Source organism: Poecilia mexicana, unplaced genomic scaffold (assembly GCF_051168715.1).
Source record: "Poecilia mexicana isolate PSO_F unplaced genomic scaffold, ASM5116871v1 scaffold_16, whole genome shotgun sequence".
NCBI classification, from domain to species: Eukaryota; Metazoa; Chordata; class Actinopteri; order Cyprinodontiformes; family Poeciliidae; genus Poecilia; species Poecilia mexicana.
Window position 1 is genome coordinate 29,101,672 of NW_028263385.1, and position 144,179 is coordinate 29,245,850.

Below are 144,179 nucleotides of genomic sequence, written 5' to 3' on the forward strand. Positions count from 1 at the left end.
CGAGACCGAGTCAAGACCAAGACCAGCGGCCCGCGCTACATAACACAATAAAATGTAAAATATGATCGAAATTGCTTCTCAGAATAATCTGAAAGATCCATATTCCCATAAAAACACCTAGATATTAAATACTTAATACATTTTACCAATATTAAATATTCCATTTCTGTGTTACAATGTGTGATGGTCTCGTGCCATCCCTAAAAACATAACACCCTGGGAATTTGCCCATATTGCTCATATAAGAATCCACCACTGTTGCACCATTAAACATAGCAATTGAGGCAATGCCCTGATGGTAAATAACACTCAACTATGAACACTGACCAAGGAGCAACAAGCAAGAAGTAACCAAACAGAAGGCACTCATCGTGACTGTTTTCACTCTCTATCCCAGTACATGAAGCCAGGTAGTCTGACACCATGGCAGACATTACAGCTGCCACTTTGAACAAAAACAAAGAGCAATGTGCATGCTCTGCGTGCTCTTTCGTTCTTGTGTTTTAGTTATTTGTTAATTTAAATATCAACGTACATAATTAAATGTATGTACATGGCATGGTACACAATGATGCAGTGTACACAGAGCATTACTAGAACAAAGAACGGGTGTTCTGTCAGATCAGCATACGTTGTCAGATAGTCGTACGCTTAGCTCAGACATGCATACGCTGTCATTACCATATGATTTTATTTAATCAGCAACATAGAATGATGACGTAGATCATCATACACTTGGTTATTAACAGTTGTATGGCATCCAGCTGCAGCCAGACCTACTTTAAATACACTTTGAAACCACGACAAGGCATGTATATCTATCTAGTTATCATATTATGTCATATTATAAACAATTTAATGACTTATTTTCGTCATAACTTGTTGCATATGCTGAACTGACAACTCCACTGACGGTCGGACTTCTTAAGGCGCATGCGCTGGCATGGTACTCACTGCATGTATGCTAGGAACATAGAATCATGACGTAGATCTGTTATTAACAGTTGTATGGCATCCTGACTTAGCGGTTAAGTGAGTTTTACACGGGCGTGTGTTGTAGCTGACTCCAGCTGCAGCCAGACCTGCTTTAAATACACTTTGCAACCATGACAACACATGTATATCTATATAGTTATAATTGAAAACAATTTAATGACTTATTTTCGTCATAACTTGCTGCATATGGTGAACTGACAACTCCTCTGACGGTCGGACTTCTTAATGCGCATGCATGGTACTCACTGCACGTATGCTATTCTGACAGTGTATGGTAATCTGATAGAACAACGGCTCTCAGTGAGTGACACTCCAGTCCTATCTAATAAGTAAAGAGCCGTGGAGAAGAATCGACTGTTTCTGAATGTCACATCACTATATTGCAGACTTTTGGACATAGCGTTGTCCAACGCGACAAGTCAGTCAACATCTCCGCACAATAATTCAGGCAGAGTGACTTTTTTTCATCACAAATTCTTATGTGTCTCTGTACAGCTAGCTTTGCTAACATCACGTTAACGGAGCTTACCTTCTTTGAGCTACTTTTCTAAGTGACGAAAATAGTTAGACGTTGTCCCCATCGTCTCTGAAAACGAAGCGCTGCTGAGTTAGCTCTGGCCATCGGATTTCTTACTATTTATGCAGCGCTATTATATTACTGACGATTAGACAAACATTTTCTGCCGCTGAGACAAAACCACTGCGCATGTCCTGGAGCGCCGCGTGCGAGTGAAAGGTGGGGAAGGGAGGGGGAGGAGGGAGGAGGGAGCTGCGCCGTGCGCGAGTGAAAGGTGGGGAGGGGAGCGGGAGGGGGAGAAACGCGTAGTTGCTTGGATTTTAATCGGTGAGTTTTGCATCCACTGAAAACAAAGATGTTAACAAATAAACTGGACAGTATGCTGCACGTTTAGTGATATTTTCACAGTTGCGGTCTCGACTGGTCTTGAAATAAAATGCCGAGTCCTCAGAGCCCGAGACCGAGACAAGACCGAGACCAAATGCGGTCGAGTCCGAGACGAGACCGAGACCATCAGAAAACGGTCTTAAGACCGGACTCGAGACCAAGACCGATCTCGAGTACCACAACACTGACATGTGGTAAAATTAAATGTATGAAGGATGAATGAAATTACATAACAGGTAAAATTGTAAACACAATAAAGTGACATCTAATGGGTTGAAGCTCTAGAAATTTTTGCTTAGCTGTTGATGGGTTAAAATTTAAACTTAATGAAACTTTAAAACTGAGGTTTATAGCAGAGTTGAACTTTATCATGGACTCATCAATATTTGTCTCCCTCATTATCTTATCAAAACAGGATTTCTTTTCATTTGAAACTTGGTCACCTTAAAATGTCTAAAGAGGGAACAGGATTGGTAAATAAATATGAGTAGGTGTTTGATTAAAAGGGTGATTATGAAACAGCTCCAGATTCAATTAAGGTTCATTACAAAATATTCTTGTCTCAAAGAAAATTTATGATTCTAAATCTAGATAATTCGGTTACCTTACTTCAAAATGGGAAATAATGTGTTAGAAGAGAAATAATCACATTTTAACCTTGGTTTAAAACCAGATATCATTTATTACGAGACTGTTTCATTTGGTTTGACATGTTTTCTTTTCTTTTCATTTGTATTGACATTATTGTTGTTTTTATTTTTCTAATAACAAACCAACTAACCAACTAATTTACTAACTGAACTAACTGCTAATTTCGAAACACATGCGTGTCTTGGTAGAAAGGCACAAATTGGACATGAAACTTTTAAAGTGGATATGATAATAATTGATTATGTAAAAACAAACTGATTGGACAAAAACTGGCTCACAACATCTGTGTGCCTTAAATTTTGGTTGAATTAATACATGAATCCAAGTCCAACAAAACATTTGATTTGAAACGCAAAGACATCTTACAGTACTGCATAATTTTTGTCTACATCTTTTGCTCCTCTGCCTAAATTGATGAATTTTTCTTTTGTCGGTTCACACAGAACATTGACACTGCTTTTTAGGAAAGCAATCCAAATTTTGATCTGAACTCTTTAAAATAATGAAACTTTTGGCCTTTGCAGTACAGTTTCAGTTGGACATTTTAGACATATGTAAAAAAAAAAAAAAGAGTATCTGAACAATATTTTGTTTGTTTTCTATTTACATAAGAAAACAAAAGGGGGAAATGATAAATTATAAACATAAAACATTTCTGATAAATCTTTATATTTAGAACATCTCATAGTCTACTTTCAATTCTAGACAGAAGATTTGGAAAACTTGTGACACCCCGGAATATTTTAGTTTTGGAGAATAGTAACATGCAAAATTGCTTTCAAATTTTTAATTTATATCAACAGGGGGTGGAGAAGAAATAGACTCTAATTCCTAATCGATTTAAAGATGTGGTTAATTATGAATTTATTCATTTGACATTGGTATATTGTGAGATTATTTAATGAGATTACAGTGCCTTTCTGCATGACTGAAATACAGAGTCATATAGAAGATCTTACTACATTAAAATTGGTCATTTAAAATTGAATAGCTTCAATCAGTATCTATGCCATGTTTATTTAAATATTCATGAATTTCCTGCATCACCTCTAATTTTAATTGTATAAAGTTACAGTTGGATGTAATTGTTATCATTGAGAAAACTTTGGTTAAAAGTACTATAAACTTCTACGGAGCCCCTTAAGGGGACATGGGAAAAATTCAGATAAAATGTGAACAACTTTTTAAATTCTAAAGAGAAAACTATACATAAATACAACACTCAGCTGTTTTGAAAAATATCAGGATAATCGTAATATTTCTATTAATGGTATAAAGAATATTTGATTAGTTTTCTTTTTGACCTAATTTATTAAGGAAATTTTACTGGTTGTCTTAAAGCGTGGCATTATCACAAAGATGCTTTTGTGTAAAATTGGACACTATTGAATTAATTATTTTACATATGCATTTGAATAACCAATTAATGAAAAGTGTATGTAGCTGAAATACTAAATTTTGTTTACATTTAATAATTTCTTAGAGTTTGATTTTTGAGAGGAGTTGATTCCATAATCGGTTAATTCTGAATCATCTTAACGCATTTCTATTTCTCTTTGGAGCTCAGGGACTGAGGCAGTGGCCCTTATCTGAGCAGCTCCAGTGACCCTGAGCCTGGCTGAAACAAAAAAAAAAGGAAACAAAGAGCCAACTCTTCATCTACGTCACAAGCTAAAGAAAAGACATTTAATTTATAATTATGTGAGCAAAAGGTGGCATACACTTTTATTTTCTTAATTTACTTTGTGTTTTACTCTAGCAGTTCTGCTTCCTGTGGTCTGACGGACTGTAGGGACCGGGTTTTTGTAGGGACCTCCGCTGTTCTTAGCCACTCTGACTTGGACATTTGCACTTTCTACACATGAATTATGCCATCTTCTGCTGGACTGCTGTCTGAGAGCAAAGACCTGTTGGACGATTCTTACACCTTCTACAGAGGTCAGTGAGGTTGGATTGATTTTTCCTGTTGTCACCTGAAGGCGGATTGCAGCTTGCAGGATCTCGCATTGGATGTCTGACTGTGATCTCTGAGGGAACACCTGGCTAAAGGACGAGACCCAGGCGTCATTTCTGAGGGTCTCCTATGGCAGAAAAGACCAACGGCTTCTGCCCGACTTGAGACGGAGGTTTGAAAACAATGATTCATCTGCTGTATCTCTCCCTCTCCCACACAAGGGGGGCCACATACTTTGTCCAGATTGTTCTGCACAGCGGGACTGAATGCTGCCCTGGACAGATTCTGATGGGGCAAATGGAACATCACATGTAAAGTCGGACTGAGACTCGGAGGCGGTCCTGTTTGTTGCTATGGTTGGTCCTGGGATTTCCCTCAGTCTACAGGTTGGAGACAAAATGGCTGCCAACGAAACTTTGTAGCTCTTAATGATTTTTCTAGAATTTTTGAATTGTGTGATGCCACTTTTTCTCACCTTAAGTTTATTTACAGCAAATTCATTATCTACTGCCTTTGCACTCTGACCTCTGCCATTTGATCCCCAGGATAAGTTTAACGGTGCAGCAGGGTGTTAGAACTCTCTGCAGTTTACAGAAATATTATTTCCCTGAATGATTATAACTCTGATTGTCCAACATCTGGCTAATATGTTTCTCTCCTTCAGCATGACAACGATTGAAACAGGATAAAAGTACGGTAAAATTGTTAATTTCCTGATTTACAAAAGCACATCCGACCACACTTCAAATACAAAAAAGGATAGTCTAAGTTCTAGTTGGTTCAAATTACAGTGGCTACAAATATAAAGACTATTATTTCAAGTTATGACTTAAATTTATTTGGAATCCATTTCAAATCTTAGGAAAATCTACTCTTTGGAAAATTACTCAACCAAATTATGGGTTTACTGCACATATTTTCAATCAACTGTTAAATTCTTTTACTGAGGTGTAAACACCCTGGTTAAATTACATCCAACTGTTACAGTTAGCAATGAAAGCAAATTTGGGCTAAATGATTTTCGTGGGTTTCTTAGGAGTTTCTGTACCGAAACACTAAACAGTGTTTCAATACAGAAACAGGGGGAGATGCATGGAATTACTCTACTCTATTCAAGCAAATTCTGAGTTAATCTAAGAAATTGAGAAATTTTTCAGTTTTGGGCCTCAGCAAAATATAAAAGAGGTTAAATCAAAATTCACAAATGTTTTAATTAATCAAATGAGTTTCTAAAGTAATACTGAATATTCTGAATTGAATACATTCAAATTAACAATGTCATGTGTCAAATAGATTTCTACAAAATAGAGTTTAAATTGTTTGCTGCTTCTCTCTTGCTATAATTCAAAATAATTTGTTCAACCAAGTCATGCAGAAAGGTCTAACCTGAACATTATATCATTTAATAAATCTAGTTGTATCAAACTTCTCCCCAAAACTGCCAAAAACATTGATAAATATAATCAACACTACAAAAGAGGGTAATTCAGTTAAGTAAACATTCTATAGAAGGGTTTCAAGAGAACAAATTATTCAAAGGTTAAAATTGTTGAACTTATGGGATTTAAAACCATGATCAGAATAAAATAAGTCAATTAAATATGAGTGACAGGGTTAACTTTATTCTTGTAAAAAACAACAACAGGCTAATCATTCTTTGAGGGTTTAAAATGGGAAGAAAATATGAGGATTCACATAAAAATTGGTCTAAATTGGGATTTACAAATTAGCAATTATGGAACCGCTTAAAGCGGGTCCAACAGATTGACAGAATAAAAAAGAATCTAGTTCTATGTGTAATTGTTGATCCAAGGTAATAATGCCTAAACATTTATCATAATCATAATTTACAGTTTTTGGTCTGAGACAAAATAAGGTTGTCTTTTATTACATGAATGGAAAATATTAGAAGGGATCTTGATTTGGCACGTATCATTAACTTTTCACACTATCGATGATATTTTACAAGCCTTTAGTGTAGCGGGTTACTCCTTATTAAATGAGGACTATTTGATTGAATCTCGTTAATATAACAAAAGCAAAACATTTATGTATGGTTTAGGATTTCTGGTAAAGTTTCTATTAGGGATAAATATTATATACATTTCAAATGATATTTCTTTGATAAAACATGACTGTGGGCAGTTTTGCACATTCATTTCATAATCTGATCTTTTACATGATTTTTTGTTTGGTTTCTGATTTTGTCTGATCCTCTAAATATACCAACACTTAAAACAAACAATGTTATTCTTGAAGGATGAAATGTGCTACTTAATTTAAGCATTTCTTTTGCTATTATTGAGAGGAGAACTGAAATAACAGATGTTACTGATATATTGATGCTCTATTGGCTTAGTATAAAAAAATAAAAAATAAAAAAACTTGATCTTCAGCTTCAAGGAGAAGCCTTAAAAAAAAAAGAACATTATATTTACTAATTGGATGATGCAGAATCTTAAAGAATCTTCCTTGCTCTCCTCATCACCTGTGGATGCTGCTGTTCCCTGCCTGAGGTCCTCGGCTGTTCAGTGCATCACTTCCAACATAGAGAAGGGCAGCGGTACCAATAGAACCCCACCTGCCTATCAGATGGTTTCCCAGAACCTAAAGACGACCGTGAACTCCAGCTTTCTATAGTATAAGGGCAGTACTAGTACCTAGTGACAAAACATTTTTTCATTCACTTTAATGTTCTTTATATAATCCATTGATTTCGCTTTTTGTTGTGTTTTTTCTGTTGCAGAATGAAGTCCAATCCTTTCTGGGTGTGCCGGGGTGAGAGACTGTGGGCGCCTTCCACGATTGGTGGACCGAGTTAAAGCTGAAACGCCACACTGAAGCCTCCTGGGCACTGTCGGGGTTTCCTATCGAGCTGCGCCGGCTCAACATCTGGACACACGCAGAAACTGATTTGACGTAGATAGGGCCTGCTATAGAGAGACTGATATGATTAGATTTTATTACTATCATTGCATTTTACTTAGAGAGCATTTTTACTTGTTTTCTCATCACTGTTCATTCATATCAGTATATTTTGACTGTGCTGCCCTTGATCCTGATTTATTGCATTGGTTTGCTGCTTTATGAATGTGTTCATTGTTCTGTGCCTTTCAATACTCAGACTTCTAAGCTTTTCTTACCATTTCATTTCGTTTAACATTACATCCTTTCTGTAGTTCATTAACTTTTAATTATTACATTGAAATTTCAATAAGTTGGGTTTATAAAAACTAACACATTGTTTTACGCATTACTCATTATTGCTTCATTGACTTTAAAGGATAGTACCTTAACATTTCTATTTTTACTTTAAGTTTTAAGTAAAATCTACCTTTTAGTCATTTTACAATATTAACCTAACACTTTATTCATTTTTGCATTTTATTAAGTTTGAAATATCATCCTAACATTCTATTCAATTTACATTTTGGTTAACTAACAACTTAGTGAATATAATTTTAATACTCTTTTACTTTAAAGATGACAATTAGATCCTCCTAATACTTCACCCATTTTATATTTTCATAAAATTTCACATTTATTCTTTTTTTAAAAAAATTTCAGACTTTGTTCTTTAATAGTTCATTACCCTTCTATGGCATGACGTTGACCTGAGGTAACAAAAAGAAATAATAAATAAATAACAAGCAATATAAAGGTAATAATAATATTTGGTTCCAGAAAATGTAATGGTCCGACTTTATGATTGATGTGTAATTACAGATGATGAAGCTCTCACAAGTCTGCAGGAAAATATTTTCTCCAAAAAAAAAATAAACAAAACAGTCATGCCATGGTGGGTTGGCTTATGTTCCTCCAAATTTAACACTCTAACATCCTTTAACAATTTTATTTCTTTACATGTTCTTTATTAGACTGTAAGAGGGACATTGTGGTTTCGATCCACCGCCTAAGAGGCAAAGGGGTGCCCTGTCCGTTTTTACCCCCAAAATTGAAATGAAATGAAATGACATGAATGAAAGACAACATCAATGACTGAAATGATGAAATGTATGTCAACATTTGTAAAAGCCTCGGGGGATGTTTTCCGGAAGGGACAGTGTCTACTCTAGGGTTTGTTTTCTCCTTTTTGGGCTCTTTTAGAGCCCAACAGGGGGTGTTGAGATTAGTAAATTAGTTAAATCATTATGATTACTATTATGTGTTGAGATGCTTTACCAAGGCCGAGAAAGAGTCACACGCTGTTAGACAAAGGGCCCATAGTAAAGAGTTACATTTTTGATTCTGTTAGACACCAAGGTCAATTTCTCACAGGAAACAGAAACTTATCAGACCACAGAGTCATGGTGTGATTTCAGGGAGTGTCTTCAGTTCATATAATCAGCTGCCCTCCTCTTTCTCCTCAGACGCTGCACAGACTTTTTTTAGAAACTCTTCTCGGATGTAATGGTAAAGCGTCTCCTTTCAGCGCTGAAAGTTAATAAAATAAGTAACGTCTGAATGCTTTTCTTGGCTGATTTTATGCTCCGTGTGTCAATACAAATTATGATTTGTGTGTGTGTGTGTGCATGCATAATCATGCATAGCCTAATGTATATTATTCAGTATTAATGATTATTTATTTATGTTTGTATACTTATATAAGTATGTATTGATAAGACGAGAGCAGTCCATTAGGCGTCTGTCCTTTTATTATGTCTATGTGAGAAACGGCCCGATCTACAGAAGACGGGTCCTTCGAAGGCCACGAATATGGACGACCAGAAGAGAGAAGCTGTAGCCTCCGGCTAGCTGCCTAGCCTCCATCTCGGCGTTATGTTGCTTAGCAACCGTGACAACGTGAAGCACAGAGCAGCGAAGGAAAAAAAACGGACTCAGTTGTTTTTTACTCTTTATTTCTGTATTATTCTTCACCTTTTGTAATAAAGGTTTTTCCATAGTAAAAAGAAAATCTGTCTGATTCTAAAATGTTTAATGTATACAATGGATATTATTCATTTTCAAATACTCTCCAGATCTCAGGTAGTAAGACATTACAGTTAAATAAACTATGTTTGAAGGCTTAACTTTAATCAGTCAAACCCATTTGCTCAGGAATAAATTAAATACTTTACTTAACCAAAAGATTTTACTACTACCTAACTTAATATCTACATGGAGCGCCCGGCCAGCTGACAGCTTGCGAGTGAAGCTGGCTGTTAATGCAGCGGGAGAAGACATCTCCGAAAACGTCGGAGCAATATTGGAAATAGGTGATTTATTAATGAACCGAGCAGATATTTCAGATCTATACATCTACATTCTCGCCTAAAAACATTGTAAAAAATAATTTTGTGTAATTTTAAGTGTAATACAGCAAAAATTATTTTGTCGCAAAGGATGCAGAGCCTGAATTCGGACACAGCTGTTTTTTGTTAGACTCCCCCTAGTGGTGTGGAGCACTTCCGTTTTCAACACTTTTTGTTTGCTGCATTTCATTCGGGGGTGTCTTCTTTTTTGTTTGCTGCATTTCATTCGGGGGTGTTTTCTTTTTTGTTTGCGTCTCTCTTTTTGTTTGCTGCATTTCATTCGGGGGTGTCTTCTTTTTTGTTTGCGTCTCTCTTTTTGTTTGCTGCATTTAATTCGGGGGTGTTTTCTTTTTTGTTTGCTGCATTTGATTCGGGGGTGTTTTCTTTTTTGTTTGCTGCATTTAATTCGGGGGTGTTTTCTTTTTTGTTTGCTGCATTTGATTCGGGGGTGTCTTCTTTTTTGTTTGCTGCATTTAATTCGGGGGTGTGTCTTTTCTTTTGTTTGCATGTTTTCTCTTTTGCTGCGCATTTGCACCTGTCGGCCACCGTACTGCATCCTTCGAAGGACTGAGAGGGTCTTCGCTGCAGCCTGCGGAAAGGGGCGGTGACGGACCACTGTCAGTCTCATACCTTATATGGAAATTGGACTATTACATTCCGGAAATGAAGGGGGCGCTATTTTCACAGTCACTAGTATAAATACCTTAAAGAAGCGGGGTAAGAAGTTTGAGAGGTTTCACCACTGACATTTGCCACGCGATCCACAATGCAAAAACCAGTGTTCTGTTTTGAAGTTATAAATGTTGTTTTTTATACAAGAAAAAAGGGAGAAAGCCTGCCCTCTCATGTTATTTTAAGGTACTACAACATAGTAAGTTTTGTCATTCAAAACAAAACTTATTAAACGGTAGAAATAGACGCCGTTGGTGTTCGTTGGTGTAAATTACTGTTCAAATCTTTCGTGTATGGTTGCATTGCCGGTATGTATTAAGTTTGTAACTTTGCAACATTGTTTCGGTCTAAGCGATAGCGCTCTAATGTGTTGTTTTAAGGTGGAGTATGTTTATGTTAATTAGATGTGAGGATATCGCGAGGTTATCGGGTGCGCAGTTGGTAGCTTAGATGTATGTGGATGTGATGTTCGGTGGAAATTGAGTGTATTGTATTTTATGCTGCATATGATCACATATTTATTGTATTTTTTGTCTTCATTTCAGTTTTACCCTTTTAATTGTCATTAAACCTGTTGACAACGTCCTTCGGTCTTCAGAGTCGTGACACGAGAAAGGTGTTAGAAAGCCCGTGCATCAGACATGCACCAGTAACGGCACAGTAAAACGGCAGCGTCCTAACCGAAGAAGATAAGGCAGTTGTTGAAGCTAGAGTGAAGCAGACCGCTACTACGCCTTACCGCAACACGGCATACAGTGATCCTGCAAACGTCACCTAATCAACGTCGCCATGTCTAACAAGACGTCATCCCTTAAGACCCGGTCCGAGGCTTCCAGTGTCTCCTCTACAAGCTCTGCAGCAGCCAAGGCAAGAGCAAAAGCTGAGGCAGCCAAAGCCCGTCTCAGTTTTGCAGCAAAAGAAGTTAACTTAAAAGTAGAAAAAGCCAAAATTGAGGCATCTATTGAATTTCTACAACAAGAAAAGGATGTAGCTTCAGCTATTGCAGAAGCAGAGGCATTAGAAGCAGCTGTTGCCACACAGATAGAAGCATGCAGCAACCCATGTTCTTCATTAACAGATGACCGTACTGAACAATATGTCATCAGCCAAGCTAAATTTGTAAAAGAAGAAAATACTGATTTTCAGCAAGCAGAAGAGGAAAATGCACTTCAAAATAAACCAGAGTTCACTAGCAAAAAGTTATTACACTCTGAAAAAGATGATCCACGGCAAGTTCCAGTCTGTCCTTCCAGTTATCTCAACAACTCCCAAAACCCCCCAGTCATTACCACGTCTCCACATACTAATAAAGATTTCAGACCCAACTGGTCACATCACATAGAAGCATCTAACTTCTACAATGCTAGACCCCCACGCCAAGAGTCTCAAGACTCTAATGTAAGTGATTTTATTAGATATTTTGCTCGTCGTGAATTGGTAACAACAGGGCTTCTCCACTTCAATGACAAGCCTCAAAACTTCAGAGCTTGGAAACGCTCCTTTGAAAATGCCATAAGGGGTTTGGATCTAACAGCAAGTGAAGAGATGGACTTGATGTTAAAGTGGCTCGGCAAAGAATCTGCTGAGCAGGTGGAGCAAATTAGGGCTATACACATCAATAACCCAGTCAATGGCCTCAACATGATCTGGAGCAGACTTGAACAATGTTATGGTTCGGCAGAAGTGATTGAAGATGCACTTTTTAAAAGAATTGATACATTTCCAAAAATCACGCCCAAAGATTACACAAAACTGAGGAAGTTTAGTGACCTGCTCATGGAAATGCAGTGTGCTAAAGAAGAAGGAGACCTCCCTGGTTTGGCCTTTCTGGATACAGCAAGAGGAGTAAATCCTATTGTCCAAAAACTTCCTTTCTACTTGCAGGAAAAATGGATTACAGTAGGAACTAACTACAAACGCATGAGAGGTGTGCCCTTTCCACCATTTAATGTGTTCGTAGACTTTGTCACACAAGAAGCGGATGCTAAAAATGATCCCAGCTTTAACTTCGTGTCATTGCTTGATGTTTCCAAACCAGACAAGCCACCTTGGAGAACAAACAGACAAAAAGAGATTTCAGTGCACAAAACTGATGTCGTCTCTCACTCAAGTACAGATATGCATAGATTTCTGAACAAAGCTGTGGATAGTGACAAGATTTGCCCCATTCACAAAAAAACTCACTCTCTCTCAAAATGCAGGACATTTCGTATGAAAACAATAGACGATAGGAAAACGTTCTTAAAGGAGAACAATTTTTGCTTCAGATGCTGTGCCTCATCTTCACACATTGCAAAGGACTGTAAAGTCAAGGTTCAGTGTTCTGAGTGCAACAATGAGAAACACTGTACTGCTCTCCACCCAGGACCAGCTCCCTGGCTAAGAGAAACCGAACCTGCAGTAGAGCATGGCGGGGAGCCCGACTCCACAGCACCAGAAGAGATAAGTTCCAACTGCACACAGGTTTGTGGCATGAATAAAGCAAGAAGATCATGCTCTAAAATCTGTCTTGTTAAAGTGTATCCAGCAGGCAACCCACAACAAGCAGTGAGGCTCTATGCTATCCATGATGAACAAAGCAACAGATCATTAGTACGTCCTGAATTCTTTGAAGTATTTAATGACTGTGGACCCAGTTCCCCTTACTCACTTAAGACATGTGCTGGAACTAAAAGTACAATGGGAAGGAGAGCTACAGGTTATGTAGTGGAAGCCTTGGATGGCTCAGTCCACATTCCACTGCCTACTCTTATTGAATGCAAAGGTATCCCAAATGACAGAGAGGAGATACCCACACCCAGTGCAGCTATGCATCACAGACATCTGAAGTCAGTAGCTCACCTCATCCCTGAACTGGACTCTAAAGCCCCCATCTTAATTCTCCTTGGACGGGACATTATTAGAGTTCACAAAGTCCGTAAACAGATAAGTGGACCTAACAATGCACCCTATGCACAAAAATTGGACCTCGGATGGGTCGTAGTAGGGAATGTGTGTGTAGGTGATATCCACAAAACCCTTGCAGTAAAGACTCTGTTCACAAATGCCACTGAGAAGGGTCGTCCCACAATGTTTGAGCCGTGCCCCAATGTTTTCAATATAAAAGAGAGACATTGTGAGATTCAAGTCCCATTCAGCACCCAGTTTGTGGACAGCGCTTGTGAACCAGACCACTTAGGATGTAATGTGTTCAAACAAACCAGGCATGACAATTACATCTCGCCTTCCATTCAGGACAAAGTCTTCTTAAAGATAATGAAAGAAGGACTAACAAAAGACAATGACAACAGTTGGACAGCACCTTTACCATTCAAACTGCCACGCCAAAAGCTCCCTAACAACAGACCGCAGGCCCTGAAGCGACTGATATCACTTGTTCGTAACTTTGAAAAAAAAGAGGAAATGAAGGAACACTTTGTGACTTTCATGGACAAAGTATTCAAAAATAAACATGCAGAAATTGCCCCTCCACTAAAAGATGGAGAAGAATGTTGGTATCTGCCACTATTCGGTGTTTACCATCCCCGTAAACCCAAACAGATCAGGGTCGTCTTTGACAGCAGCACCAAATACGAGGGTGTATCACTGAATGATGTGTTGTTAACAGGACCTGATCTTAACAACTCACTGCTAGGTGTTTTAATGCGCTTCAGAAAAGAAGCTGTAGCCTTTACAGCAGACATTGAACAGATGTTTTACTGTTTCAACGTTCATGAGCAAGACAGGAACTACTTGCGCTTTCTGTGGTTCCGCAACAATGACATTTCGAAAGATATTGTGGAGTATAGGATGAGAGTCCATGTCTTTGGAAATAGCCCATCACCAGCAGTGGCAATATATGGCTTGCATCAGTCCGTTCTACGCAGCGATTCGGACAGTGATCCAGAGGTGATACAGTTTGTCACACGAGACTTCTACGTCGATGACGGACTCAAATCTCTTCCCACCATTGAAATGGCTGTGTCCCTACTTCAAAGGACCCGTGACACACTTGCAAAGTCAAATCTCAGACTGCATAAAATAGCAGCCAACAGAAAGGAAGTGTTAGAGGCATTCCCTACACAAGATCATGCTAAAGATCTAAAAAACATGGATTTTGAAGCCGATTCAGTCCCCATGCAACGCAGCCTGGGCCTCCTTTGGGACTTAGGTAGAGACTGCTTCACCTTTCAAATACCAGATGAGAAAAAGCCCTTCACAAGAAGAGGTGTGTTATCAACAATTAACACCCTTTATGATCCATTAGGTTTTGTAGCGCCAATCACTATAGAAGGAAAGTCTATTCTACGTGAACTCACAGTTGAAAATGGAGACTGGGATGCTCCATTACCTCCAGAAAAGGAAGAGTCCTGGTCTCTCTGGAAGGACTCACTTAAAGAACTATCTAACCTGATTATTCCTAGAACATATACAAACATTTCTCCCTCAATAGCCACAAAAAAAGAGTTATGTGTTTTTTCGGACGCCTCTACTAAAGCAATTGCAGCAGTGGCTTATCTAAGAGTGACAGATGCAGAGAAAAATTGTGAAGTAGGGTTTATTATGGGCAAAGCGAAGCTTGCACCACGCCCAGATCACACCATACCAAGACTAGAGCTTAGCGCTGCAGTACTGGCAGTACAGCTTGCAGATTTAATCACAGATGAACTTGACCTTGAACTAGACTGCACTACATTCTACACAGACAGTAAAGTAGTCTTAGGTTATATCTACAATGAAACTAGGAGATTTTATGTCTATGTCAGTAACCGTATAACTAGGATCCGCAAATCTTCTCAACCAAGCCAGTGGCATTATGTAGCTAGTAGTCAAAACCCAGCGGATCACGCCACTCGTTCTGTTCCTACATATCAGTTGCCCTTTTGTAACTGGTTCACTGGCCCCAGCTTCTTACTCCAACTCCAAGAGTTCCCAAATGACTCCTATGATCTTGTGGACCCTAACATGGACTCAGATGTTAGACCTCATGTAACTACTCTCCAAACTACAACTTCAACCAGGCAACTTGGTTCTGAAAGATTCAGTAAGTTTTCTACCTGGAGATCACTTACCCGTGCTCTTTCAAGACTACTACATGTCATCCACAACTTCAAATCATCACCAAACACAAACAGTCACTGCTGTGGTTGGCATTACTGTGAGATAGGACTCACTGTGGACGAGTTTAAACAAGCTCAGAATGTTGTGATTCGAGCAGTACAACAGGATGTGTACTCTGAAGAGATCAAGTGTGTACAAAATCATGAGAACTTACCTAAAACCAGTTCTCTTAAGAACTTAGACCCTTACCTGGATGAAAATGGACTCCTCAGAGTAGGTGGTCGTATCACTGACTCAAACTTGACTCACGGTGAAAAGAACCCACTTCTAGTTCCAGGCCACCACCATGTTGCAGTTCTTCTCATAAAGCACTATCACAGTCAAGTTCATCATCAAGGTCGCTTGTTTACAGAAGGAGCTATACGCTCTGCAGGATGGTGGATAGTGGGTGGCAAAAGAAAGGTGAGCACAATCATTTACAATTGTGTAACCTGCAAAAGACTTCGGGCTCCCCTGAGCACGCAAAAAATGTCAAACCTCCCTCCAGACCGTCTTGCAACAGACCCTCCATTTACCAATGTTGGCTTAGATGTGTTCGGCCCATGATTTGTGTCTTACCGACGTACCAGAGGAAGTGTGAACCAAAACAAAAGGTGGGCTGTCATTTTTACATGCCTGAGCATTAGGGCAGTTCACATCGAGGTGATAAACTCACTCGACACATCTAGCTTTATTAATGCATTTAGACGGTTTCTGGCTATAAGAGGACCTGTAAAAACAATTCGTTCTGATCGGGGTACCAATTTTGTCAGTGCATGTAAGGAACTGAAAATACCCTCAAACTTGGATAATCTAGCTTTACAGTCCTACTTAAAGGAAAATGGATGTACTTGGACTTTCAATCCTCCGCATGCTTCTCATTTTGGCGGGTCATGGGAAAGAATGATAGGCCTGGCCCGGAGAATTTTGGACTCTATGTTTTTCAAACTCAAGACCACAAAACTCACTGATGACGTTCTCATCACCTTCATGGCAGAGGTGGCAGCTATTATAAATGCAAGACCTCTTGTCCCAGTCTCTTCAGACTCAAGTGACCCTTTCATCTTGACTCCGGCTACTCTTCTTACCCAGAAAGTTATCCCTCTTCAGGCTCCAGCTGGCCACTTCACAGCTTCGGACATTTACAGACACCAGTGGCGTCAGGTGCAGCATCTGTCAAATGTCTTCTGGGACAAGTGGAAGAAAGAATTTCTTCCTACTCTACAGCCACGTCGCAAGTGGCAATCCAACCAACTTAATGTGAGCTTAGGAAGTGTCGTCGTACTCAAAGACAGTCAAGTACCAAGAAATGAATGGCCTCTTGGACTCATAACTCAGGTGTTTCCAAGTAAAGATGATAGAGTACGTAAAGTAGAAGTTAAGGTAGCTAAAGCAGATGGTTCAAAAATGCTTGTAAGACCTATCTCAGAAATTGTAGTTTTGGTTCCTTCATAAGATATTTGTTTGTTTGTTTGTTTTTGCAACAAAAAAAAAAAAAAAAAAATTGTGGCGTTTATTCACGCCAGACGGGGAGTGTTCTGTTTTGAAGTTATAAATGTTGTTTTTTATACAAGAAAAAAGGGAGAAAGCCTGCCCTCTCATGTTATTTTAAGGTACTACAACATAGTAAGTTTTGTCATTCAAAACAAAACTTATTAAACGGTAGAAATAGACGCCGTTGGTGTTCGTTGGTGTAAATTACTGTTCAAATCTTTCGTGTATGGTTGCATTGCCGGTATGTATTAAGTTTGTAACTTTGCAACATTGTTTCGGTCTAAGCGATAGCGCTCTAATGTGTTGTTTTAAGGTGGAGTATGTTTATGTTAATTAGATGTGAGGATATCGCGAGGTTATCGGGTGCGCAGTTGGTAGCTTAGATGTATGTGGATGTGATGTTCGGTGGAAATTGAGTGTATTGTATTTTATGCTGCATATGATCACATATTTATTGTATTTTTTGTCTTCATTTCAGTTTTACCCTTTTAATTGTCATTAAACCTGTTGACAACGTCCTTCGGTCTTCAGAGTCGTGACACGAGAAAGGTGTTAGAAAGCCCGTGCATCAGACATGCACCAGTAACGGCACAACCAGGAAGTCAGCAAAAGGTACTTTCTACCGTATTAAATCTTTTTTTACAGAGTAAATCAATACGCTTTTCTAGATTAGTTAGAAAATATAATTGACAGCTGTAAACGAGTGAAATTCGTAGTTCGGGAAGGCTAATTTTAGCATGTAGCATAGCTAATTATTTCGTGCAGGCCACCGTTAGATAAAAATCTAAAAGTAGAAAATGTATAATTGAAAAATGTATTTTATGCTCAAAATTTGTTTTTTTATTTAAATTTCACAGATGCACGTATCAATTTGTAACACTGGGATCGGAGCTAAAATTGTTCCGTACTGCATGAACAACAAGTACTACTGTCCCCTTTGCTCATACAGTGCGGATGAGTCTTACAAGGTTAAGAACCACATTGCAAGAACTGCTGTGGTTCAACATAACGGTATGGAAAAATACACTAATGAATGTTTTTTTTTACACACTTATCAGTTCTCTCGTGTTTTTATTTTATTTTATTTTTTAAGGTTAATATTTTTTAAAATATGTTTTTGTACACCAATGTTCAATTTCTGGAAAGTCTAATATTTTTTATAAACTAACAGCTTTCTTTATAAGCTATCAGCTGCCATCATAGTACCCAGAGATGAGTACATCTCTGGGTATTTTCAATGTATTTTTAGTAACTGTGCAGCAAACTACACATTTAAAAGTAACAAAGTATTTTGTGAAATGGCTATTATTAAGTACTGTTTTACTGATTATAACGTGCAATGTAATATTACCCATTTATTTAAGCAGACATTAATAAAAATGAAGTTATGTGCACTGTTAGGTATTTTAAAACCAAAAAGGAAACATTTTAATACAAGACAACAAATTAAGGTTAGAGGAAACCTAACATAAACAACTTTTATCTGTGTATCGTGTTTAAATTTTTTGTGTATTAAAATGTGTTCTTCATTCAGTGAAGTTACTCACATTATGTTGCATGTAAGAGTATAACATTTTGAAAAATGGTCCTAATTATTTATTTTTTTGTCAAAATTACAGAGTAATTGAGTTAATCTGATTAGTTAATCTCTGCCCATGGCTGTTTGAGCAATATCACTTCTAAAATTTAAATTCATTTTTTGCAGAATATATATTTGTTATCTGGAAGCCATTAATTGTTAAATCCTACAAAACAGTAACAATGTTAAGGAATGTACAGTGATTAATTCAAACATGGCTTTTTTTCTACCAATCAATTGTGTATTTAATAGCTACTACTTTTATTGTAGTAGCTATGAGGCTACTAAGAAAAACAGGGATTCATTCTCCCTGTTCTGAGGGATAATGAATCACATCTTGTTTAAACATATCTGCAATGTATATAAATGCTTTTTTAAAATTTTACTCATTTCTTTTTGTTACTGCAGAATTCCATATCTTCAGATGTGGCCTACCATGTAGAGACACCACTCACTTCCATTGTCCTTACTGTTTTTCCACCATTGACAGAAGGGACAGGTTTGTTAATCATTTGGTTAATCACAGAATGACTTTTCACATGGTGTCCAGCTGTGCAGCAGCCCAGCCACCTGTCCACCTACCAGCTACAGACATCCAGGCTACACAGGCGATTCCTTTTGATTCCTTTTGCGGTTATCCAATGTTCTTCCTGTAACCGGCAGTATAAAGACTCTGTGGGCTTCACCGGGCATGGAAGACGAGGAGAGTTCCCTCGTTACTATTGTGATGGCATACCTGGACACTGCCCTGAATGCCAGTACTAAATGCAAGGAAGATATTAGTTTTTTTTTCGTTTTTTTTTATGATGAAGCACATTTGCCTTTTTTCTTGTTCAGTCATTTGTTTTTGAAATATGTTAATAAAATATTATGTACATTTTTGAATGTTACTTTTGTTGTAACTCATTTGATTGAAATTATTTAGTTTTTATAGAAATGGTGTCATTTCCACACAGTTACATTGTGGCTGTATTTTGTTGTAGAGTAGAGCCAATAAAATGGTTGTAAATATATTGTAACAGTGTTGTTTAGTATTTGGATAACCTTGATTTAACAATTTAAAATACATGCTAAGTTCATAATTTTCAATATTTTATATGTGTAAATACAATGTTTCCTATACTTTTTCAACAATGACTGGAATCAATACAAATTTCATTTACAAACCTGACATACGGCACAAACAGAAACACAAATGTTTCTGCTTGTTTTAACAGTCAGAATGAACTGTTTTATAATAAAGCAAGCACATACAGATACATTGTTTAGTTACAAAGTTATAATCCAAACATAAGATTAAAGGTAAGCTGAGCAAAAGTAGAGATCAGGTGGAAGTGATGGAAGCTCAGGTGAGGAGCAGTTGCACATCAAGCCGGAGTTTCTGAAGGGTGGAGGAGATAAGACCGGCGCCGTGATCAGGTGAGATGAAGACAGTTATAGTTACAATTTACACAGGTTTAATTTATGTATCCAGTGAATTTATTAAAAAAAGGTTTTCATATAGAAAAAAATAACTCCTGAACAGCAGATCATTCTCTCTGGCGGTGACCAGCGCAGCCTCTACGGCCGGGTCCGAAGATTATTTCTTATCAAATAAAATTTCTAAAACCTACTTTCTGTGTGAGTCTTTCCAGGTTGAAGCTGAATTTAAAGTTTTAAATGAATCACTGGGTTCTGCAACAATTGCATATTTAAGGTCTTTGGAGCGCAGTTTATAAATTGATTGCAATTAGAATAGATTTGTAATTTCTAAATGGAATAGTGGGACACCAACCAGTTTACTGGTTAAGACATTATGGTAAACAATAACAGTTGAGCTTGTTAGAAGTTCAAAAGTCATTTAATTTGTTAGTGAATTATATTCAAGATATGAATAATAAGAAAAATATTTGGCAAATAAACAGAATTGTGAATGAACGGACCAGGTTGGCCAAAATTGTTGACCAAACCTCTTTTCCATCTAGTCCTTATGAAATAATGAAAAGGACATTGTATATTAGATTTTAACTTATTTATTTTAAGAATACCATTCACAACATCTAAAACTATTATTTGAATTTCAACACCAGCAAGTATTTGTTTATGGATGGACTGGCGATGTGTCCAGGGTCCATCAGCAGCTCTCACCACCCCGCTATATGTGTATAATAATTAATGGAATGGATAGATGTGTTCTTAATGTAATGTACATTTGTCTCTAAAATATTAATTTAATTTGTTTTATGACTTTTGTTTGGGATAGTTAGGGTGTAAAGATAGATAAATACATCTCCATGATTCCTTCTTTTAGATTGTTTGTTAATATAATTTTAACATCCGAAAAGAAAGATTTAATAAACGTAATATATAACGTATCTCATTTCCTTAACGTTTAATTTGTAATTAATTTTAAATGTTAAAAGTGTTATTGGGTGTTTTGAAAAGTTTTGAAAGTGTAAGTTTTGAAAGGGGTAGTCAAATAAAATGCGTTATTATTATAATTATGAAAACACGGCGCACCCTTCATTTCCTTATTATTGTTTATTGTAGATTGTTTGTTACTAATGTAATTTTAACATCCGAAAAAAAGATTTAATAAAGATAAAAAAGCGGACATACCACGTGACTGACATACCACGTGACTGACATACCACGTGACTGACATACCACGTGACTGACATAACACGTGACTGACATACCACGTGACTGACATACCACGTCACTAACATAACGTAACACGTGGTATGTCATTTCCTAATTAGTAATTAATTTTAAATGTTAAAAGTGTTTTTGGGTGTTTTGAAAGGCGTTGTGAAATAAAATGCGTTATTATTATTATAATTATTAAAACACGGCTGGTACAGGAAATGGTGTCACTGGCGCCCCCTTCATTTCCGGAATGTAATAGTCCAATTTCCATATAAGGTATGAGACTGACAGTGGTCCGTCACCGCCCCTTTCCGCAGGCTGCAGCGAAGTGTACTTGGAAGGACTTGTCTATGGCTGCAGCGAGGTCCTTCTCGTATTTATTGACGTTTTTTCCCTAGCCAATCAGAGAGGCTTCGTCAGACGGCTAGTATCGCGGGAAGTTACACTCAAAACAACTAAGTGAAGAGCACCTTAGATTGTCTGCCAACCGCCATAAACAGAATGGGAAGACTCAATGAACATGTTTCAGAAGTTATTGCGCTGAGCAGCTGTCATCAAGGACCTCAGTTCTGAGTGAGTAGTTCTGACCCAGCAGTGAGACATTGTCGCTAACTGAAGTGGGCTTCCTGAAGCAACAGTCATGCTGGAAGCTTTGATTTACTTCTCTGGCTAAGTATTAGCTCCTTAGATGAACCGAACTGCTGCTGGTGAGCTTGTGTTAGCTGGAATTATCTGAATACAGCGGAAAACCGTTCGGTCTTTTCATTCATTTTCATTCATGATGCTAGTAGCCTAGCATCATGACCTGTTTGTTCTGAAGATCCTGCAGCTTCCACTTCATCTTCCTAACATGGCGCCTCCTCACCCTGACTCTCGTATTGATAGGAGGAACCACAGAGCTCTGTTAAGTTAAAAGCACATCTTCTGAAGTTGGGACATTTTTCCTCCAACAGGTTCCAGAGGAATCACCTCAAACCAGATGTTGGACTGGATTTCATTTCACTGTTATTTGTGAATGTTAGAGCCTCATTTTCAACAGTGGAGCAATAAAGATTGAAAAAGGTTATCATTTTGGAGAAAGTCTCATCAACATCAATATTTCCACTAAGAGGCAAAAAAAAAAATTTGTTTGATAAAGGGAAAGCCTCTCAGACTCTGAGCCTGACAGCACCAAACTATTTGTTTATATTAGACAATTAATTTAATTTCACATAATTATCGTGGTAGAATTCATTGGTCTGTTTTAATGAAACATATTTACCGTGTTTGATGTTTGTTGTAAATGACGTGTAGTCACAAAGAACAAGGTAATTAGTCCAAGTTAGTCATTTATTGAACGTTCAGAAACTACAGCAGCTGTAAAGCGCTGCAGCAAAGGTAAACAAAGGTAAAATCCTAACAGTTGAACAACTCTAAATCATTCACACATTTTTACTCTCTGTCTCTGTCGTTTAAGCACACCAGTTGCCATGGCAACCTCCTGCGCTCCCCAAGCCGACCAGAGATTACGTTAAAAACATTCAGTCCGTTACGATATTAGGTTTGCAGGCTTGATATTTATTTTGCTATTATTAATAAGCGCTCCCTGAACACAGCGGTGGTTGATAAGTTAATTTTAAACTCCTGCTCTGCTAGTTATTTTGGAAATGGAACCAAAACGCACAGAATTGCGCAACACCTTGTTGAAAGAATAATTGGGGCATGCCATTAGCATTACATAGGGAAGAGCAGTGACAGTCACTGCCCTCCATGTAATGCATGGCAGGCACCTATTGTTCTACATCTCTTTATTGGGGCCTGCCATTAGCCATTTGCGCTGCCAACATTTGGCAGCGCAAATGTTGGCAATTGTGCGCTGCCAAAGCTGTAGTTCTATCTATGGCCAAGACTCTGTTAAAACAGAGGCCTGAGCAGCATGTCAGAACTACAACATGGTAGAACTGTCAGTTACTATAGTGGATGACTTAGCTGGTATTCTGAACTACTTGTGCTATGAGCATTATATAACTGATTTAACCCAATCACATTTACACATGGAATTAGTGTGGCCATTTCAAATGAAGTTTACTGAACGTTTCAAAATAAAAGCGTGCATATTGGTTTCACGTCAGTGCACCGCCATAGGCGGTGCAATGATATTAAGCTTTTTTTAATGTTTTTTTTTAACATTAACATTAGCACAAAAATTAGCATTTCATGGGTGTCTCATAAAGATAGAAATCCTTCTCCACCTTTCTGTCTCACACATAATTAATCGCTATAGCAACAGAATACAGAGAAAGGCAGAGCTGCTGGTTTGGACTACAAAGACTGTAGTTCTAAACATGGCGGAACACTTTAGTACAGAGGGCAGAGCAGAAGGTCAGAACTACAACATGGCGGAACACTCAATTATTACAGAGGAGGGCTGAGCTGGCATTTAGAACTACTTGCTGTTTTAGGCAATATATGGTTGGATTAACCAAACCACTGTTACACATTGAATTATTGTGGTTATTAATGTGAAGCTTACTGAAAGTTTCAAAATAAAAGGCTGCATATCCCTCTCACTTTAGTGCACCGCCATAGGCGGTGCAGTAATAATAATCTTTTTTTATGGTTTTTTTTTTGTCAGGATAGTGAGAAAAAAAACTAATGTTTGTGCTAATTAACATTAGCAGAAACATTAACATTTCCTGGGTATTTCCTCATAAAGATAGAAATCCTTCTCCACCTTTCTGTCTCATGCACACAGGGCAGTTGGCTGAGGATTCATCGCTATAGCAACAGAACACAGAGAAAGGCAGAGCTGTTGGTTTGGACTACAAACCACCAGCCATAACTGCCATAGCTGTAGTTCTATCTATGGCCAAGACTCAGTTAAATGAGAGGCTTGAGCAGCATGTCAGAACGACAACATGGCGGAACTGTCTGTTACTATAGAGGAGGACTTAGGTGGTATTATAAACTACTTGTGCTTTGAGCATTATATAACTGATTTAACCTAATCATTATTACACATGAAATTAGTGTGGCCATTTCAAATGAAGCTTTTGAAAAATTTCAAAATAAAAGCCTTGACAATTTTTATATCATGTAATTGCTCTTTTTTGCATTAGATAACTTTTTAAGAAATGCACTGTAACACATGAGATTAGTGTTGCCATGTCAAATGAAGCTTACTGAACGTTTCAAAATAGAAGCCTCATTAATACCCTCCGGTAGGTGCACTGCCACAGGTGGTGCAATTACATTAGCTTTAATAATCTTTTTCCCTTGAGTTAGTGCACCACCGTAGGCGGTGCAATAATATGAGCCTTTATTAGCATTTTCTCACAAGTTATGGCACTGGCTTGCGCAAGCCAGTGAAATGCTAATGCAGAATGTCAGAACATGGTGGAACACTCATTACAGAGGAGGGCTGAGCTGGCATTTAGAACTACTTGCTGTTTTGGGCATTTTATAGCTGGATTATCCAAACCACTGTTAGAGATTGGAGTAATGTGGAAAATTTAAAATGAAGCTTACTAAAAATTTCAAAATAAAAGCCTTGACATTTTTCACATCAGGTAATTGCTCTTTTGGGCTTTTTTGTGACTGGTTTAAACAAACTACTGTTACACATTGAATTGGTGTGGTAATTAAAATGAAGCTTACTGACAGTTTCAAAATAAAAGCCTGCATATTCCTCTCATGTTAGTGAGAGGAATGTGCAGGCTTTTATTAATAAACACATTATATAAAAGCCTGCACATTCCTCTCATGTTAGTGAGAGGAATGTGCAGGCTTTTATTAATAAACACATTTTTAATAAACACATTTTACTATTATAAAACACGGCAAACTAATGGTGGTAGAGGGCCGCACTGGGTTAACTCGGGAAATTTCATCTGTCCATATATCAATCAACTCCAAACCTCTTCTTTGTTCTGTCACAATTATTGATTTATTTAATTTTGATTATCATACTCGAAACTTTGCGAGGACTGACCACCCTCTCATTCGCTTCCTCATACACACAAAGTTTGTGTATGATTCCCATTCATACTCATTACAGTCACGCCCACATCGACACACCCACAACCCCGGTGTCAAAGCCGCATGCTTCTGCGGCTTTGACACCTGGTTCATATCAATAATAACTTATTTCATTCATATGGTGAAAACGTTTTTATTATTATTAACTTGTTGGTGCAAAAACCTGATTGAAAATTGATTTATTTACTGCATGTTTATGTCTTAAGGTTGAGATGGAACTGCACAGCCCTTTAAACCATTCAGACTATGAACACAACAGAGACACAATCAAAACTGTCAGATGACTGATTACTCCGCAATAATAACTCAGAAATAGTCCAAATAGTTTGGATGTATTTTTACTTTTTTCCTCTTTCTGTTTATAATATAGGTTTGTTGTGCCTTTCTATACTAAAGAAAAAGATATAAAACATCAGATATTTCACAAGGAGATATTAACATTCATGGAAAAACTTTGCATAACCTTATGTTAAAGCAGAAAGTACGGCCACCATAAAAAAGTTTAAGTATTCAATTATGCCACATGAACGGATCAGTAGATCTTAGGTGAGCACCAGCTTGCTCACTTAAGATAACATTTGAGTTTTACCTGCAAAGTACCCACTAGAGCCAGCTATGTTTTTGGCCGTACTACACTGGAATATTTTTTAATGTTATAACTTTAAGGATATATGTTTAAGATTGTATTTGAACAATATTGCAACCAGACAGAATATTTATTTCAAAGCAGAATATGCTCTCTCTATTTTTAAGCAGAAAAATATATTCTAAAACTTTTTGGCTGAGTAAAATGAACTATTACAAGAAATGTCTTGACTTTTATGCAAGGATTAGTATTTAGGTAAGGATAACAATTTAGCTAAATAAATGTGTTTAGCTAAATTGTGCAAGAGGTGACCTGCTGTGAATAGAAACCTCAACTGCTAAAGGAAAATTCAGCCCATAGCATATGAAGCTACAAAATATCATATAAACATTAGCGGAAATAAGCAACAATTCAAAAGGACAACTGAAAAATCTGCAATCAGTAAACAATATTTAACAGTGAGGTTCTCAGTACCCTAAATTATACATTTAATTAGTCTCACAACACTGCCTACATCAAATAATGTCAAGTAAAAAAGGAAACATTCATACAAAGTCAAATGCAGGTTGCATCACAATAAACAATCTTGAGTTACTAAATGAAACTTTCTGAGAGCTGGATCTGATTGGTTGTTTCTGACCGAGCTGAGTAATTCTGCAGAATGCCAGGAGGCAGGGGAGCTTGATTGTTTTTTTTGTTTTTTTCAGAGATTATCTGTCTTATTTTAGGACATAGTGAAAGTTTTAATACATATGTAAAACCTTTTTTTTCTTTTTGTTTAAGTTGCATGCTGCAGCTTTAAGCAAACGTTCGGTGTAAGAGAAGAGACTCGGGTGGAGCAGAAACGGCATTACATCTGTGAAATATTACCAGTAGCGAGCAGCGGCGGTCCAATGTCACTGCTTCCACTGCTAGCCCAAAGTCTTAAATTATATTTCGGGTTATTTGCTTAGCTTTCTGATCGTCGTGCTAATCCGGGTGAATGTTGGCAATTGTGCGCTGTTTTACCTGCTGTCTGATCACTCTGGATTTTTTTTTTTTCTGTAGTGTAAGCCTCGTTATACACAAACTCTGTCCGTCAAATGCTTATTTCTTAAATGCCATATTAAATTCTTTGTCTTGATGCATTTTGACATTCACCCCGAGGTATTTCTCCGTCGCAACATGCAAACTTTCCCATTCATTCTGAGTGTTGAAGTTCCACATGACATTGCTTAGGATTTATTGCCACGCGCTTGCACAGTGTGAAGGAAAGAGGAGATAAGCTCAGATGGTGAAGTGAGATACAGGTGATCGGTTTTGGTGATCGGCAACAAGAGACGGTGATCGGTGAGAATCGATCATTCACTTTTTCACAGAAATCGGTCAATTATGATTGGTGGCCAATCAATCGGCATACCTCTATTCATAACACACTTCATAACCAGCGTTCTTCTCGTCTATGGTCTGTTTAAAAACTACAATATCAGCAGCAGAAACAGCAACATTATACCTTTTGGAGAAAACAGATTAAATTAGCTTTGTATTGCATGATGACAATGATGCAGTATGATCTGATTAAATATTAGATTCTTGATTGTTCCTATGTTGCTATGTTGTTGTACAGTTGTTGTACGGTGTTTTAAGATCTTGTTCAATGTGTTCAAAGGTCTCTGTGCATTACGGAGCCCTCCAGGGGACATGGGATTTTTTTTTTTCTTTTGCGTTCCCTCGCAAAACCTTTGCATCCCCTCGCAAAATGTTTTGCGTTCTCTCTCGGTTATGTAAAGTCAGTGATATAACCCCTTTGTCAAATGTGACACACTAAAATTAGAGTCTCAGTATGCTGCTTATTGTAAGTGTAGCACTTCAGTTATTTGTCATTGTTATTGTTTTTCATTATTTCTTTTCTATTGATAATGCCTTGAAAATAATATACTTGTAAATATGTTATAACATAGGAAGTACACATATTATATAAACATATATCACATACTTGTAATAACACAGGAAATTCAAATAGAAATGTATTGCATTTAAATATTTTTTTAATATTATGTAAGTAATATTGGCATTAAACCGGAGCATTTTACAAGAAATCACTTTGTTTATTAATTTATACTTCATGGGATTCTTTTTCAGGTTCAGTCCACAACTGAGGAGCATTATTACAATGTCTTACAGACAGACTAAGGAAGAGCTGGATGCTGAGTTTGAGAAGTTCCTGAAAGAGGTAATGCACTTAAAAAATGGCAGCTGGTAAGCTCCTCAGAAATTAACATTAAAGGGTTTAACACTAGTCTCACATAAATCCACAGTTTGAAATTTGACTTTGGCGTTAAGCATCATGAACACACCTCAAATGGGGGAAAAAACCCCACCAACCATTGTTGAAATTATTTTGCCACATTTTGCTTTCCCTGTGTCAACCACCATACAGAAGACACAGATGGAGGAATCCACTATGTTTATACTGAAAGACCATTGATTCAGACTGGATTGGTTGGTGCAGCCTCCTTTGTCTGTCTTTCCATTGAAATCTAGTGACGTTTTTCAATATGAAATATCTTTGTATTGAGTTGTTGAAGTTAGGAATATCAACCATTTGATATCATCAGGTTGAAAAATGGGTACGTGTCAATTAGGTCTGTCGCTGTGGAGGTTCCTCTACCTTTTCCTCAGTGTTAGTATTTATTTAAATGTTTTCATATAATATATTTAGATTTTCACTTTTTCTTTGGTGGGTTTTCTTTGGTGGTGGTTATTGCATTAGGTTGTTTACTAATTTGGGTGCACACATTTAGTAAACGCCTTATGTTTTTTTAAGATCATTAACTATTTTGTTTGCTGAGTTTAAGAACTGGCTGACAGAAGGGGGTTGGCTGAAAGGAAAACCAGGAAGTAGAACAGTCCATCAGGCTGCTGGAAGCAGGGGACTTGATGTGACAAAATCTGCCTCTCTCCACTAATGGCATAATTGCTAAAACCTTTTTGGTATTAGGTTATTTTGGTTTTTATAGTGGTGTTTAAGTCAAAATGTTTTAGTTTAAATTAATCATTTATGTTTATACATTATTTGTCTTTGTCTCCTTCCCTTCCCCTCCTCGTTTGTGTAGGCTAGCCTGTTTGTATAAATCTTCCTGTGTGTTCATTGTGTGAGGTCAGTTTTTGGTTTGTTATCTTGAGTTATGTTTGCCTTAGTTGATTTCTTTTGGGCCCATTTTGTTATATTTTTTAGATTTGTTGTTGAAACCTTTTGTTAAGATGTTTTTTGGAAAAAATAAATAGAACATATTTTTTTTATATATGCCTTTGTCCTTGTCCTTGACTGGTCGGATCATCACAGTCGTGATAAACAATAAATCAATGAATTGCACAATAAATTAAAATGAGTTCGATAACAAAATGAGGGCGATAATATTGCTTGTTTGTTTTCATTGCATCTCTCTCTCTTTCTACCAAAGAGACTGCATGACAAAAAGCTTCACTGTGGCACTTAGTTACTCCCTCCTATCTTATTTCCTTGGTAACTGCAAAACACACAGGGAGCTAAAACTCAGTTTTCCTCCACTTTGGCTGAACCCAATACATGGGACATGATGGCGAGAACAGCGACAAAAGTTTATTGACCCCTGAGAGGGTGTATTTGCATCGTTAGATAATTATTTTGCTATTAGTTAACAATAGTCTCAAAATGACAATATTCTTGATTATCACAATAATTTCTGGGACAATTAATCGCCAGCAAAATTTTATGTGACAGGCCTAATTTCAATACTGTGAAAAATATGTTAAGAAAAATATTTTCCTTTTTAAATGCAAAAATTTGATTCATTTAGAAAATAGCCTAGTAGGTTTTCTACTTCTGAGTTTTTGCATTTTGTTTTTCTTGGTGCTGGGCAGTCATTGTTTCGGCATTTTGTTTGATCCAATGTCTAAAAGTCTGTTTCAGATGACTCAGTGGATTTAAGCAGCCCTGACAAGCAGCCTAAAACTAGAAGCAGCCAGAAATCCAGTCAGAAACCAATAGTTTCATGGTGGCAAGATGATGAAAACAGCAGTGGAGGTAAGTCTGTTTAAAGGACTCTTTGTGTGTGACTATGACCTAAGAAAAGACACCACAAACATTTTCTTTTTTACAATAATATAATTATATTGATTTCATTCTCATTTTTCACACTTTTTCTCAAGAAAAAACAAACAAACAAAAAAAAACCCGAAACAAAACAAAAACAAACCAGAACTTAAATGGGGTTGGCAGGGTAGCTGGAAAACAATCCAATCATTGACATCACATTTCAAATCAAAGCATCTATTTGAACGATAGGAAGGTTTACAAAAAAATCCGCCATAACAGGCTTGACATATTCTGTCCACTTTGACCATATCTTGTAGAAAGTGTCCCTCTGCACATTGACAGAAAAAGACAGTCTCTGCAATACATAAATCTCTTTCAGTACATTAACCCGGTCTTCAGTTGTTAGAGGTTCTTGTTTGAGTCATTTTCTTGTGAGGGCCTTTTTGCTCCCAACCAGTAAAGTGTACAGACGTTTTTGATCATTATAGTTCAGATTGTCCAGCGGTATGTTCCATAAAAGTATGCATTCAAAGTTTAAAGGAAAATCAAATGTGAAAATGTTCTGTAAATGTTCATTGATGTGAGACAAATATTACCGAACGGCTTGACAGTCCCAGAAAATATGTAAACGTTTGGCACTGCCCCCGCCACATCACAGATATTCCCCCTTCCCTGATATCTTTTTTGCTCTGGGTTTATAAAAAATATTACAATGCTTTTCCAGCAAAATTCACGCCAAATCTTCGATCTTGTTATCTTATAGATGTGGTCCCAGTTTTCCTCTGGAATCGTCAGATTGCCTTCTTTTTCCCACTTCACTTTAACATACACAGTGCTGTCCTTCTTACACCGCAGGATGACATTGTACAACCTGGATATTATTCTATTGCCTGCTTTTGATTTAGTTAATAATATAAATGTTTCCACAAATCTAAGATTATGTAAATGTACATAAACACACAGGGAGATCCTGATTAAAATCATTTCTTGATCTGTTGATATTTGGAAAAAGTCGTCTTTATATTTATATTTTCGTTTCAAGGTCTCAAAACATTGGAAAGCCCCCTTGTGGAGAAAAGAATAGTAACTAGTTAGGCCTTTCGAAACCCACTTCTTGAATCTATCATCGTGTTAATTTGGGGTGAATTCTGAATTATAAGCACATCATCTTAAAACTTTTGAGGCATTTCCAAACCACAGATTCTAATTGCTTCGTTCCGGGCATTTATCATAATTTGTAATATTGGTACGTCTGCCAAATTAATTTTGCTCTGCAGTTTTATGTCAGCTGTTATGGCTTTAACTGTTGCCCCTTCCACACCTCTCTATCCCACTATGTCTGGTGTAATCCAGACAGCATAAACATATCAAACTAACCTACACAATAATATTCTTGTAAACAAGGAAGCCCGCAACGCACCCCCGGTGGAAGATTGCGGTTCCTTCCCACTTTGATCTTCCACCCTGGACACCCACGGGTTGACTCCTGGTCTTCAGCTGTGTACTGTCACCTTGGTCATGTGGTTCTGGTATCTCTGGATCTTCTCCCAATGGTTTTGATGAGGAGAGATCCCGGACGAGCCCCCACAGTTTGTTACACGTCTCAGCTCATAGTGGACAGTTGTAACAAATTATGTTTTGTTTTGTTTTTTTGTTTTTTTCTTCTTCTGATGTGTCTCTGTTTCTCCTTTGATCTTGGTGGAGAGCCTGTAACGATGAAGTGTCAGTGAAAGAAAAAAAGGACAACCGCCGTCTTCTTCCCCAAACTCTGTCTCTTTATTACAAATTCTTGAAATTATGAAATCATTAACATTTCTTAGTACGTTCAAATTCTTGTGTCCTTCTGTTGTTATCAAACAACTACATAGCATTCACTTCAGTAAATAGTATCAACTCCCACCAACTGTGACAGTATCAAATTGCCAAATTAAACAATTCACCAATTAATTTAGAGCTCACAGATGTACATTAAAAAAAACATTTCTCAAATGAGAGGATTAATTAGGGTAAATAATTTAATATGGACATGTTATAATGAACAAATATATTTTAAGCTCTAATGGGCTTTGAATAACTATAACTGTCTGTACAGTTTAATTGATTACACAGTAGGGGAGACATAGTGATGTCTATAATAATAATAATGATAATAATATTAATAATAATAATTCCCTTTGAACAGATAACACAAAACAACGCATGTTAGGGTGCTGTTCTGTCAGATCAGCATACATTGTCAGATAGTCATACGCTTAGCTCAGACATGTATACGTTGTCATTACCATATGATTTTATTTAATCTGCAACATAGGATCATGATGTAGATCATCATACACTTTGTTATTCACAGTTATATGGCATCCTGACTTAGCGGTTAAGTAGGTTAATGAGTTTTACACGGGCGTGTGTTGTAGTTGACTGCAGCTGCAGCCAGACCTGCTTTAAATACACTTTGAAACCACGACAACACATGTATATCTATCTAGTTATCATATTATGTCATATTATAAACAATTTAATGACTTATTTTCGTCATAACTTGTTGCGTATGCTGAACTGACAACTCCACTGACAGTCGGACTTCTTAATGCGCATGCGCAGGCATGCGTACTGACTGCATGTATGCTATCCTGACAGCGTATGGCTATCTGATAGAACAGTGCCATTGTTTGATCGGGGAGTGGAACGGAGCTAAAAGATAAATGTAGCGATCTTCAAAAGGGCCGTCATGTGACCATTGTAGCCACAATGTAGCTAACTGCGATCGTAACAAATCACTTTTTTTTTATTTTTTATTTTTTTTAATGTTTGAGCACGTCTATGTATGAAATTACGAAATCAGATCCAAATTAACTTGTTACTCCACATTTCTAGAGGGGGACAGCTCTCACCAGCTTCACATTACTAACCTGTAACGATGAACAGCGTCAGTGAAAGAAAAAAAGGACGACCGCCGTCTTCTTCCCCAAACTCTGTCTGAAGAGCAAGGGGCGGGGCTCCTCACTTCCGGTCTCCTGGTGAGACGTTGGCCGAACCTTGGTTACTTTTTTTTGTTTTCTTTTTTTTTTTATTTAACAGGGTATTTTGGTCAATTTAAGTGTAAAAAAACCCCCCAAAAAAACCCACATACATAATAAATTGAAGTACTATTAATTTATGTGGTGGCTTATATTCTTAAACAGATTTTCTGGACTATCAACAAGTCATGATTAAATTCTCCCACTTTATGGTGCATCACACCTCTGCTACCCACAATGCACTGCTATCTCAAAATTCTCCTTCAAAATAAAATACCGATAAATGAATTCTCTTCCATTTCGTGTCTGTTGAGTTTTTAATGAGAGTCACAGAAAATGTTTTGGTTGCTGGAGTTTATGGGACGAGATTTTCAGATCTGACTAAGTGGACAAAGCATTTGATATGGTTTGATGCTTCGTGTAACCGGAAAAATAATACTACTAATAATAATAAAATGATATAAAACCAGCGTGATGCGAGGCGAGTGTGAAACTCCTCATTGGGCTGAACCTGCATTAGCGCTGGTTCGTTAACCACTAACGCACCGGCCAACTGGGATCATATGCATAAACTTTACAGCGTAAACAGACAAGAGCCACACACTGGGTAGCGTGTTGAGCTGTAAATGCCGCACATAATTGTTCATTCACAAAGATAAATCATTCTCACTACTCCCTCAACACGCATCTCTGAAAGCGCCACTAAAAGTTATTTCTGCGGTTAACATTGAGCTGTGCAACCAGAGCTAACGCAGTGGGCTTTAAACTCCTGCCTTGATTTCTCCAAAGAAACATAATTCCTCAGAGGAAGTTGATGTAAATATCCATACAGGTCAGCCTGTGTCCAGTTTGAGTGCAATGAGGCATGTGCTGTCCATTCTGAGGTAAAGTGAGGTAAAGCAACGGCAGCTCGTGAGGCAAACGCGCAGAGGCACCAGCTGTGTTCATGCTGGTGCCTCCGCTGCTGGCTTGAAATGCCTAAACTACAAACCTATCTATTATAAACTTATCCTTTAGGAACAAATCTACTCTCTAGTGAAATGTTCAGAGCAACAGAGACACTTGTAATCCGACTTTAAAAAAAAAGGAAAAAAATTAAGCTTTTTTAAAAAAATTATTATACTCCCAAAAGACATAAACAAGCAACGCCTAGCCTGGTGGGGTACTAGTAAAGCAGGCTTATAATACACTGGGGAAAACCCTGCTATGTTCAGCTCGCATTGGGACAGCGCCGAGTCCTCATGGAAAAACATGAGTGACTACAAAGTCACTCATTGAGAGTCCCGTTCTGCTGCCTCAGGCACGCCATAAATGCTTATGTTATCTCTTCCTGTAAGGCTCTCTAGGTCCATCAATAGATAGGTGAATCCTTAGGATATTCTTGAATGTTAATTTCTCCAAAGCCTCTTGCAACCAGTCTAACTTTGGGTACTATGTCCACTTGTGTTTTCTTGAGTGTGCACACCCACCTCGTTGATATGCATTTATGACCATTTTTTTCTTCCTCTAGTTCTTCCTCCTTTTCCAGTTGTCAAGTTCAGTTTGTTTAGCTTGTGAAAAAATATCCTCATTCACCACTAATATTTAATCTTTGGCGTCAGTGTTTGTCTTGACATTTTCAACCTCTTCAAAGTTGCTTACTTCTTCCATATAAAGTGACCCTGTGGATCCAGCAATTTCCTCTGGCTAAGTTTTCCTCTGATTGTTTCTGTGTTTCCCTCTGGCCTTTCCTGCCTGGCTGGTTATTTTTCCAGAATATTTTTGACCTGTTTCTTTGTGTATTTGACTCCTTGTCTAGCTTTCGCATCTGGTCCTTTACTTACAGTTGTGTGTGTCAGTGGGAGACCACCCTCTTCAGGCTGTACTGCATCATAGGAGGATTCGCTGTTTTCTACAGCACTAAGTGGTTCCATCACTTGTTGGCCATCAGGTGATGAACCACTTGCCATCTCCTCATGTTCGCTTTCAAAATCATGTTCATCAACTTTTATGCTCCTGGTGTCTTTAAAAAAAATTACATCCATTTTAATAGAATTGTCTTATTCAGTTTCTAATAGTTTCTCCTGTGTTTCATCCACTTTTCCCAGCTTAGACTGGTGTACTCTGACATATGTTCCACCATGCCTGACAAATATTACTACACCATCTTGGCCAATAACCACACCTGGACCTTTCCATTCCTGACAGTCTGTATGTTTATAACAGACTGTCTCTTGTTTCATATTTTTCATCTCTGGAATGAAAAAGATGAAAAGGGCTCTTTAGATCCTCTCAGAACATTCAGCCTGGGCAAAGGCTTTGCTCATGCCATGCAGTGTGATGACCCATCATTGACATCAGTTTCCAATGGTGGAGATTTTTCAGTTAGAACTGAAGGCAGGTTTGGGTTTTGTCCAAAAACAAGTTGATAGTGTCATAATGTGAGGTACCAGGACTCTAAGGCAAGCAACAACTACGGACACCAAACACAGTTTAACAGATTTATTAAACAATAAGGTGTAAATGGAGGGAGGATGGAGAGGTGTAGATCAGCGGCAGCAGGGAGGAACCGGGCCAGAGGAGGAACTGAGAAATGGGTGAGCGGTTAGACAGAGGAGTAATGACGGGAATGATGGTGTAACCTGGTGATGGCTTACGGTTTGAGGGTTCAGATGAGCAGAGGAGGGTACAGCAGTTGGGGCAGTGAGGGGTTTCCAGGTGGAGGAGTTCCAGCAGGCAACTGAGGGTGGACAGGCAGCAGCAGGGTGGTGGTTGTGGAGGAATCCTGGGGCTAGGTCTAGCAAAACAGCGAAGGTAAGGTAGTCCAGGTGGATCCTAATCTCAGAGAGCGGTAAGAGCTGGTTCTAGGAGAGCTGGTTCTAGGAGGAAGGAAGAGATGGGAGAGACGTCAGGAACTAGTTAAACACTTTAGACACAGCACAGAGCTAGAGTGTACCACTGTGGAAGCAGAACCATCTGGCATCTTCTTCCGGGAAGCCGCTCCTATTTAAGGCCCTTGCTGATTGGAGATGATGAGCACCAGCTGGATCCCATCAGCCTGCCACCCTGAAAATGTACAGAAAACACTCCCCTGCAGAACCCAACAGATAGGGACTGTAGCCGTGTACATTGTGCATCCTGTTTTTTGGGGTTTTTTTTTTTACATTTTCCAGTCACATTTGTTGTCTTTCTTTAGATTAAGTAGAATTGTGATTGTGTCTTGCCAGTAGGCCATTGCTCCATTGGCTGTATCCTGCAGTGGTTTTAATGTCAATGTTAATATCTTCAGCCATGTCTCTTATTTCTTCATTGTTAATTTCACCTCCATTGTCACTGTATAATGGCGTGATGGGCCATGAATGCAGTGAGAAATCCAGCAGTGAGAAAGTGCTTCACTATCTCTTTGGATCTTTTTGTGGTGGTAATGCTCCCTGCACTGAATTTTTTTAAATGGTTGATGGCATGTAGATACCACAGTCCTGGCTCAAGCTCATGTAGGTCCACAGCTACAATTTCATTATATTTTGAGGCCATGGATAAACCCACTGCAGCTTTATGTTTCGCTTTACTGCATTGGATGCATATTTCAGTTTTTTACAATTTCCTTCAGGATTGTAATGCTTCATCATCAAAAGCAAGACAAGAGTTTTTGTAGTCTGTCAGCTGAGGCATGTCCAAATTACCTATGTAGCTTTAGCAGTACTGCTTTTTTCTCTGTTATGTTTTATGCCACAATGAGAATTTCATCTTCATCATTTGGTGTCTCACGTTTTTCAAAGTGGCTTTTATTATTGTTCCTTTTCTTTCTTAAGTTCACACAATAATGTCTAGAAGATGTCAGTTTGAGTTTGATAGGTTGGTCAAACATCATTGCTTTGTCTTGAGCAATCTCCAAAACAGCATTCGCTCTTTTCAATGATGTTTTACTTAAAAGCATTGGAAGCAACGGAAGTGGTTCCAGCAGCTATGCTGGAACCACTTCCAGCATAGTGGAAGTGGTTCCACTTCCGTGGAAGTGGTTCCAGCAGCTTTGCTGGAACCACTTCCGTCACTATTTTGCATCTAGTTTCTCCTATTGTTGCATGAATAACCACTTTTCTTGTGGATTGCACATGTTTTTCATCCCCAAACTGGAAAGGTCTTGCACTTTTTTCATCTTTAATCTTTATTAATTCTCTTTGAGGTAGCCCATCTGGAAGCCATTTTTCAACACAGACACAGTTCTTGTACAGGCAGTTCAATCACAGCAGATCCCAAAGCTTTTCACCAGGAAGATCTGTGTGTCAGAGGGGGAAAACAGAGTAATATTACATTAGTCAACATCCTCTTTTGATCTCTCAATATTTGCTAGCTTCACATGTTCTCTTTTATAAGGGCAGTCCTTTGCCCAGTGATAAATGCTTTAACATATTGCACATTTAGTTCTTCTCCAACTTCTTCTCAAGTGGGTTAGACCCTGCAGCTGTTCTTGGGCTTTGCTCTGAGTTTGATCTCCGTTCATGCTTTCCTGTGTATTTGGTGAACGAAGTGGAGTTGCCCTCTTGTGGTGAATAGACGTTATTGCCGAAGATTCTTTTCAAGGCCCATTTCATGTTAGAGAAGCTAAGAGCACCCTTTTATCAATCAAATTTGACAGGTGGGCGGGACTTCCTGTTTTTGAGGCGGGACTTCTGTTTTTTGAGGCGGGACTGCTGGTTTGGGGATGGGACAACATTGACTCTTTGATGGGTCCGGAAGTTCGAGGTGGGGGTGAGTGAGGGAGGGGGGCTCAGTGGGGCGTCCAGAAGTGCGAGGAGGGGTGAAGGGGGTGAGGGGGGTTAAATGTTAGTGAATTTAACACCTCTGACCGCAGAGGGTAGTCAGCCGGCAATATAGCTGTATTCTGTTCCTTTTGTCAAATAAAACGTTTTAATCGTTAGAATCGTCACCTTAGCTTTGTCCGTTTTGGTAGTGGTGTGGTTTGGGGTTTTACTGCTCAGATTTAATGTTTTGACACTTCAGACTAGATCGATGCTTATAATCAAGCTGCTGTCTGCAGCAGATTTTTACGATTAAATTTTTTAAATTAAACCAAGATGTTGTTTTACAATATCAAATAAGACAGGAAGCTCTTAGTAAATAGGGTATCACTGGCTTAATAAATAGCCGGCGTTTAGGATGTGTGGCACTTAAACGTACTGCTTTGTGTGGAAAAATGAACAGGTTGAGATTTGGTTTTAGCTATTGCTCAACATATTTTTGTTCTACTCTAAGAATACTGCTTCTTGGTATTTGTTGCCTGTAAAGTTTACAAGTAAGCATATAAAAAATTTAAAACTGAAAATAAGTATTCTTTGGGGGAGGGGTGAAGCCTGTGGAACCAACATATACATTTGGTACCTTCCTTTTTTTTGTTTGTTTCTTTCTGAGACTAGGCCTGCCATAAAATTAATAACCTCACTGACTGAATTATAAAATGAAAAAAAAGTAATTCAGTTAATGATTCAGTTACTTAGAATCAGCACAACATTGACTCTTTGATGACTAGAACAGATTCATCACTGCTGAATTCGTGGTGTTAGCATCACTTTATTACAAATGACAATAAATATATTGACATGTAGAAATATAATTTGTACAATATAAATAAAATAAAGCTTGATCCACTATCACTGGACACAACTGAAGCTCCATAAAATCTCATGGTAAAAGTCACATTAAGACACAATCATCGCGCATCATGCCAAACCGATCCTCCACACAAAATCATTCTCCAGCTTTTTATTATGTTAAAGTTTTAAGAAGAAAGAATAACAGGGACCGCGACTGGTGAAATTGTTGCTTTATAAGTCACAACAGTTGGAGGTGTACATTTTATCTTTAGGGTTTTATGTAACACCATGCTAATAAGCTACATTATTGTTGGAGAATAATATCACTGTGAAAACAAATCCTAATCAACAATTACTACTGGATCTGCTTCTGTCTTCTTCTTCTGCTGCTGCCCCTGAATAAACAGGAACAACTGATGTTTGTTCGTTCTGTAGGACACAATTTCCCGCTAAGAAAAAAAAAAAAAGTTTTGTTTCTTTTACATTGTTGTTTTTTATGAAAATGATAGTGTAGTTAATAAATTAAAATAAAAGTTATTCATTTATAATATATTTGTTTAGACCCAAACGGGAAGTTATTAGTAATACTACACAATTCAGAAGGGAAAAAGTCATTTTAATGAGATCCAAAATTTTTTAAGTTTTGGCCAACCTTAAAGGCTCTTCAGCTCGTGAAGTCGTTTCTGTGAAGTTAGCGTTCTTGAAGGGAAACTTGCTCTTGTTCTGCTAAGTCAGAATGTTTATACCAACAAACATGTTTGCAACAAAAAAAAAGTTTCATGTTTTTTCATAATTTTGGTTATACTTGTAGAGGTAACACTGAACAATAAATCGTTGGGTAAATAGTTTGAAAAAGAAGAGATATTAAAAACATGCTACCCTAAATGGGTACAAATGCAACTATTGCTGAAAATGAATCAAGCTCATGTAACACAGTACAATATTTCACCTCTCTGCAACACTTTGTCATCAAGTTTATCCTTTTTAAAACCCTTGCTATTTGATCAGTTTGATTTCAGAAGCAGACAATGACATTTTTTACAACAGAAACATAAAATGTACTCATTTTACATCTTTAAGATGACTATAACAAGACTGAGGGCGATGAGGCAGGATTCCCAAAGCCACACCGAGGCGGAGGCTCTCTTTGGAACTGCTCGAACCTTAACAAAAACCTGAACCTTAGCAAAATGTAATTAAATACATGCTAGATTTATCTGTAATTTTATTCTTACCTGTGTGATTAGATGCAGTTTGTCCAACAGGTTCCATGTTGACGTAAATTTCCTCCATCGCTTCAGACTCTGTGCTGCTTTTAACATTGACTATAAAATCCATTGCAGTAGTGGAACTAGGTGAAAAACTGTGGGGAAGAGGTGAGATCTCTGGTGTTCAAAATAAAAAGTAAACGTATTTTAGAGATGACAACCAAATAAAGAAATTCATGAGTGCGAATTGAGTATTATTTTCTTAAATATCTTCCACAACGCTAGATTCTTGAAGGTTTCATAAATTCGTATTTGCTGGTTTGGTTCTGTATCGATGAATATTTTTCTCTTTCTTTGTTTTCCCTCAGCTCGGTTAATCCTAGTCATAAACACTTCAAACATTTCTGTTAATGAAGAAAATAATTGACTTTTACATTCAAGCACAGCTTTGTGGTCTACTGCATGGTATCAAACATTTAAAATAGTTTCAAGGATGAAAAATACATCTGATGTTGTGATACCCCTGCTCCTCTGCTACAGAGTGATAAATTGTTGGAGCAGATGACCGGTTCTCTCCTTGGGTCATATGGACCCATTAGTTTTACAGGTCTCATTCTGTCCTGATAACTAGTCATAGCCTTTCTCTCAGTAAATACAACTATCAACTATTTTCCTTCTAAATCCTTTTTAACTCTATTTCTTGCCCAGTAGCGTAAACACTGAAATTAAGAAACCACAATCACTGAATTAGGAGGGAATGTGGGGCAAATGTGATGAAAGATTTACATTATTACCAAACTTGCATGTATTTATTCATATTTTCAAGGTATGGAGTTTTAGGACAGTCATCTAGTAGAAGCTGCATGAGCTGGCTACTGGTGTCTAAAACTCAGTCACCATGTCTTCTCATTTTCTGAAACAACCATGAGGGAGATTGTGAGCACCGCCTCACAGGGGCGGGCATTAAAAAGCTAACATACCAATCAGGTGCAAGTCGGGCAGATTAAAGTAAGGGAAACCAGATACTGCATTCAAAGCTTTGATGAAGACCAGCAAGCAAAGCATTCACAGAGTGAATGTAGCAAAATATTGGAGTACAGGAGATACAGAATGAAAGATTGGACTGAATCAAGACATTGTCCACAAGTTCAGTCTGGTGAACTAACTGGCAAATTAGTTAGCTACGCAGAAAAATAGATTGTTTACTTAAATTTGTGCAGCATATAAAAGACAGTGAAGTTACATTGTGTGATTGCAATCCTAAAATAACTTGATCAATTTAGTTTTTAAATGCGTTTTTTAATGCATTTAGTTGTACATAAACTATAAAGAAAAGATATCTTGACATTAAAAGTTATATGTGAATAATGTATTTGGTCAAGACTTTTCCACGGTAAACAATATTCCTAAACTCATCCAAAATATTGTCAGCAAAATTTCTTTATTTTTTTCTGCATACAACAGCAGCGGTATACTAACTATACACACGACTGTCATTACTTGACATAGTTGTTTTGTTCAAAACTTTTTGGTTTGCTTCAGTAGAAATGGTGTAGTATCTGAGCATGTTAAAATGTTAAACTTTTTACCAGCCGAAATCCTCACCACTTTCAAATAGTTCCCTTTTTTATTTTATTTTAGTTGTTGCATGGACTCAATTTAAATAGATTAACTTATATAGTATTACTATTTTTTACCCAAAAGTTTCTACCACTTGTTTAAGATGAGTACAAACAACAAGTTGATGAGAATTAAGTGAGGTCCACTTGAATTCTTTTATTAAGCAAAATTCTTTGTTTTGCAGTGAGGAAGGCCAGCTTAAACAGATAGCTGAAGGCATCTGATCCACGCTTCAAACTCAGTACCTGTTTGCTCTAAGGCAAAACTTTGGTGAGGTTAAATTTAGTCGGCCAAAGAAAGTCAGACGGTTCATTCTCCACTGTGAGAAATCCCTTGAGGTAGTCAAGTTTCTTGTTAGTCATCTCCTTAGTATGATTATTAATTAACTATCAATTCTTTTGTATCTAGAGGCAATCTAATCATTCAGTTTACAACTGAAGTTTATTATCAGGATTCTGAAAATTAAATATTTTCATAGAATATTTCAATCATTCCGTTCATACAGTTTAGGCTCCCTGAAAAGAAGACATTACCTGTTAGAGAAAATATAAATATTTCTGATTGCTTTGAGTTGAATGATATTTTACTTAGTCTGACTACATGATCTTTTTCAACGCATACAGAAGATTCGCATTGATCATTTATAAGCTTTAATAATGGAGTGCTTATCAGCAACTAGAAGGTTCTGGAAGACTTGAAAGGCATTTTTCTCCCATAGGAGTAGTTTTAATACTGGAATGATAGCTATGATTGCAACTTCTCACCAAGTCTTGCAGGACATCGATGTAACAGTGGGTGTTATTAGCAATAAAATTTAATCCTTGAGTTTATCAAATTTGTATTTTATAATTACAGAAGCTGTTTTTATACCTAAAATGAAGATTTATTTACTGTCTTTCAAATTTCTATATATTTTATCTGCTTATTTATTTACCAGCTTATTTAATTCATACCTAACTTAATTAAATATATTTACATTTATTTAACATCTACTTATCCTCTTAACTTACTGATGCACATATATAGTTGCTCAGTTACATAATTACTTTAGTAACTTTTTGGTTGTTTGATATTTATGAACTTATTTGTACTTATGTATTTATTTCATTACATAATTACCTGTTTACTTGTCTATTTATCTGTAGTAATGCCCAAAATTATTCATACTCCTGGTAGATTTTGTATATAGTGGCATTTTAAATTAAACAAAATATTAAGACTAGAAGTAATATTAATTTTATAAGAAATGGAATAAGAAAATAAGAAATAGAATAATAAGAAATGTTGGATACAATAAAAAACAGACTGACTACTATATATTCCATTGAGGGACAGTAACTTTAACATTACATACACCTTTCTGAACGGTCGAGGGCGCACTTTCGCCGTCTATAATCAGACATTAAAGCGACTTGAAACCATTCCTCCCTCCCTGGCACTTCCAGACCCCCCCGCCCCCACACACATCCCCCCATAGCTCCGCGCCTGTGACAGACCACACATTAGTCGACAGAAATCCTAGGTATAACGGTTCGATCGGGTTTGTCGTACCGTGTGGTGTCCAGTCACATAGGCACAAAATAATGGCTACAAGCAGGCACGTGCAGAGGGGGGAGCTGGGGGTGCTTGAGCACCTGCCCTTTTTGCTCCTTGCTCCCAAGTGCCCTTTTGGTCAAATTTTTTTTTTTTTTTTTTTTTTTTTGGTATTATTATTTCCTAAGCCCTCTTCTGACACATAAAAGGATGTACTAAAATTATTTGCTTTTTAGTTTCTTTTTTGTACAACATAATAAGCCGGTCACCTTGTTACCTTTGAACTTTTGCCCGTGACGCATGACGCAGTTGCCTCTCGCGCAGTGAGATAAGGCGGCTAACTGGAGCTCAATGTAGCGAACGTTCCAGATTACAGATCAGTTTTTGGTGAATTAAAAAAAATGTTTTTGGTGAATAAAGTGGAGTAGACTTGCTACTTCTCAGATGACGGAAAATGTTGTAGTATCGTTTCTGCTTCAGCACGGAGTAGCGGTGTAAGCAGAGAGGTAATGAAATACAACAGACACTGACAGGCCTCTGCAGTTAAATTTTTTTCCCCAATTATGCAATGAAAAGAAAAAAAAAAAAAAAAACGAACCTCAGTTAAGTAAAATAAAATTGTAATCAAAACTTTTGGAATTGTAATGATTTCTTTTTTTAAAAAAAGTTGTTTAAAAGACTTTTTTTAAAATAACTAATTTTTACCAAGCATAAACATTTATTTGCACACATCAGGAATCTTTTGTTGTGATTTTAAGCCCTGCCCACGATGTCGTGAGAATCACAAGCAAAACTTTGAGTCACAAACAAAAACTTAGAATAGCAAAAGAAGATTAATGACAAGCGCAAATAAGTTTGTTTTGTAAAAAAGAAAGTTTACTTCATGAGACAAAAATGTGTGATTTAAATTTTTTTTTTTTATTTTTAAGCAAAACTCAGTAGGCTTTTCTCATGGTGACATGCATTAACAATTCAATTTTTGCTTTTGTTTTTTTCCTTCTTTCTGCAGTTCCACGTTAAAGTTTGATGCAGCTCTGCTTTCCTGAATGGACCATCTTCATCTCCACTGCAAGTGTAGCAAACAGGCAGCTCTTTTTTATAGATTACAGTACACTAAAAGATTGCATTGTGCCCTTGTTTATATTTTTAATAGTGTAATTCTGTAAAGACAAAATATGTCTGGTCCAGCTCTGATTTACAGATCTTGCTAAATTGTGGGTTTGAATATTGCAATACTTTCCTATAACAAAATAGACCCGCAGAAAGAAATTACTAATAAAATATCTTACATATGCATAGTTGTATGCTCTATATAGAGATGTTCGTTAGCTTTGATTGTATATCTCACAATTTTGTAATTTATCATTGTTTATTAAACTCTGAAAGCTGAGAGGCTTTGTTAATATTCTGTTCTAGAATGCAGTTAGATGTGCCCTTTTTTTGTTGTTGAGCACCTGCCCCTTTAGTGGTCTCTGCACGGCCCTGGCTACAAGTCCAGTTAACTAATTTTAAAATCAGGCATGAATCACTACTGATCAATTACTAGAATCTACCTGTGATGCATGTGGCTAGAGTCAGCGTAAAGTCCTGACTGAATGAAAATCATTATAACCTATTTATGTCACGTTAACGAAGAACGACTGAAAAGTTACCGGGTTCATCAACTGCGGTAGCAATTTGGCTGCAACTCCTCCCCTTGTCATTTCTATATTCTTTGTTTCCACATATCATCTCCAATGTCCGCTGGACTTTGGGTTGTGCGGTGTCAGCTGTTTGAGATTTCCCTCCGTAATTTCCCCTTAGAAAGCACGGAGGAGAATCCGCGCTTTCTGATTGGCTACTGTTGAGAAAATAAATTTAAAATAAGCTAGTTTTAAAACTTAACATGTCTTGATTCAAATGGCCTAATTGTGGTTTTGAAATTAGTAATGTATTCTGGCTCTTTGACCTTTATTTTACCTGTAGTTACAGCAGATGGTTTGCTAGGATCGTTTGAACTGCCTTTTGTCTGTGTGGGAAAACAATACAGGAGAAGTTGTAGCTTTTCACACTCATCTGTGAAAGGCCGTAAACACAGCAGGGGTTTTAGGCTTCAGATAGAGGGTCAGAGATAGCTCCTGGTTGGATGAGCAAAGATACGCCTTATTTGAATAAATTAAAGATAAGAATACGCCTTTTACTATAAAACTTTCTACACAGAAGTAACAAATCAGATTTTGCTCTTGCAACTTCTCCAAAGATGTCTTTGCTTTGTGTTTGTCGTTTCCATCTTTTGTCTTTTTCTCTCTCAGGTAAATTCATGTGTTGTTTGTGCTCTGAGTTTTCTGATGTTACGTTGTTCGAATTTAATAATGCAATCCATCCTGTTGCCCTGGCTGTTGATCCGATCAAACTCTGTGCAAGCTTTGTAATGTTGATCCTTTTCTTCTTTTAAAAACACTAAATCCAGCTTGTTCAGAAGAACGGTCATTCCTGTATCGTCAAGATGTTCCGCAGCGATTTCTAATGCGCTTTCTCTTGCTCTTTCTGATAGCAACAGGCCTGCTTCTTTTTGTTTAGCCGGTAACGAGTCTCCAGATTTCAATCTTGTTTGTCCAACTTTCGTAGGTTGTCTTCTCATCGAATAGTGGAGGAACTTTGTAGTTTCCAGCAGCTCCCACCGTCTGCTCAATAATCATACTGCTGATGTTGGCATCCAGCCTTTAATGTCCACATGCGCTCCAGCCCTCCTCTAAGAACACAGTGAAACTATGGTTCTCTCCCATTACCTCACATCCGACACATGCACCATATGCTACTTACAACTTAACAGAAACCAGCCAGCATTTGACTTCTTTTTACATTTCTGAGTGAAAATGAAGAGTTTTGATTTAATTGAGGAGCAAAACACAATCTCAGTCTGAAATAATTGAGATTGGTTTAATGGGCAAACCCATTAGAAGCATGTGTTTTCTTTTGACATTGATAGAAAATAAATTTACTCTTTTCTTTTTGGAATACTTTTCTTTCTTTTTTCATTTTTTTCCCACTTTTCACAGCAGAATCATCCAAACGAAGGTTTATTAAAATCCAAAAGCCCCTTACTGAGAACAGCAAGGGTAAGATCAACTTCACTAGACTGACATATTTCACAAAATGCAGAAAAGTTAATAACATATGAATATGTTTGCAAGACCCTGTACATTCAGCTTTACTGACCAATGACCAGAAAACAAAGCTCTGTGCTGCTTAAATGACACATTCAGGCAGCACAAACATTTTCTACCCTTTCTTTCTTCATACTGTGCATAGCAGTCAGGAGTGATTCCCATAATAAGCCTCCCAGCAAGGCTCTGGATTCACACATCAAATTTGACAAGATTCCTACAACAAAGACTTTGGATGTTTCCCAAAGCCTGGAAAGAGCCAGAGCTTCATCAGAAAGTCAAGGCAGTCCCACTCAGTAAATGTTTCCGTATCTAGGACATCACACTAGGTGTCAGTGTGGGTTATTGCAGGGCCGTGCAGAGACCACTAAAGGGACAGGTGCTCAAAAAAAAAAAAAAAAAAAAAAAAAAAGGGCACATCTTACCACATTTTAGGACAGAATATTAACAAAGCCACGCAGCTTTCAGAGTTTAATAAACAATGATAAATTACAAAATTGTGAAATATACAATCAAAGCTAGGGTAAATCTCTATACAGAGCATACAACTATGCATATGTAAGATATTTTATTAGTAATTTCTTTCTGCAGGTCTATTTTGGTATAGGAAAGTATTGCAATATTCAAACCCGCAATTTAGCAAGATTTTGTCATTACAGAATTACACTATTAAAAATATAAACAAGGGCACAATGCAACCATTTATTGGACTGTAATCTATAAAACAGAGCTGCCTGTTTGCTGTAGTGGAGATGAAGATGGTCCATTCAGGAAAGCAGAGCTGCATCAAACTTTAAGGTGGAAGTGCAGAAAAAAAAGAAAAAAACAAAAGCAAAAATTGAATTGTTAATGCATGTCACTATGTCACTATGCCTATTGAGTTTTGCTTAAAACTTTTTTAAACATTTAAATCACACATTTGTCTCATGAAGTGAATTTGTTTTGCAGAACAAACTTATTTGTGCATGTCAGAAATCTTTTCTTGATATTCTAAGTTTTTGTTTGACTCAAAGTTTTGCTTGTGATTCTCACATGACGTCGTGGGCAGGGCCCAAAATCGCAACAAAAGATTTCTGATGTGTGCAAATAAAAGTTTGTTTGGCAAATAACTTTTTAAGTTCACAAGACAAAAATTAGTTATTTAATTAAAAAAAAGTTTTTTAAACAAAACAATTTGTTTTTAAAAAAGAAATCATTACAATTCCAAAAGTTTTGATTACAATTTTATTTTACTTAATTGAGGTTAGTTTATTTTTTCCCATTGAATAATTGGGGAAAAATTTAACTACATACTCTGCGAACCAGACCCTAAACTGAAAGTCTGGGTTGAGTTTTTTTCCTCTTCATTAATGACCCACATTATATCTATCATGGTAATTAAGGGTGAGTTATTTTTAATTCTAAATGAATATCGTTGTTGGACTTTTATTTAAGTGCTATTCTCCTTCAAGGTACATTTACCTAACACTAGAATAAATGCAATGTAAATTATGCAGCAAAGGAAATTAGAAGATCGGACATATATTCATTATGGAGATGATCGGTTTTGGACGGGCAATGTGCCTTGTACACAGGGAAGAAGCTTTTTAGTTATCTAGCTTTGCTAGCAAAGTCGTTAGCAAAACAACAAATGGCAAAACAACAAAAGCCTAATGTCAGTATGATAAAAATACTGAATCGATAGATAAGAACAGTTTTTCCTCACCTGGCTGTCTCCTCCCATTCAGTAGTTCTTCAGAGAAAAGCAGATGCAGAGGCCTGTCAGTGTCTGTTGTATTTCATTATCTCTGCTTAAACCGCTACTCCGTGCTGAAGCAGAAACGATACAACGTTTTCCGTCATCTGACAAGTAGCAAGTCTACTCCACTTTATTCACCAAAAACGTTTTTTATATATATATATAATTCACCAAAAACTGATCTGTAATCTGGAACGTTCGCTATGCTGAGCTCTAGTTAGCCGCCTTATCTCACTGCACGAGACGCAACTGCGTCATGTGTCATGGGCGAAAGGTCAAAGGTAACAAGGTGACCGGAAGGCTTATTATATTGTACAAAAAAACAAAACAAAAAAATATTTTAGTAATATTTTAGTAATATTCTTATATGTCAGAAGAGGGCTTTGAAAATAATAATACCAACAAAAAAAAAAAAAGAAATTGACCAAAAGGACACTTTAGGGCAAGGAGCAAAAAGGGCAGGTGCTCAAGCACCCTTATTACCCCCCTCTGCACGTGCCTGGGTTATTGTAAACAATTACCTCCTAAATTAGAGCCCTGAATTCAATCAGAGATGTATTGAATTAATTAATGTTGGAGTTAGATGAACATTGTTTATGAGAAGGGGCGTTATAAAGTTTGTAAAATGTTCCCTGCATGGCAGGTAGTAACTACTGAAAGCTTAATGCTGATGTTTTCTTAATTTACAGCTCTTCCAAGATCTGGAAAGTCTTTTAGAAAGTCTTTGAGGGGCTTCGAGCCTATGCAAGACGCAGATGACACAGGATGTTCTGGAATGGGCAACACCACAGGCAAGACTGCACACAGTGGGGAGGTCAACAGTGTTGCTGTCTTTTTTAAACAGGTCTCTACAGGAAGTCTTTCCTTCACACATTCATCACCATCTATACAAAGTCATCTACATGGTATGCAAGAACTCCTGTCACCTTACAGAAATCTTCTTGCCAGTAGAAGACAGCTGGATCAACTTTTGACACAGTTCCTCCCAGCTTCTGCATGGTTTCTTTCACCTTGTTGTACCAGAACAAGGAAGCATCTGCCAAGCCATAGACACATTTATTTAACTTCCATACGATTCCTTCGCTCTCTCCCTCTTGAGGTGGACGAAGATACACATCCCGTGTTAAATCTTTACCTTGCAAAAAAACTGCTTTGATGTCCATAGAGTTCAGGTTCCATTTATTTTGGCATATAACAGCTATGACCATCTTTAGAGATTCAGAGGAACAAGTGGGTGAATCCTTAGGAAGTTCTTGAATGTTAATTTCTTCAAAGCCTCTTGCAACCAGTCTGGCTTTGGGTACTATGTCTACTTGTGTTTTCTTGAGTGTGCACACCCACCTCGTTGATATGCATTTCTGACCTTCATCTTTTTCCTCCACAAATACATTGTTTCTTTTCAAGTTCTCAAGTTCAGTTTGTTAGCGTGTGAAAAAAATATCCTCGTTCACTACTAATATTTCATCTCTGTTGTCAGTATTAGTCTTGACATTTTCAACCACTTCGAGGTTGCTTACTTGTCCCATATCAATGGACCCTGTGGATCCAGCAATTTCCTCTGGCTTAGTACATTCTAAGTTGTACCAGTTTTTGTGTTTCCCACTGGCTTTTCCTGCACGGCTTGTTATTTTTCAAGCATATTTTTGACCTGTTTCTTTGTCTTTGTCCAGCTTTTAGTTTTATTCCTTCACTTACAGTTGTGTGTGTCAGTGGGAGACCATCCTCTTCAGGTTGTACTGGATCACAGGAGGATTCACTGTTTTCTGCAACACCAAGTGATTCATTGTTTGTTGGTGCCATCTCCTCCTCATGTTCACTTTCAAAGTCATGTTCTTCATCAAGTACCGCCGCTGGTGTCTTTGAAAGGTGGTCATCCGTTTTAAATGGATTTTCGCTTTCGCTTTCTTCTAGTTTCTCTTGTGTCTCTTCATTTTTCTCAGCTTAGACTGGTGTACTGTGACATACGTTCCACCATGCCTGACGAATATTACTACACCATCTTGGCCAATAACCACACCTGGCCCTTTCCACTCCTGACAGTCTGTACGTTTATAATAGACTTTGTCTCCTGTTTCATATTTGTCATCTGTGGGTCGCAGCTGTTTTCGGAGGGCTCTTCGGATCCTCTCAGAACATTCAGCCTCGGCAAAGGCTTTTCTCATGCCACGCAGTGTTGCAGTGTGATCACCTATCCATGTGTTGACATCAGTTTACAAAGCTGGAGGTCTATGAATTAGAAATGAAGGCAGGTTTGGGTTTTGACCAAAAACAAGTTGATAGGGACAGTAGGCATGTACATTGTGCATGCTGTTTTTCACCATCAAACAGTTTGTTTAAACTGGCTTTCATTATTGATCCTTTCCTTTCTTAAGTTTACACAATAATGTCCAGAAGATGTCAGTTCAAGTTTTACAGATTGGTCAAACATCATTGCTTTGTCTTGAGCAATGTCTAAAACAGCACTCGCTCTCTTCAGTGATGTTTTGCTCAAAAGCATCGGTATATCTGCTGGAACTACTTCTGTCTCAATTTTGTATTTAGTTTCTCCTATTGTTGCAGGAATAGTCACCTTTCTTGTGGATTGCACCAGTTTTCCGTCTCCAAACCGGAAAGGTCTTGGACTCTTTTCATCTTTAATCTTTATTAATTCTCTTTGAGGCAGCCCACTTACATAATCTGCAAGCCATTTTTCACCACACACAGTTCTTGTACAGGCAGTGTCAATCACAGCAGATCCTAAAGCTTCTACCATGAAGATCTGTGTGTCAGATGGGGATTCGTCTGAAAACAGAGTAATATTACATTCTTCAACATCGTCTTTTGATCCCTCAACATTTGTTAGCTTCACATGTTCTCTTTTATTGGGGCAGTCTTTTGCCCCAATATGCTCTGACATATTGCACATTTAGTTCTTCTCCCGTATTTGTCGAGTGGATTAGTCCCTGCAGCTGTTCTTGGGCTTTGCTCTGAGTTTGAACTCTGTTCACGCTTGCCTGTGTATTTGGTGAAAAAGGCTGAGTCGCCCTCTTGTGGACGATAGACATTATCGCCTGAAGATTATTTTCAAAGCCGATTTCATGTTGTCAAAAGATACGGTGGAACAGGCGGTAAGAGCTAGCTGTTTGTCTTTAACGTTTAGCACCGCGGTGTCTAATAGCTTGAATGCTAACACTGCATCCGGTAGTTCCATTTTGAACTCATAGACATAATATAAGGATAGACGCCTCATGGACCGCTCTCGCCTATTGTCGCTGACGAGATTTAGGGCGGCCATCTTGGAGCGGTATTCCACTCCACTCAGCGTTATGTGTTTAGCAGGCACAATGACGTATCAGCGGATTTAATCGATCATAACACACTTTTTTGTTACTGTAAACCATATTCAAACATCTATCAAAGCAACATTTATAAACAATTGTACTTTTTAAGTATGTTTTTAATACATAGTTCATCATATTTAAATATGCTTAGTGCATAGGCGGAGCTAGAGGGGGGCCGGGGGGGCCAGTGCCCCCCCAGCCATCTGATTGGCCCCACCAGAGGCCCCCTCCAAATGATCGACATGTCACGACACCCAGTCATTCCTTCACAGTAGGTAGCACTATGTACCACAATGGGTTGTGACACTTGTGACTGTTGTGACTGCTCAAAAGCAGCAGGGGGCGATATGCACCATTTACGTTTATTGTGATACACCATTTGGACACAACAGAGTTGACCCAACAGAAGAAGAGAAGGAGAACCGCGAAGAGACGATAGAGAAATATTGTACAGCTAAGAGGAATACAGTCGATTTGACTCCAAGACGGATAATCTGACTTCAAAGGTAAGTTTTACAATGGTTTACTACTACCAATAAAAAACCCCCGTTAAAAACATTTTGTGCTCAGCCAGGAAACAGTTTCTGGTAGTTGAGTTACTACTATAAGTTGCGAGCATCAAGCTAACAATGCTACAGCTATAGACATACGTAGACGCCGACTTAGTGAGCGAGTCGGCCAGTTGCTATGATACGTCACGTCTGCCAGTCAGACTCGTAATGCACGCAGAAGCAAAAAGTGTTTCAGTGTGTTTACCACTCACGTCTGCCTGAACAATGTCGGTGAGGATAAATATGGGAAGTAAAAGAAAAGTATCCAACGTGGTGCACGTGTTATCAGACAGAATGGATCACGACATTCCTGATTATATGACCTGCCAAAATCCTCTGGTCTGTAATGCTCTTCCTTTCTAACAGCGATTTCTTATTAGCTCTCGCATTAAATAAAACTATACAGAATGAAAAATGTTAGCTATACTAAGAAAATAACAATCAGAGTAGTTACTTTTGGCCAATATAATTACATGGGAAATATTTATTGGCTCAGAAGCTGTCGTTTGGCCACAAAGTCAAGAAATTCTGTTCATAAAATTGTGTTCTTTCTTTCTTACCTGTGAAAGGTAATGCTAATGGAGCCAGCTTGTACTATAAAATGAGTGAAAAAACTCCTCACAAGTTCCCCACTGACATTTGCTATTTTTACTGATTCTTTTCTAAAAAATTTCTATGAAACGGCAACACTTTGTCAGAGGTTCCGTTTCCCCTAGGAAAGGGCATGAACTTGGGACAATTTAATCTGTTACTCTTTTTGCTTTATTATGTTTTCCATGAAATGTTTAATTTATTTCAATTCATATGTGTTTAGCTTTGTCATTTTCTTTTATGTTTTCTTTTATCTTATCGCTGATGTTTAGCACTTTATTTCAGCTCTGGCTGCTGTTAAAGCACTTTATAAATAAAGTCGATAATGATCATGAACAAAAACAGGTTAGTCGGTCCAGTAGCTGAGAAGTTTGAATGCTCAACATACAGCCACAGTCTGTTTCCCCTGACCTACACACTGGAAGTGGGGATCTATTAACACTAAGTAATAGGAAGTGATACTTGGCATAACATGACTGGCTTGTTTTTTTTCCTAGGGTCAGTTGAGAATGAAAGGCAGGGAGGCAGGATAGACAGCTTCTTTATAAAAAGAAGCAAAACAGGGTTCAGCTCTGACATCAGCAGTCCTGGTAGCTCATGTCCTGAGAACAGTCACGAGAAAGAAAGTCTGGCAAACACCAATCCACCATCACCAGGTCAGAGTATCTACAGAAACAGTCAAATTCCTGCCCCGTTTTAGGTTATTTTTACTTGCTGGCTTCTGCTAATGTGTTTCTTTAATTGTTGGTTCAATTATGTTAATGTACTGTTTTTACAACGTAGTTCCATCAAAGGAGGAGTCTGAAAACACAGAAAGCTCTGCGCCTGACCAGGATGATGATGAGCCAGAAGGGGCAATTGCAGGAGATACCACTGATCTCTTCTCAGCAGTGTCCAGCACTCCTTTTGCTTTTCCAAAAGGACCCAGTGGTAATTTTACTTACACTAAGACCTGCTTAGTAGCTGCACAATTTACATGACATAATGATCATGTAAATTATGTGTACATGACCATTGTGTTTGTATTCCAGATATTTCAAAGTCAAAAGAACAGGGCCCTGTTCAGCCAAGTTTGACAAACTTCCCCAGAACTCAGCATGGAACAAGAAAGAGAACTTTTCACAGCTCCTGGTACAAAGACTATTCTTGGTTAGAATATTCTGTTATTAAAGACTCCTCCTACTGCTTTGCCTGTAGGCATTTTTCTTTGCCTAATGCACCAGATAGTGTCTTTGCTTCGCATTCCGGCTTCAGTAATTGGAAAAAGGCATTGGTCCAAGGAGTCTGGATTTAAGCTTCACTCAAAGTTAGAGCACCATGTAAATGCAATGTCTGCATGGAGTCAATATAAAAGGGCTACATGCATACAATACAACCATGCTAAATTCTATAAACACAAACCGGAAAAAAGTGGTGGAAGAAAACCGTTATTATATTAAAACAATAGCCGATGTTCTTCTTTTGACTGCAACACAAAATATTGCTCAAAGGGGTCATCGAGAGTCTGGGGACTCTAGAAATAAGGGAAACATTTTGGCTATATTGGATGAAATAGCAAAGCATGATCAGTTAATTGAAAAAGAGCTTAGAGGATGTGCCAGTGCAAAATACACAAGTCATCAAATCCAAAATGAAATTCTTCAGGGCTTAGCAGAGATGGTACAGATTGAAATCATAAAAGAAGTGAAGGAATGTGAAGTGTTCAGTGTTATTGCAGATGAAACAAAAGACTTGCAAAAAAAGGAACAAATGTCTTTGGTTGTACGATATTATTACAATGGTGTCATCCACGAAAGCTTCCTATGTTTCCAGGCAGCTGAAAGCCTTAATGCAGCAGGTCTTAGTGCAATGATCATTAGCTGTCTTGAGAAACATGGTCTGGACTACAGAAATAACCTAGTGGGACAGGGTTATGACGGTGCATCCGTCATGAGTGGGAAGCATTCTGGTGTATCTGCCAGAATTCAGAGCAATGCCAGATTTGCATTTTATGTTCATTGTAACGCACATTGCTTGAATTTAGTCCTTGTTGATGCTACCAAAGCAGTCCCTGAGGTCGTTGACTTTTTTGCACTTCTATAGCAGCTTCATAACTTTGTGTCTGGCTCTTATGTTCATCTGAGGTGGCTTGACGTACAGAAAGAGTTGTATCCAGCAGAACAACCCAGGGAGCTCCAGGCACTTTCAGATACGAGGTGGGCCTGCAGGTATACGGCATGCCGTACCATGAGAGACAGACTTCCAGCAGTTCTGAGATTGTTGCAGGATATTGCACTTGAAAGAAACGGCGAAAGAACAGTGGAGGCAAGGGGTCTGCTTCTTCAAATAGATATCCAATTTTTAGGTCTTTTGGTTACCTTTTGTAAAGTGCTTGGTGATGCCAAATGTCTTTCCGACATGCTTCAGTCCAGCACTCTTGACCTAGCAAGAGCTGTAGATCTAGTAGGTGCTCTTATAGACACTTTCCAGGACTACAGAAATGAAAAGTACTTTGATGAACTATGGAAAGAGGTTGAGGAACTTGCTGAGAAGAGCAAAATCAGTGTAAAAATTGACAGAAGAAATCCAAGATTAAGTTCAAAATTTCTTGACTCACTTGTAATGAGCACTATAGGACAGAGAAAATGTGATGACGAGGGCTTCCCCAGACCACTCTTTAATCAGGTGCTTGACTGTCTCATAGTGGAGTTAAAGAGGCGTTTTTCAAAGAAAAATTGTGAGATCATGCAAGGAGTGCAGTCCCTAAACCCCAAAAGTGCAACTTTCTTGAATGAGGAGCCTCTGATTGCTTTTGGACATATCTTTGAGTCAGATTTAGATGACCTGAAACATGAAGTGCACCAAATAAAGCGTTTGCTTGATCAGAGAATAAAGAGTGATTTAGGCACACCTTCTACTTTGCTTGATTTTATTCTGTTTCTTGAACCTTATAAAGAGGTTTTACATGAATTATTCAGACTTTGCAAGATTGCAGTAGTTAGTCCAGTTAGTACTGCTTCTTGTGAGAGAAGCTTTTCTGCTTTAAAATTAATTAAAAGTTACCTAAGGACAACAATGGCTGATGCCAGGCTAAGTCACATTGGAACACTTAGCATAGAGTCAAGGAGGGCACGGGGCCTCAACATGGATGACTTTGTAACATATTTTGCTTCATCTCACAACAACCGAAGGATTTTACTTTTATGAGTGCATGAAGTAGTCTTGTGTTTCTCTTCATGATTTAGGTCTTCACCGACTGGTACTTGTACCAATGATAGTTTAGGAGTCAGTACATTTGGTCATAGCTGCATTAAGTTCGAAAATAAAATGCACATGTAGCATCTATTAAATAACAGTTTCCATAACATACAACCTTCTTTTTTGAGATATTGTAATTGTGAACTGTGTGACACTGCATTCTCATTGTAAGTCTTGTCTTGTTACAATGGTGTCATTTAGAGGTTAATGTCCACTTATGCTTTGTGTGGCATGCATTGATAATAAACTGCAAATTACATGAGCAAATCTCATTTTATGAGTCTTTATTTATATATAGTATGTGAATGAAAGTACTCTTACTGTATTGTCATTGTCGTAGTCAGTGGACCCCTTACAGATAGCCCTGGCCCCCCCTTTGCCCCCCCAGAAATAAAAGTCTAGCTCCGCCACTGGCTTAGTGGCTATAACAATAGAATAGGAATGGAATATTCTGATATCGATGTATGAAGAGCATATTACAAAGCACACACCCGTTCATAATTTATTTAATAAATTGTTTAGTAATATCAATACATATTTTATATAACTATACAAACACTAATAAATAAAGATTAATAATGGCACAAATAAATAATGATTAATACTGAATTATATATATATATAAAAATATATCCGGCGCCGTATTTCCTGCGCCGGAGCGGTCCAGCGATTTCCAGCGCGCTTTCTCTCGCTCTTCCTGATAGAGACAGGGCAATGGCGCAACTGCATATTATTCAGGTGGATGCGAAAACATAAATCCCCCCCGAGGGAAGGAACTTCAGGGTGAAGGAGCGCCCCCCCCCCCCCAGGCGACGCTACGTGAAGTGTAAAATTCGCTACATGTACCTTGTTATGTGCGAGAGGTGAAGGAGCGTGAGGCGCGCTGAAGTGTATGGGAAAACATAATCGGTGCGTCGCCCCCTCCAGACGGGGTTTTGGCGCCCCCTCTGGTGCTGCGCCCCTATGCGTTGCATACGCTGCATACCCACTTTTTGCGCCTCTGAGACAGGGTAACCGCTAGGGCCTGCTTTTTTTTGTCCAAGTCGGTAACAAAAGAAGCCTCCAGCAGAATCCGGCTCGCGGTCAGTCAGGAAGGATCTATAAGGCAAGTTAAAGTTGAGCATTCTACAGTGACAAACATTACTCACAAATGGAAAGCAACTCCCCTTTAACTCCAGTCCTCCCATCCCAGCCAGTTCCCCTTAAGGCACATATGTCAGAGTCAAGGCCCGCGGGCCACATCCGGCCCGCGAGAAGGTTTTTTACGGCCCCTGGGATGATCTTGATTTATTATTAGAACCGGCCCGCAGACCGCAGCAAGCCGGCACCCCGTCTGAAAAAAAATATCTTCCTTATTTGAACTGTAAGTAGTTCTTTAAATGTTCTGTGAGATTATGTACTTACCCATGTATCCATAACAACCGGAACTTTCAATATCCACCAAGTTATTGCCGAAATATACCGTCTATTAAACGAGTGCAGCTGCAGCTGCGAAGTTACCGTATTAACCCGATACTTGCTGGAAAGTGCAACGTCTCCCCTTTCAGAAACCGTTGGAATTTTTCCACTTAGCGCTACGTGTGGCGGAATTACGGTACTGCAAATTTAGATGTGTCGCCGGCGACACATCTAAATGCCTTGACTCTGACATATGTGGATTAATAGATTTTTGCACTTTATTTTATTGTATTTCAATCCAATTATATTTTAAAAATATTTCAGTTGTGTCTGTTGAAAATTAAAGATTACTGACAGAGCCATAAGAAAATATTGCTTTATCTATCTGATCATATTGGAATATATTTGTTAGGTTTTCAGTAGGTTCAATTAGGTTCACTAGACTATATGCGTCATTTAAAAAAATTTCAATGAACATTCGATCAGTCCGGCCCTCAGCTTGTAGCTAAATTTTTTATTTGGCCCTCCATCCATTTGACTTTGACACCCCTGCCTTAAGGTGTCAAAGAAACTAATCAACCAAATACTAGATTACACACTCTGAAGGTGTCAAGGAGCTTTATGTTAAAGTTCATGACTATTAGAAAAACACTGAACATGTATAACTTGTCTGAAATCATTCTCAGGAAAGAGGCATTGGTTCATCTGATAAAGAATCAACTGTCTATAGACCGTTCTTTATCAGTGGTGGGAAATTAAAATTAACTGCAATAATATTGGAAACTAGAATGGCTCAGACTTCCTTCTGATGATTTTTGTTTTTGTACAGAGTCATCGAAGACACCAGGTGGGAACATGAGCGCTATGGGCCTGGACACTCTAGAGGAGGAGGAGGAGAAAGCCAGGTTCTTTGCACAGATAGAGGCAGGAACTTCATCAGCTATAGATTATTCCAAGCTGAACAGAGAGTTGGATTCAAGCCGTTCTACCTTTGCCACTGAGCTCAGGTATGGAAGCAGCTAAGGGCATTAATTACACTGAAAAAATCTTGTAAACATTCTCCAGACAGAATGCATTGTAAATTTAAAAGATTTCCCTGTGTGGAAGGTATGTTCTGCTGTTTTGCTGTGCAAGGAACATAGGGGGAACATACCTCCTCACAGGGGATTTGACAGAAATCAAATGACAAACCTGTCATTTGACTGTTCTAACAATACTTTTCAGCACCATTTTTTGACCTTTGAGCATGATGACACAGCCATTTGTGTGACAATGGTTCCTTGGTAAAGCTGAGTGAGTTGATGAAATCAATGAAATAGTTTCCTTGTAGGAAAGAGGATGGGCCAGCAGTGGAGCCTTCTGCTGCAGCAGAAGCTGTGGGAGAGTCTTCAGGTAGGAGGGCAGTTCTGAGTAACAACCCTGTTAGAGTCTCTCTGGGTTTTCTCATCTCTCTTTTCTCTCAGCCTATTCTGGCAACCCACAAAACAGTGAAGAGTTTGAAGATGAGGGTGGCATAAAAGAGTCGCAAACGAAGGTTTGAAAATTCACTGTCTACCTATTTTATCTTCTTGCTTATATTATATCTATATCTTATATTATACATTTATGTGTCTTCATCTAAGATGCATTATGCATGGCTGTAGCTATAAATCCCCTTTTAGATTTTTATTATGAAATGTTAATGAGATCACTTTTTCTACTCTGTTTTTAAAATGTTAAAAACAGAGAGTTTCCCTACTAGATCAAAATGATCCGCACATGTAAAATGGAGAATAGCAGCTAAGCTAAAGCATACCACACACAGTTTTCATCATTGTTAGTGTATGATGATGCTGGATAATTTGGAACATGTCTATATGTTCTAGGGATGGTCTTATCTGGATGCTTTCTTTCCAATTATCTAGCAGTCATTTTTGATAAACAGGTACAGTCCACTGGAGTACTACCGAGTAGTACTCCAGTGCTACTTGGTAGCACTGGAGTACTTGCTTCTGAGTCCAAGATTTGATCACCACTACACTTTCTGACGCACCAGTTTGACTGTGACATTTGTCTTGTCTCAACCAGTTGGACATCTCAAGCAAACTGTCCTTACATCGAAAATCTGAGGGAAAAAAAGGGATTTGATGTAAAATGTTGAGAATTTGGTTCAGTAGTTGTTTTAGTTTGGTTGTGGTTAATCATGTGAGAGCAAAATCCAAGAGAAAAATGTCCTCTTTTTCTTTGCTTTGATCATCGTAGTATTTTTGTACTAATATTTCAGATCAGTGGTGAAATATCACCTCAGCAGTGTGTCATTTCAGAGACACACTGCTTAGGTGTATCTGTCAAATGACAGAGAGCTGCAGCAGCCAATACAGTGTTGCTTTCACCGTCATCGTGTATCTTGTGTATCATGCAAACATTTCAACAAATTAAAATGTACTGTCTAAAATAGTTGCGCAAGTTATGCACATGAATACATGAGCTGTAATTGAGCCAGGTGATGGAGACCAAAACATTTCACAGTTTTTTTCTCTTTTTCCATAATTATCCACTATAATTTTTCACATTATCAACTATATAGTATGTGTAGTAGCTCAATAGTATCTGTATGAACAGAAACTGAAAGAAGAATAATTAGTTTCCACTACTTGTTGCAATCTCTTCAAATACTTGCCTAGCATACTGCCTGGTACACTATGTGTATCATCTGCCTTATTGATTAAAAAAAGTCTACCTTGATCATTGCTATTTTTTTTGCTAGGTTAGATATTGTTATTGTTTTATTGACCAGCAATTGGCTAGAATTGTTAAAATTCTGTCATGAAAATGAATCTGCATGACTTGCTGGAATAATCACAGTATGCTAATAAGTCCTTAGTTTAGTACTTCTGCATTTCTTTTCATTTGTTTGGGTTAATCATCATTTCTTTCTCTTTCACAGAACTCTAAATTGTCCCCAGCTCTTGCGAGAGGTAGGGGAATGAATATTTCACTGCTTAGGTGTGACTGTCAAATGTTCAACAGCTGGCCCATTTCCAGGACCTTTTTACCAGTTATATCTGACATATATTCACATGTCAGATAATACTAGGGCAGAATGCTTCCAAGTATGGTCAATCTTTGGAGCCAGAGTGAATAGTTCAATGCATCAAAACGTTGAGTTGAGTCAAACTGGTCCCAACCTGGTACTGAAGCTTTTCTGTGTCAAAAACCACCTAACACATAATGCAGCAAAACGTTGCATTACGTTGCAGAAATATTGGTTATTTCACCAACATTTCTCTCAGTTTTTCTCTATAACTCTCTGGATTACCCTGGTAATCCAGAGTGGAAAGGATGCCACTGAGACAATAGATAGAGGTAGTGTAACATAGGCATGTCATCTAAAAAAAGTTATTTTAATTAAGTATATTAATAATAGCAATGTAGAAATTTCTAAAACATCTGAATATTGAGCCACAGTCTGACTGACAAGAGAAATGGTGTCCAGCCCTGGTTTCCTCTCTTGACTGCAATGTTGACTAGCAAACAACTGACTAGCCACGCTCACTGTAGCCACAGCCAGCAGGTCTGATGGGATCCTGAGGAGTCAGCATCCCATCATACCAGAGCAGCTGAGTGCCTGACAGTCCTCAACTCAACTTAATTGTACACTTTCATAAACAGTTTTCTTAAATGGGCAATATTATTTATTTTCCAGACATGTAGTACCATTTTGTAGCATAAACAAGTAACTGTTACCTTCAGTTGTTATGAAAATGCTGCATATATCAAACATGATTTAAAATAAATTTGACGCCCTGAAATTGAGCATCTGTCTCTTTAAGAAGTCCCTGCTCATTCTGACACTGCATTCAGCACATCATTGCAGTAATGCATCTCATTATACTGTTAACAGCTGTTCCTATAGAGGAGTGCACTGTAGTAGTTCCAATGATTAACATCAACATGAAGTCAACTCTTAAAATGGAGGAAATGCTTTTTCAAATTTTCTCAGTTAAGAGAATGTCCTGTAACTATATTTTTGTGCTTTGTGCACAAAAATATAGTTAAGGAGAATAGTAAAATAGTAATAGTAATATAGTATGGAGAATATGGGGGAAACATTCTAATTTCATTCTGATTTGTTATCAGACACTTTATGTTATGATTATGATTGGTATATCAGGAATGCTGTGTAGTCTATCTAAATGTGCTTTCTGTGCAGGCCAGTTATATGCACAGAGTGGAGGGTCAGACGTGGAGGCACTTCAGGAAGCATACAGACAGATTCACTCTGTGGAGGGCTGCGATGGTCACCGCTGTCTCCCTCTAGAGGATGAAGGGAGGACCAGCAGGCCAGTCTCTCTGTCTCTTCCTCAGCATGCTCAGCAGACTCTACAGCCTTTTTCTACCAGCGACTCAGGTCAGACACCACTTCTCACATAAACTTTCAGCTGATTTTTTTCTTTTTTGTCACACAGTTTAAGCCAATATATTTCACATCTGTAGTTCAGTATGTGGGACTGTCATCTTTGTACCAACAGGATTCTCTTTAGATCCCATGTTAAAGTATTCTAGTACTTTTTGCCTCAGTCAGGGTTCTTAACAGATGTCCTCTTGACAATTATAATTAACTTCTTGCCCATTTAAATTTTTTTGAATGTACATTTAGTTCTTGGTTAGATGTTTCCCATAATACATCATTATGCATGTGATTCTATAAGCTATTAAATGACCATTTTGGGTGCAAGGCTTTTTGAAGATGTCTGGAAGACAGACACACAATTTCACAATTTCCACTGGAGGACAGTGGAAATTGAAAGAAGAGTAAAATTGTTCTTTCCACACAAACATATAAATTGTTATATGCTTGTGTGGACATTGTTCCACATTCCCCCAAATAGTGTCTGAGTCAACTTTCTGGAATTTGTCCCACTTTGGGGTTGCAAGTTTACAATTAAAATTAAGTTGTCTAATCTGAAATTTTCATTTCATACTTTCTGCAGTAAAATAAAAATGCACATTCTTATTTTTGATTAGCATTTTCCACAGCAGTCGTCAGAATTGGATTCTCTTGATTAAGGAGATGGTTAGAAATTTCCAGGCTGTGATGTCTCTGTTTGGATGCTTCAGATTTGCCCACAGCAGAGGAGCTGATGAGGCCTATACGAGCAGAAGACCACATCAGAGGCTTTACTCTGCCTGTCAGGTTAGATCCATGGACTTCTACATCCAAACATTAAACAGTTACCACACAATACGAACTAGAGCCATGATATAAAGTATAATGTAGTCCCATTATTATTGATGTCGACAAAGAAAGAACAGTCAGCGTCACAAGCAATACTGCTTGATTATTGAACTGCATAAACCATCTTAGGTGTAGCTATGTAAATACACAAGTATTAAACAATCTTAAAGGAGTTTGTAATCTCCCTTTCAAACATTAAAGGAGATTTAATACACATGCATCAGGTTATATGCTTTAATTTCATGAAACGATCAATAGTTATAGAAGTGGCAGCAGGCTGCACAGTGGCGCAGTTGGTAGAGCTGTTGCCTTACAGCAAGAACGTTCTGGGTTTGATTCCCGGCCTGGGGTCTTTCTACATGGAGTTTGCGTGTTCTCCCTGTGCATGGTGGATTCTCTCCAGTTACTCCGGCTTCCTCCCACAGTCCAAAAACATGACTGTCAAGTAGGTCTGTCACGATAACAAATTTTGCTGAGTGATTGTCTAAAAAAATATTACGATAAACGATAATATTGTTTCAAGACCAGTCGACACTGATTTAATGGAAATGACTAATAATACATGTGATTTCCTGCCATAGGTAGATGCACTTTATTTTCAAAAGAACACATAACACTGAAACTGATTAACTAAATTAACAAAACAACCAAAAACAAAAATAAAATGGATTCTCAGTCTCCATTAACAAAAAACGTACTTGAATAAAAACTAAACAACATAAAGCCAAAGTGGAAATAAATACTGCATTCAACCAAAAGAGTGCAGATTATGAAGTCTGTATACTGTATTGGCCTTCAGTAATCACTAGATTTAAATAGAGAAGATGGGCACATCCTGACGCAGTAGTTCACACTACATGATTTTTTGTCCCTATTTTACCTTAGAACGTTGGGCGTTCCAATATTGTCGCTATTGGTTTCGTCCTGCAGTGTGTGGTGTGTTATGGCAGATCGTCGATCGTGGCCGCTCCGATCTAAATCGGGGGTTTTCCCCGACTGGGAGCTTAAGGCAGCCTGTTGAATGTGACAGGTAGCCAATCAGAAAGCCCGGATTCTCCTCCATGCTTTCTGAGGGGAAATTACGAAGGGAATCTGAAGTCCAGCGGACATTTGAGATGATATGTGGAAACAACATTAATGTTTGTTCAACATTTCGAGAAAGAATATAGAAATAACAAGGGGAGGAGTTGGAGCCAAATTGCTACCACAGTTGATAAACCTGGTAACTTTTCAGCTGTTCTTTGTTAACGTGACATAAATAGGTTATAATGATTTTCGTTCAGTCAGAACTTTACGCTGACTCTATCCACATGCATCACAGGTAGATTCTAGTAAAGCATTGATTAATGCCCGATTTTAAAATGAGTTAACTGGACTTGTAGTCATTATTTTGTGCCCATGTGGCTGGACACCACATGGCATGACGAACCCGATTGAACCATTATACCTAGGATTTCTGTCGGCTAATGTGTGGTCTCTCAGGTTTTGAAAATGGGCTGACAGTCGGCCGACAACTCGTGTAATGTGCGCTGGACATTACACTAAGGAAATGGGAAGGGAGGGTCAGTGGAGAGCACTGGAGTTGAGCCTTTTTTCATTCAGTGTCATCAACAGAAAGAAAAAAGGCAGGAAGAAACGAGAAAGCCGATAATTAAAATGAGGTCGATAGGTTTAATTGATTGTGCAATTAATTGATTTATCATTTATAGCGACAGGCCTACTGTCAGGTTAATTGGTCTCTCTAAATTGTCCCTAGGTGTGAGTGTGTGTGTGTGTGCATGGTTGTTTGTCCTGTCTGTTTCTGTGTTGCCCTGCGACAGACTGGCGACCTGTCCAGGGTGTACTCCGCCTCTCGCCCGGAACATTAGCTGGAGATAGGCACCAGCACCTCCCAACCCCACTAAGGGACAAGGGTTTATAGAAAATGGATGGATGGAAGTGGCAGCATATAAACACACTAATTACCAACTGGAAAATATGAAGCAGCTGTCTAGGAACCATATTTACTGTACTTTTATCTAATCAGCAATGATGGCCATATCTATCTGATGAACTGATTTCAGTCAGGAACTGAGGATGTTCCCACGTGTGACTCCGTCAGAGCTGGACCTGAAGCAACCTGGGCAGAGCTACTCTAGAACCACAGAACCGCCCAACCTTGACCTGACCTCCAGTATCAAGAAGGACATGGAAAGACTGATGCAGGACCAGAATAAACATTTTCCCCAAACTCTGTCACTGGTTGGCAACACAAAAAAAAAAACTGTGAGGAAGGCTAAACTATGAAAGCAGACACATATACACAAATGCTCGCACGTATTGAAATTCAGTTTGCTTATACACTGTTCTTCACAGACATCCAAGGGCTCCTCTGTGTTCCTTTCCTGCATGCTGTCTGAAAGGAAGCTTCCTCTCACTCCGTCCAGAGGCAGGTTCGGGGACAGCAAGGCAGCTGGGAAGATGAGCAAAGCTGCTCCCACACCCAAAGCCCCCCCCTCAACAAACAAATCCACAAAAAAACAAGAACAAGATAACGGAGTTGCTGCAGGTCACTGTTGTCCCTGAACATCTCAACGATATGTTTGTTTTATAATGGTACTGTTAGCTGTATGTGTGAACATATGGTGTGTTTGGCCAGTAGAGACAGGTGTGAGGGTGAGCAGTGAGCTGGTGGCATCCGTTCAGTCCCTGGTGGCTGTTCTCGAGCAGCAGATACACACCAGCAGTCTCCATTATGCTGTGCCTCAGGACTGCAGCTGTACACAAGCCCCTCCTCAGTTCGCAGTAAGACAACAATTCACCACAGTGAATATCATGTATTCTATGTATTCACCTGCTCTTATCAGTACAGTTTGGCCATGGTGTGTACATGACACAAAATCAATCAGTCTGGGCTGGATCTGCTGGTTACCTCAGGTTTATGCTGCCTGTGTTGAGTTTCTTCAGTTAGTGTTCTGACTTCCAAACGATCCAGGACAGTTCTGTGATTGAGGCATTAAGAGCACAGCTGGCCCACAAGGTAAAGGAGCTGCAGATGATGAAGGATGATGCTGAGCACATCAACTCTCTGAGACAACAGAACTACCTGCTGCAGAGCAAGGTGCAAAACACACTTCACATTAGAATACATAGTTTCTGACAGAAACATTCCTCTATGTATTCACCTGCACTCACCAGCTGATATTTACTCACATAAATACCAGTTTACATGACATAATTGTTCATTCCATCAGAGTGGCTCCTTCTGGTAGCCAGCCGACACACGCGCGCACACACACATCGGAGCAACTTGGTAATTTTTTTGTTTTTTCTTCCAGTTTCTTTTTAAAGTCTGTTTGGCTGTGAACACAACAGTTTGACCTCAGTCACATGAAATAAGTCTAGATTTTGCTATAATTTTTATTTTATTTTCTTATTATAACAACACTGGGTTATAATGACAGTGTTGGCAGACGCTTTGCAGTTAAAAGCATCCAGCTAGGTTTTTATTCATGGAAACCAGTTTCCAAACACACAGAGTGAGGAAATTAACATAGTCAGGACTGTTGTGATATTCAATCCCCATTTATTCCCATGCAATTGTGAATGTTTGCTTTGTTCCACTCAGCTGCGCAGTGCAGAGGAAGCTAATCAGAGGAGATGGCTGGAGGCTGCAGATCCTGCCACTGAGGACAAAATCCAGCTAATAGAGAAAGAAATGAAAGAACAGGAGATGCTCATCAAAGGTTACCAGCAGGTCTGTTCCTAACCATTCCTCCTGAACCTGTCCTAATATCTGTTCTTAACCTGGGCTTGATTCTCATTTAGTTTTTAATTCCCTTTCCTCATGGGTTTAGTCAGCCACTTCTCTATCTCTGTGTCATGTAGACCAAAAAAGGTGTATAAAACACATTTAGTCTGCAGTCTGAACACAGGTCACATTTCATCTACTTTTTATTGACATGAGACATGCATTATAATTCTGCACCAGAAGGAGGCAGACATAATAAATCCAGGCATATACAATTCAAATTATGAAATGATGAAAGAAGTCTGTCACTGAAGCACATCACATTAACACCACTCATGGTCCTAGTCCAAGCAGACCTTTCTACAGACGCTGCAGTCAATACTCCGAGGCTTTTGCTGTTACAGTGAGGAAAATAAGTATTTGAACACCCTTCGACTTTGCAAATTCTTCCACTTAGAAATTATGGAGGGGTCTGAAATTTTCATCTTAGGTTCATTGTGAGAGACATAATCTAAAAAAAAAAAAAATCCAGAAATCACAATTTGATTTTTTATAAATAATTTATTTCTGTGTTGCTGCTGCAAATAAGTATTTGAACATTTGCCAATCAGCAAAAATTCTGGCCTTCAAAGACCTGTTAGTCTGCCTCTAAAAAGTCCACCTCGTCTTCACTTATTATTTTAAATTAGAAGCACCTGTTTAGGTTGTTAGCTACATAAAGACTCCTGTCCACTACCTACAATCAGTAAGACTCCAACTACTAACAAGGCTAAGACCAAAGAGCTGTCCAAAGACACAAGAGACTAAATTGAAGACCACCACAAGGCTGGAAAGGACTACTGGGCAATTGCCAAGCAGCTTGCTAAAAAAAGATCAACTGTTGGAGAAATTATTAGAAAATGGAAGAAGCTAAACATGATTGTCAATCTCCCTTGGACTGGGGCTCCATGCAAGATGTCACCTTGTGGCGTTGATACGCCTCAAGGTGACATCCTTCCTTAGGTGATCCTAAGGAAGGGAAGGAGGTTGTTCCCCAAATTCTCGCAATACATGGCACCGGTCATCCTCTCCTTAATACAGTGCAGTCGTCCTGTCACATGTGCAGAAAAACACCCCCAAAAACCCCCACAGCATAATGCTTCCACCCCCAAGCTTCACAGTAGGTTGGGGGGCTGTTTTTCTTCATCCTCCAAACACAGAGAGTGGAATTAATGGTGCGTTCATACCAAAAGTGTTACACGTGTCAAAAATGCGTCTGACACTTCAAGTTCGACGCATGTGCACTTTGAATGCAGCGCTTGAAATTTTGTTCTACACCAAGCTTTTTGCTCGTCTGGTTTACGTTCAAAGTCTATGTGGAGGCATGTTGAGGGCATGTCAGACACGTCAGCTCTAGTCATTGTTTTCTGTTGAATGCTCTTGATGCTTCAAACACTCAAAACACTCCAAACTGTTCAAATCTCGCCTTGCTAGACGCTCGAAACGCGCCATAACGGTCCTCAATGCACCTCCACTTACACTTTGAATGTAAACCAAACGCGCCTGACGCTCGAAACACTTTTGGTGTGCATGCACCTCAAGATCAAAAAGTTCTATTTTGGTCTCATCTGACCAAAATTTATCCCATGACTCCTCTTGATCATCAAAATAGTCATGGGTAGGCCTGTCACAATAACAAATTTTGCTGGATGATGCATTGTCCCAGAGGTTTTTGCAGTAAATGATAATATTGTTGTTTTGAGACCATTTTCAACTACTAATGGTAATGACAAAAGAATGCAAGAACACAAGAAAACAACAGAAACAACAAATAAAATAAATTATGAAATCATCCTGTTTTTGGTAGAGAGAAAAAGAGAAATCAATAAATCATGCCAATGGAAATTATTGAGCTTGTTTTAATTTATCGTATGATTAATTGATTTATTGATTACTGTGACAGGCCTTGTCATGGACAAACTTAAGACGGGCCTAGACGTGTGCTGATTTAAGCAGGTGAACCTTCCGTGCCATGCATGATTTTAAACAATGACGTCTTGGTATATTACCCACAGTAACTTTGGAAACAGAGGTGCCAGCTCTTTTCACGTCATTGACCAGTAGTCAGTTATGTAGTTCTGGGCTGATTCCTCACCTCAGTTAGTGCATTGAGGATGGGTCGTGGCTGGATCTTCCAACATGACAATGACCTGAACCACACAGCCAGGATATGATGTGCTTCGGAGTGACTCCATAAGAAGCATATTAAGGTTCTGGAGTGGCCTATCCAATGTGCAGTAAAATTGAATGTGTCTTACAGGAGAATGAGAAGCTGTATGTAGAGATGAAGGCTGAACAGAGCAGGAGTAAAGCCAATCAGGAGGCCATGTTTAATGAGAACCAGGAGCTGCTCAGCCAGCTGGCTGTCACCAGGTAACTGTTTGCTCAGCAGAGCAGTGAGCTGTGAGAGCTTTATCTCTTTTATTTTTGTCAAATGATTTTTCTCACAAAAATGTTTGTGATTTCCATCTTCATCAGGGAGCAGCTGAGAAAAACCTCCAGGCCTGTGTGCGTCATGGATCACACTAAACGCATCTCTGACTTGTTGGCTCAAATCAACACCCTCCAGGTTTCTAACGTTGTGGATAAAGTGTTTCTATGGTGCTGGTCCCAGTCATCTTCCATAATATAATATAACGTGTGTGTGTGCATGTGCGTGCGTGCAGCAGAACGAGACCAGGTTGTGTGAGGAGAACAGCAGGCTTGAGCAGGAGAAGCAGTCCCTGCAGGTGGAGCTGCAGCTGATGAAACAAGAGCAGCAGCTGGCCAAAGTGCAGACCTTCTCCACCTCAGGTCACAGCAGCTCATGGCTGGCCTTTGTATTAGTCCTAAACTTGTTTGCATGATAAACATCTACATCATCTGATCATCTGACTCGAACCCTGGGTCTCCTGGAGCTGAGAGTCCTTTCAGACAGACTGCTGGTTTGATGTGTTTCAGATGAGATATCTGAGCTGCAGGGTCTGCAGCAGCACAGGGAGGAGGTGGCAGCTCTCAAGAACAAACTGCAGTGGTTTGCAGAGAACCAGGAGCTGTTGGACAGAGATGCTGGCCGGCTAAAAGCAGCAACAGCTGAGATACTCCAACTCAAAGAACAGGTGGGGATTCTCCCTGATGCTGCATGTTTATGGAATGAAGAACAAACTGTGGATGGATTTTGTCTTTAGTTTGGGAGGAGCAAATATAAAGTTTCATGGAGATAAAAGGTGTTTGTCTCTGAGCTGAGACTCAGATGGACTTCTTCCCTGCAGACGTGACTCCTCATAAAGATTATGTTCAAACTGTCAGGATGTGTTTTCTTGTTTGGAGTTATAGTATCATCAGACATTCAGTTGAAATTGAATCCAAGTATGTATACACAAATAATACATATGACTGCATGCCGATTTCTTTTAGGAAATATTCTCTTTTAATCTCTCTTTGTCTTCAGTATAATAATTGGATAGCATTCGACCTAAAGTCATTTTAATTAACGTTTTACCTTTTCTCTAACAGAAAGTACTCTTGAATCTTTGGTTCTGTTTCTTTTTGTTTCTCTCCTCTGTCTTCTCAAACCTCCAGTTGGTCATGGCTGATCACTGACCAGTGATCAGCCAGGTTCTGATTCTGCTGGAGGTTCCTTCTTGCTAAATGAGTTTTTTTTCTGTTACTACATGTACGCTGAGTATGAGGGATTACTGTAAAGTCAATTGGACAACAGAAGGGATTGTACTGTTGCCATCTGCTTCAGGACTGAATGCTCCTCATGAAGCATTCATTCAGTGACTAAGCTTTCTGCTGGGCTTCTTTAAACAGAAACTTTTATAAACTATGAATAATGAGCTGAACTTGATGTGTTATTTGACACATCAAGTTCATTTGGGATGTATGTGTGATTGGACTGAATGGCCTTTTTTATGTAGTTCCTGACACATGACTGTTGTGAATCAGTGCAATATAAATAAACTGAATTGAAAATTTAATTGGAATGAATTCTCCTTTGATGTTCTCCTTTTTGTAACTATTAGCTGGCTTCTGGTGTAAGTCTGGAGGATATTTGACCTTTTGGTAATGGTAGAGGTCATTGAAATAGTTTGGTTGGTGGCACAGACTGAGGTCTTAAACTCGTCTGCGGAGGAAAGAGTTGGAAAAATCTCTTAAATTAACAAAGAAAAAGTAGTGAAGAGAGTTATTTTAAAGGCAGAACCTTCATGGAAATAATTTAATTGTGACCTTCAGGAATTGTAATAGCTGTAATAGCTGAAAAAGAACTGTTCAAATGAACCATTTAAACAAAACTAAATTGTTCTATTAGCTACAACTCAAGTCCAAATTTACAGAATTTCAACTCCAGTCTAGCATTGCAAGCAGTGACTAGCAGCTTGTTTCTGTTCCAGGTGGAAAACCTGAAGAGGGAAGTAGGCAAAAGAAGCAGCAATGTGCAGAGGAAGGCCAGAGACAGACATGCAGACACAAAGAGAATGCAGGATCTGCAGCGGCAGGTTCCTCCAGACAAAACACATTCATCAGACTAGCCAACTCACCTTTATGCGTCTGCAGTACAGCTAACTGCTCCTGTGCTCACCAGGTGAAAGAATTAGAGCAGATCCTGAGAAGCAGGAACCCAAACTCGCTACCAGCCCTCATCTATGCTGCAGCCATAGCTGGTGGTGGGGAAAAGGCCACCTCCAGCGGGACGCACCCCCCCAACACAGTCAATGTTCTGCTGGAGCGTAGGATTCAGCGGCTGGAATCTGAGCTGGAAAGTCACGATGAAGAGGCCAAGCGAACCCTGAGAACCATAGAGCAACAGTTCCACCAGATCAAGGTCACAGCTGCAGCTGCAGCATGAGAAAATCTATGACGCCTACCTCTGTCGCGTTTAGATGCTTCTATATAATTCTTTATTTATACAAAAAAATTACACTCTTGATTGGCTCATTTACATTCATCACAACAAATAACTTAAAAAGAAAATTATTAATTTGATGCAAGAAATTTGTCAGGAAAAGGACCGGCACTTGCTGAGTATTTGTGTGTTGTATTTTGTAGCTGTGCTACGAGCAACAGATATGTGAACTGGAGCAGCAGCTGGAACAAAGACAGCCGCCCGCAGCAGCGGCCACAGTAGCGGAGGTGGGGTCAGATGCATGGATGTGTAAATGTCAGTTTCTGGAAGAGGAGCTGCGGCGGGTCCATGACAGGCACCAACAGAAAGACAAACGTTTGCAGGACCAGATAGAGTCTCTGCAGCAGCAGCTCAAACACAAGGTCAGCCTGAGTGACTGAAGCTGAAGAAAAGCAGTCAGCGATGCTGCTTCACACTTCAGCAACAGGGCCAATTACATCATGCAGTTATTGGTTATGCAATACAGGTCATTCTCAAAAAATTTGCATATTGTGATAAAGTTCATTAATTTCCATAATGTAATGATAAAAATTAAACTGTCATATATTTTAGATTCATTGCACACCAACTGAAATATTTCTGGCTTTTAAAAACTCCCAGCCTGGTTCATTACTCAAAACCGCAATCATGGGTAAGACTGCCGACCTGACTGCTGTCCAGAAAGTCATCATTGACACCCTCAAGCCACAGAAAGAAATTTCTGAACGAATAGGCTGTTCCCAGAGTGCTGTATCAAGGCACCTCAGTGGGAAGGAAAAAGTGTGGCAGGAAACGCTGCACGAGAAAAGGTGACCGGACCCTGAGGAAGATTGCGGAGAAGGGCCGATTCCAGACCTTGGGGGACCTGCAGAAGCAGTGGACTGAGTCTGGAGTAGAAACATCCATAGCCACCGTGCACAGGCGTGTGTAGGAAATGGGCTACAGATGCTGCATTCCCACTTTTTAACCAGAAACGGCGGCAGAAGCGCCTGACCTGGGCTTCTGCCGAGAGAAGCAGCACTGGACTGAGCAACAGCTCAGAGGTCCAAAGTACTTTTTTCGGATGAAAGCAAATTTTGCATGTCATTTGGAAATCAAGGTGCCAGTCTGGAGGAAGACTGGGGAGAAGGAAATGCCAAAATGCCAGAAGTCCAGTGTCAAGTCAGTGATGGTCTGGGGTGCCATGTCAGCTGCTGGTGTTGGTCCACTGTGTTTTATCAAGGGCAAGGTCAATGCAGCTAGCCACCAGGACATTGTGGAGCACTTCATGCTTCCATCTGCTGAAAAGTTTTATGGAGATGAAGATTTAATTTTCCAGCACGACCTGGCACCTGCTCAGTGCTAAAACCACTGGTTTACTGACCATGTCTGCCAACTCTCCTGACCTGAACCCCATAGAGAATCTGAGGGATATTGTGAAGAGAAAGTTGAGAGACACAAGACCCAACCCTCTGGATGAGCTTAAGGCCGCTATCGAAGCATCCTGGGCCTCCATTGTTATGGAGGCCCATAACCCTAACCCTCAGCAGTGCCACAGGCTGATTGCCTCCATGCCACGCCACATTGAAGCAGTCATTTCTGCAAAAGGATTCCCGACCAAGTATTGGGTGCATAACTGAACATAATTATTTGAAGGTTGACATTTTTGGTATTAAAACACATTTCTTTTATTGGTCGGATGAAATATGCTAATTTTTTTAGATAGGAATTTTGGGTTTTCATGAGCTATATGCCAAAATCATCAGTATTAAAACAATAAAAGACCTGTAATATTTCAGTTGGTGTGCAATGAATCTAAAATATATGACAGTTTAATTTTTATCATTACATTATGGAAAATAATGAACTTTATCACAATATGCTAATTTTTTGAGAATGACCTGTAAACATTACATTTTGCCAAATGGTGTCATCAAAATTATTAAGCAAATATACATCAGAATTGTATAGAATATACTTTATTTACTTTATTAATATAGCTCTATGGTGAAACAGCCTTTTGGTGCCTTCGAACCATAATAAGGTCTATTATGAAATCATATAATAGATCTTCTGCATATTTGGTTCTGGATTCAGACCAGACCAGAACCAGAAGACCTGAAAGGTCTGGGAGGTTGATACAACAGCAGCAGATCTTTATTATTGTAATGTAGATTGGATTGTAATTGATCCCCATCCTAATCCCTTCAGTGATTGATAAACTAACTTCTCCCAGATCTGTGGGGAGTTTGCAATGGGGATGCCTATAAACTTGTTCCCCCATCCAGGCACAGCCACACCAGCACCAAGCTGAGGCGGCATTTGGAGGCCGGATCGAGCGGCTGAACCAGGAGCTGGCCACTAAGAGCCGCAGCATTCAGGAGCTGAGCCAGACCATAGAGAGGCTGCAGAGGGAGCGCAGGAGCATGCTGTCTATGCCACGCCAGCGATCAGAGAGGCACTCAGCAGAGAGCAGAGCCCAGGAATCTTCTGCTGCAGCAGATAGCAGCACACAGGCAGGAAGATTTCCTGCAGCTCAGTATGAGAAGACTTACCAGCCTTCTGTGTTCACAGGTCTGCTCTGCATCATTTCATATAGTCCTATAGCAACTAGAAGCCAAACTAGCCCCCCTCTCAACTTCTCTCCTTCACGCGCGCCCTCTCCCAAGTACCCTCTCCTTCTTTGCTCCCCTGCTGCCCTCTTCTAACGATACACTAGTCCTGTAAACACATGAGGGAGCACAGACTTTGACTGTGATTTGGACACAGCAAAAACGCATACATTGTGCGTGGTTACACACAAAATAAGTGTATGCGTGGTATGTAACCACGCATACACGTTATTTTGACAAGTCAAGTTTATTTTGACTTGTCAAAATAAACCCCTAAATGCCTTGTATCCTTATGACAGGACACGTGTTGGCTACACATCAGTGGCTTTAGATTTAGTTTCCGAGTTGACCAGTCAGAAATATTCCAGAAAAATAATACTGGCATGTCAAAACGAGCTCAAGTCGCTCTCTGGATATTTTTGGCTCGGAAAAAGCCTTTCCTAGCATTACTGGTCGAATGTGGTGTCAATCAAAAGGGGAGGTTCTAGACTGCCCAATAAAAGCGTTATGGTGGACACCGGCAGAGTTTAAACACTTAAATCTCAGTCCCAGAAAAACGGCACCAGACATTCCAGTGTGGGTTAAGGGGTTAACTATTAAATGATTACAAAATTACTTATTTAATTGATTCATCCATTTTCAACACGCTTGTGGTCGTGAACAGGCAAGAGGCGGGGTCACCCTGGACAGGTCGCCAGTCCATTGCAGGGCAACATAAGCTACCTGATCTTTTACTTTAATGAGGCAGTAGAGGTCATGAGGTCAGTCTGCTTTTGACTTCCCGTCTGATGGATGTCCCTCCTGTTGTCAGGAAGCCATGTCTCTGAGCTGCAGCAGGAGAACGAGGCTCTGAGTCGGCATGTGGAACTGCTTCAGCAGCAGAGTAAGGAGGAGAAGGAGGAATTGAAGGCCAACGCTGTTCAGGCAAAGGAGGAACTGTGCAGGTCTGTACATCTGAATCAACTTACTGACGCTACAAGGGGCCTTATGCATGAAAGAGTGCGCAGTTTTCACACTAAAAATTGTCTTACGGACAAATTTAGAAAAGTGTGGCACACAAAAAAATTCAGATGTATAAAGCGTTGCATACACACCTTTCCTTTATAAATTCCAATTTGTGGGAAATAGAGTGCAGCTGCTGGTCCACCCTGTCACATATGTCAATCAGTATAAATCCCTGGAAGCTGCCACCATGTGAAGCAATAACCATGGCAACAGTCCTTGCTTGTATCAGTATTTAAAATAATAATTATTATATATTTTATTTAAAAGGTGTTTTTAGGGCACATAAGGTGCCCTAAAAACCTTATGTGCCCTTAACTAGAAATTAAAAAATTATTTTTAATTTCTAGTTAATCTCACAGAAATTAAAAATAATAAATTTTAAAGAAAAAATTCCAAATTAAAGACATCCATGCTTGTTTGTACCGCAGAGCGTTCAGCCAGGATTTAAAGGCAGACAATGTCCCAGAGAGTCCTTTGCTGTGATTGAGGAATAAATAGAATACTTTAATAATATTCTATTTATTAGAATAAATAGTGGACGTTTATTCTAAACAGAGGAATCGTGTATAGGTTGGTTGCCCACTAAAATAATGGAGATGCTTTCTAGTTATAAACAGTGATGTCAGTAACGCGTTACTTAGTAACACATTACTTGGTAACACGTTACTGACGTCGAACCACTTTTTTCAGTAACAATTAGCGTTGCTATTTCAAATCCAGTAGTCAGACTACAGTTATCAAAATCACTTTGCGATACTGTGCGTTACTATTTTCTTTTGTCATTTAATTTTATTTCTTCTACACACCACCCCAACTGTTTCTACGCAACAGTTATCAACAGCGACAGAAACATAAATAATGGAGATTTATAATGGAGGGAGAAACGCATTTTGTTGCTGATAAAACAGGAACTATTTTTGTTTACATGACATTTTTTTCCCCCCTCCTAGGGGGACGCACAGGCGTCGTCTCTATTTTCTATTTTTGCTTGCCAAGTCCCATTATAAGCAGCTTTGGACGTCTTTGTTTTTTTTTTTTTTTTTGTTGTTGTTTTTTTCGAAAGTAGCTTGCAGATTTAATGAGGCGCTGCTTGCGGTTTTTGGCCTTGCAAATAAGCAGACATAAAACCCAGAATTTGTCTGACATCCAGTTAGTTTTAGTCAGGCTCTCCCTGTCCATCATTTCCCGGATGATCCGTTCGCTGTGTCTTTAAGAAGCTCAACATCATTCATATTACCTGTGAATGACTTCGAGCTTTGCGTTGCGCTCCAAAAAACTGAAAACGTCGAGACTAATATGAACAACGCACGTGTCCGTAAAGTTGTGCAACTAAACGCCATTATAATTATTAATATTAAGATAAGTGTCAGAAATCTGTGCAGAGTTGTAGAGTGGCAGGAGGAGCTCTGTGCGCTGCCCTCTGACACCAAACGCAGGGCCGTAACACACAACCTGGACGATGGGGCAGGGAGGGGGAAGTCTAAAATCCTATTTATAGTTTTCCAGACAAATACTGGAACACACAAAAACATGCACACATTACTAAAGTTTTTTTCTTTTTGTACTGTTGTAATTATTAAACAATCTCCCCTTCAGTTCAACCGTATAAGTGGAGACACATTGTTGATGTTACTACTATAAAATAACTTGCAATTAAGAATTGGAAAAGATCAATGTAATTTTCACAGGTGGCAGAGCGTTGTTGTTAGCATCTACTGAAAGTACTGTATTTTCCGAGTGCGGAAAATACAGTACTTTCAGCGCACCTAAAAACCTTCAATTTCATCAAAAGCCGACAGTGCGCCTTATAAACCTTATATATGGATATTTTTTGAGCCACAACAGGTCTATGGTAAGCAACCACCGACTTCATTTTCCCCCATAGAAGAAGAAGCGCGCGGTGCATGCTGTCAGCTCGCTGGTTTGTAATCTACTGATAAAGTTTGACTGACCTATATACCTACGGTATACCGACCGTCTAGAATCAGGAGAACGTGGTGCAAAATGACCTGCAGACATGCAGGACATTTAGCACCACGTTCTACACGAACATGCTGTGCGCAAATGGAGAATCGTCCGGCCATGTCTCCGGCCCAGTCGCGGAAGGCTCTCCTCACTGACCGGAGTCGGACTGTTTTATTGACATTCCGTTTAGTGCAGTTCCATCCAGTGGATGCATAATGTAACTCCAGCCTCTACTGTAGCATCCAGTGCGCCTTATAGTGCGGAAAATACGGTAACTTAGTTACTTTCCAAATCAAGTAATCAGTAATCTAACTAAGTTACTTTTTCTAGGAGTAATCAGTTATCCAATTAAAGTTATTTTTTCAAAGTAATTATGCCATCACTGGTCATAAAAGCTGGGATGGCTCAACTGTCTGACATGTCAGCAGTTCCAGCTACACTGGTAACACTAGTGTAGCTGTTAGTTCTGCGCTAATAAACGCTAATACACTCTAAAAAGTGTATTTGGGCTGCAGTTCATCTTATGGACTTATTTACATTAATTTCACTTAATTCTTTTGCTTTTGTTATGACAACTTACTGTTTTGTGTTCATTTAACTCAAAACTTAAAGGAACTTTTCACTTTGACTTTACTTAAAACAATTGAGTTCAATGCCAGTTTCGTATCCTACGTCTGACCAACTCAATTTATTATGATCATCCAACTCAATTTGCTAAGTTTTTATAACATAAGGAGGTTTAACATGACAAATTTAAGTCACTCTTATACTTATCTAGCTTTTTTCAGCTGTGTAAGAAATCATTTTCCCCCATATTCTTGTCTTCAGGGCATCCCATAGTATTTTAGTATAGTATTAATCGATCTACTTCACCATTATCATTTTCCTCTATATCAGATTATCTCCTCTTTTACTTCTTCTTACTAATTAGACCCTTGTTATTTAATATTCCTTCATTTAGTCTCCACAAAGTACTTTTCTTTCTGCTGTTCAGGTGAATCATTCATAAATTGATCAGAGACATCTGATATCAATCCTACATCCTACTCTATGTAGTTCTCTCATTCGTTAGCATATAATTGATTATATGCTAGAATTGATTCTGGAATAAACACCATGTGGTTTTGAATAGTGGGTATAATCCTGATCTAAGGGGTGAAATTCTCTCCACATATCTAGAATTGCCATTTCTGACATCATGGTGTTCATATACTTACTGATTTGTTTTTTTACTCTTTTTTTTTTTTTTTTTTTTTTACTTGTAGTATCAATCCTATAATTGAACACGACATTAAAGTCCCCAATACATATCATTGCTCCCTCTGCTTCCAAATTAATGAGATCAAATATTTTTTTAAAGTATCTTGTCACTTTCTGGAGGGGCATATACATTGAGTAGTGTAATTAACTGATTTTCCAATTTGCCCTTTATCATTAGGTATCTTTATCCCTTTCAGCATTTCGAACTTTACATTATTTGAAATCAATGTCATAACTTGTTCCTATGACATTGAAAAGGGGCACAGAACAATGTGGAAATACAGAAACTCTGTAGTTTTCTTTAAAACTCCATTGGCATCTGGAAGCGGATCTTTCGGTCTTTCAGAGTCTTTTTAATCCCGGAGTAGGATTTGCGTTTTTCTATTATCTCGTTGGGGTCAAAAAATATCCGCCTCCCCTCGACTTGGATTTTCTTTTTCCATGCTTTTGTCAGAATTTCTTCTTTGGTTTTGTATAAGAAAATTGACCCGGGGGCCCCAGGTGGTGGTTTCTTTCCAAGGCTTTTATGAGCCTGCTGGATCTGCAGCTCACGGTGGAGTAGCCACTAGGGTTGCCACCCGTCCCGTAAAATACGGAACCATCCCGTAATTGGTTGTTAAATGTAGCAAATCGTGTCCCGTATCGGTTTAATATGGGACGCGATTTGTTCTGTATTCTACAAATGTGTTTGTGTAATAATAAAAAAGTACTAGGCTGCTCCAGTCATTGTTTCACTCACGGTGTTGGTGTTGCGATATTGTGCCCAACTGGGTACACAATAACCGACACAATAACCGACACGCTGCCGCTGGTTCTACTCTCCACCATTTCTTGAACTGATTCGTTGTCTTGTCCAGCTCATATTGCAGCGTCTGTCGTGTCCTTCCACTTCAGTTAGCTTCTCTCGTAATTATTTTCTTTGCTGTTTTAAGAGACTCAGAATGGCGTCCTTTGCTTCCGTGCTGCACTCTTCTAACTCTGCTATACGGCCCTGCACCTCAGTGATGTTCTGTTGTTGTTTCTGTATTTCCACATTGTTCTGTGCCCCTTTTCTTTAAAACCCATAAATTCTCGCTTCACCTCTTCTTTGAATTTGTCTTTGAATTTTACGAGGTCCTCTGTAGAGAATAAAATCATTAACTTCTGGCTCGTTGTATTCTCTTGTCCTCCCGGACTCAATGATGCCACATAATAAAAGCCACATAGAGATGACAGTCAACGCTCCACGTCATACATTTTCAGAATTTATTCTAACATTTAAAAGTATAAAATCATATTGACAACACAGACACTTCAAACACACTAAAACAGACACCTGAGACAAATATCAATCAATCAATCAAATTTTATTTGTATTTCAGCAGCAATGCATTTCAAAGAAGAAGAAAGAAAGAAAGGCAAAGAGTTTGGAGAGTTGCAAAAGCAAATCTAGTTTGTTCCTCACGTGCACAAATTTTTATAGTAAAGGCATATTCTTCTCTTTAATTTATTCAAATAAGGCGTATCTTTGCTCATCCAAACAGGAGCTGTCTCGGACCCTCTTAAAAGTTAGAAACTCCCTACAATTTGTTTTCAAGATCAAACACCAGTTGTCTCCTTCATCTAAGCAAAGTAGAAGCAGAGCTTCTCCTTCGCTGGCCTGAACTTTTATGGCCTTTCACAGATCAGTGTGAAAGCTGGAATTTCTCCTGATTCTTTCCCACACAGACAAAGGGCAGGTCAGAAGATCTAGCAGGCAATCTGCTGTAACTACAGCAGATTGCCCTATGCTCTATGCAGAACAGCATAGAGCATAGGGCAGAATAAGTTATTAATCTGAAAACTATAATTAGGCTATTTCAATCAAGACATGTTAACAACTAGGAGAGATTACAAATTAAATTGTGTTTTACAAACTGCATTCAGTTTTACATCAGCTGTTTAAATCTTATCAAGGTGGTCAAAAGAGCCACGACCCCCTGTGAATGTCTGCTCAGTCCACTAGCTGTGTTCTAAATTAGAGAACTACACGCCAAGTTATTTTAATTCAACTTATGTTTCAATAAAAATATCCTACATAAGGGATTGTGCTGTTTGAACCATGGATAGAATGGAGCGAATTTTCTTATTTAAAACGCTAGTAATTTTATCTAATATTGATAAGTTTTTACAACTAGCATATTTTAAATTTATTTTCTTAATACCTCCTTCACCTCCTTTTTGAAGTCTCAAATTTCCACCGTGATGGTGTTTAGCCCCTCTAGCACAGCCTGGAGCTGCTTCGAGTCACCGCTTTCTTATTCCATTTGCTCAAATTTGGAGTCGTGTTCTTTGGGCATTTTCTTCCTTACGCTTCTCTGCTTTACACCCTCCACTTATTTCGTGTCTGATTCAAGTCGTGTTTTTGTTTCTTCGACAAGGGAGCTCGATCTTATGCTGCCTTCTTGCTCCGCGTCCACCAGAAGTCTTTATTTTATTTATTTTGTAAATGTGGTTCAATTTCATCATTTATGTTTAAAATCATGAAATGGGTTTGATGTTTCTTGGTATAAAAAAATGAATTTCAGAATACACTGAATACACTGACTTCAGTGTATTCAGTGTTGATAATTATTTACCACTCATTTAATACTAATAAAATGAGTGGTGGTGAGTTTTAGCACTTTGTAGTTTGTTATTGTCCACAAAAAAAGCCACACATTTTCATGGCAGGTTTGCGTATACTTTCACCTGTAAAATATGGCGCCACACCTTTTTTGTGTGTATGCACACTTAATACACGAGGCTCCAGATCACCACTGTGATTAAACACAGTTGAATGGGACTTTGCAGGCTGAAAGAAGAATTTGCAGAGCAGCTCTCCTGTGTGAAGGCTGAACACCTCAGGGTGTTGGAGCGTCTGCAAGCCACCCATGCCCTGGAGCACTCATCCTCCAAGGTGGCAGAACTGAGCAATAAGCTCAACAGCCAGGAGGTACAGGTTCACTCACCCACCAGCGTAATTTTAGTCCCAAGGTGAAAATCTATTCTATTGCTTCAGCTCCCCATCTTCTCTCAGGTAGCAATGAAACACCTGCAGCAGCAGCTGAAGGAGCTGCAGGAATGTAAAGAGGCTCTCTCCATCTCCAGGCGCAGAGAAGAAGTTCTGCAGAAGCAGGTGAGCAGCTTGTTTTCTGCAGGTTCTACCAGTCCCCTGCTCCTCAATACACTTTTAAAATAATGCTTTAAAAGTATTTATACCTCACCAACTTCCTCATATTACAGCTCCAAACCTTAATATATTTTCATTGGTTTTTAATATTTTCTTCAGTTAATGAAGAAAATATTTGTGTATATTCAAAATATGGAGTAGGTTATTTCTTTTATTGAGGGGTGTTCACAGTGTTTCTCGTCTGACCTACACTAATATAGTGTAGGTAAAAAGTATTTGATCACACATCCAAATTATTGGAATCAGGTGTTCCATCACTTCCATGGCCACAGGCGTATAAAATCAAGCACCTAAGCATGAATTCTGCATGCTTAGGTGCATTCTACATGCACCTAAGCAATGAAACACCATGACTCTTCCAACAGTTCCAAGAGGAACAGTCATGTTCCTCTTCCAACATGACTGTCATGAATGAATGTCTTTATGGACCTTGTTGCTTTGTGCTCTGGTGCACAGAGTCTGGTGTGAGCTTGACTGGCGTGCACACAATCCTGACCTCAACCTTTGGTTCAATTAGAGCGGAGACTGAGGCTGTATGTGACCTTGCAAATATGCTTTTGGAAGAATGGTCAAAAATCCCCATAAATTCTCCTGTGCCTTCCCAGAAAAGCTGAAGCTGTTCTAGCTATAAAGGGTTTACCAACGCCATATGGATTAGGAACACAATGTCACTTAAGCTCACATGCGAGTCAAAGCATGTGAGCCTTGACTTGTGAGAAAATGTGGCAAATAGAAGAGAATAAAAGTGGAAGAGTGGCAAATAGAAAACCAATGTAAATATAAAAAAATACAGCAAACACTATATTGCCAAAATACTGCCAATACACATATTGGCAGTATGTGTATTGCCAATGTGTATTGATTACCAATTATTGTTGGTAATCAGGACCTGCATCGTTTCGTGTTTGGCTTGTGTAATTCTTAATAATTGTGATCAATAATTTATTACGGAAATTCTTAACTATTGTTCAACCTTACAGTCAAATATCTCATGAATAACCTCTTTTTCTATGCCATGTAATCTTGAATTATAAGTAAATGATCAAATCAGTTAACAAATTATGATCAAGTGAAATGGAATACACAAAAAATTAACTTCAAGACTATCTTGACCATCTACAGAGTACACAACAGTAGATGCTTGGATCAGTTTTAGATTTTTTTTAATTTCTTTTGTAAAAGTAAGCCTGTAGTAAACAACCTGAACTGGGTGTACGTTCATCAGTAATGAGGGAATGATACTAACGTCTGCTTTATCCATGCTGCTGTGTCAGCATCAGGACTTCACCTCCTTGCTTACTCTAATGTTCTGCTCATGCTTAGTTAACCAGGTTGCTGCAGGAGATGAAGGAAGCTAAAGAAGCTCAGAGCTCTGAGGTGAAACTTCTGTGCAGTCTGGAGAGGAAGATCATTAGCATGGAGCTCAGACATGAGCATAGAGAGAAGGAGCTGCAGCAGGTACCACAACACACACTTTATCTATTAGATGCTGACTTGTTTCTCTGCTGGCGCTCCAAGCTGCCAGGACATGCAACACACCTGAGAGATGATGCACTGAGACCGTGCTTTGTTCCTGTTATTCCTAAAGCCAGAAGCACCTGTCACGAATATCCAGTTTGATATTCCTCTATCAAACTGGATAGAGAAATATAGTTCCATGATTATTTAATATATCCAGATATTAGCTGGAGGTCTGGATGTGACCTGTCTTTGCAGGTTGTTGCCGAAACGTTTCAGATGTCAACGGCTGACCTGCAGTCAGAAGTGGAGCGGTGGCGGCGCCTGGCTCAGGACAAGAACAGAGAACTGGACGCTTTCCGCTCAGAGCTGGACTCCATACTGGATATCCTGAGACATCTACAGAAACACGGCGCGAACCATGGAAACTTCACCTTGCAGAGTTTGCATTGTAATGTTAGCCAGCACATAGAAGACACTGTTCTGTTCTCAGCTGAACAGAGACAGGCATTTTCAGGTTTTTGTATCTAATTTAATATGTATTAAAAAAAAACAAACATCATATATAATGCGTACGTGTATGCAGCCTTTTGCGGTTACTCCTCTCATTGTTTGATTTTTAAAAAAAATATTTTAAATATTTTTCAATTATTTTATTTCACCACTTTATTTTACTTTGCCAGAAGAGTATCTTCAACAATGTTGACTAAAAACGTCATTATCTTTTTTCTTCATTATTGAGATACTTTATATACTCTGCTGAGCGCAACAAGTTGGCCGCATTGCTTACACCAGGGATCAGCTGATTGGGCTGAAACCAGCAGCCCAATCAGCTGATCGGTAGCAGTACGGTAGCACTGTTTATCTGTGCTACTGTAAATCCGTGGCACTGCCAAAGGTTGGATTTCAGCCTGATTTAGTCATTTCTTCATTTTGTCTCTTTTGTTGTAAACCTCCTCGCAGAAGTGTGCACTACAGATCACCATTTTAGTAGACTGTTGGTGGTGAATTATCACCCAAGGTAGTTTTTTTTTCTGTGCTGAAAATTGTTGAATACCATGTCTTCAATACAATTATACATATAATTGTATGTATAATACAATACTTATTAATACTTATTAAGCACTTATTAATAAGTGCTTAATAAGTAAAAGATCTAAATTAAACTAACACTCCAGTGAAGTATCAATTTCATAAATCCCCATTTTCTGCTTCTTTTGCTGAAATTAAGCAGTTTTTTTCACACTTTACTGTGAAACTTTTCCATGTGTGTACATGTTCTCGTCTAAAACCTTTTTTCAGTATTCTGAGGTGTTGAAAGAAAATTAACAATCGTTCCATTTTTCTGTTCCGTCACTGAGATAGTTACTTTTCCCATCTTTGCTCCAACTCCATTCAAACATTGTTTTTACACTTACAGTTATGCAACCACAAATCTTCCTTTACAGATCAATCTGATGACATCACAAGACTGTTTCAGACAGAGCATTCAGCTGGAATAGCAGAACCAAATAATAGTTTAGAAGTTTTTTTTTTATTACAAACAGTACAATTTGAACATTCATTGCTGAGATCAAGCAGTTTTTCCCACTTTGCTGTAACTCCCCTTGCCTATCATTTGATAGTTGGAGGGTCCAGTTTTAAATGATGGTGGACATGGTCGACCATGCTCATGCTGGAATAAGTGAATAATATAAGTATAAAACCTTTCAAATTATTCTGAAACTATTAGATTAAAAGTTCTAGCTGATGGTGTGTCACCTAAAGCTTTGATTATTCAAGGAGGATATCACCCAGAGCTCCATTTTATTTGACTTTGATAAATAATTTGTGTCAAATATAGCCGACACAAAGTTTTACTTTTATGATCAAACTGTTTTATAACTTTATTATAATGCACAAACTGAGCAGCTTCTCAGTGAGAAGCTGCTCAGTGCACTTTTTCACTCACTCAGTGAGTGAAAAAGTGCATACTCACTTTTTCACTCACTTGACATAAAAAACATCTAACCCCAGTCAGTAAACACAAAAAGTAACTTGAAGATCTGGTTAAAAATCAGCAGCTGTGGAAGAATTGTTCTTTCTTCATATGTTGCAGGAACCTTAAGTCCATCCTATCATGTTCCATCCCTGAGAAGTGTCCAGGTTCCACTGGTTAGGCATAGAGTGGTGGCTGCAGACATGTGTCTGCATAGAAATATATGCTTTCTTTTTATTAACACAGCTTTAAATGAAAGTAGATTTTTTTTTGTCCTCCGTCTCTTCAGGTAGAAGGGCTCATCAGCCCTTGAAAGCGTGGCATTCCTCCTCACTGAAGCAAAGCTGCTTCAACAATCTGAGAAACCAACAAAGACAAAAACCCCTCAGTGCAAACACACCACAGCTTAATATTGATGCACACATTATGTTCTTCAGCATATTATTTGCTGACAGTGGCCTGCAAAAGTATTCATGGTCCTTGAACTTTTCCATATTTTGTCACAACCACAAACATGAATATATTTCAATGGAACATAATGTCAAAGAGCTACACAAAGTGTATCACACTCATCTACTCAATAAGAATGTCTATAACAGGGGTGTCAAACTCCAGTCCTCAAGGGCCGCTGTCCTGCAGTGTTTAGATGTGCCACAGGTAAAAACAGTGGAATGAAATGGCTTAATTACCTCCTCCCTGTGTAGATCGGTTCTCCTGAGCCTTGCTAATGACCTAATTATTCTTTTCAGGTGTGGTGCAGCAGAGGCACATCTAAAAGTTGCAGGACAGAGGCCCTTGAGGACTGGAGTTTGACACCCCTGGTCTATAAGGAATTCTATATTCTGATTATTTGATAATAAACTCAAAATGTTAAAATTGGTGGTTTCAAAGGATACTGTCACTTTGTGTTTAAAAAGACTCCTTTCAAATCATAGTACAGAAATAGTTATGCAACAACAAATCTTCCTTTTCAGATTCAGTCTGAGACTGTTTTAAGAGCATTCAGCTGGAATAGCAGAACCAACGAGGTGTGGTTGAGAACTAAGCAGCTCGTGCACATGCAAAAATGTTGATGTACATAAAATAATTTTTTATATAAAAACATTTAAAACGTATGAAATATTTTAATTTTAATACTAAAAAAAAAGAACAGCCAGCCAAAGTGACTTTAGTTATTTGGATAAAACTGAGGAACTATTATTATTTATCATAATATTCATAAATTTCATAAATTTATCATAATATCATTAATATTCCATACCCTAATGTTTGCTCTGTGAAGGCAGAAGGCCCACATACACAAACGTAGCATTTTGACCCATGTGGCCTGAGAAGAAGGTCGTTCAGCAGGGTTTCATCCACCCGACCCTTCCTGCCGGTCCAGCTGGCAGAGGGCTCAGACAGGATGTACTCCACCTGAAACCTAACAGCGCACAACACCATGACTGTCTGAAGAGAGCAGGGGAACAAGGAAATATAGCAGCTTTCTAGCTTAGTAACAAAGACAATCACTGTTCCAAAACTATGTCAGATTACAGTTTGGAGAGTATATTGACTCCATGTCAAAACAAAACCAACTGAAACTTTTACAGATTATTTTTCTCATTTCCCACAACCACCAACCCAGGTGTTCTCCAGAAAGAGAACATTTTATATCACCACTTTGTTTTACCGTTCATCATTAGCTGCCAGATCATCCAGTTGGCAGCGCCACAGTATGTCTTCCTCCTGTTTGTTGAAAAACAGCAGCTTTGTTGTCCTGTGAACACATAGATTTAAGTGATCATTTGTAATATCTGTCAACAGCAAAACAAAATACTAGTACATCTGGAAAAGTTTTTTGCTCATCTCAGAACTTTTATAGAGCAAATATTTCAAAGTTTTATGTTTTAGAATTTTAATGATTATAGTATAGGTAAAGAAAAAACTAAATGTAATGTTTTGGAACATTACAATATCACAGACCAAAAAACATGTTTTAAGGGGGCAGTATTATGTAAAATTGACCTTTTTGAGCTTTAGATCATGTTATAATGTTATAATCAAAAACATACCACATACTTTCAAGAAGCAGATATTAATATCTGCATTAACATGCGTAAATCTGAAAATTTTAACACGTTTATTTACATAACGCAGATTATTCAAATTATGACCTACAGGCCTTTCTCCCACAGATTCACAGCAGCGCGTCATTAACCGGACACCGGATAAAAGGTTTCAGCAACAGCAGACAGCAAAAAGAGTTCTTGTTGAAAATCAAATCTTTGCTGCTTTGATATAGACATAAATAGACATAGACATAAATACGTAGACGCCTCATTGAGTGCCGAGTCCTACGTTACGTCGCTGCCATCTTGTATGTGGCGGTAGAGCGATCAGAGTTCCCCAAGTCATGTGCTGCGCGGGCTTGTCAACCGTTTTACAATACAAACTGGATTCATTGGCATTACCTTTCACAGGTAAAGAGCAGAATTACTTGACTTTGCAGCCAGAAACTAGCTTCTAAACAACAGAGAAATATTTCCTATGTAGCTAAATTGGCCCACTGATTGTTAGCATAGCTAACGTTTTCATACAGTGTTTTCTAATGAGAGAGAGCTGATGAGAAACCACTGTTGGAGGAGAAGTGGTCTTTAGACCAGGGAATTTTGTGAGGAAAGATCAGTCAGGATCAGAGCTGGAGCTGCTGCTGTTCTTCTGTTTCACAGCTCAGCTTCACAATGTTGAAGCTGAGCTCGTAGCATCTTTATAATTAAAGATGCTACGAGCTCTTAAACTCGGGCAAAACTTATTTTGAGTCAGAGCCCCAAAATGCTGAAAATGTATATTTTCTGAATGTTAAGGAATCAGATATGTATTTTCTATTACACTTCTGGATAATTTCTCTTTGATCATTTAGCCTCACTGGACTTCTCCCAGTTTGACCAGCAGACTGAAGGCCAGTGTTCCCAGTATAATATAAAAATATATAAATATATATAATATTTGTGTTTTATTGCACACTTTTATTGCATTCTTTCATTTTTTGTGTATTTAAATATCGCAATCTGAAGTGTTCGAGAATTAATACAGCTTATGTAATGAAATAAAAATCTCTTAGAATTTTTTCACTCTGCTGTCTATAGCAAAGAGTGACATATACTCTTGACATATACTGTAATAAATATTTTTTTCCAGAAAAAAGTAAGAAAAATATGTAGTTTAATATTTGACAATGGCGGATTTATCAAGTAGTTTATCAATAAATATAAAAAAAATAAATACAAGAAAATACTTTTTTTTCCTATTCTTTCCTTTTTCTCTCTTGCTCTCGATGAAGGCAGACGCTTTTTTCTGCTCTGGGCTCTGGGCAGAGATGCCCAGAGCCCAGAGCCCTGCTTGCTCTGTTTTTGTCCTGGCCTTTTCTATATTTTTGGAGCCTTTCTTTGCACATCATCCAAATCTACAAATTATGGATCTGGTCAAACGATCCAATTGATCAAATTTTTTGACGAGAAGTCTGGGCACAGGAGATTTCTTCACAGGAGACCCTCTTGTCCTGCGGGGACACATCCGGCAGGATTCACCCTGGATTTATTCATGATAACAGGATTTCTGCTGTTTGGAGCTTGTGGATTCCTGGGTTATCAACAAATTTGTGACGGACTTGGCCGAACTAGCAAACACTCAGACTGTTGATGTGGACAGAGATGAGGACTCTAAAACTCACTAATGGGATGGAATCGATCTTGGAGAAGTTGCTAGTTTCTATTCAGTGGAATGACCAAACTAATTTGGATCATTGGGAACTGTGATGTATCGGAGAGACTTTATGGAAGATTGAAATTTATAATCTTCGCGACCTAAGACATTCTGTTTCTGAATTGGCTTTCCCCGTGTGGCCTTGGGAGGGCTGCATATTTCTAATCTCCTTGAAGATATGTAAACACAACGCTCTTCCCTCCTCACCCCCACCTGTATCCAGGGAGTTGCGAAGCAACCTGGCTTCATGGCCCTTTGACGTCACCGCCTTCACTCGTGTCTTTGTTTTGCCTGAATATTGCCATCTGCAATAGGAAAGGGAAACATATGCCCTTTCCTCTTTTCGTGGAGGAAACCCTATTTAACCCAGAAATGGATTATTTTAGTTCATTAGTAATATCATATAAATTGTGGAGTATGCACTATTTAGATCAATATTATACAGTCCAGAAATGGAATCAGAATTAGAATAACTACGAACTTGGAATCCAGAAATACTTAACAGGAACAGTCACTGCTTAGTTTATATTACTTTTAACCCAGGAAAGGAATTAGCTTCAGCTTATTTTATTAGAAACTGTAGAGTATTCACTATTTAGAAATGGAATTAGATACTTAGCAACCCTGAACAGGAGCACTTAGTTTACATACAACAACAACAACATTAGATTAGTTTTCTTTCCTCTTTTTTCTTTCCTTTGGTTTGTTATTTTGTTTGTATTTCCTTTTAACTCATGTAAACCATTTTGAATTGCCTTGTTGCTGAAAATGTGCTATATAAAAATTACCTTACCTTGTCTTGAAACATTAAATGTACATTAAATTATGGAATCATGTAAATATGTACTTTAATAAAACACTGTAAAAGTGTTTGTCTGTTCATCTATGTCAATATAAAAACTATCAGAATAATTTCTATCAAATAAAAACATTGTGCTCTTTATTCAGAAATTCTCCAAAACAATTAAATAATCACATCAACAGTTAGAAATGCTCTCTTTAGTGCTTTCTTTGATTACCAAATATATTAGTGTGTGTGAGAGAATGTGTCAATGGTATTAACTTAAGGTATTAACTTAAAATACTTTGTAGAACGGCACTTTGTGAAGTTCGGCCCATTTACTTGCATTAGCTTACTGGCAGATAAGCCACATTCAATATGGCAGACGCTGTGACATAACGCAGCAACGGGCCGACCTGTTCTATGAGGCGTCTACGTATTCATGTCTGTGGGGCCATTATCGGATGATAATGGCCCCAGTCATGTTTTCTGACGTAGTAAAGGAGTAAACTGATTGTTCCCACCTGATTGTGTCAACTTCTCGTAGAGCCAGGCTGATGAGGCGAACCATTGGCGTGAATCCTGTGCCTCCTGCTAACAGATAGAGGTGTGTGACATCACGAAGTGGGCGGAGGCTGAAGGTACCCTCTGGACCACTGACGGAGATATTTTCACCTTGGAAATCAGAAAACCCCAAAGTAAAACTGATTGGCAACAGGGATCAAATATCAAACAGCAACAAAGTATAAACCTTTACAGAACATTTTTAAAAGTAGAATTATTGTTATTATTATTAACTATTGAAAGGAAAACTTTCTAATAGTTGTTATTGTTGTTTCCTTTGATCTTGACCTACTTTTCACATGCAGTGATTAATATAAGAGGCTTTCTTCATCTGTTCAAATACTGTAAGGAGGAAGTGGTTCAAGTAGCAGATTTTCTAAATGGCTCTTAGGAGAAACTGTTCATCATAATGAGTCACTGTTTGCTTTCAAGGAAGACCTGAGATGTCCTCAGATATACTAAAATCTAATTAGAGGACACATGCATGTAAAGACATGCATGTAAAGACATGATGACACAAACGCATCGCCTCATTGTTTGACCTGGCTGTGACATACCCATCTGCAGGCTGTTCAGATATGGGGTGAAAACTCCATCGGGATAGACTTTAATCATGAGGTAGAGGTATGATTCATGTGAGGAAGATGAGGAAACCATATTCTGATCCACTGGAGTGTATGGCCTCACTATCTCAGTACCTGGAAATATAAGTACATGCCGTCAAGTATTCTAACAATTTCTATGTTAATCATCACATTTGCCAAAGCCATGAATAATTTAACTGACCTTTGACTTAGATTTTTTTTATTATATAAATAATAATGTATTATTAGTAGAGGTGTGCCGATCGATCGGTCACCGATCATAATCGGGCCGATTTTCGTGAAAAAGTGCATGATCGGTGATCGGCGATCATTGGCTCTTGTTGCCGATACCGATCACCTGCTTCTTATTTCGCAGCCTGCCTGTGCAGCTGGTCTCCTCTTTCCTTCACTCTGCGCAAACGCGCAGCAACAAATCCTAAGCGATGTGGAACTATAACGCGCTGAGTGAATGGGGAAGTTTGCGTGTTGCGACGGAAAATTGAAGCACGTCAAAATGCATCAACACAACGAAGCTAATACGACATAAAAACAGTGCCATACTTGACGGAGATTGGCTACATCGAGGCTCACTGCAGTAAAAAAAGACATACGGAGGATGTTAAAGCAGCGCACGGCTACAAACACTCACCCGGATTAGCATGACGGTCAGAAAGCTAAACAAATAACCTGGAAAATGATTTAAGTCTTCGAGCTGCGATGTAAGACGCTGGTTCTGCTCTCGCTGTTGAACCGCTGCTACGCTACAGGTAGTAAAATTTCACAGACGGAGCTTCGCTTCTGCTCCACCTGGTGGTGACTCTCACACCGAACCTCTGCTTAAAGCTGCAACATCTAACTTAAAAAAATAAAGTTTATATACGTATTAAAACTTTCGCTGTCCTAACATGAGACAGATAATCTCTAAAAAAAAATTAATCGATCTCCTCCCTGTTCCGCATAATTACTCCACTCAGTCAGAAACAGCCACTCAGAGCTAGCAGTAACCAGCTAGCCGCCATGCTATCAGGAAGTTTTCATTCAGTAACTTTGTAATGGAATCAGTTTTTGCCTTTGAATGTTAAGTTTTATACTTGAATTTTTTGGCAATGTTGAGAGGTTTTATTTTGGCTCTTTGCATTATTTAGCCTCTTCAGAGCCTTCATATGTTATCAGTCTGTTAAAGATAGTATTATCAATAGCAGTACAATTTGCACAATGCCTGTTTTGTTTAGTTTTTTTCTTAAAAAAAGTTATTAAAAACAAGTTTTTGTCTAAATTAAGGTGAATTCATGGTTCTTTTTTCCACATAATGTAACCGGTAGTGTTTATGATAAAGAAATAATAATAATAATAATAATTATGTGATCGGTATCGGTGATCGGTATCGGTGATCGGCCCCTCATGGGTGATCGGTATCGGGAGGAAAAAACCTGATCGGCACATCTCTAATTATTAGTTCACTTAAAACAAAAAAAACTTTACAGAACATTTTACATTTAGTGACACTTATGGAGATTTCTCTAAGCAGATCATCTTCATCTCAGGTTTGTTGTTAGCTACCTTCAATGATAGCTTTGAGGTAGACATGTTTTCCAACAGCCACACGCATGACTGTCCCTCCAGGAAGCTGCAGTCTGAAAACATGTGTATTATGAGACACCTCCATTTTAGACACCAGTGTACAGTCTCGATAGAAGGGCCCTTGAGGAAATAGTTGGAGAGAGAGTAAAAAAGAAATCAATAAAGTTTTATTAGAAAACCAGTGATGCTGAATGTGTAAGATGAATCCTGGCTGTGACTACAAAAACCATCTTCTAGTTCTCAGCTGACTAAATTTTGATAATACACTCAACAGTGTAATGAAAGGCAAATATCATCAGGATCAAGGGTGTAGGAACTAGAGGTGTGCCGATCAATCGGTCACCGATCATAATCGGGCCGATTTTCGTGAAAAAGTGCATGATCGGTGATCGGCGATCATTGGCTCTTGTTGCCGATACCGATCATCTCATTTCCCAGCCTGCCTGTGCAGCTGGTCTCCTCTTTCCTTCACACTGCGCAAACGCGCAGCAACAAATCCTAAGCGATGTGGAACTATAACGCGCTGAGTGAATGGGGAAGTTTGCGTGTTGCGACGGAAAATTGAAGCACGTCAAAATGCATCAACACAACGAAGCTAATACGACATAAAAACAGTGCCATACTTGACGGAGTTTGGCTACATCGAGGCTCACTGCAGTAAAAAAGACATACGGAGGATCAGATAGCAGGTAAAGCAGCGCACGGCTACAAACACTCACCCGGATTAGCATGACGGTCAGAAAGCTAAACAAATAACCCGCAAAATTATTTAAGTCTTCGAGCTGCGATGTAAGACGCTGGTTCTGCTCTCACTGTTGCTACATTACTACAGGTAGTAATATTTCACAGACGGAGCTTCGCTTCTGCTCCACCTGGTAGCGACTCTCACACCGAACCTCTGCTTAAAGCTGCAGCACCTAACCTAAAAAAATAAATTTTACATATGTATTAAAACTTTCGCTGTCCTAACATGAGACAGATAATCTCTAAAAAAAATAATCGATCTCCTCCCTGATCTGCATAATTACTCCGCTCAGTCAGAAACAGCCAATTAGAGCTAGCAGTAGTCAGCTAGCCGCCATGCTATCAGGACTCAGAGTCATTCAGTGACTCTGGATTGTTTAATGTAATGGAATCAGTTTTTGCCTTTATACTTGAATTTTTTTGGCAATGTTGAGAGGTTTTATTTTGGCTCTTCGCATTATTTAGCCTCTTCAGAGCCTTCATATGTTATCAGTCTGTTAAAGATAGTATTATCAATAGCAGTACAATTTGCACAATGCCTGTTTTGTTTAGTTTTCTTCTTGGAAAAAGTTATTAAAAACAAGTTTTTGTCTAAATTAAGGTGAATTCATGGTTCCCTTTTCCACATAATGTAACCGGTAGTGTTTATGATAAAAATAATAATAATAATTATTATGTGATCGGTATCGGTGATCGGCCCTCATGGGTGATCGGTATCGGTATCGGGAGGAAAAAAACCTGATCGGCACATCTCTAGTAGGAACGTGTCGCATATCAGAAACCTGACAGATCAGTAAATAGCTTGAGCAGAAATGTCATACACGTCAGTAACGCGTTACTCTAAACTGGCCCCTAGTTTCAGTAACAAGTATTAACAAGTATTCTAACACATTACTATTTACAATCAGATTAAAGTTATGCATCCTCGTAGCATAATGACTGTCATTCTAGGATGAACACTCACTTTAGCATTTGCCTTACAGCTAACAAGCTAAATACTCTGGTAGCACATACAGGCTACAAGATTCTGATATATTTTATTGGTCAAAAGACATTTGATTGGTCAAAATGACTCTAAGTTGACTGGCAATTGAACTGGTTTTGCCTCTTTCTAAAACCAACGTAAAAAAAAACAGCTCAGCAGTTTTAAATTCAATATATCAGTTTGACCAACAAACTGAACAATGTAGAGAGAACAACTCTCTACATCAGTGCAACAGTTTGATCTACAAAATAAATAAAAATGATACTTTTCACATCTAACAGACACCTTAGCTCCTCACTGTTAACTCAGTCTCACTTTCCAGCCCTGCATTCAGTAACTTACCAAACATGAGCCATGAAAAATACTGAGGCAAAAAGCCTAAAATTTTTCCCCCCTGACATTTTCAGTCACAAACATTTAACCAAAATACCTACTGATATGCGTTTCTGTCTCTGTCTCACTCTGACTCTGTGCAGCTTGATGTCCCTGCATATTGCAGGGACATCAATATGTCCCTGCAATATGCAGTGTCTGTTGTATTTACAACAGACACTGCAGGATCAGAATGTGAATTAACTAAATATAAAAAGTATCTTTTTATCATACAGAATGAGAATTTAAACAACTTAACAATTTTCAGATGTATACATTATATACATTATATACATCTCAACTCTATTTACTGGGTAGCAAACATTTAGCCCTTTTCTTTTCATGTCTCCTAACCATTACCCTGAAAAATAATAAATAATGGAAAAAATATTGAAACATTGAAAGAAATTAACCCGACATCAGTCCTCACCTGTTCTCCTTTCTGGTTCTTTTATAATTAATATAATTTTTATATGTTCACACCCTGAAACTCTACCTGGCTCTCCTATGCCTTCCCCTGACCTGCTCCTCTTATAATAAAATAGTTTAGTTTATTTAAAAATTAAAACCAGTTAATACATATCTCAACAAACTAAAGATCTCACCAGAGCTTCTTCACCCCTCTTCAGCATCATTCTAGCACTGCCATTCTCCTAAATATCTAATATAATATAAAATAATATAATATTATTACATGTTAAGTACATGTTGAGTATGATCAGGTGTTGCTCACTTTAGATAATGAAAAGGATCATTTTGCTGCTGTTTCAGTCTCATTCTCATGAAATAAAACATTGTGGCTTGGAGTAGCTAACTTTTAGACAAAGTTAGCAGTAAAATTTGGGACATGTGACTGTTCCAGAATTAAAACGGCTTAACCAAAAAGATTTAATTCTGTTTATGAAAGTAAACTGACAAGGTGTTATAAACAAGTGATATTCAAGGCAACGTTCCCGACAGACCGTTTACCTCATTCAAACGGAGCTTCTCACTCACTTCCTGCTGCCTTTAAGCACTCTGAGCTGTTCAGAACTCAGAGTGCTTAAAGGTAGACCCCGCATTGGCCACTCCAGCGCAGGAAATACGGCGGCCATCTTGGAGCGCTCGTCCCTCCTACTTTGCTCAACCAAAACAGCAGAAGATGCCTCAGCACTGAGGGATATTGTTGTTCGGACCGATGGACTATTGATGTGAGGGCTCCACAAACAACATTTCATAAGTAAGATGGACATATTATTGTGTATATTTTGTGATTAGAATATTACTTTACTGTATTTATGTCCACCGGCGAGATACCAGCTAATATTAGCTACAGTGCTTGGTGTAATATGGGTTCAGCCCCGTTATGAAGGCTAACTGAGATTCCGTAAATCTAAAAAAAATAATTATTCTCTAACACTGACTTAGATTATCTGACACAAGAGCCTACATTAGAAATGAAACAACGTAACATATATTATAAAACTTATATTATGTGTTATAACATTCACCGGCAAAGTTTACACAGGTGGTAAAGACTATTATTTATATGTAATTCTTTCACTCTGTCAAAAGTATCCCAAATCTTCCGTTTTTATTTTGAAGGTTTCCTAAAGACACGATGTGAGGAAGAAGAGGGAAATATCTTTAAAGAGAGAGACGGATTCACTGCAGCATGGATGAATCTCACATCGGATTTTGGACTCAATCTCAGCTGCTGAATCACTCTGAAGCTAGAACTCGTCGGCTGAAAAACATATCTATCTATCTATCCGTCTATCTATCTATCTATCTATCTGTCTATCTGTCTATCTATCTATCTATCTATCTATCTATCTATGTATACACATACATATAAACATGTATCCAATATATATTACTCAGTATTAATCATTATTTACTTGTGTCATTATTAATCATTATTTATTTGTGTTTGTACAGTTATATAAATATGTATTGATATTACTAAATAATTTATTAAATAAATTATGAACGGCTGTGTGCTTTGTGAAATGTTCATTGTATGATGATCGTATGAATATTCCATTCCTATTCTATTGTTATAGCCACTAAGCATATTTAAATATGATGAACTATGTATTAAAAACATACTTAAAAATACAATTATTTATAAATGTAGCTTTGATAGTAACAAAAAAGTGTGTTATGATCGATCAAATGCGCTGATATGTCATTGTGCTGCTAAACACATAACGCTGAGTGGAGTGGTGGACCGCTCCAAGATGGCCGCCCTAAATCTCGTCAGCAACAATAGGCGAGAGCGGTCTATTCTTTATATTATGTCTATGGTTCAGAGAGGGGAGAGGGGAGAAGGGAGAAGGCGTTATGCTGTGGTACGCCTTCAAAATAAAAGCACAATGTGGTGGCGCAGGGGTTCAGCACAGCCAGCAAAGGAGGTCTTAGTCCTCGACGCAGCCGTCGCAGATTCGATTCCCGGCCTGGCGACCTTTGCTGCATGTCTTTCCCCATCTCTCATTACTAACTTTCCTGTCAATTAACAATCAAATAAATAATAAACTAGAGCCAATAAAACCTTAAAAAAAATTTTTTTTTAAAAAAGGGAAACAAAATAAAAGCACGCAAGTGGAAGATTTTAAAATTCTTTGCAACTGGGGTGAAATTATTGGGGGGGATGAATGTAGCTCTCTCCAATATTGGAGGAACATGTCCCCCCCATCCACCCCGGTTGGGGATCAGGATCATCTCTGGATTCATTGTTCAGTGGGACATAAAAAGTGACATGTCACAGAGCTCATTAAGATTCTCACCTCTGTTTTTTTTGCATATAAATGTGTTATGAAATTCCAGCGGTTGCCCAAGACTTGTCCATTTTCCTCTAGTTTGTTTGTTTATGGTGACCTGGATCTTTCCCACAGAGAAAGCAGTATGAACTGTTGGTGATAACCAAAGTTTACAATTAGAAACATGCCATTCAGACACATCCCCAAAGTGAGATGGAAAACACACAGAAAACAAGCTTTTTCACTTCCTGTTTCATAAAGCTCAGCTATGTAGAGCTTGACAATGGCCTAACACTGACTTAACTTGGAAGAATAATCCAAAGCAATGCGGTTAAAAGAGACCAGTTTTGAAACTAAAAACAGTTTTACCTGGAACTGATGAATTTTTCAAATATTTGATTTTTGTCTTCAACCAAAAGTGTAAAAAATAAAAATCCAACTGATTTGGAAAATCAGCAGCACCATTTAATGAAATACTCTTTTCTTACCAGAAACGTTTTCCTCAACTTCATGAGCAAGATCTGAAAGGAAATAAAAGGTTAAATGGCCTTTATTTGAACAGTGTTTTATTTGGTCTAGACCCCCAAACACACTACATCCATTCACATTCACACACTGATGATGGGAAGCTACTATATTGTAGCCACATCTGCCCTGGCGCAGTCTATCAGAGGCGAAACTCATGTAACAAATAAAACTCTTTACTAATACAAATAAGAAATTACCTTTTTTATTTCATATGTAAAATATCAGCAGAAAGCTTGGCCCCCACGCAACCTGGTTAAAAGGCTGTGACGGATGGATGGATCGATCTATAGCCATCCATCCCTCACAACCTGCTAGACAGACAGAAAGGCTGTGTTTCTATTCTGAATGTTTTTGTCATTTGGATTTAGCAATATGCGCAGCTGGTTAAGAATTTTACCAGCGGTGATGAAGACGAGTTCAGTATGACATTGTGCTTAAGTGAGTCGACACTTGGAAATATGCGGATGTTAGGTCCTCTGAAAGATTTGCCTTGTGCAGACCACTATGTATATGTTCCTGCCATTTGTGCCATCATGGGAAAAGTTATTCATGCATTTTCCTTTCAGAGAGATATTTACATTTAAGGTGTAAGTATTAAACATGTTTCATATTTCTACTTTTTCAAAGCTTGTTGATAGAGCTGAGGCTGCTGGTGATTGTACAGCTTAATCAGCTGGATGGTTTGAGTCCTTTTCTGAAAATGCTTATTTGGCATTATTAACATACAATATGATAAAGTAACTTGCTTATAACTATCAACAGTATTAATGTAATATTATGATTATTATTTCATTTTCCTTTGTTTCCACCAATTTCAAAGCTTTATTAGTTTTCTTTTTCAATTATGCATTTATTTTTGTAATATTCATGATTTATTTAAGGCAATATTTTTATTTATTGTGACATTTCATTTTTTTCATATTCTGTATTTTTTTCTATCACTTTTTTAAACCATACATGGATTTATTTTCTCTAGTACTCCTTTCCTTTTTCTCACCTCTAGTCTTATATTTTATCAAGTCAGATTTCTTATTTTTTTCTCAGATCTGTTTATTTCTGTCTGACTCTTTGTAGGAGGTAATAAATGTTCCTTTTTTAAAATTTGTTGTTATAATGTAATTTTTTTATTATGTAAATGGAAAAACAACAACAACAAAAAATCAGTTTTAAGAATCAGCCCAAAAGTATCGGCAGCACATATTGGTGATTGATTAGACTGATGTCAAAATAATGGGTATCAGCTTCGGCCTTAAAAACCGAAGCATTTTAAGGCCGAGCGAGCTCTAATCTGCACCATTTCATCTACAAAACAAACGTTTCATGACTGAGTATTCATGACTATTTCTGGAATACATATTGCTTGAATGAAGTAGTTTTTTTCTGGACCTTCTAACTAAAATCTACAAAGTGGAAACTAGCAAAGAAGAAAACTGATTAAATTCCTTTAGTATCAGCTCAATTACACCAGATCAATGACAAGCTCCTAGAACATATTTAAAGCTACACAAAATTATGTTAATGCAATTGGAAGTAAATATATTTTAATTCTGTAAAGGGAAAAGAGAAAACAAGAAGTAACTGTGAATCTGCTTACCTAAATGTATCATGTAGGACAGTTTCCCAAGGAGAACTTCCAATCGAAGAATTCCCGCTTTGAGGTCAACGGTCACACATCCTGAGCTGGAGATCTGAGAGAAACAACATGACATACACAGCATATTAGGCAGCACTCACACTGCAGCATGAAGTGACCCAATTCTGATTTTTTGTCAAATCGGATTTTTTTTCCTATGGCCAGCAGTGATTATGCGACCTGTATGTGTTCTGCAGTTTGAACGGGCAAACACCAGAAAGTGTCCCGCATGCGCAGTAGGGGGCGCAAAAAGCGTTCTCAGTGATCACCATAAAACGAATAAGTGCTCAGTGTTTGCCGAAGTAAACATGGATGCTAACGGTGGAGCATAGCTTACACATTTGAAGTTGTGTAAGCTATTAACAATTTAATCCTCATTACAATCCGCCATAGTTGTAGTTTTTCTTCTCACTCACACGTATCAGGACGTTCAGGTCGGATGAATGCGACCTAGGCGTTAAGGTGACATTTGAATCTGATACATATCGGATAACCAAGTGGCCTTGGGTCACATTCAAAAAGAATCCGACCTGTGTTGTTCAGACAGTCATGAAAAGTTCAGATGCAGGTCGCATTACATCAAAAAAGTCGGAATCGGGTCACTTCAGGCTGCAGTGACCCAATTCTGCAGGGTCACTGCAGAATCTTCTGGCAGCCTTAGTCTGGCAACTGGCTTTTAATACCCAACAAGGTTTCAACAGCTTCACTACAGAAACATAAGAATTCAGGCAATGTTTGGAATTTCTCTGCATCTTTTAAACAAGTAATTAATTTTAGTTAAACCTTCGTTACCTTTCTTTTGGTATAAACAGCCAGATGAACAGTTGCATCAGTTTGAAACCAGTCGTACCTGTAACAGCAAACACCACATGCAGTTAAAGTCATCAGTCTTTAACTACATCTCCGTGCAAATATACTCAGTTTCATACCGAGGCTGAGAGTCTTTGTTTGGTGGAGGAGGCCCTGCAGCAGGTGGAGCAAGACCTGCTGCTGGTGATAAAGGCAGGATGATGGCTGAGGAAGAGATGTCAACAAAAGATTACAATCAGTACTTTTTAAGTGATTCTACCGCAAAATGTTTTAGCATTATTATTATTATTATTATTACATGCAGCTGTTGTTGGGTTCAACAAACATCAAAGTATAAAAACATCTATAACAGATATAATTTTATGCATTATTCACATAAAAATAAAAAATTGGATCTGATTAAAAATTAAAACACATTTTATGAAAACACCACATTTTGGTTATTTTACCTTAAAAATCCATAATAAGAAATAGTAACAAGTTATTTTATGATGAGGGCAGAATGTGATTACTGCTTTGTTTTTTGAGAATATTGAATTGATACAGACAGAGTAAATGTCACAGTGACATACATGGTGGTAAAAAAAAGGGCAGGAGTAATTCATCAGATCACGTTCCATAACATGTAAACAGAATGAACTTGTATCTGAAACTAATGTAAAGTCACATTTAGATTAAAACAGCTCAGCAGTTTGGGAATCAGAGTTTTTTCTCAATCTGCTCCCCAACTCTGGAAATATTGACTTTTTTCCTACTTTAACATCACAACTCAAAATGTTGAGTTGTGATGTTTACCAAAAAAAGGTGGCTTTTTTGATAATTTCTTTTTTCTTCTACATCTGTTTTCATTTTTAGTGTATTCTTGTTTTGTTTTCTTGTCAAGTGTACTTGGGTGTCTGGAAAAGATTTAACATGTAAATGCATTATTGTTATTAAACATTATTAATTTTAGAAGGTTTAGTTTTTATCCCAGTCCTATACTTACAAATACAAGTATAGGACTCAGAGAACCTTCTTGAATTTTCTAACACAACATTTTTCTCACTACTTTAAAAACAAAAATGACTTCAACTGCTTTCCAAAAAGTTTACAGCTATGAATATGTTTACAGGGAGGATTTAGAAGGACTAATGTCATAGTAGAATCAGTTTCCTGTGTCATTTTCTTTGAGATTACAAGACTAAATTCCATTTTAGTTCAGGGCGGAAGCACCATATCAAAAACAGAGAGCATAATCAGCTTTCACCTTTACTAGCTGTTGCGGACTTAGTAGTCATTCGTCCAACCAGGCACTCTTTTAACATGGACTCATAATTGACCCATCGATGGACCTGCAAGACACAGCAACACCACCCAGGTGAGAAACCTCATAAGGTCAAGGTCAACACATTAGTATGCTATAAGATAACACCATTGTCTTAGAAGATGGGACAATGCTGCAATACAACAAGGATAAAGCAATACTTCAAAGTCAATAACAATGAATACATAAAACTAGCACTAATTATTAAATAGACACATACATCTAATTTTGTGCAAAGAAACACAGTGATACTGACTGACTTTGAATGGGAAGTATACCCACACAAACACACAGTACCTGTTCACAAACAATTCATCCCTTTCATACAAAGGAAATCCTAATCATCTGAGCCTCCTATTGCTATGTTCCATTGATCAGAATGGTACAAACAAGTGCTTTTGATGGTTGTATTTACACTAATAACATATTAGCACATGCATAACTAATAGCACTAATTGCACATGTGCAACAAAATGTTCTGATACAGGCAAACATCAGACTTTTTGTCTGATGTTTGCCTGCTCAAACATCAGACAAAAAGTAGGTTTGCATGCACATTTACCAAAATGTGGCTTTTGTGGAGATTTAGTGACGTGTAAATAGATTGGACAGGTATGATTTTGTAAATCCCCTGATAGTCAAGTGTTCTTGGATACTTACAATTTGGGGAACAACAATGAAAAAGCTGAATATTGATGTCATGCTAATGGTAGCATGACATCAATAATCAAGGAGTCCACATGCTATGTTAAGGACCAGGGTAGAAGTATTTACCTGAAGTGGAAGCTAGTTCTGGTAATTTCTTGTATTAGAACAGTTTGAATCCAGTGCTTGATACTTCAAGCACTGGATTAATAAGCTGAGAGGCATCTTAATTCATGCGTTACAAAGTACATGTCTGGATCCGGAAAGGGATAGTTCTATAGCTATCCAAAGGTCTCTGGCACAACTTCACCCTCTTCCAATGAGCATGGAAAGAGAACAGATATGGTGAGGTAAAACCTTCCAGCAGCACATGAAGTACTAAAAACCACATCAGGTTGTGGCCTTCATCAGGGTCATTGCTGACATAGAGCTTAAATATAATGAACTTAATCTTAACAGAGAAATGGAATATGAAACGACTTTAACAATACTGGAAAACAGAGACCATCTGAGCTTTACTTTCGTTTTAAGCACAGCTACCTGGTCAAAAAGGTCAGTCCCGTCTATTCCTGCTGCCTTCATCAGCTCCTCTTCTCCACCAGGATGGTAGTCCATGTAAGGTGTCACATTGTAAACCATGCCTGAACATACATAGAGAAAATTAGCTTAATTTGTATTATGTTGTAATGCCTTCTACAGGTATTGGGTACCAAAGAACCTGTTTTTATAAACTGTTATTATGTAACATATAGGAATGCAGGATAACTTTATTTAAAAAGTTAAATCTGTCACCATATTATGACAGATATGCTATGTGAAAAAAAATCATTCTCCTACACCATTCTAATGGCTGATAAGCAATAGCCAAAAACATACCAAGAAATAAGAAAGGCTAGTGAGTAAAAATGTAATAATCAATAATCTAAACAAGACCAAAAACTGTTGACTGTATAAGCTGAGCTGCAGTGTGGAACTTCTATAAAGCATTTTTTTTACATATCTGTTGAAACTGTCACCATGTCATGACAGTATGGTATGAGACCGATAATCTTGAAAAAAAAAATTAGCTCCTCTGCCTTCTCCCAATGGTAGCTAGATACAACCAATCAGATCTAGGAGGCAGGTTGTATAGTTGGCAATCACAATAATGTGACTGACAGCGTAGCCTGTTGTCACAGACTAGTTAGCATTAGGGCTGGGCTAATGCCCATTGAGTATATTGAGTATACTCGATGTATCACAATAATTTCAATTTACGATAGTTAAAGTGGCTATATCGCAACTGCTGAGTCACTGCTATTAGCCATGCTAACACAGCGGTGGTTGATAAGCTAATTTAAAATACCTGCTTTACTGATAATCTGTCAGTTTGCGTGTAGGTCACCTTTTTTTATTTTTAAGCTGAACCAAAACACACCTTATTCCACAGCACAGTTTGTCAAAGTCAAGCATAACTGACCTACTTCCCTCTCCCTTGCTATGTTTTTCTTAGTTAAAACTTATTTATCACCTTGTTATCATAGTGTAGACAGTTCATAGCAAAATAATGCATCACTTTTTATATGAGCCTACATTTAAGTCCAGCAGGGAAATGGGGGCAGAAACTTATGTGGGTGACATCATCATGGGGTCTATAGTTTAAAATAACATTGGAGTTCAGTTAAGAATACCGTGATATATATCGTATATGGTGATATAGCAAAAATATATCATGATATTAGATTTTCCTCATATCCCCCAGCTCTAGTTAGCATAGCCACCAATCATGACAGCAAATTGGTTTTCCTGTAACAGCAAGCTGTTTCTCTGCTGTTAAAACATTTAACAGCAAGTACATGAGGTTGACTGACAGCGCTAAGACCTGCCTCATAGCTCTAATTGTTTGTTTTTGGTTGGGACCCTGCTAAGACCATGGAGGGTCTTAGCAGGGAGGAGGTGGAGGAGATCAATTTTTTCACATAATATAAAATAATGTCATGAGATGGTGACAGATTTAACAAAAATGTGAAATAAATATTATTTCTAAAAAAGTTACATACTGCAACTTTAATGAGAAGAGTTTGAAATGGGAGGGAGGGGCTAAGCGTTGTGAGTGGCTGACAGCTAGGTGTGTGGGAGCCAAGAGCAGAGCAGCTGACAGTAGATGTAGAGAAAAGGTATGTCATCTTAGAGCCTTTAAAGATCACATAATAAAATCAAGCTACGATAGTAAGGACAGTTTTTCCCAGGTTTATTCATTATTTCTAAATACACGTAAAATAGCTTCCAGAATGTTATTTTGTTTGAAATCTTTTTACTAAATGAAGACTTAATTCATACGATAAATCACTGTCAACCAAGTCTCTGGCAGCCTTCATAATAATCTGAATTAAATAATCTTAGATATTAGCTATAATTTAGGTAATGTGTACTTATTATCTACAGGGGTGAAAGTAGTTTTAAATTCTTGGGGGTACTATGACAAAAAAAATATGTATGTACACATACATTGCTGATAATTTTTTTATGAAGCGATAAAAGCTGGGTAGCTCTTGAACTGCTACAAAATAAAGCCGTATTTCATTCAGCCCACTGGCTGCAATGTTGACACCTTGAGATGCTATGATACCTAAATTCTGAACATCATGGCATGGAGTGCATCCCAGTTTTCCATGTCTGGCATATAACCATTCATTTTAGCTTTTAAACTGGTTATATTGATCCTGTGTCCAGACAGAGGGATAATCAGTAGCCTAGCATCATGACCTGTTTGTTCTGAAGATCCTGCAGCTTCCACTTCGTCTTCCTAACATGATGCCTCCTCACCCTGACTCTCATACTGATAGGAGGAACCACAGAGCTCTGTTAGGTTAAAAGCTCATCTTCTGAAGTTGAGATATTTTTCCTCCAACAGGTTCCAGAGGAATCACCTCAAACCAGATGTTGGACTGGATTTTATTTCACTGTCATTTGTGAATGTTAGCAGGCACGTGCAGAGGGGGGTGCTGGGGGTGCTTGAGCACCTGCCCTTTTTGCTCCTTGCCCCCCAAGTGCCCTTTTGGTCAATTTATTTTTTTTTTTTTTTTTTTTTTTTATTTCCTAAGCCCTCTTCTGACACATAATAACATGTACTAAAATTATTTGGGTTTTTTTTTTTTTGTTGGGTATTTTTTGTACAATAGCCCTCCGGTCACCTTGTTACCTTTGACCTTTTGCCCGTGACGCATGACGCAGTTGACTCTCGCGCAATGAGATAAGGCGGTTAACTGGAGCTCAATGTAGCGAACGTTCCAGATTACAGAACAGTTTTTGAATTTAAAAAAATATTTTTTTTTGGTGAATAAAGTGGAGTAGACTTGCTACTTGTCAGATGACTGAAAACGTTGAACGTATCGTTTCTGCTTCAGCACGGAGTAGCGGTTTAAGCAGACACTGACAGGCCTCTGCGTCTGCCTTTCTCTAAAGAACTACTGAGCGGGAGGAGACAGCCAGGTGAGGAAAAACTGTTATCTATCGATTCAGTATTTTTATCATACAGACATTAGGCTGTTGTTGTTGTGCTATTAGCTAGCTGCTAGCTAACGACTTTGCTAGCAAAGCTAGATAACAAAAAAGCTTCTTCTCTGTATCGTTAATGATATCAGTCATTCTTCAGTACTGCTTATGCAATAGGGGCACATCGCCATCCAAAACTGATCATCTCCATAATGGATATATGTCCAATCTTCTAATTTCCTTTGTTGCATAATGTACATTGCATTTATTCTGGTGTTAGGTAAATGTGTCTTGAAGGAAAATAGCACTTTTAGCACTTCTAAATGAATATCCAACAAGGTTATTCATTTAGAATTAAAAATAACTCACCCTGAATTACCAAGATAGATATAATGTATGTAATAAAAGTGTTTCATTAATGAAGGGGATAAAACTCAATCCAGACTTTAAGTTTAAGGTCTGGTTTGCAGAGTATGAAGTTATTTTTCCCCCACAATTATTCAATGAAAAAAAAAAGACCTCAGTTAAGTAAAATAAAATTGTTAATAAAACTTCTGGGATTGTAATTATTTTTTATTTAAAAACAAAACATTTTGTTTAAAAAAAAATTTTTTAAAAATTAAATAACTCATTTTTGTCTTGTGAACTTAAGTTATTTGCCAAACATAAACTTTTATTTGCACACATCATAAATCTTTTGTTGTGATTTTAGGCCCTGCCCATGATGTCATGTGAGAATCACAAATAGTTTTTTCACTTTATGAGACAAAAATGTGTGATTTTAATAAAAAAAAATAAGCAAACCTCAGTAGGCTTTTCTCATGGTGACATGCATTAAAAATTCAAATTTTGCTTTTTTTTCCTTCTTTCTCCAGTTCCACCTTAAAGTTTGATGCAGCTCTGCTTTCCTGAATGGACCATCTTCATCTCCACTGCAGTAGGAAACAGGCAGCTCTGTTTTATAGATTACAGTCCACTAAAAGGTTGAATTGTGCCCTTGTTTATATTTTTAATAGTGTAATTCTGTAAAGACAATATGTCTGGTGGTCTAGCTCTAATTTACATATCTTGCTAAATTGCGGGTTTGAATATTGCAATACATTCCTATAACAAAATAGACCTGCAGAAAGAAATTAATAAAATATCTTGCATATGCATAGTTGTATGTTCTATACAGAGATTTTTCTTAGCTTTGATTGCAAAATGACAAAATTTTGTAATTTATCATTGTTTTATTAAACTCTGAAAACTGTGTGGCTTTAATATTCTGTCCTAAAATGCGGTTAGATGTGCCCTGTTTTTTTTGAGCACCTGCCCCTTTAGTGGTCTCTGCACGGCCCTGAATGTTAGAGCCTCATTTTCAACAGTGGAGCTATAAAGGTTGAAAAAGGTTATCATTTTGGAGAAAGTCTCATCAACATCAATATTTCCACTAAATAAGAGGCAAAAAAAAAAAGTTTGATAAAGGAAAAGCCTCTCAGACTCTGAGCCCGACAGCACCAAACTATTTTTTTTATATTAGACAATTAATTTAATTTCACATAATTATCGCTGTAGAAGCCATTTGTTTGTTAAATACTTAATGAAACATATTTACCGTGTTTAACGTTTGTTGTAAATGACGTATGCTCACAAAGAACAAGATAATTAGTCCAAGTTTGTCGTTTATTGAAGTTCAGAAACTACAGCGCTGTGATGCGCAAAGGTAAAACAACCTAAACAGGTGATCAACTCTAAACCACTCGCACCTTTTTATTCTCCGTCTCTCTCTGTCATTTAAGCACATCCGTTGCCATGGCTACCTCCTGCACTCCACAAGCCGACCAGAGATTACGTTAAAATCATAATATTCAGTCCATTTCAATATCAGGTTTTCAGGCTTGATATTTATTTTGCGATCATTAATCAGCGCTTCCTGAACACAGTGGTGGTTGATTAGTTAATTTTAAACTTCTGCTCTGCTACTTATTTTTGATAATGGAACCGAAACGCACAGAATTGCGCAACACCGTGTTGAATAATCACTAAGATTACTATTGTTGGGTCATTAATTTGAACACGTATTGTTGATTTTTGTTGTTGTTGTTGTGCTTCCATAAAGTTACGAACGTTTTAAGCGGGTCAGAGGAAGACGTGCTGGTCTCAACGTCATGGCGGCGTTCAGTTTGTCACTTAATGCCGAGATCGACTCAAAACCTTCCACGATTGACATATCGCACCGTTGCTCTAGCAAAGCATGAACAGTTCAGAAACAATATGAAATGGGAAAAAAGTTATTTAGTTGTGTTTTAGATTGTTCTTGAAAAACTAATCAGTCACGGCTGATTAGTGGGTGAACTCACGGCTGCACAGTGAACCCGTTGATTCTTTACAGCAGACAGCCGCTCCCCTCTCTTGCAGGTACTGCGTACCCCCACTAAATCTTTTAGGGGTACCCAGTACCCTACCGTACCCCCCTACTTTCACCCCTGCTCATCTCCTACTCTACTCTTTTTACCTACTCAGTAAATATGGCAAAAAAAGAAAAAAAAAGAAAAAAAAACAGCCAATCATTTTTCAGTCTAGGAAAAGGCCAAGCAAGAAATGCTGTATTTTGAAAGGGAAGTTAATGCCATTTTCTTAAGAAAAATGGCTTAAGTTTTTATGAAATTGTTTCATTATGTAAAGGTAAAGCAAGGGAACTGAAAATATGCAGAAAAGGAAGGACAGTCCGGCATGGTCAAAGAGGAGTAGATAATACTCCCCTAAGTGTGATGCAGATGAAGGTTCTCAGACACCGGGGACATGACCAAACCAAAACAGGTTTAAAAATAAAGCAACTTAATCACAAGAATTGAAGTACAGTTGCTTTTTAAAAACCTTGTTTTGTTTTTTGTTAGTTTGATTAACTTGTGTGTTTAATTGTTGAACAAAATCCTCTTCATCCGGACAGCTGTTGCTGTTGTGTCAAATAGCAACAGTAAGGGTAGTAAAAGTACATTATGAGTAGTTCTCTTGGACAGTCTGGAGTTTGGTGAGACATCATCAAAATGCTCACCAAACATAAAGGCTTTGCTGAAGTTGGAGAATGCACTTCTGACTGGAGACAGATTCCCTAACTCAGTATCCTGAGCTAAACACAGTTGTTCCTATTTTTGAGGCAGTAGAGGTTTTAGAAGCACTGGGGTTATCTGACCAAGTAAACATCCCTCCTCAGACCTGCGCTGGTAGTGTCTGAGTCTTCATATGAAGCTGACGGAAGCTTTAGTGCACTATGCAGGTGGAAGACCTGGAAAAGATATTTTCTGGTCTTTGCACTATTTAATCATTATTTTGCACTGAATAGTAGTTAATATACATGTAATTTATTAAAATACAAGTTTTAATTTAAATAATGTATAACTTGTGTTGACAGACATTACAATGAATCAATAACTGAGGAATTTTGTTAAGTGGGGTTATTCATTAAAACTTATTTTTATATAGAACTTTACATTTTTGTAAAGGGGTTGCAGAGATTTGATCTGTGACAGTGACCACAAGAATCTGTGAATACAAACCAAACTCAGATCTAAACAATATTTAATTTTTAGTTTGACTTCTATGGGTCTCAACAGTTTGTTCAATGTGTGACTAGTAAGTACTAGTCACTACTGGTCTGCAGATTGAACACATTAAAAAACCTTTGATCTAAGAGATATAATAATATCTTATTGTTGTAATAATATTAATTATTACAACAATAATTAATATTGTTAATATTAATTAACAATTATTATTACAATATTATTAATATTGTAATAATATTAATTATTGCAGCAATAATTAATAATATTAATTATTAAAACAATAAGGGACATTGTTGTAATAATTAATATGTGACTACAAAATACATTTTAGCCATGCCATTTCAACCACGATAATTACCAATTATTGAGTATGGTTTGTGCAGTGCTATGGCTCCATCTGTACATTTTACAAAGTTCTATTTCACTGTAACTTTGACAACCCTCACCCCAAAATTGCACTTAAGAAATATCTGTGTTTATTATCCCCTGCAATAATGAAATGGAATTTCCTCCCTTGTATTTTCACCAGAAAATATACCTAAAACTACTGAAAAGTCCACGTTCATGATATCAGAAGAACTGGAGCTGGTCAAAAGGAGGGAGTACAATCTCTCTGATGAGCAGGGTTTCCCACCATGTATTATGAGCCTGCTCTGTGAGGCGAAGGCTCTGAGGAGGAGCTGCTTCTGGAAGGAGGTGCTCTGTCCAAACAGCCATTTTGCAGTTAAATGGTTGCCATGGAGATTAAAGGATTTAATGATTTCATGTTACTCATGAAAACAATCAAGGAAACACTCCAAGTATGTATTTGATGAGAAAATAACATAAAAGTTACATTTTTCATAATACTGCCCCTTTAAAGGGTGAGATTACTATGCAAAATCAACTTTAAAAAAAAAAAAATCTTTATCTCACATGATACTGTCATTTGCAGAGATACACTGATTTTATATCAATATCGGTCCTGATATTGAAAAGAATTTTTGATCAGGAATCAGTGGCAATGGACCCAATCCATAAAGACATGTATTCAGTAAAATTCTATGCTTTATTGGAACTTTATTGGCCACTCACACACTTTTATTTTAGGAGGAATTACAAGCCTGCTGATCTTATCATAGAATGTATTTGATGCTCCTAAGAACGGTTGCAAATGCCATCGATAGACAGCATGGAGAAGCACTGTTTTGATGATGTGAAGGGGGCTTGTCAGAAAAGGTGGGAGGTTTTTCAACACACAAGCTGATTTCAAGGATTCGGATATGACTATGATACAAAGTCAAATTTCTCTTAAGTTGTTTTTATAGATACAGCATTTCTGTAAAATACTATATTATGTTATTTAAAGAAACAATTAATAAATGGCACTATGTGCTTAGAAAATAAATAATGACCCCTTGGTCTTTTTGACTCACCTCGGATGCAGGTCCAGCAGTCCTCCCTTTTGTTATGCTTCTGCAGCTCATCCTGGGTCACTTCCATAAGGCGCCCTCTCAGCCCTGTCAAGTCCTTTCCACTTTTGGCAAACCGGATCCAGTCCATCAGACTGTGGCCTGGCTTCAGGGACACCTATCACGCAGAGGTAAACAAGAGGGCGTGAAGCTGCTGCTTGCAAAGAAATTAAATATTCAATGATTGGTCACTAATGTGCCAATTAGTGTTAGAAAGAAAAAAAAAAGGAAATACGTAGGTCGCGACAGTGACATTAATGTTGGTTACAAAGCTTTCTCATCTCTGCTTGGTACATGGTTCCAGTGTTACCTTGTTCCTCCCCGACTGTGCGGACGGGGAGACCCTCTGTTGGGAGCTGGGCGCAGGGAACGACTGGCTCGGGATGTTCAACATGTTATGAAAGCTGCTCCAGTTTTGTATAAAACCTATTCAAACAGTAGCAGTTTAGCACAAACACAGAGGAGCAGGAGGTGATATGTGGTCACATACGCAGCATTCTGTAACAACTCCAGACAGCTTCCGTGTTGTTAACGTCCCTTTAACACTGATGCATCAAGGATAGGTTAAGCTAGGCTAGGCTAAAACGAAATAACTCTCAATCGGCCTCATTCACGAGAACACTGTCACTTTAATCAACAAAGGCATACATTGTTTTTTCGTAAGAACTGCTATGTCACTCGATATGTGAGAATTAACTACGTGTTAATGTCCTGTGCCTCACAGTTTCCGTTTCCATTAGGAAGACAACATGTGGCGCCTATGCTGACGTGACAGTTATGTCAACAAATTGCGACAATCCTCTATGGCAGGCCGTTTAAACATAACATCCACACTGTTTTCAGATATCTAAAATTGGTTTATTGACTAGACCAGTGCTGGAGAAAGAAATCGAAATATTTTTGTAACTCAGTAAGAAAGGGTTACAACAGGGAGACAGAGGTTAATACGGAGATGGCATATAAGATAAGAGACAAGACAAGATAAAATAAAATAATTTTATTAGTCTCCCATAGAAGAAATTTATCTTGGAATTACGGAGCCCCCCAGGGGACATGGGGAATTTTTTTTCTTTTGCGTTCCCTCGCAAAACTTTTGCGTTCGCTCGCAAAACTTTTGCGTTCCCTCGCAAAAGGTTTTGCGTTCCCTCGCAATAATCTACTGATCAGTTCATGCGGCATAATTGATACTATAAGCCTTTTTTACGGTGGAAGCCGTACTTTCTGCTTTAATACAAGCTTATAAGGTTTTTCCATGGACTATTGAGTTATTATCGCTGGGTAATAAGTCATCTGATTGTGTCTCTATTGTGTTCGTGTCTGAATGGTTTAAAGTGCTGCTTTCTGTGCCGTTCCATCTGAGCCTTAACAGACATAAACATGCAGTAAATAAATCGATTTTCAATCAGTTTTTGCACCAAAGCGTTAATAATAATAAACACGTTTTCACTGAGGCTCTATAAGAGCAATATGAATGAAATAAGTAATTATTGATATGACAGGAGCAGCGGCTTTGACACCTGGTGGTGGGCGTGTCGATGTGGGAGTGACTGTCATGAAGTATGAATGGGAAGGTGACGTTGCTGGCTCGGTGTGAGGCAGCGGGTGAGCTGGGGGGTCAGTCCTCGCAAAGTTTGGAGCATAATAAAAATTTAAAAAATCGATAATTGTGACAGAACAAAGAGGAGGTTAGGAATTGATTGATACACGGACAGATGAGATTCCCCGAGTTAATCCAGTGCGGCCGTCTACCACCATTAGTTTGCTGTGTTTTATAATAATAAAACATGTATTATTATTATATATATTATATTATATATATATATATATATATATATATATATATATATATATATATATATATATATACACACACACATATAATAGTTGCCTGCTGTTGCATCCCATGGGTTGGCTTCACTTGGAGTGGCAGAAAATTTTCCCTGTCGTTGCTCCTGGTGTACAATGTACAGTCCATAGCTGGTTTCATTGCTGCTCATTTTTATGTTGTTTTTATTCTGTGTGGTCACGGTACAGTCAGGAACTCACCTGAAAGAAAAGTGCTGAAAAAAGAGATGACGGATGAACCATTTCTTCCTCCACAACATACAGTCTCACTGTCATCTTTCTCATCCTCCTCCGAATCTGTTGGGTTTGCCTTTCCCATCATGGAATCATAATATCCCACATAGCAGTGCTGTGTTAAATCACACTTAATTGCTTTGATATACAACCTTGTCTTCCATTGCACTGGCATTTTCCTTTCTAAAGTGTAATCTGCTAAGAGGATTTCTGGACAGACGTTCTTTTCAAAATAAAGGTCAGATCTTTGAGTGTACTGTGTGTATAGGTTTTGCCATTTAACAATATTTAGCTTCAATAGATATATATACAATTGCCTTATTTCAAATCTCATTCTTCTCCCAGAAGTGATTATCTGCAGCTTCAGACTTGATATATCAGGACATGTTCACCGGTTTATCACAGGGTAACACTCAGGAACAACATGCATGGAAACACTCAGACCTGAAGACAATTTAAAGTGACCACTTATAGCCGGAATGCAATAAACAGCCAGCATAAAATTAACAATATTTATTAGTACAAAATAGGGTGTATATTTGCAAAAACAACAAACAAAATGAATAAAAAACAAGGGAAAAAAGGAAAATCAAACTCAAAAGAACAGCAGGGTGCAGCAACAACTGCAAAAAAACAAACAGAAAAAAATTCAACGCTTATTGAATCTTTACAATAAAAAATACAATTCAATCCAGTTTAAGAAATATACAAGCCTACCTGCAGCGTCAAACAATCACACGCCCAGGTGATGCTACCGTCAGATCAGCAATAATGACCGTGTGGCCCTATATACAAAACACCACATCAACAGTGACTTAATACAATCAGGTTAAAATAATTTTTATCCTTACCACAAAAACAAACAGACAAACCTCATCACAAACAGTGGAATGCGTGGGCCCTATACACCTGGTCGAACGCACAGAGGTGATTGACAATTGGCCACCAGCCTGCCAACTTCCCTTTTATGGGAACTCAAGGTGTGAAGGGAGTGACGCCTACTGGTTCCACCTGTTACATTCCCCCCCATCATTATGCATCGGCGACCCGACAATGTATATAAAAAACTATTGCCCAAAAACTGAATCATTTCTTCTGCACAGGACATGGCAGACTGTAAGGTGTTGTTGCGCAACGCCCCCCTCCCCTCTTCTCTCTCTCTACTTCCCCTTCTGAGAGGAGGGAGATGTGCTTCCAGCCCTCTGTCTAACGGGTCCGAGAAGCCTCTAACTCCTGAGTATTACTACCAGTGATGTGTTCAAGACCACCTAACCCGAGACCAAGACAAGACCAAGACCAGAGTGTATCGAGACCGAGACAAGACCAAGACCGAGGGAAGTCGAGACTGAGTTAAGACCAAGACCAGCGGCCCGCTCTCCATGACACAATGAAATGTAAAATGTGATCGAAATTGCTTCTCAAAATAATCTGAAAGATCCATATTCCCATAAAAACACCTAGATATTAAATACTTAATACATTTTACCAATATTAAATATTTCATTTCTGTGTTAAAATGTGTGATGGTCTCGTGCCATCCCTAAAAAACATAACACCCTGGGCATTTGCCCTTATTGCTCATATAAGAAACCATCACTGTTGCACCATTAAACATAGCAATTGAGGCAATGCCCTGATGGTAAATAACGCTCAACTACGAACACTGACCAAGGAGCAACAAGCAAGAAGTAACCAAGCAGAAGGCGGTCATCGTGACTGTTTTCACTCTCTCTCCCAGTACATGAAGCCAGGTAGTCTGGCACCATGGCAGACATTACAGCTGCCACTTTGAACAAAAACAATCAAAGAGCAATGTGCATGCTCTGCGTGCTCTTTCGTTCTTGTGTTTTAGTTATTTGTTAATTTAAATATCAACGTACATAATTAAATAAAATAATGATGCAGTGTACACAGAGCATTACTAGAACAAAGAACGGGTGTTCTGTCAGGTCAGATCGTCATACGCTTAGCACGAACTCACGGTGTTCTGTCATACGTTGTCAGATAGTCGTACGCTTAGCTCAGACATGCATACGCTGTCATTACCATATGATTTTATTTAATCAGCAACATAGAATCATGACGTAGATCATTATTAACAGTTATTAACAGTTGTATGGCATCCAGCTGCAGCCAGACCTGCTTTAAATACACTTTGAAACCACGACAATGCATGTATATCTAGTTATCATATTATGTCATATTATAAACAATTTAATGACTTATTTTCGTCATAACTTGTTGCGTATACTGACAACTCCACTGACGGTCGGACTTAATGCGCATGCGCTGTCATGGTACTCACTGCATGTATGCTATCCTGACAGCGTATGGATTCTATCAGATTTGATAGAACACCAGCCATATCTGTCAGACACGTCATTACCATAAGATTTCATTTAATCAGCAACACAGAATCATGACGTAGATCGTCATACACTTTGTTATTAACAGTTGTATGGCATCCTGACTTAGCGGTTAAGTGAGTTTTACATGGGCGTGTGTTGTAGCTGACTCCAGCAGCAGCCAGACCCTGCTTTAAATACACTTTGAAACCATGACAACACATGTATATCTATATATATATCATTGAAAACAATTCAATGACTTATTTTCGTCATAACTTCATGAGTATGGTGAACTGACAACTCCTCTGACGGTCGGACTTCTTAATGCGCATGCGCAGGCATGGTACTCACTGCATGTATGCTATTCTGACAGCGTATGGCTATCTGATAGAACAACGGCTCTCAGCGTCCTATCTAATAAGTAAAGAGACGAGCAGATGAATCGTACTGTTCCTGAATGTCACATCACTATATTGCAGACTTTTGGACACAGCGCCGTTGTCCCATATATGCGACAAGTCAGTCAACATCTCCACACAATAATTCAGCGCAGTGAGTGACAACTTTTTTTCATCACAATGCTTATGTGTGTCTATACAGCTAGATTTGCTATCACGTCAACGGATCTTACCTTCTTTGAGCTACTTTTCTAAGTGACGAAAAAAGTTAGACGTTGTCTCCACCATCTGTGAAAGCAAAGCGCTGCTGAGTTAGCTGTGGCCATCGGATTTCTTATGATTTATGCAGCGATATTCCATTACTGACGATTAGACATTTTCTGCCGCTGAGAGAAAACCACTGCGCATGTCTCAGAGCGCCGCGTGCGAGTGAAAGGTGGGGAGGGGGGGCGGAGGGGGAGAAACACATAGTTGCTTGGATTTTAATCGGTGTGTTTTGCATCCACTGAAAACAAAAATGTTAACAAATAAACTGGACAGTATGCTGCACGTTTAGTGGTATTTTCACAGTTGCGGTCTCGACTGGTCTTGAAATAAAATGCCGAGTCCTCAGCGCCTGAGTCCGAGACGAGACTGAGACCATCAAAAAATGGTCTTAAGACCGGTCTCGAGACCAAGACCAATTTCGAGTACCACAACACTGATTACTACAGATGAGAATATAGAGGACATTCTGTTTAAGCTGGGCGCGAGAAAGACTAGCCTGGTTTCTGACGACCTCCATCCAGATGTCCCACCCTTTTTCACCCTGTGAACTAGCCAGATCGAGCAGCCCGCAATCAGCTAGTTTCACGGAGCACACCTGTTAACGGTCGCTCTTTCTCTTTATTACAACTTGCACTTGTTACTGAACCAGGTAGGTTGTAGTGACTCGGGCGGGTCTCAAGGGTGTTGTTTTGGCTAAAAGCAACCTATAAAACATTTTCCACTTTTTCCTCCCAGAATCAAACTTCATAGCTATTTTACAACCATCAAAGAACTTTAAGGTGACTCATTAATTGAATGTCCACAACATCTTTTAGATTTTTTTAATGCTAATTATTTTCTTAGTAAGGCAATTTTGTAAGGGTCAGTACAGCTTACATCAGTAGCATAAATAATCAAATAAGTAAAATCAATAATCTAGCCTAATGCTGACACTGTGAACTAAAAAATGGAAACTTTGAGAGAGAGATGGACGGAGTTTGGCATCTTGAACCCCAGAACTGGCCTGATGATGAAGAAGGTGTTGCAGCAGCATTAGGCTCCCAGTACAGGAAGAGTACTGACTTAGAGCGGCAGATCTCGGGCCTCAGGGTGACTTCCTCATGCGCGTAGCGGTCCTCAGCTTCTTGTCTTGCAGCTCTGTAGCTCCTTTCTCCTTGTCTCACGATCTTTCTGGTCCATTGAGATGTAGACGAGCTGGTCTCATGGAAGGAACACACCAGTTCTTCATCTTTGCCTTTGTTCTTTATCTTTGTCTTTATCTTCATCTTTGCCTTGGTCTTTGGGGTCTGAACCCAGCTGATGAGAGAAGTGCAATTTGAAGCCACATGTTCCGGTGCTAACGGGTTGGTCCCATGTGCAGAACAGTCTTCGGCTCTGTGGCCCCGGCTCTTCTTCAGCTGCAGAGTTCTTTGTCCATCTCGATCTTGGCTCGAAGCTGCCTGGAGAATCCAACCAAAGATTCCTCTTTTGCACCCACCTTATAAAGGATTTATCCACCATTTTGGTGTGTTTGCATTGACTAGCTTTGTTGCTGTGCCTGTCTCATTGGCTGACTGCTTGGACAGATGATCTCATATCCATCACCTTCTTGGAGACATTATGTCCTGATGCCTGTGCTAATGTCCCAAGTTGCTCAACAGTCCTCTTGTGTCTAACCTTTTCTTAGGAAAGTTTAAAGTTTAGCAATAAGGCCTTGGTCACCTCTGCTCTCCTATCAGTTCCTCTTTCTCCCTGACCTTTCACCTACCATCTACCTCCAACACAACATCCGTGACCTTTAATTACAGTTACACATTTTACACCATTTCAAGTTCAATATCAAAATCACATTTATAACCTTTTACTTTCTCTGATTTAGCATTCATTTATAATTTTATAATAACCATAACTTATTACTCTTATAATCATAATGTGAGTTATTACAGACATTAATGGAAATCTAATTATTTGATACCATGTTACAATTACTTCTTTCACCTGTAAGTACTTCCACAAGTGTAAGAGTAAGTGTAAATATTCTTATAATCAAACCAATATCAACCACTGGTTAAACCAATATTAATTATTGGCTAAATTATAAGTTATTATTATTCATTTAAGTATTTTACTCTGGGTTTTATCCAATTACTCAAAATGTTTAGATTTTATTCTTTAAACCTTTAATGCTTTGAAATGAGCACTCTGAACTATTTTTAAACACATGCAGGCTGGAAACTTCCCCTTTCTTCAGGAAACCTGCTCTTCCTGTTCCATGACTCTCTTTCTACCTATGATTTTTTTATGATTAAATAGAAAAAGTAGAATTAAAGCAAAGTTTGCAGGACACAATAACAACACACACAACCAGATTAATTTTATTACCGTCTGACTCTGCTGTTAGGTCTTGATGTCACCTGTGTATTCAATTTTAAAGGTAACTTTATTCATTGTTATTATTAAACTAAAATCTCCAGCATGGGGAAGTGGGATGAGCTCGACTTTTCTCGACAAAGGGTTGGAATGCTGTCCGGCAGTTTTCCGAGCTGACCTCCTCGGCTCAGGAATGATGGCGGTGTCAATCTCCTGTGTGGGATTTTTGCCAGAAAGAGGCTGAACATCAGAATTTACATCTACAGGAATAACTTCATCATTCTCAGCCTCTGATTGAATCTCAGATTCAGGCAAATCCACCATTTCATCTCCCACCTCAATATATGTCTGCACATCTTCTGAACCGTTTTCCTGACACCCTTCCACCCCACTATTTTCAGGGACACTTCTAAGCTCGACTCTGTGGACCTGATGGAGGGGTCCCTCCTGACCCACGGGCGCTATAGAGTACACTACCCCTCGCTCAGAAGGTGGACGAACCACTTGATAGGGAGTTGAATCATAAAAGTCCTGAATTTTGCTGTGACCCCTCACTGAATGATTTCTTGCATACACCAAGTCTCCTTCCAGAAAATCTGGAGCAACATCCTCATCCTGATGTCTCTGAGCCCTTCTACTCTATACTTTTTGGTGTGCCATTTCATAGGCAGAATGGAGTGATTTTTGGTGCTCTTTGACCCACTCTTCCAAGGGTAGGTCAGGTCCTCCATCACTTTCACTCAAACCCACAAAAAAAATCCACAGGCAACTGTGGTTTTCTACCAAACATCAAATAGTAAGGCATCATACCAGTGGATTTATGAACAGTTGTATTATATGCAAAGGTGACTTGGGAAATATGCCGGGGCCACCTGCGTTTCTGTTCAGGTGGAAGAGTTCTTAGCAAATCATGTAAAGTGCGATTAAAATGCTCACACTGCCCATTCCCCTCAGGTTGATAAGGAGTCGTGTGACTTTTCTCATGACTTTTCTGATTAACCAAATTACTCTCAAGCTTTCTCCCTTATTCAGAATGAACTCGGACAGGGGGCCCAAAAAGTTGAAACCAATGCTTCACCAGTGCCTCTGCAACAGTACTGGCACGCTGATCTTGTGGGGACAGTTTGTGTAAACTTTGAGAAAACATCAGTCATTACAAGGACATTTTCTCTGCCATCTGTACCAGGCTCTAAAACCGTAAAATCTATTGCCAGAATCTCATTAGGTCTAGATGCTTTAACTTTCAGTAACAGAGCCTTTGACACCTCACATCTTTCACAATTTTTACACCACTTCTCTACATCCGAGTGCATATTGGGCCAATAAAACCGTGAGCAAATTAGCTGCAAAGTTCGCTCCACCCCCTGATGGCCATGATCATCATGGAGTGAACGGAGGACACCTTCCTGCAAACACTGAGGTAACACAACCTGTTCAACCTCAGTCTGCCCATCAGAGGCCTGAGCACAGCGATAAAGGATCGATTCTCGCTCCCTAAACCGATTCCACTGCTGAACCAATTCCCAGGTGACCTTATCAAGTTCATTCCTCTCTTTAGCATCAGGCATCCTACCCCTCGTCCAAAATTGCATAAAGGAACCGATGTCAGGATCCTTATGCTGCAATGTACACAGGTGTACACACCTGACAAACCAGGTAAGACACTGATCTCTTCCTGTACTCCAGTAAACCCCTCACATAAACTGGAGCCAGCCTCTGCTTCTCTGCATCTGCATTGGCGTTTTGAGAACCAGGACGATATTTCAAGGTCAAATCGAAAGCTGCCAGTTCCGAAGCCCACCTCTGCTCTGTTGCTCCAAGCTTTGCTGTAGCCAGATGACTCAATGGATTATCTGTAAAAACTGTGCATTTGTTACCCAGCAAATACTCTCTAAACTTTTCTGTAACAGCCCACGTAAGAGCGACAAGCTCTAATTTCATGGAGCTGTAATTATTCATGTTCCACTCGGTGGGCTTCAGGCTGCGACTAGCGAACACTATAGGGCGCAATTTACCCCCATAATCTTGAGAGAGTACTGCATGCTATTTCCAAAACGAATGGCTTCTGGAAGTCTGCATAGGCAAGAACAGGAGTTGTTATTAATGCAGCTTTGAGCTTGTGAAAACTCTGCTCACACTCCTCATCCCAGAAGCCACCCAAGGGCTTCTTAGGGGTTTTACCCTTTTTTCCAGGAGGGAGCAGTCTAGCAACCAGACGGTTTAAAAGGGAAGCCATGTTCGAAAAACCACAAATAAACCTCCGATAGTAACTGGCAAATCCCAAAAATGAACGAAGTTCTGCTAAAGTAGTAGGTTGCCTCCAGTCACGTACTGCTGGGTCAGTAGAGACCCCCTCTTCTGACACTACATGACCCAAATATTTAACTCTCTTCTGAAAATAATGACATTTTGACAACTAAACCTTTAGCCCCTGGGTTTCTGATCTGGAAAATACCTGATTTAATCTTTCCAAATGTTGTTCAACTGATGATGAAAAGACAATTACATCATCTAAATACAGCAGCAATGACTGGTAACGGCAATCTCCAAACAAGCGCTCCATAAGGCGCTGAAAAGTACTGGGTGTGTTACACAATCCAAAAGGCATGCAATTAAACTCAAACAGTCCAAATGGAGTACAAAAAGCTGTTTTCTCCTTGTCTTTCTCAGCCATCAACCTGACTATACCCACCTGCCAAATCTAATGTTGTGAACCACTGTGCCCCAGCCAGAGCATCCAAGGATTCATAAATTCTGGGTAAAGGGAATGCATCTTTTCTGGTTTTAGAGTTTAGTTGTCCACACACACTACAGTCCACACACATACGCAATGTTCCATCCTTCTTCTGAACTAAAACTATTGGTGAAGCATATGGGCTACTGCCTTCCCTAATAACATGACTTTGTAGTAGCTGTTGAATATGATTGCGAACTAAATCATACTGAGAAGGGAGAATACGTCGATAAGGTTGTCGCACTGGTGTTTCATCCAGCAGCTTACTGGCACATATTCCACATTCAATATGGTGGATGCTGTGACATATCGCAGCAACGGGCCGACCTGCTCCATGAGGCGTCTACGTGTTCATGTCTATGGTGGGAAGAACCAAAGTACCCAGAAAGAGCCCATGGATTCTCAGGGAGAACATGCATATGTAAACATATGCTTTCTGCATTGTGCTGGTTTTATTTAAAAATTAGGCCGTGACATAGGTTCTTTGTAATTTTTGGTTTATTCTGACAACCACCATGTTATGGACTGCCCGCGCCAAGACCTACACAAAACAAAAGTATAGCAAAACCAAAGTTAATTTCTTCTACTTTACTATTGTTAGTTCACTTAAATATTCACATTAGGGAATGGATTGGTGTATTACAATTGTGATAAATAAACTGGATGCATTTAGATAAAAAAAAAAAAAAAAACAGCCACCCCTCCCACAGGACAACATGACAAAAGGGAAGGCTCTAAGAGACGCAAACAATTTAAATACAATACAACAGAAGGAGAAATGAAGAGAAGGGGCGCTCGGTCTTAAAGTCACACAGTTAAAACAATGACAGAGTTTTCAAAGGTGTTACAGTCAGGTAGGAACAATACAAATAACCAAAATTAAAGTTATTTTGTGTAATCATAACATAAGAGAAATACAAAATACAACCCACCCCCCTAGAATTACAAAAAATGAAAAACAATGTAAAACACACTCAGTACAAAGTAGATTATTTTTTGTCACTGCAACAATGTAACATCAGCAAAACAGTGGATTTTGGTGATGTTACAAAATCCACTGTAACATCAGTGGATTTACAGTGCAAGCAATGCAAGCAAGCATTGCTTGCTTGCTTTTATAATCAGCTAAATTCTTATAAATTGGATTACCTTTTAGTACCTTAAATGCTTTATTTCTTGACTTTATTGCTTCTTTACATTCATTTGTCCACCATGGTACCATTTTCTTATCATTTTTACACCCTGCTGTCTTTATTGTAAGATCTGCTGCTTCCAAGATTATCTTACAAATTTTTAATTTACATAATTTATATCCATTCTCATATCTACTTTTCCTAAGTTTATTTGACACAAATATTTAAATTTAATCCAATCTGCCTTATTAAAATTAAATTTTTTTATTAAGCTTTATATTCTTATTATTTAAAATTAATCCTACCCTTATTGGATAATTGGTTAATGATCACTACCTATTGTTGAATTTTTATTAATGAACTAGCTAAAACATGTGACAATTGTTAAATCAATAACTGATTCCATCCCTGTTCTTACATTGATTCTTGTTCCCCTCCGATCATTAATACATACCAAATTATTCATTTCCATTAATTCTTCTATAACTTGTCAGTTTTTATCATTACATTTACCCCACAATGTACTATTTGCATTAAAATCCCCATATCAAATTACTTTCTCTTCCAAATATTCAGTTAACTCCTCCATTATTTCAATTGATAATGTTTTACATGAGTTTGCATGTTCTCCCTGTGCATGCGTGGGTTTTCTCCGGGTTCTCCGGTTTCCTCCCACAGTCCAAAAACATGACTGTCAGGTTAATTGGCCTTTCCAAATTGCCCCTAGGTGTGTGTGTGTGTGTGCATGGTTGTTTGTCCTGTGTGTCTCTGTGTTGCCCTGCGACAGACTGGCGACCTGTCCAGGGTGTACCCCGCCTCTCGCCCGGAACGTGAGCTGGAGATAGGCACCAGCACCCCTCCCGACCCCACTGAGGGACAAGGGTGAAGGAAAATGGATGGATGGATGGATGGATGTTTTACATGGATTATAAAAAATTATTTTAAATTTACCTTCTTGTTTCTATATCTCATTTACTATATATTCAAGTTCTTTCCCTTTCCCTAAAACTTGATATTGCTTTTATAAACCTTGCTTTATAAATATTCCACGTCCCTCCTGTCGATCTCTTCTTACACTATCATATCCTTTAATCATAAAATCTAATGTTGTTTTTAACCATGTTTCCGGAACACAAATAATTTCTGGTTATTCTTCAAGACTATCAACGTAACCTTTAAGTTCCTGTCCGTTAGCAATTAAACGTCTTGTTTAAAACCAAAAGGGGGAATAAAACAATATAGTTGTAACAGTGTAAACACATTGCAATATACATGAAAGCAAAAGAAAAAGGTGACAAATTAAAATGTAGGGTAAGTTAATGAGTAAGAACTAAAAAAAAAAAAAAAAAAAAGTAAATCCTGAAAACCCTAACTTTTCATTGTAATATTAACATGTACTATTTTTACCTGACGGTCCTGGTCTCCCATCTACCTCAAACCTTTTGTTTATGTTCTCCCTTAACCCCTCTTTAAACCCCCAAAACTTTTCAGTTCCTCTCACTATTATTTTGATCTTCTTGGTTTTATGCTTGACTTGGTCACTGCACTCTAAAAGGTCCACCTCCACTCCACTCATTATTCAAAATTAGAAGCACCTGTTTGAGGTCATTAGCTACATGACCTGATCACCTCACACAATCTGTAAGACTCCAACTACTAACATAGCTAAGACCAAAGAGCTGTCCAAAGATACCAGAGACAAAATTGTAGACCTCCACAAGGCTGGAAAGGGCTACGGGGCAATTGTCAAGCAGCTTGGTGAAAAAAGATCAACTGTCGGAGCAATTATTAGAGAATGGAAGAAGCTAAAGATGATTGTCAATCTCACTTTGACTGGAGCTCCATGCAACATAGCATATCAGTGATCCTAAGATCACTGATACGGAAGGAGGTTGTTCCCCAGTGTAGGAGCCATTTCTTTATTTTCAGTTAAATCTTAATTTAGTTTTATTTGCTTATTTTCTAGTTAATTTATAATTAGAATTTTTGTTTCATTCTAGTTATTTAGAATAAGTTTTTTGGCACTAGCCAAAAAAATTCACTTAATTGGTTAATTAATTTCAGTTTGGGACATGGGTGTTTCACAGTATAAATATGTAGGTTTTAGGTAGCTCATGTAGTCACATGGTTTTTTTACCAGTCCGCAGATGAGACTGTTTGAGGAGATTGTTTGAGGTAGCCAAACAATAGGGCTCCTGTGAAGTTTGTACCATGCTTTGCAACTATGGAATAAGTAAAGAAAGAACTGCATTTTTGACTTTTTGGAATTGCGTAAGTCAGAAACCCATGGTGCATCAAGTGGCTATTTAAATTGAATTCACATTTTGCTTTGATCACTTTTAAGTTTAAAGGTTTTTTATTTTTGGATTTTGAATTTTTGGACAAATAGTCACTACACCCAAAATCTTGCAATACATGGCCCCGGTCATCCTCTCCTTAATACAGTTAAGTTGTCCTTTCCCATGTGCAGAAAAACACCCCCAAAGCATGATTCTTCCACCCCCATGCTTCACAGTAGGCATGGAGTTTTTGGGATGCTACTCTTTGTCCTCCAAACACAGTGAGTGGAACTAAGACCAAAAAGTTATATTTTGGTCTCATCTGACCACATAACTTCCTTCCATGACTCCTGGGCAAACTTAAGGTGGGCCTGGATGTGTGCTGATTTAAGCAGGGAAACCTTCTGTGCCATGAATGATTTTAAACCATTATGTGTTAGGTCACAGTGGTGCCAGCTCTCTTCAGGCCATTGACTAGCTCCTCTTGTGTAATTCTATCCTGATTCCTCATTAGAGGACTAATGTCACAGCAAGATCTAGAGAAACTTATCCATGCGTTTACCTTCAGTCGCATCGATTACTGCAACAGTGTCTGCCTAACAAATTAATCCTCTAGCTGCAGCTGATACAGAACACTACTGCTTGTGTTCTCACTAAAACTAGGAAGATAGAGCACATCATCGCAGTTCTAAAGTCAATACGTTGGCTCCCTGTAGCTCAGAGAATAAACTTTAAAATACTATTAGTTTATAAGTCATACGGTTTAGCACCGTACATTAAAGATCTGCTGCTGTTGTATCAACCTTCCAGACCTCTCAGGTCTTCTGGTTCTGGTCTGCTCTGCATCCCCAGAACCGGAACCAAAAGAGGAAAAGCAGCATTCAGCTTCTATGCACAAACAAACTTCCAGAAAACAGCAAGACAGGTGAGTTTTGTACTCTAAAAACCCTTTGAAGCATAATCAATCAAGATTATGATTTAAATAAAGGTGGCACTTGACTAAATGTAATATTTAGATTGTTGAGTCTATGTTGCATGACTTTGTTTTTATTATGTAAATTTGATTGATTGATTGATTAATCAAATTTACATAATTAAAAGTCATTCTTTATTAAAAATGAGGTGTTTGACGAACACCTCATGATCATATAGCTTGTTCAGCCAGCTTCGGGAGGATGAAGGAATCTTGTTGCCGTCAGGTTGTTGTGAAGGACCACTCAGTTATGTTCATGTGACTTCCCTTGCTGCCTTCTGCAGATGGTAGTAATATTCCAAGATAAACTTTGCTTGTTTGTATTTCCTGATTTTGAATGTTTGTTGCCTTCAGTGATTTGACACATGAAAGCTGGTGATTAGCTCATTATAATAAAATGTTTGAACACATTTTGAGACATTGAGATAATTTTAAGATTTTCAGTGATGGGCTTTCTGCAAATCATGTGACAAGAACCATTTTTTAATTGAGTAACTCATGTTATTGTTTCTTTTCCTTACATTGTGTGAAGTCTGTCTTGTCTTTTATTTATTTTTCTTACCTTCCTTTTAGTCTCTTTGTTGTCACTAGCCCCTCCCTCTCCCTCTTGGTAGACCCAGCTGAGAGGTAGATAATTAAAAGTTCAAAACCATTTGCCAGATCATTACCAAGTAACCCTGCATTTGGTCTGATGAGTCACGCGCCTCATTTGCTATGGTGAGGGGATTTTTGGGGTCCTTTTTCAAATGTAAGGCAAGAAGTACCGACATTTCTATTTGGGCTGCTGCAGGGGTTGAGATTTGGGCTGAAGCAATCAGGGATCCCATATTCACTGAAATAAACAATTTCTAATTATGTTTCTTTTGTCCATAAATTAAACACCATTATCTTGACTTAAGCATTATATTTAAGCAGTCTTTCTATTCTCTCCCTTTTTAAGGCCTCCTTTCACTTGAGTTTACTTTATCTGTTACAATAAATTGCCTGTTTCCTCAACTGAATACGTCCTATCATTAAAAATAACAGAGAAGTAGCTGAACATTGTACATCTGTTGGTGCGCTGTATAAACTCTGTGTAATCAAGGTGTTAACACACATGTGTGTTCATTTTTCATATTGGCACTTATGTTGCTTTATGGTCAAACATGTTGTGCTTCAACAAAGTCACAGCCTTATTAAAGTGCAGTATAACATTTCAGCTACTCTGAAATGCATGCAATGATTGAATGCTCATGGTCATGTTGGGTCTTTACATTTTTCCTCCTATTCTGATGCTGTGTAGTATCACATGTATTTGTTTTGAAACTGTTGAACTGAGACTTGACTCCTGGTGCCCTCACTGCTTGTCTGGCTTAATGTGTGACTGTGTTTCCATTAATGTCTCATTTAACCAGAAAGCTCATAATGTCTTTTTTCATGTCAACATATTTTCCTGAAGACTGGAAAATATGTACTATTCTAGTTCTCAGTCAACTATGATGATGACTGAGAACACTGATGCTTACTGAAAACCAGAAATGTTTTGGAGTCAGTATGCTGATACACTTTTACTTCATTTCTGGAAACACTGAAAGTGGTTTACAATATCTACAGCGGGTCATATCCATAGATGCTACAAATCAGAGGAAAAATAAATTGCTTTAAAATCAACATCTATTGTGTTACACAACAAATATTGTATGTTTTGAAACCACATAGGTTGTTTGAAACACACTGTGCTCAAAGTTGCTTTTTGAATTTAAATAATAGAGCTCAAAATTCATTAACATCCTAAATTATTTAAGCAGGACATTATCATTTATAGTCCCCCCTCACTATATCACTTAAGAAATGTTTTAATCTTTATTTTTTTAACAGTGAAGTAGCTGATCATTTCTAGGCCTTGTAATAATTTATCTTGTGTCTAAATGACATGCACTGTCAGTTTCATTAGACAAACGGCATCTAAAGGCCAAGAATGTGTCAGCATGGGACTGAGGAATGTCAGTGCATTGACCGCCATGAAAAACCACTGTTCATCATGGTGGCTCAGCAGAAAGGGGAGGAGCAGAGAGCAGATGGACTTGTCAGTGGTAGACTGATATGAGCAACCCCATAGAGAAACTCTCAGCAGGACAAAAATAACTGAGTGGGAGGGCAGAATTTGCCACACATACAGTGGGGCAAAAAAGTATTTAGTCAGCCACCAATTGTGCAAGTTCTCCCACTTAAAAAGGTGAGAGAGGCCTGTAATTTTTATCATAGATATACCTCAACTATGAGACAAAAGGAGAAAAAAAATCCAGAAAATCATATTGTCTGATTTTTAAAGAATTTATTTGCAAAATATGGTGGAAAATAAGTATTTGGTCAATAACAAAAGTTCATCTCAATACTTTATGTACCCTTTGTTGGCAATTACAGAGATCAAACGTTTTCTGTAAGTCTTCACAAGGTTTTCACACACTGTTGCTGGTATTTTGGCCCATTCCTCCATGCAGATCTTCTCTAGAGCTGTGATGTTCTGGGGCTGTCGCTGGGCAACACGGACTTTCAACTCCCTCCAAAGATTTTCTATGGGGTTGAGATCTGGAGACTGGCTAGGCCACTCCAGGACCTTGAAATGCTTCTTAGAGCCTTGACATGTACTGGCTTAAGCAGGGGGACACATCTGGCACTGCAGGATTTGAGTCCCTGGCGGCGTAGTGTGTTACTGATGGTAGCCTTTGTTACTTTGGTCCCAGCTCTCTGCAGGTCATTCACTAGGTTCCCCTGTGTGGTTCTGGGATTTTTGCTCACTGTTCTTGTGATCATTTTGACCCAACAGGGTGAGATCTTGCCCCAGATCGAGGGAGATTATCAGTGGTCTTGTATGTGTTCCATTTTCTAATAATTGATCCCACAGTTGATTTCTTCACACCAAGCTGTTTACCTATTGCAGATTCAGTCTTCCCAGCCTGGTGCAGGTCTATAATTTTGCTTCGGGTGTCCTTTGACAGCTCTCTAGTTTTGGCCATGGTGGAGTTTAGAGTGTGACTGTTTGAGGTTGTGGACAGGTGTCTTTTATACTGATAACGAGTTCAAACAGGTGCCATTAATACAGGTAACGAGTGGAGGACAGAGGAGCCTCTTACAGAAGAAGTTACAGGTCTGTGAGAGCCAGAAATCTTGCTTGTTTGTAGCTGACCAAATACTTGTTTTCCACCATACTTTGCAAATAAATTCTTTAAAAATCAGACAATGTGATTTTCTGGATTTTTTTTCTCCTTTTGTCTCTCATAGTTGAGGTATATCTATGATGAAAATTACAGGCCTCTCTCATCTTTTTAAGTGGGAGAACTTGCACAATTGGTGGCTGACTAAATACTTTTTTGCCCCACTGTATATATGTGTGGCAACATATATATATATATATATATATATATATATATATATATATATATAAGTAGAGGCTTACTGTAAGGATTTTTCATCTTGTCCCTGTGTCTGATTGTTCCCAGCTGTGTCTTGTGTTCCCTTTTTACTCTCTGTGTGTTTAACCTCACCTGTGGCCCCTGCTCCCTGTAGGATCCTTGTCTATTGTTGTGTCTTCCCTGGTGAAAAATAAGTATGCTAAATTTTTAGCATTGTTGAGAAGACTTTTTGAATCTGAACTGGTAGCAATTGCTTCAGTGTCCGATCAGAACACTTCTATATATTTGTGTGGATATAGAACAAATCAGGAAGAGTCCAATTCAAAGTTCACTCCTTATGTAGAAAGGTTGCCATAATGTTTTTTTTGGAAACATTCCATTTTTTGGAACACGCTTCCATTTTTATGGAAGCGTGTATGTGTGTGTGTGTGTGGGGGGGGGGTGTGTGTGTGTGTGTGTGTGTGTGTGTGCGGTCTCCGTAGACAAAACAAAATACAAACCAATTAACTAAGTTACAACATAAAGCAAAATTGTACATTTTTACACCACCCAGCTGAATAAACTGGCATATTACTGCTGACTAATTTCTTAAGCTTAAAGTCTGATGTAAACTAGGATCCATCAAGCAGCCTTACAATAACAACCGACATATAAACATGTCATAGCATTTTTATGTTAGGCGACTGCCGCTTTTATGCATAGTGTGGTGGGATGGTATTCCACCCTCCCCCACTCTGCGCGCCGGGTGCAGCTGGAGGCGCACCATTGATTGGTGGGCGGGGCAGATACCTTTATAGTTGGGCAGGCCGCTGCAAGGTGCGTGCGTCTTTGTTTCTCCCATGGTTGCTACAATCGGCGGCTACATGTCGGCTTGTGTGTTTGGTCAACTCGTCTGCGATCGTAAGTGTCAGTTTTGCTATCCATGGCTCAGAGCCCAACATGCTGAAAATGTCTTTTACTGAATGTGAAAGAAATGTATACGAAACATATATTGTATGTATTTTCTATTACACTTTTGGATAATTTCTCTTTTATCCTTGGCTTTAGCCTGTGAACCAGGACGTCTCAGAAGTCATTGAGTTCTCCCAGTGTGACCCTGCCTATGACCAGTGTTCCCAGTATAAATGTTATATTCTTTCACTTTTTGTGTATTTTTAAATATCTCAATCTGAAGTATTAGTGCAGCTTATGTAATGAAATAAAAATAATTTACTGTTAGGATTAATTTCACTCTTTGCTGTCAATAGCAGAGTTGACATACTGTAATAAATATTTATTCTTTGGAAAAAAGTAAGAAAAATATGTAGTTTGTCGAGAAAAGTCGAGATCATCCCACTTCCCCATGCTGGAGATTTAGTTTAATAATAAGAATGAATAAAGTTATCTTTAAAACTGATTACACAGGTGACATCAAGACCCAACAGTATAGTCAGACGGTAATAAAATTAATCTGGTTGTGTGTGTTGTTATTGTGTCCTGCAAACTTTGCTTTAATTCTACTTTTTTCTATTTAATCATAAAAAATCATAATCAGGCAGATAGAGAGTCATGTAACAGGAAAAGCAGGTTTCCTGGAGAAAGAGGAAGTTTCCAGCCTGCAGTGATTAAAAATAGTTCAGAGTGCTCATTTCGGAGCATTAAAGGTTTAAAGAATAAAATCTAAACATTTTGAGTAATTGGATAAAACCCAGAGTAAAATACTTAAATTAATAATAACTTATGATTAAACCAATAATTAATATTGGTTTTAAGCAGTGGTTGATGGTTTGATTATAAGAATATTTGCACTTACTCTTAAACTTATGGAAGTACTTACAGGTGAAACAAGTAACTTTAACATGGTGTCAAATAATTAGAATAATGGATTATTCTTGGTTTATTTTCAGAAATGTCTGTAATAACTCACATCATGATTATAATAAGGGTAACTAATAAGTAATGGTTATTATAAAATGATAAATGAATGCTAAATCAGAGAAACTAAAAGGTTATAAATGTGATTTTGACATTGAACTTGAAATGGTGTAAAATGTGTAACTGTAACTAAAGGTCACTGATGTTGTGTTGGAGGTAGATGGTAGGTGAAAGGTCAGGGGAAAAGAGGAACCGAAAGGGGAGCAGAGGTGACCAAGACATTAGGTCATCAGAACAGACATCATGTCTCCAAGATGGTGATGGATATGAGATCATCTGTCCAAGCAGTCAGTATGGGAAGTAACAGGAAGTGAAACTGTGTAAGATGCACATAGGAAACAGGTGCAGATGGAAGAAGAACTGAGAGTGCAACTCGGAAAGAAAGAGGGTTAACTAAAGGTTTTTGTTAACCAAGGAAAATGTTGACGTGAGGAAAGTTGTGTGGGCCGTGGGTCAGTGACACGTAGGAGATGGAAAAAGCAAAGAAAAGGGAAATGAATGGATGCAGAAGGTATAAAAAGATACAACACAGGAGGATCGAGGTTCTTTGTTCCGCAGCGTTCGAGTCGAGCACACATGGAGAAGCAGAACTAACGGAGGGCTGCGTGATGACACCCGGGGACGACTGCTCGCTGCCCAAGGAGGGAACAAGATCCGTTTACCCACAACCCGGGACTCTGATTCGACTGCGGCCCCAAACTCAACCCAAAAGATTACAACGATGCTGCAGTGGACATGGGGAATAGACAAAGATCTTTCGTGGATAAAGAACTGAGTTCAGAGAGGATTCTCACCAGTTCAACTTTGGATTTATTCTAAAAGGACTCTGCCAAGACAAAGACAGGACTCCATCCATGGACGTTAAAGTTTCTGCTGCCAAGATCGTCTCTGCATCTGGGTTTGAGTAGTATTGCCTCCCCCCAAAGCCTCTATTTAGATTAAGACACAGCACAGGGTTAGAAGTAGGAGTAATTTCTGATGATTCTTAAAAGTTTTAATTTCTTATATTTTTTATTAAAATGCTGTATGTTTTTTCCCTTTGCTAAAGCTTGCTAATAAAATACTAAAGTCTAATTTGAAGTTGTGGACAGTTAAATTAATTGAGTCATCTAGATTTAATTTCTCTGATCGTTGTACAATCAATGTTTATGGTCCTAGTAACTTATGGTGGCTTTGTACGTTCTTTAGTTCAGATAAATAATGTCCCTGGGACTTATTCCTAGTCGCTAAAATTATCCAAGTCGGTTACCAAGTGCACGTTAATAATTAGGAGATGAGCTACCGTGAACAGGTGTGGTTCATGAGTTCGGACATCGGCGGGGCTACTCCGATGTCTGGGTTATGAACTGAAGCGGGGCATAACGTCTGGATGAAGGTAGTTAGAACTTGGACGAATCATCTCCGCTGCCAGCTTAAATAAAAGTTCTCTAAATTCTTATCTGCAGTAATACCCGGGAATTAGAGTCTTTTCGGACCCGTGAGACGGAGAGCTGGTCAGTAGTCAGTCTGCTAAAGTTGGGAGGAGTTCAGGGCGTGGCTGAGTACTGAGAATTAACAAGTTTAATGTTTGACAATGACAATGATTTATAAATCAAGTCATTTTTCAACAACAAAAAATACAGGAAAATTATTTGTGTCTTGTCTTGAAATGTTAAATGCATTTAATTATGGAATTATATTCTTTAATAAAACAAAGTAAATGTGTTATCAATTTCAATATAAAAAGAATCATTTCTATCAAACAAAAATATTGCGCTCTTTATTCAGAAATGCCCCAAAACAATTAAATCACATCAAAAGTGTCATGATGGTGTTCACTTTTCGAACCCACATGTGTTATCCCTTATAAAAAGGGGAGAAATACAAGAGAATAAATCATCAGACGAAACCAGTGCGCCTTTACTTGTTCTTGTATTATTTGTAAAGAGCAGCCCAACACATAAAAATCACAATTATTCTCATTTAAACAAATCAGGCTGCTAGATGCCGAACAGAACATATAGCTAACGGCAGAAACAGAAACAGAGCTAAGTAGCTAGCCAAACACTCTTCGCACATTACATTAAAACAAAATAACTAATACATGACGCAAAACAAACTAAACACATACAAACTCGCACACATAGAGCATCCATATCATTCTCCAAAGATTAATCTCTTACCTTATAAAAAGGGGAGAAATACAAGAGAATAAATCAGACGAAACCAGTGCGCCTTTACTTGTTCTTGTATTATTTGTAAAGAGCGCACGAGTCCCCCTAGTGGACTCTTGACTATGGCGCCAATGCACTGCCCTTTCAGACAAAGGGCTATGTTTCTTGCACACACCAAATCAAATGAAATTAGGATAATCAACAATTGGATCTAACATTAAAATGGTCAAATTAATATACCCTGCAACACATGCAAGAACACAATCAGAAGAGTCAGAGTAAATAAACAATAATTATGAGTTTATTGATTCCAGGGGAAGGGAATGAGTACTGGAGCGAATGACCGGGTTGTCTTACTGTCAACGAGAGGCAGAGGGTTAGTGGAGGAAGGTGTGTGTTTTTCCAGGAATTAATCGAACTGGTTCTTACTTGATCTGAAGGTGAGTAATAGAGAGCCGAGCGCTGGGTAATGGGCTCTTTGCACCCAAGGCGTTGACGTCACATCTCCAGGAGCTAATGCGGCTCACTTTTTTCCGCTTTGAGTTACCATGACTGGTAGAAAAGACTAAGTCGTATTTCAGATGCAAAAAAACAATACTATTAACATTGTTGTCTTCCTAATATAATGGGCTTTTAAGTTTTCGTTAATTTCCAAGCGATCCTGAATTAAGAAGATGGCTTGTAAATATCTGTCACTACCAGTTAACGCCAAACAGCAAAGTTTGCAGCCTTCACTTCACTCCGGATCAGCCTAAAACTACCGGGGATACGGATGGTAAATAAAGGAGCCTCCCTGAGTTATTTCCATGGAATCACTTCTATATTCAGCCTGAAAGAGTTTATGGGAACGAGAGAGCAGACCAGAGCCAGACAGCCGAGCAACTGATCCGCCTGTACATACTGCTGTAAACACCGTCCTATCTGAGCTCTTCACAAGAAACATGCAAAGTTAATAAAACGAAATAACACAGAGACATTAAGCAACACGGTCATATTTTTCTAAAAGCAGCAACTTTGAACCTGAACAGCTGAACCAGATCTCTGACACCAGAGCTGCGGTACTGTCAAGCTATGAGGCTTGTTGTGCTTCGTCAGGCTTCGGAAGTAAAAAGCCCGAACCGTAACCTCCCCGTTAGTCTGTGACACTAACGACAATAAACACACATAATATACTTGAAAATAAGATAAATACATTGTCCGTTAGAATGTTTAGATACTTAAATAGCACATTTTACAAGAACAATGTCCGAGAATATTGCCTACTAGCATAAGCTAACTTAATGTTAGCCACAAATTTTAAGTAAAACTCACCTTCGTGTCAGTGAATGTATAACGAGGCGAACATCTTAAAACCTTTCTCCAGCTGACTTGTTGGGGCTTCGGATCGATGTACAAACCTTGGCCAAGCACCTAATGTAAATGATATTTGTATTGGATCGGAAACAATCGAGCCGCTTTACCCCGAACGCGGAAGCTGAGGTGCAAAGAGCCCATTGAGCCTCGTCGGAGGGCGGACAGGTTTATTTGCGGCGGAAAGAGCGGGGTACGACTTGGTCCAGTTGTTCCTTTTCTCCAGATTGGGTTCGGGCCAGGACCGACAGATCCTCTGCGTCCCGAAGGGGAATCCACTGGAGACGGACCGAAGACTGGGGAAGGTGAACACACGAGGGGTGGCGTCCGACTGGTAACACCGGCAGCGTCGAGGGAGGACACACGAGGAAGGCAACTCACAGACAGCGAGGATCAAGAGTTCTCTCTGAGCTCAGGGCTGACGGCACACACAGGAGGAGGCAACAGGATAACCTGGTAAGGAGGACAACAAGGAATTAATAACGAGCAGATCACAGAGGGCCTTTCTCTGGAACGATAGTTACCAAGGTAAGCTAACACTCAAGCGATGAGAAATTGTTCAGCCGTTGCTTATATCTGCAATCCACGCCCTCCAAACAAGCTACAGGTGTGGCCACGGGGTTACCCCTGCAGCTTCTCAGGGGCTCGCATCTGGTGACATCTAGTGGATGCCCAGAAGAATGACGGTGCTCCAACAAAAATAAAACTCAAACCAAAACAGAAAAAACAGATCCTGACAAAAAGTTAGAAACTCTCTTTAGTCATTTCTTTGATTGCCAAAAATATTAGTGTGTGAGAAAATGTGTCAATGACAGGAATTCACTTAAAATACTTTGTAAAACGGCACTTTATATTCATTTGTATTACCTTACTGGCACATATTCCACATTCAGTATAGCGGACGTTGTTACGTATCGCAGCAACTGGCCGGCCTGCTCCTTGAGGGGTCTACGTATTTATGTCTATGTTAAAGAATAGTCTTTTTGCCCTCCAGCATTGTACGCATGCGCGAAATTTCCTTATGTAAACAATAACATACAGGGGGTCTAGATTTGTAAATAATTAAGTCGGTGCCTCTCTAGCTAGGAACTGCGGTGCGGTGGCACGTCACTGCTATTGATAGTATAGTATCTATAGTCTATTTCATCAAAAGACTATCAATGGGATGGTCTATCCATGAGATCTTTGACTATCTTTAAATCGACTATCTTTAACTAGCTAGTCAAAGATTTTTAACTAGCTAGTCAAAGATCTCGGCTGGAATGAACCAGCAAGTAGAGTAGAGTAGGCATAAAGACACCACCCAGTGCTGTATGATGTTAGTACTGTAAATAAAGCAACACGGCTTGTTTTCTTTGTGTTTTCTGGATTTTGTCACTTAGACATAATGGCTGTATTCAGTGGTGAGACCTGTACTTAAAACTGGATCAGTCTTAATTCTTCAACAACATATTCCCTCTTGACAACAGTTTATAATTCTTTAGTCATTGTTCTCTCTAACAATGGGGCCAAAGCTGTTTAGGGATAAAACTGATTATGGGAAAGATCAAAGGCAGTTACATATATTAAATTTATATGATTCTTTATGTTGGATTGCAAAGCATATTAATCTTCATCAGTACTATAAATCTTCAATTTTAATAAAGATTTAAAGATGCAATCAGAAATGTTAAGCAAAACATTATGATTATGACTTGTTCTGCTGACTTTCTACAGGAACGGCTGAGAAAAGAAAAGCAATAAGTGCTTTGGATGAAGTGAAACACTAATTAGTTTCAGTGTTTTTGTTTTCACACCTTTCACTACCACTGTTCACACTACACCACACTCAAAATTTAGAGAAATGAGTTTAAGCAGCTGCAGAGGCACTACGCACTGTCTCCTACACAGTCCTGCCAAGGTTGAAATTTCCATTGCTAATATGAACTTTGCATAAGTGCTTAATACTGGTAGCCTTGCTTCAGCCTGGATATTGTTTTTCCACTGAATTAAGGCAAAGCTGAGAGGATTCATGTGTAAATATAAACTTTACTTAAGTACTTATATGGCTGTTTTCTCTCTCCCATATGGCAGCCAAAGACAGAAAGCCTCAGTGGGAATACCAAGCAGCTCTAAGCTCCCTTCCCCATCCGCTGGACAAAGAGGCAACTCTTCAAAGCTCCGCTGGGCCTTCAAATAGTTGACAGCAGCGCAGGCTTTTAAACCCAGCAATGTTTGGTGCTTCTAAAGCCTTGAAAATCTCCTACTCTCCAGCTTGCTGTATCCAAAAGAATGAACAGTTATTATAAGGTGATGATTTTATCCTTATCTAATTTTTTTCTCAACATTAACATGCAAACCCTTCTATTTTATGATGTAAATAATTTTTTATGTTGACATTCAGCTGCATTCAAGTTTTCAAAATTCAAAGGAGCATGCATGGCTCTGTAAATATTTACAGTTCCTAGTAATATTAGTTTGCTAATGTGAAAGGTCTAAAAATCATCCCATCATCCACTCACTGATGTAGCCTTCCTTACTGAAACAAGGAAGGCCTCTCTTTAAAGTGATACACTCAGATCCTTGTGAATACAAGGATCTGAGGAATTCACTTAAAATACTAAAGTGAGTGTATCACTTTAAAGAGAGGTTGGGCTGGACAGGTATATCATTCAACCTTCTAGGGAAAGGTTCTAGGAAACGAGATTTATTAAAAAGACTGACATTTTAAGCAGTAAATCAGTATACTTTATTCCTCTGAAACAATATCACAAAGCCAATGGTCACTTTGTTATTGTGGTTGGCAAACTACAGCATATCTGTAGCTCTAGCTTACTGTCTTACTGGGATGATTCAAAATTTATTAATTTCTTGTCAGTTATACCATATTTAGACACTCATCAGTTCATACTGTAGTTCATACTGTAATTGCAAGGCAAGACAATTGTATTTATATTGCATATTTGCAACAAGGAAATTCAACATACTTTACACAAAATAAACCAAAAGAAAGAGGAAAAGAAGAAAAAGAACCTAATCATGTTGATCTAAATTATATAAACGTAAGTAAGTGCGTAATCTGAAATCTGTATAGTATTGGTTCTAAGTTTGTTCTAATTCCTTTTCTGGGTTAATAGTGAGTACTTACAAGTACGTAAGTACTTATTTAGCAACCCACATCATGAGTATCTACTCATGATGTGGGTTGCTAAATAAGTACAAGTACTTCATTCTTATTCAGAATTGCTGGATTCTAAGTTTGTTCTAATCCCTGTTCTGGGTTGCTAGATACTTATCTAGCATGATTGCTAGATAACTTTGCTCTACTAACTTTCTTATGCTCAAAAGTAAGTATTCTCTGGACTTTCTAAATTTGTAAAAGTAATGAGTATTCCAGTTTCTAAGTAACAATAAAAAACTATTCCTGTTCTGGAATAATTTTTTCTAGATTCTAAGATCGTTCTAATTCCTTTTCTGGGTTGCGATAATAGGAGTCTCTCTGCATAACAATCTAAAAAATAATCTAAATTCAACTCAACAATATTGGTCTAAATAAGACCAAAATTAGTAATTTTGGTCTTATTATTTATTACAGTTTCTAAAATTACTAATAAACTAGAATAATCTGAAAAGTATAGTATTGGTTCTAAGTTTGTTCTAATTCCTTTTCTGGGTTAATAGTGAGTACTCCACAGTTTCTAACAAGTAATGAAATAAAAAGAGGAAAGGACACATTAGGGTATGCACAAAGCAACATTCAGACAAAACAAAGATATGGGTGGAAGGCGGTGACATCAAGGAATATATGTGCTTGCTGTGTTTGTTGTAACAGTTATGGGCTAGGCAGCTAACTGCGATATCAGAAACCGGTTCTTTGAGGAGCCTGAGGTGTGAATGAAAACACAAGGAAACTGTTTTAGTTAGTGTTTCGTGCCAATGTATTGAATTTTTTTTTTTTAGTACAGGGAAAAACATAAGGGGAGAAAAAAAACAAACAAACAAAACAATTACAAATGCACAGTGAGAGACAATTCAAAATAAATGCAAAGATCATAGAGTTCTTTTCCTTTAGCTCGCCATCCTTTGGTTCAGAAGCGGATCTGATCCATCATATAAAAAAACCCGACCTAAAAGGCCAGAAAACCCATTAAGTATGTTATCAATGTACAAACATACAAATACAATATTAAATGCAATTATTAAATATCTAATTAAACATTTTATTTCAATTAGGTTAAATTAACCATAATTTAAATAAAGAATAATAATTTCAAACTAATCAATTAAGGTTAAACTTGAAAAGTTGAAATCAAAGTTAACTTCCAAAATGTCAAAGAAAATAAATTAACTCAAATACTCAAGCAGTGTGAGGAAAAGAAATTAAATAAATATACTGCGCAATATCAATTTAAAATGTAAATGTAGCTACATCCTATTTTATACGTTTCATTTCAAAAGTGCCCAAAAGTGCCAAAACACGCACAATACCAGCAGTTTAGTTACCTTAAAGCAGGGAGTGGGGCGCACCCAACAGCGATCAGCTGTGACTGCCCAGGTACAACGGCAACTGTTCTAACAAAACAATGCTCCAATGAGCAATCAAGCAGAACTGGATGCTAAACAGATACTGCTATCCTATGAACAAAACTCACCAAGAGTGCAAATCAGTAGTTTCAGAGATTTGGGTTGAATTTTCAGGGTAAAATTATCAGCAGGACGCCAACAGCCAGCCACAATCACAGTGAACAGGTGATGTTGTTTAACCTGGCCGGAGGTGGGGCTTTAAATAAGTTGAGGAGTTTGGGGAAAACAGGAAGTGGGCCCACAAAAATAAAAGTCTTAATTGACTAACTGCGGGTTACATTGTGTATTGCATTTATATGTCTCCCGGCAAATAGTCCGGTATGATTTAGTTATCTAAGAACATGATAACTAAGGACATGTTCTTAGTTATCTAAGAACATGTCCTTAGATAACTAAGGAGCATTTCTAAACAAAATGCTCCACAGTTAAATGGACTGAAGCATTTTGTTTAGATATCTTCAAGGACATATGCAGCCCTTCCAAGGCTGACACAGGAAAGCCAGTTCAGTCAGGTAGATTTTAAATTTCAATCTTACCACAAGTCTCAGTTCATCCCAATTATCCAAATTAGTGTGGCTGTTCCACTGAACCAAAGCTAGCAACTTCTACAAGATTGATTCCATCCCGTTAGTGAGTATTAGAATCCTCAACTGTCCTGTGAGTCTTAGCAAGACTCGCATCCAACTTGCCTCTCTGTCCCACACCAAAACAGTCTGAGTGTTTGCTAGTTAGGCTCAACCAGTCACAAATTTGTCAATATGCCAGGAATATGCAAGCTCCAAACAGCATAAATCCTGTTATGAATAACATAACAGTATGTGGGGACGTACTCGGCGGTTTATCCCGCCAAGTATCCACAGGACAAGAGGCTCCCCTTTGCCCAGTCTTCTTGTCAAGAAAATTTGATCAGTTGCATTGAGAGACCGGTTGACCAGATCCAAAATTTGTAGATTTGGTGTCATAAAGCGGTGATTGTGAAGTGGTGAGGATAAACGCTGAGACCCAGGTTATGGTGATGATGATGAATTTAATGATGAATGTTGCTCTAAACAGTCCAGTCAGGCAGCACGGCAGGAACAATAGCACACAGCTAATAACCGGTAGCAACTGACAACTTAGTGACTGAATGTGGGAGCAAAGGCTAACCAGGACTTCATACAATACAACTGGAGAGCTAGGCGGAAGACGTACAACAAACAACAAGGACCCGACAAGAGACAAAGACAACAGGTGGGACTAAATACACTGGGAGGGTAATCAAGGAATGAGACACACCTGGGATCAATCAACTGGGACACGCAGAAACAGAGACTCACAGGACAGAAACTGAACACAGAAAAACTTTAATATAACTACCAGTGTTGTGGTACTCGAGATCGGTCTTGGTCTCGAGTCCGGTCTTAAGACCGTTTTCTGATAGTCTCGGTCTCGTCTCGGACTCGACCGCATTTGGTCTCGGTCTTGTCTCGGTCTCGGGCTCTGAGGACTCGGCATTTTATTTCAAGACCAGTCGAGACCGCAACTGTGAAAATATCACTAAACGTGCAGCATACTGTCCAGTTTATTTGTTAACATCTTTGTTTTCAGTGGATGCAAAACGCACCAATTAAAATCCAAGCAACTACGTGTTTCTCTCCCTCCCTCTTCCCTCCCCACCTTTCACTCGCACGCGGCGCTCCAGGACATGCGCAGTGGTTTTCTCTCAGCGGCAGAAAATGTTTGTCTAATCGTCAGTAATATAATAGCGCTGCATAAATAGCGCTGGCAATATCCGATGGCCAGAGCTAACTCAGCAGCGCTTCCTTTCAGAGACGATGGGGACAACGTCTAACTATTTTCGTCACTTAGAAAAGTAGCTCAAAGAAGGTAAGCTCCGTTAACGTGATGTTAGCAAAGCTAGCTGTACAGAGACACATAAGAATTTGTGATGAAAAAAGTCACTCACTGCCTGAATTATTGTGCGGAGATGTTGACTGACTTGTCGCATATATAGGACAACGCTATGTCCAAAAGTCTGCAATATAGTGATGTGACATTCAGAAACAGTCGATTCTTCTCCACGGCTCTTTATTTATTAGATAGGACTGGAGTGTCACTCACTGAGAGCCGTTGTTCTATCAGATTACCATACGCTGTCAGAATAGCATACGTGCAGAGTACCATGCCTGCGCATGCGCATTAAGAAGTCCGACCGTCAGAGGAGTTGTCAGTTCACCATATGCAGCAAGTTATGACGAAAATAAGTCATTAAATTGTTTTCAATGATAACTATATAGATATACATGTGTTGTCATGGTTGCAAAGTGTATTTAAAGCAGGTCTGGCTGCAGCTGGAGTCAGCTACAACACACGCCCGTGTAAAACTCACTTAACCGCTAAGTCAGGATGCCATACAACTGTTAATAACAGATCTACGTCATGATTCTATGTTCCTAGCATACATGCAGTGAGTACCGTGCTAGCGCATGCGCCTTAAGAAGTCCGACCGTCAGTGGAGTTGTCAGTTCAGCATATGCAACAAGTTATGACGAAAATAAGTCATTAAATTGTTTATAATATGACATAATATGATAACTAGATAGATATACATGCCTTGTCGTGGTTTCAAAGTGTATTTAAAGTAGGTCTGGCTGCAGCTGGATGCCATACAACTGTTAATAACCAAGTGTATGATAATCTACGTCATGATTCTATGTTGCTGATTAAATAAAATCATATGGTAATGACAGCGTATGCATGTCTGAGCTAAGCGTACGACTATCTGACAACGTATGCTGATCTGACAGAACACCGTGAGTTCGTGTTAAGTGTATGACGATCTGACCTGACAGAACACCCGTTCTTTGTTCTAGTAATGCTCTGTGTACACTGCATCATTATTTAATTATGTACGTTGATATTTAAATGAACAAATAACTAAAACACAAGAACGAAAGAGCACGCAGAGCATGCACATTGCTCTTTGTTTTTGTTCAAAGTGGCAGCTGTAATGTCTGCCATGGTGTCAGACTACCTGGCTTCATGTACTGGGATAGAGAGTGAAAACAGTCACGATGAGCGCCTTCTGTTTGGTTACTTCTTGCTTGTTGCTCCTTGGTCAGTGTTCATAGTTGAGTGTTATTTACCGTCAGGGCATTGCCTCAATTGCTATGTTTAATGGTGCAGACAGTGGTGGATTCTTATATGAGCAATATGGGCAAATTCCCAGGGTGTTATGTTTTTAGGGATGGCACGAGACCATCACACATTGTAACACAGAAATGGAATATTTAATATTGGTAAAATGTATTAAGTATTTAATATCTAGGTGTTTTTATGGGAATATGGATCTTTCAGATTATTCTGAGAAGCAATTTCGATCATATTTTACATTTTATTGTGTCATGTAGCACGGCCGCTGGTCTTGGTCTTGACTCGGTCTCGACTTTCCTCGGTCTTGGTCTTGACTTGGTCTCGGACCCTAAAAGTCTTGGTCTTGTCTCGGTCTCGATACACTCTGGTCTTGGTCTTGTCTTGGTCTCGGGTTAGGTGGTCTTGAACACAACACTGATAACTACACAAAAACAGGAATCATGACAGTACCCCCCGCACCCCAAAGGGCGGCTAGGCGACGGGAGGCGGGTCCGGCGGACGTCGCAGGCTCAGGAAGCGGAGTTCAGCTGGTGGGTCCGGCGGTCTCTGCCGTCTGCGCAGGAGGCGCTCGGGCCCGTGGGGCCAGCCAGAGGCTCTGGAAGACCGGCAGAGGGGCTGGCCGGCTGGACGCTTGGACAGAGCACTTGGGGCGGGCTCGGGTAGCTCTGGAGGCGGCTGCTCGTCAGCAGCGGACTCGGAAGGCTCTGGGGGCTGAAACGCCAGGGCGGGCCACGCCACTAGCCGTGCCGCCTGACGTTCCAGGGCTAGTCTGGCCACCTGAAACCCCATCACCATGGGGACTGTGGCGACTGGAGACAGGCAGACAGTGGTGGCTGGGAACGGTCGGGGTGTGGCGGCTGGAGACGGGCTGGGAGTGGCGGCTGGAGCGGAAGCTGGAACTGGCGGAGCTGCTGGGGTGGTTACTGGGTCCATGATGGTAAAAGCATTCCTCTCCTTGGTGGTGGTCGGGTCCTTCTGTCATAAAGCGGTGATTGTGAGGTGGTGAGGATAAACGCTGAGACCCAGGTTATGGTGATGATGATTAATTTAATGATGAATGTTGCTCTAAACACTCCAGTCAGGCAGCACGGCAGGAAATATAGCACACAGCTAATAACCGGTAGCAACTGACAACTTAGTGACTGAATGTGGGAGCAAAGGGTAACCAGGACTTCATACAGTAGAGCTAGGCGGAAGACGTACAACAAACGACAAGGACCCGACAAGAGACAAAGGTGGGACTAAATACACTTGGAGGGTAATCAAGGAATGAGACACACCTGTCATGGGATCAATCAACAGGGAAGACGCAGAAACAACAGAGACTCACAGGACAGAAACTGAACACAGAAAAACCTTAATATAAATACACAAAAGCAGGGATCATGACTATTTGGAAGATGTGCAGAAAAAGGCTCCAAAAAACATACAGCAAAAGATAGCACAAAAACAGAGCAGACAGGGCTCAGAGGAAAAAAGCATCCACCTTCACTGAGTGTGCACTTAATTAGTTAAATCTACCACTCACTCCATCACTAAATGGCTGCATGAATTTGTGCAGCAGTTTATCAAGTCCAGAACTTCACACTACATTCAGTCATTCACTCATTCACATAACGATGGAGGCAAGCTACCGTGGGGCAGTCTGCCATGCACCAGCACTACTACTAGCCGGAAAAGTGGGTGACATGCCCACAATGACAGAGCAGTGCAATCGGACCAACCACATGTCATTTACACAGAATGCATTGCAAACAATGTTGTAAATAACAATGGCTCTTAAACAATGGCTTAAGAGCCAATCACTTTTTCACTCAGTAGGTTGTTTTTTTTCTCCCTTAAACACATTAATTTTAAAAGTGCATTTTGTGTCGTCTTTGATACATATTTAAATTGGTTTGATGTTCTGAAACACTGGCGTGTGACAAACATGCAAAAAGAAACAGGAAATTAGGAAGTGCGCACACACTTCCCACCACTGTACAGCAAATCAATAAGGTGAGAAGAGGGTATAAACAGATCTAGGTTGAAGTGACAAGAGATTTAAAATGCATTAAGCCGAGTTAAACTGAAATCCAGCCTTAAGATGGATGATGGAAAATGAATATCACCCATTTACTTGTTTTGTTCTTATGCGTGTGAATGCAGTGAGCAAGTAAAATACATTTTTAAACTTTTCTTTATGATTCATCTCATTGTGAGCACATTTACATCATCTTAGTTATGATTAATTGAAAACACATTTATTTCTCTGGTTTCTGTCCCACATCTCCTGCAATTAAAACTCAGTATCAGATGTGGAATGTAAGAAGTGACAGTGTTGTAAAACCTGATTTGTGTGTGTACGCAGTGAAGACTCCCAGGCATATGAAGTAATCACTGTTTATGGTTGAGAATAATTACTGTGAGCAGCTGGGAAATTTAACAATCTGGACCCTGCTTCTTTATTGCAGGGGTGTGAAGTGTTGTCATTGGTAACATGATTAACATCTTCTCCATAGAAGCAGAAGAGGACAGTGCTTTGTATGAGAATACAGTACTCAGGTGACTGGGGTTATATGATTGCATGTGCTTTATTTCTGAGCCTGTAATACAAAATAATTATTATGTCTCTTCCACACCCCTATAATTACCTTGTTGATGTATCAGCGACTGGCATTGATCACTTGACTAATCCAATCACAGAGTCTGCAATTGATTCTTCTCCAAGCAGACCCACATTAAGCACTTTGATCAACGAGACGGTCAATAACACATCCACAATTGTCTCTCTCAGAGCTTAATAGGCTAAAATAAGCCAAACATTTTGGTACCCCTCTCAAGCATCAGATCAATTGAGGGAATGGTGTTTGCATTCAGATGACAGGCTTAGAAGAGTCTGCTCCCCTTCTAGCACTTCAGTCACCTCCCCTCTTTTCATTTCTGATGTATTTTGAATCTTTGTCTTTAAAAACATTTCCAGGCAAAATGCAATCAAATACCGGATCACTGTTCAAACAAACAAATTTTCTTGGATTGTACCCTTTTGTACATGCTGTTTACATTTGTGTCTGAGTAGAAAATACTGGATAATATCAATTATGAGCATGGCAGCAGATAAAGTAAAATCAATCAGTCAGTCAATAGAAATGTGCTATTTGTATAGCACGGCAGTTCAAAGTGCTTTTACATCATGAAAATATAAATAAAAAAAACAAACATAAATACATGGTCAACAGTTGTGAAAACCAGTAGCAAACTTAAATTTTGTCAAGTGTCATTGTTAAACCCTCCACACATAAAAAATGTACACTAACAGGAGATCAGGCAGCTTTGGCTGTACAAAAGTAGGATTTTAACTTTAACACCTCTGAAAGGCAAATTTTGAAAAATTCCAGTAAAAGTGGGCAGAGTCAAGAGACACAGCAGGTATTTTCCACTTTGTTGCTGTATTTATCGATTTTCCAGACTCATCTAGTGACTTTTTTATAAACAGCAATTACGGTTGTGTTGTTGGGAGACTTTTATTGCAACAGCGCTCTGCAGCCT

The 144,179-nt window shown here is 38.6% G+C and overlaps 2 protein-coding genes and 1 pseudogene across 9 annotated transcripts; 2 read left to right on the top strand and 1 right to left on the bottom strand.

Moving 5' to 3' along the window:
- Positions 1 to 21,263: 21,263 nt before the first annotated feature.
- On the top strand, positions 21,264 to 82,690 carry cep162 (centrosomal protein 162). 5 transcript variants are annotated; one of them, XM_088013598.1, is made up of 28 exons: positions 21,264 to 21,782; positions 27,934 to 28,024; positions 29,734 to 29,857; positions 48,391 to 48,492; positions 57,628 to 57,805; positions 58,129 to 58,190; positions 58,262 to 58,332; positions 59,725 to 59,755; positions 60,991 to 61,188; positions 61,899 to 61,974; positions 64,080 to 64,281; positions 64,372 to 64,564; positions 64,655 to 64,800; positions 64,991 to 65,116; positions 65,624 to 65,752; positions 68,046 to 68,158; positions 68,264 to 68,354; positions 68,452 to 68,578; positions 68,726 to 68,883; positions 70,162 to 70,266; positions 70,353 to 70,592; positions 70,817 to 71,035; positions 72,920 to 73,205; positions 74,055 to 74,187; positions 80,285 to 80,426; positions 80,511 to 80,609; positions 81,987 to 82,121; positions 82,380 to 82,690. In XM_088013598.1, exons 2-28 carry the CDS (start codon positions 27,965 to 27,967, stop codon positions 82,650 to 82,652), a joined length of 3,819 nt encoding a protein of 1,272 aa, XP_087869724.1. In that variant the 5' UTR covers positions 21,264 to 21,782; positions 27,934 to 27,964; the 3' UTR covers positions 82,653 to 82,690. The 5 variants fall into 5 exon arrangements, with proteins under 5 accessions (XP_087869724.1, XP_087869726.1, XP_087869725.1 ...); XM_088013600.1 differs by having other exon boundaries at positions 68,455 to 68,578; XM_088013599.1 differs by having other exon boundaries at positions 64,658 to 64,800.
- On the top strand, positions 51,257 to 55,667 carry LOC106910357 (zinc finger MYM-type protein 1-like; annotated as a pseudogene). The gene is made up of 3 exons (XR_015765573.1): positions 51,257 to 51,527; positions 52,947 to 53,093; positions 53,195 to 55,667. The product of XR_015765573.1 is annotated as a zinc finger MYM-type protein 1-like (transcript).
- A 946-nt stretch (positions 82,691 to 83,636) lies between the features above and the next one.
- On the bottom strand, positions 83,637 to 110,361 carry cyb5r4 (cytochrome b5 reductase 4). Of its 3 annotated transcripts, none has more exons than XM_088013604.1 (16): positions 110,078 to 110,360; positions 109,898 to 110,013; positions 109,552 to 109,705; positions 101,655 to 101,755; positions 100,413 to 100,497; positions 99,286 to 99,370; positions 99,149 to 99,206; positions 98,318 to 98,411; positions 96,684 to 96,716; positions 96,223 to 96,345; positions 91,333 to 91,473; positions 89,746 to 89,886; positions 89,149 to 89,299; positions 85,772 to 85,858; positions 85,361 to 85,522; positions 83,637 to 84,456 (listed from the first exon to the last, which is right to left on the bottom strand). In XM_088013604.1, exons 1-16 carry the CDS (start codon positions 110,082 to 110,084, stop codon positions 84,402 to 84,404), a joined length of 1,593 nt encoding a protein of 530 aa, XP_087869730.1. In that variant the 5' UTR covers positions 110,085 to 110,360; the 3' UTR covers positions 83,637 to 84,401. The 3 variants fall into 3 exon arrangements, with proteins under 3 accessions (XP_087869730.1, XP_087869731.1, XP_087869732.1); XM_088013605.1 differs by having other exon boundaries at positions 110,310 to 110,351; XM_088013606.1 differs by lacking the exon at positions 91,333 to 91,473 and having other exon boundaries at positions 110,078 to 110,361.
- Between the last annotated feature and the right edge of the window lie 33,818 nt (positions 110,362 to 144,179).

What these genes read in the sequence shown, in the direction of transcription:
- cyb5r4 (XM_088013604.1), bottom strand. An exon ending in AGTTGAGGAAAACGTTTCTG is followed by an intron (nt 96,346 to 96,683) that starts GTAAGAAAAGAG and finishes TATCACCAACAG; the next exon opens with TTCATACTGCTTTCTCTGTG. An exon ending in TTCACAGAGCAAACATTAGG is followed by an intron (nt 84,457 to 85,360) that starts GTATGGAATATT and finishes TTGGTTTCTCAG; the next exon opens with ATTGTTGAAGCAGCTTTGCT.
- cep162 (XM_088013598.1), top strand. Translation starts at nt 27,965, where the DNA reads ATGTCTTACAGACAGACTAAGGAAGAGCTGGATGCTGAGTTTGAGAAG. An exon ending in TTTTTCTACCAGCGACTCAG is followed by an intron (nt 61,189 to 61,898) that starts GTCAGACACCAC and finishes TGGATGCTTCAG; the next exon opens with ATTTGCCCACAGCAGAGGAG. An exon ending in AGCAGCAGCTCAAACACAAG is followed by an intron (nt 71,036 to 72,919) that starts GTCAGCCTGAGT and finishes TCCCCCATCCAG; the next exon opens with GCACAGCCACACCAGCACCA.